General features: G+C 35.8%; 1 protein-coding gene across 4 annotated transcripts; it reads left to right on the forward strand.

Moving 5' to 3' along the window:
• Window positions 1-45,000: 45,000 nt before the first annotated feature.
• Window positions 45,001-108,598, forward strand: LOC143222444 (insulin gene enhancer protein ISL-1-like). 4 transcript variants are annotated; one of them, XM_076448973.1, is made up of 7 exons: window positions 45,001-45,433; window positions 60,804-60,993; window positions 67,247-67,527; window positions 76,402-76,694; window positions 93,037-93,087; window positions 97,402-97,599; window positions 105,360-108,598. In XM_076448973.1, the coding sequence occupies exons 1-7, from the start codon at window positions 45,355-45,357 to the stop codon at window positions 105,537-105,539; spliced, it is 1,272 nt and encodes a 423-aa protein (XP_076305088.1). In that variant the 5' UTR covers window positions 45,001-45,354; the 3' UTR covers window positions 105,540-108,598. The 4 variants fall into 4 exon arrangements, with proteins under 4 accessions (XP_076305088.1, XP_076305087.1, XP_076305089.1 ...); XM_076448972.1 differs by having other exon boundaries at window positions 93,037-93,141; window positions 105,360-108,597; XM_076448974.1 differs by lacking the exon at window positions 93,037-93,087 and having other exon boundaries at window positions 45,002-45,433.
• The last annotated feature ends 35,581 nt before the right edge of the window (window positions 108,599-144,179 follow it).

The following is a 144,179-nucleotide window of genomic DNA, read 5'->3' on the forward strand; positions in this document are numbered from 1 at the left end:
TAAAATGACGTTTGGTGTGTTTGCAACTTGAACGGGTCTTATGCAAAACAATATGAAGTATTGTCAGGTTGTTTATAGACCTCTAGGTTTCAGATATGGAACTAATTTTGAACTACTGACCAGACGAAAGGCAGCCAGTCAACAACACTCATCAATACGAGGGTGCTTTGTCTGCCTTTGAACCAAATAGCGGGTTTCACTGTTACTTTTATAACTGACTCACAGTTGAAAGTGCGTAGACTTTTTAGGTAGCATCACTATTTGAATCTACGACTCATAGCCTTCTTGTTCTTTAGTTATATCAGAATGAACTTACCAATATTCATGCCTGGTATGATAGACTTTCTACATTTTATGAAAACTAATTGTAATCAACTTTACAAAAACCTTTGTCATAATGTCATTAAAATATTTAAGTTATATCGAAACTTCTATATTAAAACTCCCTTAAAAGAAGAGTTTTCTTATGCATATAGTACAACTGACGTTAACTCATGACCATACAAATTAACCTACTGGTAAATAATTAATTTCCGTTACATTTATAATTACTCCAGTCTGAAAACTACTGGAAGCGTAAGGTCACCAAGAAATTATCACAATTAGAGAAACTCTGGAAGTAACAAGAGTTTCGAAACGTATGCTAGTAAACAAAATGATATTTCAAACCATAAGGTCAAGTGTTGTTTAGAGTAAACAAAATGATATTTCAAACCATAAGGTCAAGTGTTGTTTAGAATGATATTATTTTGAAATATTGAAATTGAACTCAAAGAAACGAAGCATTTGACATTCTCTTTCTATTCAACAACCCAGTCTAGTTCACACTCTACAACCACAACAACCAATCTAGTTCACACTCTACAACCACAACAACCAATCTAGTTCACACTCTACAACCACAACAACTTATGTGGTTCACACCCTACAACCACAACAACTTATGTGGTTCACACCCTACAACCACAACAACTTATGTGGTTCACACCCTACAACCACAACAACTTATGTGGTTCACACCCTACAACCACAACAACCCAGTCTAGTTCACACCCTACAACCACAATAACTTATGTAGTTCACACCCTACAACCACAATAACTTATGTAGTTCACACCCTACAACCACAATAACTTATGTATTTCACACCCTACAACCACAACAACTTATGTAGTTCACTTGCATTTATATAGAAAGTTACAAAATGAATGTAATGATTAAAATTAGTTATCTTGAATGTTGATTGGCTGAGAGAAACAACAACTGGTCATTTACTCAACCATCGTTGTGGTGATTAATTTTAATTAAATTATACTTGTAATTTGAATGTCACATATACACGAACATTAAATCGACTTCAAGAAACATATATATATATTAACAAACATCATTGTTTATAAGTTACCAAAAAACACTAAGCGCGTTCTATTATTAATGCAGGTCAGACCGTACTTTTGTTCTTCTAAATTTAACTGGCCTTTGACCTTAAAAAGTAAGACACAAAGGTAGATAAAAGTCATTGAAAGAAGCTAGAATGTTGACATGGTTGCGATTGTCACTTATTCTGATAAAGTAATTTTGTAAAATTAAACGTATCAAATTATTTGAAGCCAAGTAATGTGATGTTGTTCAGCGTAACTTCTTTCGTAGCACCCCGTAACATTGTAACCCTCAATGACGTTTTGTTTCTATAGGACAAATATGTAAATGACTTTTTAAAGTATGATTATTTATTTCAAATGTGATATTTTCTTTAAACAGGTAGGAAAGATTGTGAGATGGAAGAAATCGTGGAATAAATAAAAAGATCTGGAAAAATCTGTATTTTGTTCCATAAACCCTTTTACTAATAGTAAATATAATTATCAGTAAGGAATATCTCTAAGCCAGCTATTTTTGGGTATGCTGCTTTTCCAGAAATATATATCACTATTTTAGAGGTATGAGAAACTATTTTTTGTAGCTAATAAACTTCTAAAAAAAATAACAACTCTTTAATGGACGACACTCGAACACGAATCACGTCCCATCTGGCTTTGGCTCATTAAAACAGCGACGTGTCTTTTAACGAAATCGAACACAAGACAAAGGGATCAAGGAGGGTGGATTCAGTGACTAGTGCGGTGGACTGAGGATTCCAAATTCGAGTCCCGTTACCTCCACAGAAGAAAAAGAAATAAACATCGCATTTTGTACTTCGTGGTCGTGTGTGCATTGTAAGATTTGAGGTCAAGTCCCAAAATTCGATTAAAGTATATTCCCTAGAAATTTATGATGGGTGGGTGGGATTGTCTAGCTACCTTTAGCCTAGACTTATGACATGGATTTCACGCGAAATTCAAGAAACAAGAACAAAACTGAGTTTGAAAGTTTCCATTTAAAATAGCGTTAACGTTGTTCAACCAGTATTTAGTCACTTACATGAAAATAGACAATATTTCTACCTTCAGTGCTTGAATATTTCTTCATCTTATTAAAATATAACAGGGATTTTATAAACCTGAATAAAAGTCACCACGAGTTACAGAGCTGGAAGTCAATCGAACTTGTCATTCAGTTACAGTGGAATAATGTTTTTACTAATTTTGTTTCGTATGAAATTAGCTAAAAATAAACGAAACATAGATAGTACCAGTTAAGAAAAGGGATACGATATAGTGCAGTAGTTGTAGTAACGACTAAAGTTTTAAGTGTTTTTTTTCTTCAGAGATAACAAATAAAGTTTAATGGTGTGTTCAAAAGCCAAGTTTCTTATCATAAACAAAGTAACTAGTGAAGGTGTAATATTACCTCTGTGACCTTTCATCTTAAAGACGCCGTCAGACGCTGTATTATCTGAATCATGTCGCTTAACAAAACATGCACTTCGGCTCTTTTAATATTAAAAATGAAAAGAAAATCCGCGGTTTCACTGTTGATTTAACTTATCAACTGTTTTGTTTTCTGATAATCTCGTTTTCGTGACATATTCACATACGTGACTTTTGTTTTCGTGCACTTAAAATAATCGAAATGTTTACCTTTTTTTTTTCTTTAGATGGAGAAACAATATCACTGTGATAGACTTTTGATTATAATACCAAGCATCAAGTTTAAAAAGCTTTTACGTTTGTTTTCTCACATTTTGTTTTCCTAGATATATCAGTATTTTCAATACAACTTCAGGCCCGACACGGCCAGGTAGGTTAAAGCGTTCGATTCGTAACCTGAGGGTCGCGGGTTCGAATCCTCGTCACACCAAACATGCTCGGCCTTTCAGTCGTGGAAGCGTTATAATGTGACGGTCAGTCCACTATTCGTTGATAAAGAGTAGCCCAAGAGTTGGCGATGGGTGATGATGACTAGCTGCCTTCCCTCTAGTCTTACATTGCTGAATTAGGGACGGCTAGTGCAGATAGCCCTCGTGTAGCTTTGCGCGAAATTCAAAACAAACAATAAAACTTGACAATACTTTATTTCTTAAACGCTGTCGTAATTTCTGTCCGAGTTTATATTGTGTTATGTGTAACTGAATGTCAGTATATAAGCCACCTGGCATAGCATTCCTGGAAAAATAAAACTTTCCAACGTTTTAATAGTTTAAGATTTATTTCTTACACTTTACAATTAAGTCACACACTACTTTCCTTTGTTCCCCCGCTGGTACAGTAGTTAGTCAGGAGTTCGATTCCCCTTGGTGGACTCAGCAGATAAACCAATGTGGCTTTGTTATAAGAAAAATGACAGAATACTATAATTCCCCCACTGGTACAGTGCTGTCTTCGGATTTACAACGTTAAAATCAGGGATTCGATTCCTCTCGGTGGGCTCAGGAGGTAGCCTGATGTGGCTTTGTTTAAGAAAACAGACAGACACAATCCTTAGCTCCCCAGTGACACACCGGTGTGTCTCAAGACTTATAACGTCACAATTCATCTTCTGCAGAAATTGTTTGTTATTCGGGGAACATTTTATTGTAGGGTGTTGTTTCTTTGGTTTGGTTTTTCTGAATTTCGCGCAAAGCTATACGAGGGCTATCTGCATTAGCAGTCCCTAATTTAGCATTATACGAGTACGTAAGAAGCAGCTAGTCATCACATCCCACCGCCAACTCTTGGACTACTCTTTCATGAATAAATAGTTGGATTGACTGCACATTATAATGCCCCATGGCTGAAAGAGCAAATATGTTTTGTGTGATGGAGATTCGAATCCCGACCCTCAGATTACGAGTCAAGCACCCTAACCACCTGTCCATGCCAGCTCCCTTTTATGGGATTAGCACTGGTAGATATATATTTTGCATATATGTTCTTTCTTATTCTAAATCCAAGAGGAAAAAGATGAAGACAATACTCAGTTGTTGGAAGAACGCGGGTCTATAAAGTCGAGAACAACTTTGCAACGCAGTAGGGCTTGGGATTTCTGGTAATGAATGCATTTACAGTTTAACTAAAGCTATTCGTTAATAATCACTGATCCTCCAGGAGATCTTTGACTTCCACTGACTTATTCAGGTATTTAAAACTGTTTTACCAAATTCTTACACTGCACCTGTAATTTGCAATAGATATCTCCTTTCTTGTTATATCAAAAATAAACCACACCAAAATGCACTTCGTCATTAAGTGGGTCCCGTTTCAGTCAAATCTATAACGTTAAAAACTTAGGGAAATGGATTTTATCAGATGGAAGATGTCAAAATGAGCCCAGGAGCAGAATTGCATAGGCTAAGACAACATTAATCAAGATGGTAAATATATTGACTAACACAGGTATATCAATGAAGGTGCTTAAGTGCTGCTACATGGAACCAATCTTAATGTTAATTCCCTCGTATCTAGAATATCACATGTAACGGACTCAACCATTCTTGAAATATGTGGCGTAATAGATCTAACACACCAATTAATTCCCATAATCCACAAAAACTTAAGTCTAACATTCTAATAAACTCATACAATCCACAAAAACTTAGAACTTATCCTAATAACCCCTCAAAGTCTACAAAACTTAGGCGTAACATCCTAATAAACCCCTACAATCCACAAAAACTTAGATTTAGCATCCTAATAAACTCCCACAACCCACAAAAACTTAAATCTAGTATCCTAATAAAACCCCAAAATCTACAACAACTTAGACCTAACATGTTACTAAACTCCAAAAATCCATAAAAAATTATATCTAGCTTCCTAATAAACCCTACAATCCACAAAAAGTGGAACGAACAAAGCTGAATACGTTTACTATTTTATATATAGATCAAAGCTCGAGTCGTACTGTAATAATCATGGACAATTTTGTTCGACATTCAAAAGAATAATGGTATCTCAGTCAACGTTGAAAATCTAAAGTGGGGTATACGGGGATTACTACAAGTATGGTGGATCCTAAAGTGGAGTATATGAAGATTACTACTAGTATGGTGGATCCTAAAGTGGAGTATATGGGGATTATTACTAGTATGGTGGATCCTAAAGTGGAGTATGTAGGGATTACTACTAGTATGGTGGATCCTAAAGTGGAGTATGTGGAGATTACTACTAGTATGGTGGATCCTAAAGTGGAGTATATGGGGATTACTACCAGTATGGTGGATCCTAAAGTGGTGTATGTAGGGATTACTACTAGTATGGTTGATCCTAAAGTGGAGTATGTGGGGATTACTACTAGTATGGTGGATCCTAAAGTGGAGTATATGGGGATTACTACTAGTATGGTGGATCCTAAAGTGAAGTATATGGGGATTACTACTAGTATGGTGGATCCTAAAGTGGAGTATATGGGGATTACTACTAGTATGGTGGATCCTAAAGTGGAGTATATGGGGATTACTTCTAGTATGGTGGATCCTAAAGTGGAGTATATGGGGATTACTACTAGTATGGTGGATCCTAAAGTGGAGTATATGGGGATTACTACTAGTATGGTGGATCCTAAAGTGGAGTATATGGGGATTATTACTAGTATGGTGGATCCTACACTTCAGCCTAAGATGTCCTTGATGAACAGAAAACTGTCGACACCCTGACTACTAAAATAGTGCAAGCAGATTCTAATTCATTACACTATCCCATTCGAAAATACACTCACGGGGCACGGATTCAGCATCCATTAAAACAATGGACCTAAGCAAACAAACAATGAAGTAAAATTATATTTGCATAATAAATAGGACAATGGAATATACAGTCCTAATAGCTCTGGCTTGACTTCCGTAAGGCCCTGACTGTCTTGATGCTGTAAAGTTTAACTGTCTGTATGCATGTACTTGTTTTTGCGTTACGATAAATGGCCATTTTTATTAGAATTTCTGTGTGTTCTCTTACACTGTTTTAGCAAGGTCATTTTCATCAAAATAGTAGAAAATTTGCTTTTGTCTATTTCTATTTTTGTTCATTTAAGAATTCTAGAAAAGAGCAGTAATATAGTCGTAAAGTTGTCAATGTTGTTTAGAATTTTTGACCAGCTGTGGTCAAAAAGGCAGATGCTATGTTTAACAGTTTGTTTGTTTGTTCTTGAATTTCACGCAAAGCTGCACGAAGGCTATCTGCGCTAGCCGTCCCTAATTTAGCGGTTTAAGACTAGAGAAAAGGCAGCTAGTCATCACCACCCACCGCTAACTTTTGGGCAACTCTTTTACCAACAAATAGTGGGCTTGACCGTCACAATATAACGCCCCCACGGCTGAAAGGGCGAGGATGTTTGGTGTGACGGGGATTCGAACCCAAGACCCTCAGATTGCGAGTCGACAGCCTTAACCTCATGGCCATGTCAGGGCCCGATGTTTAACAGAGATTGAGAACTTGACTTCTGTGCAGTAATGTCAAACATTATTCTCCTCAGTAAGACTGAAATTCAGCGTCAATAATATTCACCCGTTGCAATCTGTTCCAAGCACAAATGGCCTTCTAATACATGGCACTTACTAAGTTACTCACGCCAAAGCGCTCAGAACCATCCATGAAACACTTAGAAAGAACAACTGAATTTTTCGACGAGAGAAATGCATTAGTACCACTTACACATGTACTCCACCTCTGCACTTCTCAGTATTATGCACTTCAGATACAGTGCAATATAATCCTTTGGATTTAATATAATATTCTTAATTACATCATGGAACATGTACGTACCGATAACACCTTCTTTCAAACCACAATGTTTCTGTTTTTCTTTTGTTAGTGAAGCTTCCAGACAGATAAAGTTCTTTCATTTAAGGTCATCAATAAGCAGAAAAAAATTATATTTTAAACAAGAGCTCACGCATAAACTGTATCAATGAATCAACTGTTAGTCTATAGAGTAAAGTATCTTAACAGGAGTTAGAAGACTATCTCGTATTTCATATATTTGAGCCACCACTGTCTACGTTGTCACTTCAGTGGCTTTAGACTTGAAGTTTTATCATGCCTGCTACAGCTAAAAAAAAATAATTTCTTTTTCAACACGAAGGCTACTTGGCAAGTTTTGTCTATACTGTTTTTCAACATCATCAGATTTTTTTACCTTCCATTAAAGACTATTGTCTGATAACATGCACTTCATCAACAACAACAGTTTTGTATGCACTTGGCATCTCCCTAAAGATTTCTTTGCTACAGGGTTTTTAGTACTGATACCAGGTTTCATTTATCTCCATGTTTAAGAGATGATGCATCATCGAACGACAAAGAAGCATATTACCTCTTTAATGTGCGGAAGTAAATATTTTACTTCGCCTTCATTTGTGATAGTCAGTGAAACAAAGTCCTTATATTTATATAACTTTGTATTAATTAGCCCTCCTGCCTCGTGGGTCTGATTTATTGGTTTAAGTAGACAACCTTCGTTCATTAAGTTTAGGGTTATCACATTCACTTGACGGAGTAAGATGACCAATTATTTGACATGAGTAAAACGCTCGCCACTTGTAAAGTTACATTCCTCGCCCATAGCTGTGTTGGCAGAGTCACATCAACATGCAATAGTTTCTGGTGCAACACATGAACTGTCTCTTTTTTTCAGTATTCTCTGAGTAAGCGACTTTGACTTCTTCTTAGTAAAACGTTCGTCAGAAATAATTCGTGCTGTGAGTGTTGTCGAACATTTGGGAACATTATGGAAAGTTATTTTCTTTGTCCTCTTGATTGTATGTTTGCCTTTTTATACAAGGTATGAGCAACCGTTTTCCGGGTTTTTCTTTAGATATCCAGGATAATATTAACAGGAACTCAGATCATCCGGAAAATGCCAAGTCACACATTTTCTGGATTAAATCATTAAATGTTTTATCATAAGGATCTGTTAGTTTACTTCCTTAAGATGATCCATTGAGTCGTCTTGCTTTATACCTAGTCATGTATTTTAAGTTACAGCAGATACTGCTTGCTGCCATGTCACACATCTGAATCCTAAAAATCATATTCAAGCTGCTTTTTTCTATTCATCAAAGACATCTGACATCTGTCATCTGCCACAATAGATGATGGCTTTTTTTTCCAGTTTTATCAAAGTTTTTGTGTAAGTGACATGCATAATTTTTTTTTTTATCAAACACGATAGTTTTAGTCTCTTCATGAAAAACTGGATTTAAACTCACAACCTGTGTGCTAGTTCTTCACTGTTCTTCAAAAAATCTCTCTTCCAGAAACTTCAATGTCGCAGAGGAGTTTTTGAAACAAAAATTAATTGTATTTTAATAATCTCCGAGTTTCACGGTTACGTCATCTTTTCGTGAAGCACCTGCTGGTTTCATAGGTATGTTGATGTTCTGTACTACTATTATATAATTTGAGACAACTTTCTTTACTGATGCAGTCATTTCAGAGGTTTTTCATTCACCCATTGCTAGGCTTCCTCCAAATAAGTCGATGTCCTATTGTGCAGTCATATAAAATGTACTTCATTCGTATGTTGTTATGCGTTTCAAAAGATAAGTCGACATCCACATTGTATGAGTGTTTAAGCCATTATTATACTGCTGGTGGTAAGACATCTTACCACCTGACATCTTAGACATCTGAAAGAGGAAGAAAAGATTTTAGTGTATCATGTCTTAAAATTCCACACTATTATTCAATCCTTAAGGCTAGTATTACAATACGCAGTTTAAATACTTATTTAACTCACCAACCTGAGCCACTATCTATAAAGATTAATGTGTATCATGTCTTAAAATTCCACACTATTATTCAATCCTTAAGGCTAGTATTACAATACGCAGTTTAAATACTTATTTAACTCACCAACCTGAGCCACTATCTATAAAGATTAATGTGTATCATGTCTTAAAATTCCACACTATTATTCAATCCTTAAGGCTAGTATTACAATACGCAGTTTAAATACTTATTTAACTCACCAACCTGAGCCACTATCTATAAAGATTAATGTGTATCATGTCTTAAAATTCCACACTATTATTCAATCCTTAAGGCTAGTATTACAATACGCAGTTTAAATACTTAACTCACCAACCTGAGCCACTATCTATAAAGATTAATGAGCTTACTTATATCATATGAAGAAATGCCAGATTTAAACAATGTGTGATGCGGCTCTCACTATTGAAAAGAAAGGATGTGTGACTCTCACCATTATTTCTTGGGGTACAATAAAATCTTGTAACATAACCCAGAGTTTGAAAAATGGCGGATTAATTCGTACGAAAGCAATTAAGAAACAATAAAGTTGAGACATTACAATTGTTCATACCTGGAAGTACGATAAGAACTAATCTTATGTTGAAGACTCACTCAGTATTGTAGCCAACGCTTCCACCAAGGTATTGTCAAAACAAACCAATTTCATGTAGAAAAATATGTTCCCAATGTAGAAAAGCTCGTGGAACTCTAATACGTAAACTGGCCTTTTTTTTTTTGTTCTTTTTACTAAGTGTCTAGCTTTTCATCACACCATTATGGTCCTATAAACATGTCAACACTCTACAGACAACCGTGGACATAGCTTAGTAGTCGAATTTTATGGCCCACTAGAAACATAGGAATATTCGCTACATCTTGTCATCAAAACTGTAACGTCTGTGTCAGCAAAAGCTGTTGTGCCAAACTTAAATCATGTGGCAGTTGGAGTTTTAAAATGGATCACCATTCAACAGCAGAGACTTCAAAACCTTGGTCGAAGTAGAGAAGAATTACAACATAATGGCCCAGAACTAACGCTGAAGCAGAAAGATCCATAAGAATACATAAGCATGCACTATGTTATGGCATTCTACAACATTGCTCTAAAAATGAAACATTGAAGGATTTCTTTTTCTTACGAAACTTCCGAGTCACTCCACTTTGAAAAATCGGTAAAGATAATCTACTGAAGTTATGTTCCCGAGAATAACCAGATGAATCCTGCAGAAATACAGCAAGCTGAATCAGGATAAAAAGTTTTTATGGAGAAATTTAACGTAAAGGAAGAAATGCTGACAAAGAACTCCAAATAAGTTAGCCTACAATGATGATGGGTGATCTCGTACTAGTGCCCTCTATCACCTGCGATCCAAAGTATTAAACAGTCACATACGTAAAAGGCATAATTACCGCTATGGAGATGAAGAGAGAAAAAAATACCTGCACTCTTCATCTTTCCAACTTCTTCGAGAATTCATTAGAAAAACAAACTAATCACCATCGCTGATCCGCACAAACTCCGATGAATATCTAACATCAATCACCTCGAGAAAAATACAAAGACTTCACACCAACCAAATCTACACAACACCCAGTGCAAAGCTAAACACTGAATATAGATAATAAACAGCTAACCTTAAACGACATTGTTTGGGACGAGTTTCCAAATACCCCAGTTAGTGTGTGTGTGTGTGTGTTTGTGTGTGTATTTTTCTTCCAGCAAAGCCACATCGGGCTATCTGCTGAACCCACCGAGGGGAATCGAACCCCTGATTGTAGCGCTGTAAATCCGTGGACATACCGCTGTACTAGCGGGGGACTCCCAATTAGTGTTCAAATATCGTGTGTGCAACCTAGAACAAGAGGCTTAACAATACTCTTAGCATGTGGTAGAAGTAAGTTAAGGAATTAAAAGAAGGAAGATAACACTGATCCATGTTGTTTCATGTTCATTAACTTCTCGATATTATTTTCAGTGTATTTTCATGTTATTATTTGTGCTTGACCATCATTTCTAGTCCAGTGAACTGTGTCAAATGATTTTGTATTTTGTCAAAAAATAGAAGGTAATGTAGTGTTCAAACATAAGAGCTTATGTGTGTCTTATTGTGCATGTTTGTCAGTATGTTGCTTTCTCTGTTGAAAAGTACAAAAAGTTCAGAGGTATCTGCGGATAATCTATGTCAGATAACAAGCATGTGAAAAAACACTACATTTTGAGTATTCAATTCACGCGAGAATCCACGACATCAAACTATCTGTATGTTTTGTTTGTCTGCCATCCTTAACTAGTTTCGCAACCCCTGGCGGCAAAGTGGACTCACAACACTAGAAACCGGGTTTCAATTCCCGTGATGAGCAGAGCAGAGATAGCCCATTGTGTAGCTTTGTGCTTAACTTAAAACAAGATAACGTAGGGTTTCACTTCGTTTGAATTTTAAGTCTTTCACGTACTTTATAATTGTGAAAATTATTGAATTCCATAGGTGAAAGTTTACCCAACTGGACTGAGACATTTTGTAATATAAATCTCCTACGAAAGTTCTTCCATTAATAAAAGTAAACTACACAACAAACAAACAAATGAGCACTTTCAAATTGACTTATAATCATCAATACAATAGCACTAAAGACTGTCATAGCCTGGTGATTAGGGCGTTCGACTCGTGCCCTTAGGACTACGGGGTCCAGTCCTGTCACAAAACATGCTTACACCTTTAACCTTGGTGTCTTTTAATGTGCCGTTCTACCCCCACTTTCGTCGGTAAAAAGTAACCCAGAAGTTAGCGGTGACTAGTCTTCAGTAGTTGCCTTCCCTGTCGTCTATCACATCTGACCTGGTGATAGATAACCGTCGAGCATGTTTGCGCGAAACTGAACAAACGAGTGAAAGCTCTAACGCTAATTCTGAAAGGTTCAGTTGCTCCTTAAATTTTTGCTGATATATATGAGACGCAATAAATTATTATAAAAAAACGTTCATTATTATTTTGAAAATGCTGTGCAATTTTTGTGTTATCTGTAAATTACTTTAACATGTGTTACAAAAGCGAGAGTCTCAAAAAAGAAGTGTTCTAAATTTAACTGGCCAGCTCTTGAAGTTACTGAATTATAACGATATATAAAGATTAAGACATGTTTATGAATGTAATTAGTTGTTTTAATGTAATTAGCATGCTCGGTATAAAGTAGAACTTATAATGATGCTTCGTTTTTAAAAATGGCTGAAAATAACTTCTGCCTTATGAGTTTGTTTTTTTCTCAGAATATTCCATAAGGCTACGCAGAGGACTAGCTGCGAAGAGGTATTTACTCTTGTATAACCCACTCTGGTTGAATACTTGGAACTGACTGTCACTCTTACAGTGCAGTTATGCAATTATGGCTCCAAAATACAGAATACGAAAGTGAGCCAAGAAATATAACCTTTCGGGTTCATAGTACAAACACGATAACCATATAAGACCACTTGCTGCTATTTTTTGATTGGCTGATACTTGCTGCTTTTTTTTTTGTTGGCTGATACTCTTTTTGTGATAACCAATAAAACAAAGTCTTAGTGTTTAGGCCAACAACGTATTATTGCCTTTTGTTTTTCTTTGAATTCTATTCATTGATAATATTCTCATTGACTGTTATTATTTGACTATTTAACATTATAATGTGTTTTGATTAATACCTTTTGTTTTTCTTGCGATTAGGGCGTGGGTTTGCCCTATGGTAGATTTCTCGATTCAGAAGCTGGCGAGCCTGGTTTGAATCTGTGCGAAACCACAGAATATTCGCTGTACTTTAGATGTGTGTTAGAAGAGTGTCAGTCAATTCCATAACGTGAATGGTGGGTAATAGAGCGTTGCAGACGGCATGTCTTCACTCTGGTCAGTAGTTCAGGATTAAATAAGATTCACTTGCACTGGGATCACTTAACTCACACAGAAAGCTTCAACATAAATCTTCTACAAACATACTTAACAGTGGAGGATTATAGCGATAAAAAGCTGTTGTGGACACAGCACGGATAGTCAACTGTGTAGTTTTGAACTTGCGTACAAACAAACCCATAAAAAGTTTATATATATATCATTTGGACGTTAAAAAAAACCCTTTCTAATTCGACAAGAGCTTTCAATTAGTAATAGTAGAATGAAGTATTAATAAAGCTAAAAAGTGTGTGTGTGTTTGTGTGTGTTTCCTTACAGCAAAGCCACGTTCGGCTATATGCTGAGCCCACCGAGGGGAATCGAATCTCTGATTTTAATGTTGTAAATCCATAGGCTTACCGCTGTACTAGCAGGGGGAAAGCTAAGAAGACAAACCCTTCCAGTTTTGGTCGTTGATATAAAAGGGTCTCAAGTATTCCGGAGATAAATAAGTAGGCCTATTTATCAAGCATCTTAAGAACCTTTAATAATGCGTTTAAATATTAAGCTTGCTGATTACATCACGATACTTTGAAAAGATCTTCCCTCATAGTAAAAATCGGATATTTCTATTACTTTAATTACTAGTGTTATATAAAACGTATTCTTCCGCTCGGAACAGCGTTGATAAATCTAAAATAATTCTCGATTAATTTATAATTATTTTTGTTGTTGTTTTTTTTTGTTTTTTAACTTGAGAGTGATAGACTAAAGACAAAGCAGCTAGCCAGTATCTCTCACCTCTGACTCGTGGACTGCTGTAATGGAGATTAAGGGTTTGACAGTCACTCTTATAACTCATCTACTTAATTGCGATGAGGGGTCGCGATTTGTTTTTCTTTGTTATTATTATTGTGATAACGATACTCCTTGGTTCAACAGTTCCGGCACACTAACTGGTGGGCCACTCTTGGCCTTGGATAATTTTTAACATTCAATAACGTGAGACAGAAACACACCCACTGTTTTGCTTTTTCAAATGCTTAAATACATCGAAACAGAATAACTCATTTCAGTAAACTTATTCTAGAAATAAGACGCTATCTCATTAATTTCTCTAAACTGTTGCAGTACAAATGTTTAACTTGACCAAACCTTCTATTTACAAAATAAATAAATAAACATACCCTCGTGCAACAATATTCAGCCTTTGCGCTCTTAATATCGAACTATTTTATTTCAATTTTTTAAAGAATGTTTGTTTGTTTAATTTCGAGCAAAGCTACTCAAGGGCTATCTGCGCTAGCCGTCCCTAATTTAGCAATGTAAGACTAAAGGGAAGGCAGCTAGTCATCACCACCCACCGCCAAATCTTTGGCTACTCGTTTACCAACGAATAGTGGGATTGACCATAACATTATAACGCCCCCACTGCTGAAAGGGCGAACATGTTTGGTGTGACGGAGATTCGAACCCACGATCCTCAGATTACTAGTCAAACGCCTTAACTCATCTGGTCATGCCGGGCCTAGAAGGAATGTATAATCTGGTTTGAATAGAGAAAAACAAAATAAATGAATAGGAGCCTTATAAATAGCATGAAAGGTTCATAATAATAACCTTGAAAACATTAATAGGTGTTTTAATAACGTCTGAAAGAATTAATACATATGTTTGATAAACTTGAAAGTATTAATAGTTGTGACTAATAGCCTTGAAAGAATTGAGGTGTGTTTAATAATTTCCCAAAAAAATAACTAGGTGTTTTAATAAGCCCCAAAAGAACTGTTAACTAATTGTTAGGCGTAAAGCTACTAAGTTGGTTACTTGTGCTACGTCCACCACGAGTATCAAAATCATATTTATCTTTGAGCCACCTAGGTCCTGAAAACACTATAAGATGCTTTAAGAACTAGTCTTAGCAAGCAGGCCGGCCTGGCATGGCCAAGCGCGTAAGGCTAAACATGCTCGCCCTCCCAGCCGTGGGGGCGTATAATGTGACGGTCAATCCCACTATTCGTTGGTAAAATAGTAGCCCAAGAGTTGGCGGTGGGTGGTGATGACTAGCTGCTTCCCTCTAGTCTTACACTGCTAAATTAGGGACGGCTAACACAGATAGCCCTCGAGTAGCTTTGTGCGAAATTTCAAAAAACAAACAAACAAGCAAGCAGGCCTGGTTTGTTTTAATTCAAAATTAATAAAAATATTTTTTAGAACAACAAAATTACTGAAGTCATATTACTGGAGGTCACTAAGAAAACTATGTTAACTGTCTATCTTACGACACCAATCCGGATAAAGCATATGGATAAATAACTGGGAACGGAAAGTACACTGTGAAACAGAAATCACTTGTCTAAAGTCAGCTACTGAAAGCAGTGGGCCCTGCACTCCCAGGAAATTGCATTAATTTTAGATAGGGTATGTACAGAGATACGGAATAAAAAAAATGTATTAAATATTTTAAGAATCTCTAAAACAGCCAATCAAGTGAAGCTTTTCCGACAATCACAAATGTTATTATAAATAAAGAATGGCCGAAGTTTGGCGCGTTTTAAGAGTCACGGACTCCATTCGGTTCTTGGAATGAATGTTTGTTTGTTTGTTTTGGAATTTCGCGCAAAGCTACACGAGGGCTATCTGCGCTAACCGTCCCTAATTTAGCAGTGTAAGACTAGAGGGAAGGCAGCTAGTCATCACCACCCACCGCTAACATTTCATGGGCTACTCTTTTACCAACGAATAGTGGGATTGACCGTCACATTATACGCCCTACGGCTGAATGGGCGAGCATTTTTGGTACGACGGGGATTCGAACCCGCGATTCTCAAATTACGAGTCGAACGTCTTAACCCACCTGGCCATGCTGGATTGGAATGAATATTTAAAACATTCACATCACAAGGTTGCTACGAATGGTTAGGTACGAAAAAAATAAATAAACAGACAACCCTATTTCAGAGATACTAATGGAATAATTCCACTTACAGTGGCACAGAACAATCAATCCTCTGCTAAAGAAATCAAAACATTATGAAGAATGCACCAGTGTGATGACTCAAAGTCTCATCGTAATGTCGACAGTACTTATCTCAGTCTGGTCAGTACTTCTATTAATTCCAGTTATTTTAAATACAAAAGCTTACGAGTGCACGCACACGCACAATGTATTTTGTCAATGTTTAAAACTTAGCTAAAATATCCCAAACTATATTACCAATAATAAATTATCATTCGTTAAAAACATTTATTTTTATCAAATCAAAAAACAACAATTATTTGAATTTTTAGAAGAAAAAGAAAAGACGGTTTCGTTTGTGAATGTGAAACGAACACACTAATTAAATGATGAAACCTTGTCCACTGATACTTTTGAAATAATAGCTTGCGAACAAAGCGAGCATAACAAAGACAAGATTTTGATTAATGCTTTAGAAAGAACAACTTTAAGAAATGTTATACAAAGCAATGAATAATAAGGTTTTGGTGTTACTGGCACTACACATCGGTACATTTTAAACATGGTTTTAACCCCGTTCTTTGTGTGTATGTGTGTGTTTACACATTGCATTCTGAAACCACACGTTTACCATGACCACACATCTATGTACACCTTCCAAAGCGTTGTGCTTCTATGACATCCATTCTGAAACCACAAATTATAGCGTATTATCCTACAAACTTTTAGAATTATTTATCAAGTTAGAATTACAACCCGTTTTATAATTTCAAAAAAGAAACACAAATAAACCTTTAATTCGAGAAATTATTCTCTGCAGATAAAACTCGTGTGATGAATACACTCGTGGTTTCCCTAAACATTTAATTAAGATTAGTTTGTCTTTGAAACGTGATATTTGCCAAGACTTTTACAACATTTCTGTCAGTATTAATTTTCATCAAGACTGGTTTCGAAGTGTTTAAGGGTGATGTTGCTAACCAACATGTGTTAGAAAAAACTGGTCAACAATCGTATTGGACTTTCTTCGAATTATAAGTCACTATGCTCTTTTTATTATAATTTATAAGTCGATGCATGCAGTCAATGGTGGAAAAATATTAAATGATTCGTCGATACAGTCAAATTTGTATCAGAATAACTTGAGAAAGTATAGAAGAAAAGCGACACTTGTGGTTTGTTTTGTTTTGAATTTCGCGCAAAGCTACAAGAAGGCTACCTACTCTAGCCGTCTCTAATTTAGCGGTGTAAGACTACTTGGAAGGCAGTGAGTCATTTCCATCCACCGTCAACTCTCGGGCTTCTCTTTTACGAACAAATAGTGGGATTGACCGTCACTTTATAACGCCCCTACGACTGAAATAGCAAGCACTTTTGGTGTGATGGGGATTCGAACCCGCGACCCTTGGATTACAATTCGAGTGCCTTAACCACCTGACCATGCCGTGGCCACTTGTTATGTACCATCATCCATCACAATCTAGAATCGTGTACGTACCTAAGAGAAGATAACGTTTACACATGTAAACATGATTAATTAATTGAGGTCCAAAACCAGTTAACAAAGTAACATCACTCTGTTCACAATCTTTACCATTTTGCTTTTTCTTCTGGTTTTTTACACTATATGGCCAAAAGTATGTAGACACTTCTTCTAATTAGGGGGTTTGGCTATTCAGCCACACCCATTGCTAACAGGTGCATAAAATCAAGCATACACCCATGTAACACCATAGACAAACATTGGCAGTAGAATGGGTCGTACTGAAGAGCTCTGTGAGTTTCAACGTGGCAATGTCATAGGATGCCACCTTTTCAACAAATCAAATTTCCGCCCTAGTCAACTCTAATTGAAGTGAAAACGTCTAGGAGCAACAACAGCTCAGCCACGAAGCGGTAGGCCACACAAGCTCGCAGAACGGGACCGCCGAATGCTGAAGCGCGTAGCGCGTAAAATTCGTCTGTCCATAGTTGTGACACTCACTACCGAATTCCAAACAGCCTTTGGAAGCAACGTTTTCACAAGAACTGTTCGTCGGGAGCTTCATGAAATGGGTTTACGTGGCAGAGCAGCCGCAGAGAAACCTAGGATCACCATGCGCAATGCCAAGCGTTGGCTAGAGCGCTGTAAAGTACACACCGCCTTTGGAGCAGTGGAAAGGCGTTCTCTGGAGTGATAAATCACGCTTTACTATTTGGCAGTCTGACGGACGAATTTGAGTTTGGCAGATACCAGGAGAACACTACCTGCCTGAATGCATAGTGCCAACTGTAAAGTTTTGTGGAGAAGAAATAATAGTCTGGGGCTGTTTTTCATGGTTGGGCTCTTTAGTTTCATTGAAGGGAAATTTCAATATTACAGCGTTCAATGACATTCTAGAGAATTGTGTGCTTCCAACCTTGTGGCAATAATTTGGGGAAGGCCTTTTTTTGTTTCAGCATGACAATACTTCCGTGCACAAAGCAAGGTCCATAAAGACATGGATTGCTGAGGTTGGTGTGGAAGAACTTGAGTAACCTACACAGAGCCCTGACTTCAACCCCATCAAACACCTTTTGGATGAATTGGAACGCCGACTGTGAGCCAGACCTTCTCGCCCGACATCAGTGCCCGACCTCACTAATGCTCTTATGGCTGAATACGAGAGAATCCTCGCAGTCATGTTCCGAAATCTAGTGAAAACTCTTCCCAGAAGAGTGAACATTGTTATATCAGCAAAGGGAGGACCAACTCCATATTAATGTTCATGGTTTTGAAATGAGATATTCAATAAGTACATATGGGTCTAATGGTCAGGTGTCCGCATACTTTTGGCCATGTAGTGTATATACATAATGTTTTTAACATCGGACATTTTCATAAACTCCTACATTGGATTTCGGTTCTGGGCATTTACAAGAAAAAGATATCCTTTAACCCTAATTAGTTTGTGGTTTTTATGTTTTCTTTTATTGAGTGTTACAAAAAAACTCTATTTGTTTCTATTCAAATAGCCATTATTTTAAAATATACAGAAATTTGCACAGTAAGTAGCCTCTGAAATTCATATATATTTAATGAATCTTCAACAAACTCGTCCAAACATGTTTTCACACACACAATGAATCATGAACAAACTCGTCCAAACATGTTTTCACACACACAATGAATCATGAACAAACACGTCCAAACATGTTTTAACACATACAATGAATCATCAACAAACACGTCCAAACATGTTTTCACACACACACAATGAATCATCAACAAACACGTCCAAACATGTTTTCACACACACAATGAATCATCAACAAACACTTCCAAACATGTTTTCACACACACAATGAATCATGAATACGTCCGAACATGTTTTCACACACACAATGAATCATAAACAAACACGTCCAAACATGTTTTCACACACAGAATGAATCATCAACAAACACGTCAAACATGTTTTCACACACACAATGAATCATCAACAAACACGTCCAAACATGTTTTCACACAAACAATGAATCATCAACAAACTCGTCCAAACATGTTTTCACACACACAATAAATCATGAACAAACACATCCAAACATGTTTTCACAAACATAATGAATCATTAACAAACACGTCCAAACATGTTTTCACACACAGAATGAATCATCAACAAACACGTCCAAACATGTTTTCACACACACAATAAATCATCAACAAACACTTCGAAACATGTTTTCACACACACAATGAATCATGAATACGTCCGAACATGTTTTCACACACACAATGAATCATAAACAAACACGTCCAAACATGTTTTCACACACAGAATGAATCATCAACAAACACGTCCAAACATGTTTTCACACACACAATGAATCATCAACAAACACGTCCAAACATGTTTTCACACAAACAATGAATCATCAACAAACACGTCCAAACATGTTTTCACACACACAATGAATCATCAACAAACACGTCCAAACATAACATATTTTCACACACACAATGAATCATCAACAAACTTGTCCAAACATGTTTTCACACACACAATAAATCATGAACAAACACATCCAAACATGTTTTCACAAACATAATGAATCATTAACAAACACGTCCAAACATGTTTTCACACACAGAATGAATCATCAACAAACACGTCCAAACATGTTTTCACACACACAATGAATCATCAACAAACACGTCCAAACATGTTTTCACACAAACAATGAATCATCAACAAACACGTCCAAACATGTTTTCACACACACAATGAATCATCAACAAACACGTCCAAACATGTTTTCACACAAACAATGAATCATCAACAAACACGTCCAAACATGTTTTCACACACACAATGAATCATGAATACGTCCGAACATGTTTTCACACACACAATGAATCATAAACAAACACGTCCAAACATGTTTTCACACACAGAATGAATCATCAACAAACACGTCCAAACATGTTTTCACACACACAATGAATCATCAACAAACACGTCCAAACATGTTTTCACACAAACAATGAATCATCAACAAACACGTCCAAACATGTTTTCACACACACAATGAATCATCAACAAACACGTCCAAACATGTTTTCACACAAACAATGAATCATCAACAAACACGTCCAAACATGTTTTCACACACACAATAAATCATGAACAAACACGTCCAAACATGTTTTCGCAAACATAATGAATCATTAACAAACACGTCCAAACATGTTTTCGCAAACATAATGAATCATTAACAAACACGTCCAAACATGTTTTCACACACACAATGAATCATCAACAAATTCGTCCAAACATGTTTTCACACACACAATGAATCATTAACAAACACGTCCAAACATGTTTTCAGACACATAATCTACTCCTTCTCAAAAAACAAAGAAACAAGTCACAGCTATATTTAGAAACTAGGCGTGGTTTATTGTTTTACAACAGCAACGCCCCCAGTGGCTCAGCGGCATGTCTGCGAATTTACAATACTAAGCACCAGGTTTCGATACCCCTGGTGAGTAGAGCAGAGATAGTCCATTGTGTAACTTTGTGTTTAACTTCACATGAACAAACAAAATAAGAATTCATGGTCAAACGAACATGTTTTCAAACACATAATCTGTTCCCCTGTCACAACTATTTTTAGAAACTGGGCGTGGTTTATCGTTTTACTGAACTCGACAAAAAATGTATATAAATATGTGAGGGGAAATATCCATGTGGAAAACTTATCGCGTAAACAAAACAGTTACTTGAAGTTAGGTCTTCAAGACTTAGTACATTTAATGTTGTCGTTGGTTGTTTTATTTATTGCAAAGTCCAGAAATGAACTAGCTTCACTCTGTCTATCACTGGGAGTCGAACCCTGAATTTTAGCGTTGTACGTCCAAAAACTAAACTCAGTGTGTCACAAATGTGAATGATTTTGATAATAGCGGAAGAAGGGAGCTCGGTTATTACTGAACTATTTTGTTTGTCTGTTTGTTATAATTACCCGAAAAGCTACACGAGGACTAGCGCAGATAGCCCTCCTTAATTTCGCAGTGTAAACTTAGAGGGAAGGCAGCTAGTCATCACCACCCACCGCCAACATTTGGGCTACTCTTTTACCAACGAATAGTGGGATTGACCGTCACATTATAACGCCCCCACGGCTGAAAGGGCGAGCGTGCTTGATGCGATAAGGATGCGAACCCGCGACCCTCAGATTACAAGTCGTGCGCCTTACCCACCTGGCCATGCCGGACCACTCTATGGCTGGAGATTGGGTGTTTTACTAATAAGTTTCATTAACAACTACTTGTCCTTCACTTCATAATTACCGTTATTTTTAATAGAGCTTCCATGGGGCCGGGAACCCAGAATTTTGCAGAACCTAATTTTTCAAGTCATTCCGGATCCTTTGTTTATTGGCTGACACTTTTATCAGAACTTGACTGGACAAAAAAGCAGGCGTTGGCTGCAACCTCTCGGAAAACCGGACTCACGGCTGACCACAAAACAGATATCGATATAATATTGACATTAGTACGTAAGTGTACATATAACGCTAATACAGGAAAAGAAGAAGATGGTTTGTAAGTGATTGATTGATCGATTTGTTATTGGGAATTAAGCACAAAGCTACACAATGGGCTATTTGTGCTCTGCCCACCAGGGGTTTCGTAACCAATTTTCTAACGGTGTGAGTCAGCAGACATAGACTTGTGAGTGCAAGGTGCATATGTGCTGTGCTTGTGGGAAATGCCCTCCATGTTAGTGTAGATGCAACGTTTTAAACCCATTTTGGCTGGCACGAAAATTAGGTGCGAAACAGCCGCAGAGCAAATTAAAGACACGAACAAAGAGTGCTGAAAATGATAAATGTCTAGCGACACTTCTGAGGGTCCTTCGGTTTCGTGACACAAAAGAAGCGACTCAACTCATCCAAGAATTCAAGTGTAAAAGCAAGGCGTTCTTGTAGCATTCCAACAGGGTAAAGGGACGAATACTCATTTAATTGAATAGTTCTTTAGTATCGAATCCTCAGCGACATCAAATTGTCCAAATGAAGAAACTTGACGGAAGGGATCAAGTCTCAATGTTTTTTAAAGAACAATCGACTGCTTACTTTATGCATCACTGTATTAAAGATCATATATACCAGGAAATCCAAATTGTCCTACGAACATGGTTGGAAACGCCATTTATAAAAAGACCTGATGATTCAAAACTATCCTCATCCCGCCAACGCCATCTACCAGAGAAAAGTAATTTTTTTCACTGCTATGTTAATTGATGACATTCAAAGAAGTGAAAAAGAGACTGAGCATTGGAGAACAAGCTTTTGAAACAGATAGGTGGCGCTTTCGACGATTGAAGTCTGTATTTCATCTAGAACCTCAATGCGATCTGTCCAGTAAGCGAGCTGCACTGAAAACGATGATTGAAATCTGTATTTCATCTAGAACCTCAATACAATCTGTCCAGTAAGCGAGCTGCACTGAAAACGATGATTGAAGTCTGTATTTCATCTAGAACCTCAATACGATCTGTCCAGTGTTACTGTAAGCGAGCTGCACTGAAATCGACGATTGAAGTCTGTATTTCATCTAGAACCTCAATACGATCTGTCCAGTATTACTGTAAGCGAGCTGCACTGAAAACGACGATTGAAGTCTGTATTTCATCTAGAACCTCAATACGATCTGTCCAGTATTACTGTAAGCGAGCTGCACTGAAAACAGTAGAGTAACATTATTCAAAGTGATGAGAATTATTTCACTGACGCCATTCTAAAAGGAAAGATCAAAAACTGGAACAAGTAGCCAAGAACACAACAATCCGTGGTTGACCTTAACCAAGAGGGTAAGTAAGCAACACAACGCCACACGTACATCTTCTAAGCTCACCACTGTGTGATATGGAAGTCAGAAACTTGCGATGCCATCAGTAACTTTGCGAATATTTTCGTAAAACTTTGTGTGTGGGATTTTAGTTCAACCTGTAAACGCTAAAAAAAGGGTTTTAGCTCATTCTGGGACGATATCATATATTAAGGTCTGCCATACAGCTCAAATCCTGAGTTCCAAGCCCGTAGTAGCACTGTTAACTGTGTATATAACTTCCACGCTTAGGGTGGTGAATGGTTGTGGGATTTGAGACGTTGTGGGCTATAGTATCCAGATCTTGACTCCTGGTCGATTTCAGTTGCAAAGTCTCTCTTTCTTTCTCTTTTGCACCTATGTTGTTTTATTTTTTCTGGTATATGAATTAGCCCCAAAGCTTTTAGAAGCTAATGGCTTAGGTATTTTGTTCTTCCCTTACTAAAAAATGATATTATTGTTTCTTCTTGTTGTTGCTGGAAATACGACTGTCTTCCATATGACTGATCATTTATAATTGTTGTACATTACCGAATATACTTTTGACAAAGGGTTGATTATTTAGTTTAATTGATTGATTATTTGGAATTAAGCACAGAGCTACACAATAGGCTAGCTGTGCACTGCCCACCACCGCTATCGAAACTCGGTGTTTAGCAGGGTGAGCCCGCAAACATGCCACTGAACCAACGGTGGGACTACCTTAAAAGGAAGGAGGGCATAAATTCTACCCAATGTATCCAACAGTGGGATTGAGCTTCATATTATAACGCCCCCACGGTTGAAAGGGCAAGCAAGTTTGGTGTGACGAGGATTCGAACCCGCGATCTCATATTACAAGGCGATCGCCCTAACCACCTGGTCATGCCGTGCTTTACAGAAAAGGAATAAAAATGCAGCTTCAAAACAACTATCCAATGTCAGAGCACAAATCATAAGGTGGATCATTATGGGATGTGACCTGCTTTTTGTTTTTTGTGTGTATGTGTTTTTTGTTGTTGTTTTTTGGGGCACTGGAAGAAGTAAGATCCAAATTGCGTTGAGGCACACCGTCTATCTAGTTTAACCTAACTTTTCTTAGCATCGCATGCTTTGAAGAAGAATGACAAAAATGTGGGGAAGAACAGATATGGGTGCTTTAGGTCACAACGTCCCACATCTTGATTACGTTTCACTGTCTTCAGCCAGATGTGGAAAGATGGACACTCATAAAACATAAGCAAAATAAAAACAATAAAAAAGAAACAGTTAGAAGACAGTAAATGTGTCCATGAAGATACCAATCCAGCCCCAAGATGATATTTGGACATTGTTTTGGACATTGTTACAAGAAGATTAAGGTATTACTATACTAAGCCTAACCTTAACTGTTATTGTAGCTCTCATCATCTATCCTATCACTATTTATATCTTCAATGGTTCTGAAAAGATCCACAATGCGGCAGGTCTTATATGGGAAAGGTGTTTTAACTACATTAATTCACAAATATAAAAAATGGAATTTCCAAATAAGTAATCATAGATATTTTTCCTCCAATAAATTTGTGTATTATCCTTTTGTATACCTCTTTTTTAAATTTATATAAACACTTTCTATATTCATTATAAAATAATTTAAAATATTTAAAGTGTTTTTTCATAAAATCCTTGAAAAATCAGTTTTTACAATAATATATTAATATCAGGTGTTAAGAACTGTACGTTGCTACAAATATTACAATACCTAAGAAGCTGTGAATCTATAATGCTCTTTATACTATACTATTTAGAGAGAAATGCCTAAGAATTTTAAATGTGAAATCATTTCTTTTGCCATAAATGTCAATATTACCACAATTACCCAGATATTTATAACGCCCCCCAGTACAGTGGTATGTCCACGGACTTACAACGCTAAATTCAGCGTTTCGGTGGGCTCAGCAGATAGCCCGATGTGGCTTTGCTATAAGGAAACACACACAAACACACATTATTTATAACTGAAAAATGTACTTCGATAATTGATATATATATATATAAGTGTTGTCAACATTTAATACCGTAGAATAGATGTTACCTGTATAATAACTTATTCCTGGATTACTAACGGCCCAGCATGGCCGGGTGGTTAAGGCGATCAACCCGCAATTTGAGGATCGTCGGTTCGATTCCCCGTCGCACCAATCATACTCGCCCTTTCAGCTTAGGGGTCGTTATAAAGTGATAGTCAGATCCACTATTCGTTGTTAAAAGAGTAGTCCAAGAATTGGAGGTAGGTGGTGATGACTAGCTGCCTTCCCTCTTGTCTTACACTGCTAAATTAAGGATGGCTAGCGCAGATAGCCCTCGTGTAGCTTTGCGCGAAATTCAAAAGCAAATTGGATTATTAATATTAATTTAATCTTCAATATATTTAAATATTAAGAAAAATAAATCTGAATTTGACAAATTATTTATAACTTTATTTTAGTTATAAAGAAATACAGAAATATAAATTATTCGGACAGTTTAAATAATTAGAGTCCAATCTGATTTTTTTTCTGTGCTTGGTTTGTTCGTCTACATAATAAAAATGTATTTAATTACAAATATATCTGTGTTAGTATATAATACTTGAACATCTGTATGTACAATGTAACTTACTTGAAAAAGTCGAAGTTCTTCACACACACACACACACACACACCCTTTCTTCACACACACACACACACACACACCCTTTCTTCACACACACAGAAAACTGTTAGAAAAATGAGGTACATCAGAAACAGTTAACAGAACTTTCACTGTATGAATCCCGTACAGTACGTACTTTCGACATGATATAAAGTAACATGGATTGAATGTTAAACAAAAATTATGGGTGCCAGCGTTCTTGCTTATCATAACCGCTCATTGTAATGCAACCCAAGTCAGCATCCAGGTATTCGAAGCCATTGCAGTGATAAAAATACACTATCTCAATTAGTTGAACGTTCGCTTCGGTACAGTTGAACAAATGAAATGAGATTCAGTTCACGTTCGAGCGGTCTTTTGACGGTATACGACCGACAGTTGACGTAATGTAGCCAGATAATGACCGTGGACGTTTTCAAATAGGGAAACTTTTATATATAATACTATTTAAATCATTATAACTATGGCAACGAGGGTTCACGCTAGGACGCTTGACACAAAAATAATGATGATACCGAATAAGGGCGAGCAATTCTTTAAAATATTATTAAAACAGGGGATGCATAGAGACCGTTATAAATTCTCTGTTATTGAGGTTCTCAACGCTTGTTGTTAAACACAAAGCCACGCGATGCGCTATATGTGTCTCTTTTCTGTCAGCTGTAGGTATTGAACTCAAGTTTCAGCGTTATAGCTTCCCCGACTTACTGATAAAGTTTGGTTTGGTTTGTTTTGAATTTCGCGCAATGCTACACGAGGGCTATCTGCGCTAGCCGTCCCTAATTTAGCACTGTAAAACTAGAGGAAAGGCAGCTAGTCATCACCACCCACCGCCACCTCTTGGACTACTCTTTTACCAACGAATAGTGGGTGTGACTGTAACATTACAACGCTCCCACAGCTGAAAGGGCAAGTATGTTTGGTGTGACGAAGATTCGAACCCGCGACCCTCGGATTACGAGTCGAGTGCCTTAACCACCTGACCATGCCGGGGCCTATGATTTGCTACTGAGTCTCTTAATTACCTGTCTATTTCTTCTTTAAAGTCTTTTTGTCCGTAGATTTTCATTAGACTTTTTTTTATTTTTAAATTTTCAAATTAATTTAAAATTTATTTGCTGTTCACGTGGATTGTTATTTAAATATTTAAAACCAAATTCATATAAAACAACAAACAGGCTTCATCTTGCATTACAGTCTACTCACTTACATAGATTAGCCCACCAGTGAGGCAGTGGATTTACAACGCTAAGATCGGACGTTCGATTTCTCTCGATGGACACAGCAGATCGCCCGATGTTTCTTTATTGTAAGAAACCACACATACATGAGATAGGAATGAAACCCGACCTGACTCAACAGTAAGAATATTTTGAGGCATCCCGAATGTTTTCTTCAATAAGTTAATGAACGATTGAAACAGTACTACCCACGGAGCCCCAGCTAGTCAGGTGGTTAGGACGTTCGACACGTACTGTGAGAGTCGCGGGTTCGAATCCCCGTCACGCCAAACATACTCCCTCTTTAGAGGCGTTATAATGTGATAGCTAATTCCTTTATCCGTTGGTAGAAGAGTAGCTCGAAAGTTGGCGGTGAGTGTTGATGACTAACTGCCTTTCCTCTAGTCTTACACTTCTAAATTAGGGATGGCTAACGTGCATAACCTTGGTGTAGCTTTGCGCGAAATGTAAAAAATCAACAAGACCAATAGTTACATAACCATCTTAAAGATTATTTCTTAGATTTCATTTTAAGTTTATGTTATTTGTAATGAACTATATTCGGTATAAATATATCTTATAGTTGTATTACTTTCAGGCCATCCTGTTAAAACAGTTAGCTAAAACCGTAAGTTCCTTTTGTGAAAATGTTACATTCTTATCTGCTATTAAAAATGGACGTGTAATTCATAGACACTTAGGTAATTAACTGCAAATTCTGTAGATCAATGCGGACTTATAACGCTAGAAACTGGGGTTTTAGGCCCGTGGCAGGCATAGTACAGATAGCCCGTTGCGTAATCTTGTGCTTCCTTACACACAACCAATCAAACAACAAAAGTTAGCAAATGTATAACAGTTTTACACGGATTTGTTCAGGCTGTTTGTACAAGGAAAACAACATCACGAAACGACACAAACAAACAAAACATGACAATAATAAAAATAATATATGATCTCCTTTTTTATCTTTTTTTTTCTCAGAGCAAAACCTTCAGTTAAATAGAAGTAAACCTCAGAATTACAAACTGATCAATAAATGTGTCGTTTTTTTCTCTGTATTCAAAGCCACGGTTCTTCTTTATATCAAAGTATTACCGTGGTTTCACAATGACCATCACTTTCGTGCTTGCAAATTTCAAGATTTTTTTTTTTTCAATTGTCAACACACAGTGATTTTTTTTTCAAGTTCGAGGGGTTGGGGCGGGGAGGGGTTAGAATATAAAGCATACGATTGTCGTTTCTTGAAAACTACTGGTTTGTACGCTATGTTACTGCAGTACCTTTGCGGTGGATAACGATGTACCGCAGGAGGGCGCAGGTTCGGAGTGGCTATAAGATGGCTTCGAATTTCAATTGATGGAGAGAGACATCCTGCACCACTGACCCAACACGAGTCGACAGGCGGCTCCGGCTTTGGGCTCGGTCCTTGAAGTATCCTGGCTGCTAGCTCTCTGGGGGTTCCCCAGTCATGTCGCGTAACGTGGCCAGCTTGCTGGACAGTTCGCCTGTGGCGCTGGGTCCTAGTGCTCAGTGAGCGTGTCGTAATGCGACCCGACACTAGCTAGGTAATTTGTAAATCCAAGCCATGCCCTCTTGCCGTAGTAGATCTTACTTTCTGTTAGTGCACGAGACCAAGAAATATCGGATTAGGCGTTGGTCCCTGACGCACACTCGAGTTCCATCAAACTGGGCAACTTGGACAAAAGGCTTAGCGTCTTACCCTTCCCCGACTCCCATTGTATCGTTGTATCAGTGAAGTAGGCCTCACTTCTTAAATAAACTGATACCAAGTATGCTATTCATCATCACCGTCCCGTAACCCTAGAGTCTGGAAATAGAAACGGATTGTCTTTACAGTTTTTATTCAACCTTTTCGTGGTTAAAAAAAAATCTCCTAAGATCACAGGTGAAACTGTTTTTTTTTTTTAACCTTACCATGTAGTCATTGGCTATTATAAAACATTCCTCATATACTAATGACATACAACTTTTTTTCTAAGACATAAATACATGCGAGTTAAAACATTTTATGTAGATTTGGATGAGTGCTTTGACCCTTACAACTATACACAGTGGTCCTTCAGAAACAACTCAAAGACTTTGAAGAGAAGATGGGCTACTTGTTTACAAAGAACTAATGGTGAAAATATTACAATTTAAAAGATTAGCCTACGTTTCATTATAACAGTGTCAGCATAATGACATCGACTAATATTTACAGGATTAGAAACACGATTGTAAGGTCTTCATGTGACGTTTCACATTAAAAACTCACTCAAGGCATGTAAGCATGAGTAAACAGCTTTAATAAATGTAGACATATCCATTACTGAGGTAGACTAAAAACCTCACATGAGACAGCTGATCGTGAGTAAACAGTTTTAATAAAAGCACACGTATCCATTGCTATACAAGCAAACTGGTTTAAAACTTTGTCTTTAAATATGCGATAGATTACTAAAAGCATCATTAAAACACAAAAAATTAGGTAACTTAACTGTTGGTTTTTTTTATACCTATTTGCTGTTACTGGTGGGTGTTTCTATATTTATTTAACATACATATTTAGCATTCTGTACGAGTACTTGTTTCAATACCTATTCGCGTTGCGCGTTACAGGTTTGGTTTGCAAACCAGAAGTCGCTTCGTGAATTCAAAACAAATAGGTGCTTTAAGCCTACACACGTTTCAAATCGGATGAGACACAAATTGTTCATTTCAGTACGATACTTAAGAAAAACATAGGGCTTTACGTCTTTCATATCACGTGATAAAAAAAGAAGTTAAAATTATATTATTTTCAATTATTTCACTCAAATATTTTGTATCTTAAGAAAACGAACCAATTCAGTGTACGTGGTTCAGCCGTATAAATATGTGATACCAAATAGCCAGGTTGTACAAAAGACTAAACCCTGTAAAGATACAACGTAAAAGTATATTAGTTAAATAATATCAAATTGAGGAAAATTTGGTCTTCTTATATTCGTGTTCGTGTTTAGTTTGGTTTGAATTTCGCGAACATTTTCACGAGAACTATTTGCGCTAGCCGTCCATAATTTTGCGTTGTAAGACTAGAGGGATGGCAGCTAGTCATCACCACCCATCGCCAATGCTTGGGCTACTCTTTCACCAACGAATAGTGGGATTGGGTGGTGATGACTAGCTGCCTTCTCTCTGGTCTTACTCTGCTAAATTAGGGACGACTAGCACAGGTAGCCCTTGTGTAGCATTGCGCGAGATTCGGAACAAACAAACAATTATTCGGTGTGCAATACACAAGGGAACTGAATTTTCTTTATGATTTTCAAAGAGTATACGTGATGATTATTGTCAGCACGAAGTCAGTTGTGTGTTTTATCATATTTTATATACAAGTAGAGGATATTTCTAATACGTCTGTTTTATCATATTTTATATACAAGTAGAGGATATTTCTAATACGTCTGTTTTATCATATTTCATATACAAGTAAAGGATATTTCTAATACATCTGTTTTATCATATTTTATATACAAGTAGAGGATATTTCTAATACGTCTGTTTTATCATATTTTATATACAAGTAGAGGATATTTCTAATACGTCTGTTTTATCATATTTTATATGCAAGTAGAGGATATTTCTAATAAGTCTGTTTTATCATATTTTATATACAAGTGTAGGATATTTCTAATACGTTTGTTTTATAATATTATGATACGTCTGTTTTATAATATTTTATATACAAGTATAAAATATTTCTAATACATCTGTTTTATCATATTTTATATACAAGTATAGGATTTTTATAATACGTCTGTTTTATCATATTTTATATACAAGTATAGGATATTTCTAATACGTCTGTTTTATCATATTTTATATACAAGTAAAGGATATTTCTAATAAGTCTGTTTTATCATATTTTATATACAAGTGTAGGATATTTCTAATACGTCTGTTTTACAGGATTAGAAACACGATTGTAAGGTTTTCATGCAACGTTTCACATTAAAAACTCACTCAAGGCATGTAAGCATGAGTAAACAGCTTTAATAAATGTAGACATATCCATTACTGAGGTAGACTAAAAACCTCACATGAGACAGCTGATCGTGAGTAAACAGTAAAACTTTGTCTTTAAATATGCGATAGATTACTAAAAGCATCATTAAAAAACAAAAAATTAGGTCACTTAACTGTTTTTTTTTATACCTATTTGCTGTTACTGGTGGGTGTTTCTGTATTTATTGCACGAACTCTGTTGACTGGTTTGTGGGCAGGATTGTGGAAGAAAACCTATCTATTGTTTATTAAATTTGTAATTTGTTTAAACATACATATTTAGCATTCTGTACGAGTACTTGTTTCAATACCTATTCGCGTTGCGCGTTACAGGTTTGTTTTGCAAACCAGAAGTCGCTTCGTGAATTCAAAACAAATAGGTGCTTTAAGCCTACACACGTTTCAAATCGGATGAGACACAAATTGTTCATTTCAGTACGCTACTTAAGAAAAACATAGGGCTTTACGTCTTTCATATCACTTGATAAAAAAAGAAGTTAAAATTATATTGTTTTAAATTATTTCACTCAAATATTTTGTATCTTAAGAAAACGAACCAATTCAGTGTACGTGGTTCAGCCGTATAAATATGTGATACCAAATAGCCAGGTTGTACAAAAGACTAAACCCTGTAAAGATACAATGTAAAAGTGTATTAGTTAAATAAGAACAAATTGAGGAAAATTTGGTCTTATATTCGTGTTCATGTTTAGTTTGGTTTGAATTTCGCGAACATTTTCACGAGAACTATTTGCGCTAGCCATCCATAATTTTGCATTGTAAGACTAGAGGGATGGCAGCTAGTCATCACCACCCATCGCCAATGCTTGGGCTACTCTTTCACCAACGAATAGTGGGATTGGGTGGTGATGACTAGCTGCCTTCTCTCTGGTCTTACTCTGCTAAATTAGGGACGGCTAGCACAGGTAGCCCTCGTGTAGCATTGCACGAGATTCAGAACAAACAAACAATTATTCTGTGTGCAATACACAAGGGAACTGAATTTGCTTTATGATTTTCAAAGAGTATACGTGATGATTATTGTCAGCACGAAGTCAGATGTGTGTTTTATCATATTTTATATACAAGTAGAGAATATTTCTAATACGTCTGTTTTATCATATTTTATATACAAGTAGAGAATATTTCTAATACGTCTGTTTTATCATATTTTATATACAAGTAGAGAATATTTCTAATACGTCTGTTTTATCATATTTTATATACAAGTAGAGGATATTTCTAATACGTCTGTTTTATCATATTTTATATACAAGTAGAGGATATTTCTAATACGTCTGTTTTATCATATTTTATATACAAGTATAGAATATTTCTAATACGTCTGTTTTATCATATTTTATATACAAGTAGAGGATATTTCTAATACGTCTGTTTTATCATATTTTATATACAAGTATAAAATATTTCTAATACGTCTGTTTTATCATATTTTATATACAAGTAGAGGATATTTCTAATACGTCTGTTTTATCATATTTTATATACAAGTATAGAATATTTCTAATACGTCTGTTTTATCATATTTTATATACAAGTATAGGATATTTCTAATACGTCTGTTATATCATATTTATTATCCGGTTCTAACTGTATTTAATAATACGAATATGCTTTTTATTATCCGGTTCTAACTGGGTCTATAATACGAATGTAATGTTTGCTATCCGGTTCTGACTGGGTTTCATAATACGAATACAATATTTATTATCCGGTTGTGACTGTGTTTGATAATGCGAACACAATGTTTAATATCCGGTTCTGACTAGGTCTCATAATGCGAACACAATGTTTAATATCCGGTTCTGACTAGGTCTCATAATACGAACACAATGTTTAATATCCGTTTCTGACTGGATTTAAAGCTATCATAGCTACCACACTACTGCTTAATTCGAAATATTTTTCAGAACAAATAGTTGTATATGGCCAATCGAATGCACCCAATTATTATTTCGGATTATTTATTTCTAGAAATATTTGCCTATAACAAATATATTTTCTGTTTCAAAGCTGCAAATAAACAACACAGACAGTGAACCAAGTATTTATTTAGAGGAAAATATATTATATCATATTATTCTTATCAAATTTACTTTAATTTGTTCGAGTATATTTCCGTCTGGGTTAATGTTACTGCCTATAGAGGGCGCACCTACAAAAGAAACCTGTGATTTGTTTTACTTTTCACAGGAATGTAGCCAAACACACGTTAAATTACAAAGCAAACCTTGATTAATACATATTAGTTTTGTACATGATCATGTCCAGGAAAGCAAGTAGCAGCTTATTTGAGGTTATAATTTATAAATGTTGGTGTGCATCATTGTTGCCTGTACCGACAGGCGTATTCAGAGCAGTACGGGGTACATTGTAAGACATTACGGATAAGGGTAAACAATAATATTTTAACCACAGTATATATGCTATATTCATTGCCGATGAGCCCGTTCGCACAATATCAGAACTTTAAAACTAGATTAACCACGACTGATATAGTGCGTAACGAAACAGAAGTTTTGGGGTGATATTCAGGAACAAGAGTCCCTCTAGTGGTAAGGATAGATAGATAGATGAAAAGGTTTTTGGAGTTGGTTGTAGGAGAGCTAAGAGATAACGCTGGGTTTTTTGATGAAACTCTTTGAGAGGATGGTATGAAAGAGATTGGTTGATCATTAGAGTTATGATAAGACAGGAACTCTTGTTCAAGACTTGAAGAGACTGGAGCATCTTCAGCTTTGGTACTATTTCTTCATTTATTCCCTGCTTAGATCTTACCTTCTTGGTTCTGGTGCTGAAAGTTGTCCGCGTGTCAAAGTAACAGTTTGTACCTAATCTATACAATATCCTTGTATTTGATAACCAAGTTAGGGTTGTAGGAGCTCCTCGGGGTAAATCTCTAACGTTTTTAAAAGTTACCACGTTAAGACTGTACTGACTATTTGCTACAATAAAAACATAGATCCATTCACTGTTGTTTCTAAACCATCTGAAGAAGCGTTATTTAAAACAGTAAGTGAAGATGTTAGCTTATTTCTACCCCCATCTGTGAATTTGTGAAGTCATCTGATGTGTATACAGTTGGATAGTATTATTATAACTTTGAGAGATTAATTTTAAATCTGATTTCTTAGGCTGTCTTGGTCCGATATACTGAAGAAAGATAAACATTATTATTTTATAGTGAAACGTATTAGTGTTTTTAATAGCGATAGTTTGCTTTTTACTGGTAATTTATTTCTAGTCTTTAGCATGTTGAGGCGAGGAACGACTTTTTTTTATTCATGATGCTCGTGATATGTTTGTTCCATGTCAGTGAAGTACGTGACGTATAGAGTTTTAAAGTTTTACATATTTTTACTGTAGCTTCATACACTTTATCATGAAGTTCCTGTTTCTTCTACCTAGTAATTTATACAAAAATATCAACTGTACTTTCCATTTGGAACACCAAGCCTGTATGTGAGTTACCTTATGCTGTAAGTATTTGACTACTTGTTTAACCATGAACTGTATTTTCTGAGGTTTTAATATTACTTTCCATTTGGAACACCAAACCTGTATGTGGTTTAGCTGTTGTTGTAGATGTTTGATTACTTTTGATTGACATCATACCGATACGTCATCCGAAAACTGGGAAGTTTGCGCAGATGAGTGTATGTCTTGCCATAGGTCTAGATGTACAAGATGGGAAGCTGATATCAATACTCTATGTCACTCCATCCATAGGGCATAAAAAGGATCTTTGTGACTATCTTTTCTTTGGACTAGTAGCTTACTTAGAAATTTGAAACGTATCATAAATACAATTTTGAAATTAGAACATTTTTTTCTTACACTGTTGCACCAGACTGAGTCGAAGGCTTACTGGACATTGAGGAAAGCTGTTGTAGTGCAGTAATAAATATTAATAGCTTTTACCAGTGAACCAAATAAGATACTCAGTTGTTTTAATTCTCAAGCTGTTTTGTACTTCTCTAGTTAACTAATTAGTTTATACAAACCCCAGTAAACTTTGTTTAATTATTATTTTATCAGTTTGACTGTTAGAAGTGGTTAAACTTATTTTAGTTTTCAGGGTAAAATTTGGACGTGTCTGGTTTTGGTATCAGAGAATATGTTCTGAACGTAAATTAGAAGCGAAAATGCTGGGAAAGTATTGAACAAGAAAGCGTGTTTTTTTTTTGGGTTATTTTCCAACATATATTAGGAGTGTTGTCTTTTCCTGGAAATTTACTTTTAGTGTTTTGGTGGTTTTTACTATATTAGAGATGCTTGTATGTTCACGTTCTGGTTGTTGTATTTTTTAGGTATATGTCAATCAACTTGAAATTTATTAGCAAATGTAGTACTGTTTGCTGAACTTTATTTTTTGACATACTGTTCGAGCGTTTTTCTTATAGCAAAGCCACAATGAGCTATCTGCTGAGTCCACAGAAGGGAATCGAATCCCTGATTTTTGCGTTGTAAATTCAAAGACTTACCGCTGTAACAGCGGAGACTATATTGTTCGAAACTCCTGCCAAATATATTCCACAAGTGACGTAATATGGCTGTTGTGTCTCCTTTCTCTCGGAGTGGTCCGAAAGTTATTTATATCTTCAGTAATGTGGCAGCTGTTTCAGAGTGAACCAGATTAGATTGGTAAAATTTATTTTTATGTGTTTGTTTAAGTAATTACACATCAGAATTAGACTTAAAATCTATTTATTTATTTTAAAACGAAATTGTTTATTTATTAATATCATTTATTTATTTTAGTTGAACTGGTTTTATTCATCAGAAATGGCGAACAATTTAGCTAGTCTTTTTTGATTCCATAGGGGGTCAAATGACCACAATGTCCAGTGTGATGGTTTAAGTGTCATTTGGTCATTGTTTCAACATGCGACCTGGGAGAATCAGGACCCATATCGCATCAGTTATTAGAGATTTGGTTCTTAAATGTCAGAAGAAGTCCACATTCAGAAGAATACGGGCCTGAGCCATTCTTCACTAATGAATACTTGTTATACGTACATTGATATATATCATTGTCTATATGTACACACACACAGTTTTATCCAGAGAAACACAGAGTACATTATAAGGTATTAAGAATGAAAGTTTGTTTGTTTGTTTTTAATTTCGCGCAAAGCTACTGGAGGGCTATATGTGCTAGCCGTCCGTAATTTAGAGATGTAAGACTAGAATGAAGGCAGCTAGTCATCACCACCCACCGCAAACTCTTGGGCTACTATTTTAACAACGAATAGTGGGATTAACCGTCAGATTACAACGCCCCCACGGCTAAAAGGGGCGAGCATGTTTGGCGCGATGGGGATGCGAACCCACGACCCTGGGAATACGATTCGCACGCCTCAACCCACCTGGCCAAGAATGAAAGTTAAAAGTAATATAACAACAAACATTAAGCCATGTCCCTATAAATTCATATGTATTCAACCATGTTCCAAAAAAATAAAACGAAATAATTATTAAGCTGTAATCATGACTTGTGTTAGTTATTACGTCATAGGTGATATATTTGTGACTGACTGACGAATATTGAATTATTAAGGACGGCGTTTGTTGAAAATATGAAATATTTGTTTGTCGAAGTTAGTCCAAAATTAAGTTTGTGTTTTTCTTTTAGCAAAGCCACAAAGACTATCTGCTCAGACCACCGAGGGGATTCGAACCCCTGATTTTAGCGTTGTAAATCCGGAGACATACCACTGTACTAGCGGGTGCCTTAATATAAGTTCTTGTACTGCGTGATAAATTTAATACTCCAACACGACAGATTGTTTGAAGATAATTAACGTAATATAATGGTAAGTGTTATTATGTAACTTAATTAATTAATATCAATTGTTAAGAAACTTTTACCCTAATGTAAATTAGTTAGACAAATGTGTTATACATATAATTACAAATTCTGCTCTCTTTAAGTTCTGTTTTATTTAGTTTAACACACATATGTTGCAATAACAACCACTTATTCAATAGATTAAGTGGCTTGCAAATGGCCAAATACTATAATTATTTGAGCTACTTAACTGCCCAAATACATGAATATTTCTGGCACAAGGTGTCAGCACGTATCTTCCTGAATATCATAGTATATTACAAGACATTTATTAAATGTTTAATATTAAATACTTTTGTAGAACAATTTATGGTAAATAATAATGACTAGGACATAATTTATATAATTTAATGACTTGTCTTGTAAAAAAAAGTATTGCCCATATTTACAGAGGGTTTAGTGCGTTATATTAAAATTATGTTGAATACACAAATTAGTAAGACACGTGTTAACCAATATAAAGTATAGGTGGAACAGCATGCATAAGAACTTATTTATCGAAAACTGACCACTTTGGGAAGCGCATGTAACAGCTCTTTTATATGCAAAAATATATTTTCGTACATTCAGGTCATAAAGATGGTTCTCAAAGTGGGTATTTATGATTTCCAAGAAGGGAAATATGGATTAACGTAGGACACCAGAACCATCCAAAAAGAAACTTTAATCAGTCGTATCCAAGTCGTGATAAGCAAAACGTGGCGGTTTTTAATAGGTTAAAATCCATACACACATAGGTGCATCCTAATCACATATTTATGATAAGAACAAAGTCATATTTTTGTTCGTAAAAGAATTGTTATGTAATAATTTGCTCACTTCTGAAAAATTGTCATTATTTTGATTGAGAGGTTATCTCTATGAAGATGATAAATGACAACTTTCGGGTTTAGGGTTAAAGCAAATAATTTACCTGTATCCACAACGCTATTACAATCAGATTACGTTTCATCTACACGTATGGTCATATGTGGAAAGTTGTCTCCTGCACACAAGTCTCGGATGAAGATCCGTATACCTACATTATTACGACTAATGGGTTATTGAATAGTCATCGCTATCATAACCTTTATGTTCATGAAACTACGATCATGAAATGTATGATTACAAAGAAAAAGAATATTTCTTTAACTCTAATCAAACGTGTGACACAATGTAACCAAGGTTACATATTCGTTTTCTTGTTTACACCATTTGGCTGGTGACGTAGACACTGCACGATTTCGTATTCCCTTTGTTTTCCTCATGACTAGAAGGGCATATCCTGTTCAAACAATTATGTGTAAAGAAGTATTGAGATAAAATCAGACGTATCCGAACTTGTATGAAGGACAACGATCGTTCGTTTGTTTGTTTTGAATTTTGCACAAACCTACACGAGGGGTATCTGCGCTAGCCGTCTCTAATTTAACAGTGTTAAGACTAGAGGGAAGACAGCTAGTCATCACCACCCACCGCCAAATCTTGTGCTAGTCTTTTACCAACGAATAGTTGGATTGACTGTTACTATATAACGCCCTCACGGCTGAAAGGGCGAGCATGTTTGGGCAACTGTCATCTACTGCAAGATATGGGTGGAGAAAAATCGCTTACTGGCAAGATAAGGAATGAAACGGGATGCCCGGTGTAGCCAGGTGGTTAGGGTGCCATACGCTTGCCCTTTTAACTGTGGGGGTGTTATAATGTGACGGTCAATCTTACTATTCGTTGATAAAAAAGTAGCCCAAAAGTTGGCGGTTGGTGGTAATGACTAGCTACCTTCCCTCTCGTCTTAAACTGTTTGACGAGGAAAGGCTAGCGCAGATAGTCCTTCTGTAACTTTGAGCGAAATTAAAAACAAACATGAAGCAGGCTATATTCTACGTATAGTTACTTGCCTGGTGATACAAGTTTCACTGTTTGCCAAAAAATATGTCTTTTTTTTTGTATACATATATATTTCAATGCTTTTCAGCCGCATACTTAACTAGCTTGTCGTTAGATTGTCGTCGCATTCACGAAATATTCTATTTGTCATTTAATGATTATTAGAGTTATTCTTCGTCTGCTTGGGCTCTAACCTCAAGTGAACTTGGCTCATATGATATTCTATTTCCGACACGCTGTTCACGAGAAGTACAAGCGATTGGGGGAGTTATTTGCTTTGTTCATCGAAGCAAGGTGACTTTGCATCAATCATAATACAACACTGTACTAATGCTTTCATCTTTCGTGAAACTGACACATGAAGCATTTACTAGCAAAATACGAAATCCAATAGAAGACACCGTAGGCATGTACTGGACCTTTAGTGGATTCAGTCGTAGTGTTTATTCGGCAAACAGACACTGTCATACTGGTTGTTGACACAAAGTGAAAGCTTTATGAGACAATACAGCAAGCTTTCACGTGGTTATCACGAGCTACTGTGTTGAGAATGAATCTGACACTTGTTTTTTAAAGGAACCCTTTCTGATGATAATACACATTCTGTTAGTACGAATTGAAAATATAATTATCTCCAGGAAGGTTAGAGTAAAATAAGTAGTACATTATATCACGTAGTGCAACATTCATCTTGATTGATAGTTGTGTCATCTGGTGTGAGAAATAAGCAAAACATTTTTTATCAAATTTTATCCTATAGACGAATAAGGTTTCATCAAATTTTTACCATACAGAGGAATAAAATCTTATCTAATTTTACCATATAGGCGAATAAGTTTTATCTAATTTTGCCACATAGATAAATAAGTTTTTATTTAATTTTACCATATAATCAAATAAGGATTTGATAAATTTACAAACTACAAGAATAAGGTTTTATCTAATTTTTACCATATAGGCGAATAAGGTTTTATCAAATATTATCATATAGACAAATAAGAATTTGATAAATTTACAAAGTACAAGAATAAGGTTTTATCTAATTTTACCATGTAGACAAATAAAGTTTTATCAAACTTTTCAATTAAGAACATACATTTCATTGTGGGACTAGTAATTAATGAATAATTCTTTGGGAAAAAGCTGACCTTTCTTTAAATTATGTTTCTTTACAGAGATTTATGTACATATATCCTAGACGTATATCACATTTTCAGCACCTAAAAAAGTAAATTAATTATTTGAAACATATCTTGTAACGACATTTTGTAAAACAATATTTTTTTCCTTTGGTTTCAACTAAGTTAGCAGTTTCTGTAGCAATCTTTTATTAGAATAATGAAAAAGCTATTAATAACGAAATATAATATTTAAAATAAAATAACAAAACACTAGAAAAACATCTCAGAAGCTCGAATAGTGGTTTGATATTGTCCTGATGAAAGAATTGACCAATCTTTGTAAACACGTTTGTTGTTGTTGTTTTTTGTATTTTTTATCTGTAGTTATTACTTTGCAATGATATACGCTGCTTGGAACTAAAAATAAATATGGAAGAAACCAGTAACATGTAGGCTGAGGTGTTGTTTAGTGACGAAATAAATCAGTGCATCTGAAGGAAGGATAGAAACTCGCTTGGCCATCAACGGTGTATACCCAGAAATTCTATAACAAAAGAAACAAGAGGGCGAACGCCACTATTACGTGGAACCATAAGTTCTATGGTTTTGTTTTATAAGCCCATAAATCATTTAAAGGCACGAGGGTTTCTTGCAAACCTATTGTTACATGCAAGAATTATTTTAAAGGTTGAAATTCTCTTCAATGACAAATTACCCTTATACTCTTGAGCGATTGTGATTCTTTGTTGCCTTAGCGACTGACCAGTGCCTTCAGAAGACATCGCTACAGGGATACCAGTTTTCAATATTCAATACTGCCTCTGTATTGAACCACCAATAAAACGCTTTCTAAGCTTTCCTAAATTTCTTAAGCTGACTTTGCTACTTTTGGAGATAAGGGGAGGAGCTAGCGGAATACCACAGTCTTCCCCCTCCCCACCGTGACCCTGGGAGGTAAGTTTTATTTCTATAGTATCTGTAAGTAAGGTGGCTCTAATGGGAGTTACCTGTATGGAGGTAGAAACGGACATTTAACACAATGGTAATTTACCATGAAATTGTCCTTACATATCAGTATGGAGTAGCAGCTGATGCACGGGGTGCTAGAACAAGGACATTTCACCTTCTACTTCCTTCACATAAATAGTTCAAAAACAAAGAAACATTTATTTTGCTAAATCCTTGACACACGGAATTATTTTTTTTATTAAACGTTTTTACAGTATCTGTCTTAGTTTGTGTTTATTCTTCTTGTAGGCTTGGTATGGTCATGCGGTTAAGGGTCGCGGGTTCGAATCCCCGTCACACTAAACATGCTAGTCCTTTCAGCCGTGGGGACGTTATAATGCGCCTGTTAATCCCACTATTCGTTGGTAAAATAGTAGCCCAAGAGTTGGCAGTGGGTGGTGATGACTAGTTGCCTTCTCTCTAGTCTTACACTGCTAAATTAGGGATGGCTAGCGCAGATAGCCCTTGAGTAGCCTTGCATGAAATTCAAGAAACAAAACAAATATTCTTCATGCTCTCGATTAGGGATAAAACCTCTAACTTGACCGTCTGTCATTAATAGAATTACAGTAAGTTTGAAAAACAAAATAATTAAACCTGAATCAATCTATATGTATGAAAAATTTAAGTAAACAGTGTTGAGCACGCGTAGTGACGTATAAATATACGATGTAGATTGGAGCAATTGTTGTGTCCCAAAGTCCATCAAAAACTCCATTCCCCCAATGGCACAGCAGAATATCTTCGGATTTAGAACTGTAAAATTTGGGTTTCAATATATGAGGTGAGCAGTGCACAGATATCCAAATATGTAACTTTGTTCTTAACAACAAACAAACAAAACCCATCGAAAATCATCAGCAAAACGATAAAAACACATAAGAAATAAAATATGAATATATTAAATAATGATACGTCGATCGCTCGAGCTTATATTTCGATTTTCACTATTTATCGAGCAAACTTTCAACTCCTCTCTGGAAATCATCATAGGTTATCTATTGCGCAAGATGAATAAAAAGAACTTCTGACTACATGTAAACCAAACAGAAAAAAAACCACATGTGTGTCGTTACAACAAATGAGAGGTACAAAACATTATACACATTTACAAAAACTGAGAATCATTTATAATTTGTTTACCGACGATACTGTAAACACACAGAAACAATTTGATTTTGACGTTTGATTTTATATGAATTTCGAGCAGAGCTACACGAGGGTTCTAACTCCGCTGACCGACTCTAATTTAGCAATGTAAAATTAAAGGGTAGACAGTTAGTCATCACCACCCACCGCCAACTCTTGAGCTACTCTTTTACAAACGAATAGTTCATAACATTACAACGTCCCTGAAAGGACGAGTTTGTTTTTGGTGGATCGAGAATTCAGGCCCCTGATCTTCAGACTGGGAGTCGAGGCACCCTAAACCACTTAGTCATGCCGAGGTCTTGATTTCGAGAAGGACAGTCAAAGATAAACTGAGTAAATATTGAAAGTGAGGATAAAATCTCAAGTAAGTAACTGTTACCCACTAGTGGCTCAGCGGTATGTCTGCGGACTTACATCGCTAAAAACCGGGTTTCGATAACCGTGGTGGGCAGAGTACAGATAGCCCATTGTGTAGCTTTGTGCTTAATTTAAAACAACAAGTTATTATTATTTTCTACCATCAATCTATCAAATTATAAATTTTGGCGTTTTGTATTAACATTTAGAACTGGCTACGAACCACAAACAACCACTCTGCGTCTACGCACTAAAATCAATACAGTGAGTATCGATTTCCGAGCTGCATTAGCATTGTTTTAAAAATATATTTTTAAACAATGTGTAACCTGTGTAATATTACCCAATGTGATTTTTTTTTTTTTTTTACTGGTATTGTTAGAAAATTTTGTAGACAGACAAGGATTCGTGTGTGAAAATTGGAATTGTGCCATTTCTTCATCCGTGGCCTTTTATGCACCACTGATAACTGTTTTCAGATTCAATATAATCTATGATCTGTAAAGCACAAACAAAATCTTTATCATCTATCAGATTTGTTGTTCACAAGGATGAAGATTAGTAAAATTAATATACTTACAAAATTTAGCAAAACACATCCGAATAAGCCAATAAATCGTTATGATTACCGTATATGACACTTGAGGGGATCTTGAAAGATATGACATTAAATACACAAAAAACTGATAACAAAAAACAGCAAATTTGATGAATATTAGCCTTCAATGTCCAAACCTAGAACTGATCAAAATAAAACTTGTAACAAAGACTTATTTAGATTGCTAAATTTGATTCAACTAAGAGGTGTTTTATTATATCTGATTAACGTTCCATATTCTTGAGTGCTTGAGAAATTCAGAGAATACAGTAACCAATTGATTTGTCTCAACATTCTTGATAAGATAACTGTCAGCTAGGCTTACTAATTCAGTCTTAAAATTGTTTTTTTTTTTCAAATCAGAAATTTATCAATAGCACAACAGTAACCAATTAAATTGTTCGAATATTGAAACGATAACAATATATTCTATTCATTCTTACAAAGTCAAACACTCAAATATACATAAGAAAATCTATCGAAAGTATTTCTAGAATGTAGCCCCCTAGTGGCACAGCGGCATGTCTGCGGACTTGTACTAGAAGTAAACAGGCTTTCGATACTCGTAGTGGGCAGAGCACGCATAACTCTTTGTGTAGCTTTGTGCTTACAAGATAACAATAATTCTACAACGTCATAAAAAGGAGAGGATCTTAAACCTCTTGTTTTTCATTTCTGAAAGCTCTCAGTACAATGATCTGTCTGAATTGTGCCCACCACAGGGATCAAACCCATAATTTTTCTTATAGGAACCATCAAGCAGACTGCTGAGCCATGAGAGGGTGGCTATGAAAGAGAGGCATATAAGAAAAGACGAACAAATCTTTACTGCTATACATTATACGTTTACCCTTTATTGTGATGAATCATCAAACAACTTTATTTGATATCAGTAAAACGTCAAACAACAGTTACCTTTTATTGTGATGAATCAGTAAAACCCCTCCCTCAAACAACAGTTATCTTTTATTGTGATGAATCAGTAAAACCCCTCCCTCAAACAACAGTTATCTTTTATTGTGATGAATCAGTAAAACCCCTTCCTCAAACAACAGTTATCTTTTATTGTGATGAATCAGTAAAACCCCTTCCTCAAACAACAGTTATCTTTTATTGTGATGAATCAGTAAAACCCCTTCCTCAAACAACAGTTATCCACAAATACTTTAACCCTTTCTAAACGAAACAATTGCTGTTTGCAGCCACAAGAGATCCCTACTAATTTACCAGTGTTTACCAAAAGCATTGAGGGTGGTGCTTTCTGGGATATAGTTGGAAGAGACAGACACAGACCACATAAACAAGAAGTCAAATCAATACCTCAGCTGTAGTTGAGAGGTGGAATAGTTACACTGACCACTCTTGTTATGTAGCAGTTTATGCCTTATCAGAAGCGTAGCAAGACCGCTCTGAGAATTGGGAAGTTTCAGTTAACAAACACGAAATCTGTAGAAGAAATATGAACACCTTAGAACAGTTCTGGAGACAAACAACAAAGTTGGTCAACTGATACTCAAGTGTTGCGAGCGTAAGAACAATCCGTTGCTCTGAGCACGTGAAGCATCTACTGAATTTGTAATAACTTAGTTTCGAAAGTGAAGTTCTAAAAGCACAAAGTAAAACGATATTTTTTTTAAATACCAAGCACAGCTAATACACGACGGTGTTAAATATCTTGGGCATATGTATATATAACTCATAATTCAGCAAGCTCCGGTCTGTTGAAATATTTATAATCACGTGACTCTGTGAGTGACGATCCTTGGACCAATGAATGTTTGCAAGGCGGTACTAAACATGTTAAAGATTGATAGAAAGTTATAGCTGGAGCAGGCAGCAGTGGCCGTTGTGAACTCGCGCCGTTCTGACGCCGTACTCCGACGTGATCGTGTGTTGGTTACCCCATATGATGTGTGTGCGTGCTGGTGTTTAGGAGCAGTGTCTGGGACGTGGCTAAACCCAAGTAGACTGAATGTCGAACTGTGCCATATCGCTCTTGCTGTACTATCCGGAAAGGCCTCGTGGTTTTCGAATGGGTCACCAGTAGATGCTATTCAATCAACCATACTGAACAATATATTATCGTAAGCTTAGAATTAGTGGTTCCGAAGAGCAACAAGGTGAAACTGGTAGTCAAAATCGTGAACCTTAATAATTCTTCGAGTTTAGTAAAATATGACCAAAATTCCAACCGCAAAAATTTCGCCCTCTAAGGCAGGCGAGGCCGCCAGCATGGGCGAAGCACAGGCGCTCAGTAAGTTTATTTTTTACTATTACACTGTTAATTTCTGTAAATACCTAACCTAAATTAGCATAGATATACATATATGTATTTTTTTACCTTGAGGAAACACACATATCGATGTTCTAACGATAAATTACGGACATACTAAACAGTCAGCATCAATTTCACATATATCTTATAAAGGATACAGTTTCAGGTAATGAAATAATGGCTCAATTGGTTAGGCCTAATTTTAAATAAAAACTATGTATAGGACACTTGGTTATGTGGTAATTACTCCAGTCGATACTGGTTTCGTTTCATCGGTTTCATATGTATAGTGTAGTTATGGTTGTAGAATTGTTGTGTTTTTTGTTTTGTTTTTTATACGTAATATATAAAAAAAAATCCAGAAACTCCATACTATGTGGTTTGCATTCCTGAACATAGAGATCCTAGCAATAAACTAGCAAAAGGTTGTATGGGAAACAACCACGAATTTTTTAGACTCACAAATAGAAAACCTTTCAACGTTTTCGGCTGTCTCTCATAAGAGGTATTTATAACGGAAGTTGTTCCAAAACGCTTTTTACTACGAAAAAAAAAACATTTAACACGTAATTTTTTATGCTCACCTGTAGCAGTGACAACGAAAGGTTGGATATATTTATGATTTTTTTTTAAAGATAAAAATAAACTTTAGTAGTGTGACAACAAAATCGATTAATTTGTCGCATGTAATATTTTCTGTTATTCTTTGTAACACAATGTTCATATTTATATCGATCTCCAATGACTTTTGCAGTTAAACGCGAAGCAGCGGGTTTCAATATCCGTGGTGATTACAGTATCGAAAACCCTTGTTTAACTTTATAGCCCTACGGAGGAGTCGCTGAACCAGTAAGGATCGCAAAACTTTCTTAGCGCTATAGTCCTTCAGACCTTTCGCTGGTGCAGCGAAAAATTATAATATTTTCCTTGTTAAATATCTTTGAACGACAAAACTTTTTAGTAGTTGAGCAACCAGGGCTAGGGTTAAAATTTCGCGTGTCCCATTGCCGTAAAAATGCGCTTCGCGCTTTAAGACCGCGAGTGCCCTATTCAAATAACGATCAGATCCAGAAATTCGGTAGGGAAAGAGTAGCCCGGAAGTTGCCCATAATTGCTTTTGGCTAATTATTGCTATTCTGTGTTATGCTTCAGGTCAAAGTAGTAGGTGACCCAGGAGAGGTCAGGTGCAAGTAAGACCTCTTCCTCTCATGAATAATTAATTACATTTCGTCTACGGTCTATCACCTCAAAATCAGAGACGGTAGCACACACACGCAGTACTAATGTACGTTTGCCCGAAAACTGTAAAACAAATAAACTGAATAACTAAAAACTTCGCGAAGAAGACTGTCTAGCTAACTAGAGCTGTATTGGGTTTTATAATAAAACATTTTGATTGGCTCTACAGATTTAATTATGCTTTTTAATTTGGGCAGGTTTGGGGTGCTTTGTTTTTACATGTTTAAATATATTAATATTTATTTTATTTTATTAATAAAAATAGTAATGAAATATACTCCTTTGAGAATCTTATTCTTTGTCCATATGATATTTTACATGCTGCTGCTCTCGTGCGCACGTTCTCTTTCCATATAAATCAGTTTCAGCCTAATCTGAAATTGACGATGCACTCGTAAAGGAAAACGTAGAAAAACTGTACATTTTACTTAAAGAGTACAAAATTTTAAAATAATTTGTTACTTATTTCCACTGGTAATATTAAATTCTAACGAATGTTTTTTTAACTTTTTTATTGAGTGAAAATAAATTCAAATCGTCTGTTTGAATTTTGCGCAAAGCTACTTGAGAGCTATTTGCGCCAGCCGTCCCTAATTTAGCAGTGTAAGATTAAAAGGAAGACAGCTAGTCGTCACCACCCAGCGCCAACTTTTGGGCTACTATTTTACTACTGAATAGTGGGATAGACCGTAACATTATAACGCCCGCACGGCTGAAAGGATGGGCATGTTTGGGTGGAACGGGGATGCGACCCTCAGATTGTGTGTCGAGTGCCTTAACCACCTACTACGTTAGTAAAAGAATAGCCCAAGAGTCGGTGGTGGGTGGTGATGACTAGCTGCTTTCCCTCTAGTCTTACACTGCTAAATTAGGGACGGCTGGCGCAAATAGCCCTCGTGTAGGTTTGCACTAAATTCAAAAAACAAACAAACCCTCTGTGTTTTCATTTGGGAAATCTACGGTCGCATTTTATGGTTTCATGAAATAAACTGTGGTCGTTGCAAGAGTGGCCTATAACTCATAGTGGCAAAAAGCGTTAACGAAAGAAACATATAATTGTTCACCGAAAATATAACGTTATTACGACAATAGCTTTAACATTTTGATATAAAGATATGAAACGCACTGTTTTATAACATACGTAAAGGAATAAACCTAGTGGTGCATGGATGTGAAAAGATATTTTGATGTTCGAAGATGTAATATAACATGAGAGACGGATGGAGGGGTATATTAAGTTGGTAAGAAAGAGATAAACCAACTTGGATAAATTCAATATATATAATTGTTGTTTTATTACATTGTTAACACTACTGGTTTGTTTTTTTTTTTTGTTTTTGAATTACGCGCAAAGCTACTCGAGGGCTATCTGCGCTAGCCGTCCCTAATTTAGCAGTGTAAGACTAGAGGGAAGACAGCTAGTCATCACCACCCACTGTCTACTTTTGGGCTACTCTTTTACCAGGAATAAGGGGATTGACCGTCATATTATAACGCCCCCACGGCTGAAAGGGCGAGCATGTGTGGTGCGACCCGAATTGGAACCGGCGAATCTCGGATTACGAGTCGAACGCCTTGACACGCTTGGCTCTGCCAGGCCCACACTACTACATTTATTTTACGGTTTGCATTTTAAACCCCAAGCGATATTTAAGCCTTTTTTATTACATATAGCGAATAATATTATTGGTAAAATACACGCCTCGAAACTGATTGATTTATTTTTTTCTCTTCAACAATCGCTAATGTATTTTTCTGACTTGCTGTATGTATATGTTACCTGTGTACAGTATGTAGTATGGATAGTTAAAAAATGCATCGAACTCTTTGGGTTTGTAGGTTGCCATTATGCGCCGTGAAGCGATCAGTTTTTACAACATTTTTATTGGTTAAAAAATTGAGCGTGGTACTGAAGTAACGGCATTTACGTATTTTTGTATATTTGTATTTTATGTGTTATTTAAATAATCGTGATGTTCATAGCACTTAAGTGTATTGATATTAACATACAAAAATAAACTGATTTTAACGTGTTAAGGGATTAATATCATGAGGTTAATATAGTATAAGTATCGTCTGTTATTTATATAAACAGATGTATTTTAATTCAAAACGAACTAATTTCATGGTTCACATTTCAGGCTAGCGGCCACGAGCTTAAATTTATTGTATTTTAAAAAGTTCCTTTATCACAATTGATGCAAATATATATGTATGTACAAACACTACTAGTAACACCTTACAGAATCACTTTAAGATATACACGTACATGTATTATTAAATTATCTCACGTATTACCTGAAAACAATTTTTAAACATTTGATGACTTTGAACTTGACACACAACAAATCAATTCTAAATGAACTAGTGCCCCGCTGGTACAGCGCAAAGTCTACGGATTTGTAATCTTCAAATTAGGGGTTCGATTCTCCTCGGTGAACTCAGTAGATAGCCCAACGTGGTTTTGCTATAAGAAAACACACACACCCAATGAAATGATCTTAAGTCCATCTATTGACAAGAAACGTCATAAAATCTGCAGTTCTGTTGTATTTTCTGTCATCATCTTTCCACTTTGGGTGTTGATATGAAAATGTCAAACACTTTTCTTGTGGACACTTCAGAACAGCTACTTGAATAGCCAGCTTGACCTAAACTAAGTGTCTTTTTATTGGTTTTTTTTTTTAATATTGTCGTAGAAACAAAACTCTTAAAGGGAGAAGGAAATATTAAATGAAATATTTGTGACACTTGATTTATCTTAAAACAATTATGTAAAATTGTTTGATTTTTCCATACGGGTCCTTATACACTAGCTAAACGACACGGGCCTCGAATATGACTTCATGTATTCTTTCAGCAATTGTTTAATGACAGCGTATACAGTTGCTGAATGACGCGGGTTTCACAAATGGCTTCATATCTTCCTTCAGCAATGGCTGAATGACAGCTCACAGGTGACTTTATGACCTCCCTTCTGGTTCTTTACGGCGGTGTAGTTACGCATCGATTTACATTTGGATTCTGGTTAGTGAGTTAATGGTCGCACACGGGACTCTTTCGTCAAATCTGGAAAGTTTTTTTAAATACTGCATGTATACCAGGTTTATCTGATGCTTCAAATAACAGCTGTGATCGTATTGATTTCCTTTGTAACAACTAAAATTGGATGATTTTGTTATTTAGTTTACTATAGATGGCTATATATTTTTAACGTATGTCAGGTATGAATACCGAATCATACGTTAATGAGCTGAAATTACTCTTCGAAATATTTTATGTCATATTTTACGCTAATAATTACAACGAGGTTATGAATAATACTGACAAAAACTTGCAAGTCTAGTTTCTAACGGTCTCGAATTCCAACGTCACAAATGTTAATAGGTGATATGGAATAGAAATGAAACCCAGTTTTGATATTTGATTATATGCGGAATAGGCAACGAATATGAACAGATGAATCAAATGTAAATAACAAGTAATAACTTTGTTTAATTATACACTGATTGTAGTAAAACGGCTCATATGAAGAAAAAAAGTGAAAGACAGTGAAGATGTCTGGTTTAAGGCTGTTAATATTGTAACTTAGCATGACCAGATGGTCAGGACACTCGACTCACAATGTGAGGGTCTCGGGTTCGGATTCCCGTTTCCACCAAACATAGTCGTCCTTTTAGCCGTGAGGGTGTTATACCTATACTCAATCCCACTGTTCTCTGGTAAAAGATTAGTCTAAAAGTTGGCGGTGGATGTTAATAACTAGCTGTCTTCCTTCTAATCTTTTACTGCTAAGTTAGGGACGGTTAGTGCAGATAGCCCTCGTGTGGCTTTGCGCGAAATTCAAAATAATCCAAACAATCATTGTAAATAACAAATATAAATAACACTATAAACCAAGGATAACGATTAGCTCCATTATTAAATTCAGATGTATCTCTACTTATTTAATCCCCTGATTAGACAGCGGAAAGTTTGCAAAGTTACAACTCTAAAATCCGAGGTTCGATTCCCTGTGGTGAACAGAAAATAGATAGTCTGTTGTGTACCTTTAGGTTGACACAACAACGGTTGATTTTTTTTAACATGGCGAGAAATGTGAAAGCTTTTATTCTTAAAAATCGAGTTTCGACACTTACAAAGGATACAGCACAGATAGCCAGCCTTTTCTGTAGTTTTGTCCTTAACAGCAAACATCTATTTACTATTTCTAATTTCTCGTGAATTTTGAATTTCATAATACTCAGTGTACATTGCAGCGTTTCAGCTGATTTCAGTAAAGGAGAACGTGGCCTAGAGGTTGGCTACGGGACTCTGAATTCGAGATACCATGGTTCATGTCCCATTGCCGGAAAATCGCGTCTCGCACTTTGACGTTATAGGAACGTCATAAGAGTGGATATTTGAGCAGAATGGACCAAGAGCTGCTGGCTTTAGGTGCGTTTTTCTAGTCTATCAGTTCAAAATTAGGAATAGCCAGTGCAGACAACTCTTAGATAGCATAACGCGAATATCTCAAACAAACAAACAGTTTATTCCTTTTAACGTGGGACAAATAGCACGTAGAAAATTAAATTACTTTTTACACAGTTACGAAATTGTTAAATGTTCAGTACCTCGAAAACCTTTGTATCTGTTTCGCTAACTTAAAACATTGGGTCACTTCTCTTCTGCTTCAAGTTATCACGGATACCTGATCCAACACTATTACTTCTAATAGTGAAACCGTGAGCCTACGGCCTACATTTAGAAAGCCGCTATTATAGAAATTTATTACTTCAACTACTATTTTTAAACTTTTACAATTTAATGATCACTGCCGCTATAATGTAATTTTTTTACTTCTTATGTGACCTGGATAATGAAATTTAGAAATTAACCTATTTTCTGTGTAAAAACGGGCACATTTTCATTCACATAAAGTCTGAATAAAACAACATGTAAATCAACATTTATTATACTAAAGTTATACAAAAATGTTTAGAAGTGAGTAGTTTTTAGAGATTTGCGACTGTAATGTAAATCACTTTCACGTATCAGCCCCCAAATATAGTCTCCCATCATGTTTTCGTTATACGCTCCCAGTGTGTGTGTGTGTGTGTGTGTGTGTGTGTGTGTCGTATGTTTTTCTTATAGCAAAGCAACATCGGGCTATCTGCTCAGCCCACCGAGAGGAATCGAACCCTGATTTTAGCGTTGTAAATCCGGAGACATACCGCTGTACGAGCGGGGGGCTCCCCCAGGTCACAAAAGCAAAGTTTGAAGAGGAAAACAGGTCTTTTCCATTTACTTTAGGCATAAGTAATTGGGAAACAACACTTTCTGTCCAGGAACAAGAAAAAGCAAAAATTTTGTTACATAGTGTTATGAACGGTAATTAATAGGTCTAATATATTTGCGTACTCTGATGTAAATATATGCCAAATTTTAGGTCCGTTTTCTTGGAATCTCACTAAAAGTGTTTGTTTTTAATACCCGGGTTCCCTAAGGGGTTAGACGAAAAGTTTTACTTTTATGCAAACATCTGGGCCGAGACGATTCGTTTGGTGCCAGTTAGAAGTTGGTGAGTCCAGCAGTTTAGGAAAAGGGTTTTTCGGGAAATCACCTGAAATGGTGGGGTAGAAATTTTATCTTCATCGAACTTGTGGGCCGAGACGATTCGTCTTGCATCACAAATCTAAAATCTACTACACATGTGTCAATTGGTTATTTCACATAAAAACAACGCGTCTGATTTAGCCTTCTTAAATCCAGAGGTTTTCAGCTAAAGTGATAATTTTACTTCACTTTTCAAAATATTTTGGTTGGCGCCAAACGCCAGTGGTTCCTTCCTTTTCCATTCTGAAGAACTTCATTCTAAACCATAATTTCTTTTCCTGGTTTGTTGTTGTTGTATAAATTAGCTTGTTGAGCAACTCGGGTTCACATGATACGGAAGCTTTGGTAAGTGGTAGTTTAATATGTCGGTTTTGAGCAGTAAAGTTTTGGTTTGTTTTGAGTTTAGCGAAAAGCTACACGAGGGCTAAGGCAACTAGCCGACCCTATTTTAGCAATGTAAGACTAGAGAGAAGGCACTTAATCATCATCACCCACCGCCAACTATTGGGCTACTCTTTTACCAGCGAATAGTAGGATTGCTAGCGTATTGTGTAACAATTCGAATTCCACTAAATAATAAACACAAAGCCAAGAGTGACCACTGGTTTTGCTTAAGTCTATAGACTGACTTTAGTTGGGGTTTGGGAGGGGAGTCATCAGTACACGTCATGATATAATGCATATGAGCATCTGGTTCTCTTTTCCTTCAGCACAGTTGCCATTAAAAGTTTTCCTGGTCTTAGTTTACTATGCTCGACAACGTAGCACGCTCGTCTTTGGTCACTTTACTTTAATTATAAAGACGGGAATACGTTAACGTTATTAATTTTAGCTGATAACGCTATCTGTTTTAATGACAAACTCTTTTCACTGAACTCTAACAAATGCAACTCCGAATCAATATTATGATTTATTAATCCTTTTCGGCAAGGCATGAATGGAAGTTTATTTTTGTTTACGTCTCAGTCTGTGTGGAAAACGAGAATAAACTTACTTAAAGTGATGCCACTTTCGTCCACCGAACCTCATAAACAATTTTTTTACAGTTTCGCACATTTATGGGCACTCAATTCAACAACAACAAAAACCAAGACAATGTTTATAATTTATTTTAGGCCTGTTGTGCTATTGTATAAAGAGTAGAAAGCAAAATCTCCAGTGCTTTTTTTTTCGCCAAATTAAGTGTAAATTGTTTGTTTTTGAATTTCGCACAAAGCTACTCGAGGGCTATCTGTGCTAGCCGTCCCTAATTTAGCAAGTGTAAGACTAGAGGGAAGGCAGCTAGTCATCACCACCCACCGCAAACTCTTGGGCTACTCTTTTACCAACGAATAGTGGGATTGCTCGTAACATTATAATGCCCCCACGGCTGAAAGGGCGAGCATGTTTGGCGCGACGGGGATGCGAACCCGCGACTCTCAGATTACGAGTCGCACGCCTTAACACGCTTGACCATGCTGAGCCTAATTAAGTGTAAAATGTTTATTGTTTATAGCCAACTAATTTCAGTAACACAGTTGCCATCATCAGGGCTAATGTCCACAGTGTGCATACAGTGTTTAGTTCGAAGACGATGAATTTATTGGACGAATTAGTCTTCTAACAAAGAGGGATGGATATTTATGAGGCATTTGTTTTTTATTTCACACATCTTGCGATATTTCCGGTAAAGAAAATATAATCATATAACTATACATGTTTGTTGATTAGTGAGAGACATTACTGCCGGTCATAGTATCTTGTTTGTCTTTGAATTTTGCGCAAAGCTACACGAGGGCTATCTGCGCTAGCCGTTTCTAATTTAGCAGTGTAAGGCTAGAGAGAATGAAGCTAGTCATCAGTTTATGTATCTATGAAAGAAACGGAACTGATCCGCAACAGTGGTTTGGTTTGTTTTGAATTTCGGGCAATGCTACACGAGGGCTATCTGCGCTGGCCGTCCTTAACTTAGTAATGTATAACTAGAGGGAAAGCAACTATTTGTCGCCACCCACCGTCAACTCTTGGGCTACTCTTTAAGCAACCGATAGTGGGATTGACCGTCACATTGTAACGTCCTCACGGCTGAAAGAGCGAGCATATTTGATGTGACGGGGATTCGAACTCACGAACCTCGGATTACGAGTCGAGTGCCTTAACCACCTGGCCCGGACCTCCTAGTATCTTTTTCATCAGAAAGGTTTCGCTACTTATAAAGATTGTATAACTCATATTAGAAAAAAAAATACAAAATTGATACACAAAATCTCACGCAGAGATTGGAAGTGGAGTATTTATTTAATTGAAAACTGAATTTGGTTATAAATTGTTTTTAAAGCAAGAGGTTTTGTTGATATAGTCTTGATCAATTCAGATCTTACTTAATTTGTAACATATTTGAATAATAATGTCTAGTAGAAGCTAAGCCTTTTGCTTGTTGGATGTTGTAACTTCTACTGATTAATGTCCCGGCATGGCTAAGTGGTTAAGGTACCAGACTCATAATCTGAGGATCGCGGGTTAGAATTCTCGTCACACCAAACATGATCGCACTTTCAGCCGTGGGGACGTTATAAGTGACGGTCAATCCCACTATTCGTTGGTAAAAAAGTAGCCCAAAAGTTGGCGGTGGATGGTGATGGCTAGCTGGATTCCCTCTGTAGTCTTACACTGCTAAATTATGGAAGGGCTAGCGCAGATAGCCCTCGTATAACTTTGCACGAAATTAAAAAAACATCTAATGATTAACCATGTGTTTAATTAAAATGAACAGAAGGGGTGAAAAAAACACAGAAAAAAATATATACGTACTAAATAAAGGTAATGAAACTACGTTGTTTTTCAGGAGAATGTGAACAAAGCTGAGTAAGTGACATACGGTCTTGGTACACAATTCTTTTAAAAACTGGATCACAAAATATTTTTTGCAACATCACGTAATTTTTAATGAGCTGTAAATTTCCAATACTCTGCGTGGGCAGGCCCTGGCATGGTCAGGTTGTTAAGGCAATCGACTTGAGGATTGAGAAAGTCAGTATGTATTTTACTATTATTTTCAAACGTAACGAGGTAATATGTAAATACCTCTGACGCTATTAACGTATGTTTGGAACTAAACTAAAAATTATCCCCCACCCTCGGTGCTCAGAGTTAAACTTTAGAGTTTTTAACGCTACAATTCTGGATTCGAACCTTGTGGTGGGCACAGCACAAATAGCCCATAGTGAATTTTTGCCCTTAGTAACAAGCAAATTAACAAAAAATTTACAAACAGTTTCATTGAAACTTGAACATTTCATTAATCTCATAATTTGTCAAACATTTACTCGGTTTCAAGACCATGAATGTCAAAATTAATAATTGTGTACAGATGATGACTTGAATAATTAATATCAAGTTTTGTCACGCCTACTTAATGGCCCGGCATGATCAGGCGAGTTAAGGCGTTCGACTCGTAATCCGAGGGTCGCGGGTTCGAATCTCCATACACCAACCATGCTTGCCCTATCAGCCGTGAGGGCATTATACGTGCGGTCAATCTCATTATTCGTTGGTTAAAGAGTAGCCCAAGAGTTGGTACTGCCTTCCCTCTAGTCTTACGCTGCTGAATTAGGGACGGCTAGCGCAGATAGCCCTCGTGTAGCTTTGCGCGAAATTCAAAAGCAGAACTTGTCGGCCGAAATAACTAACGTAAATTGTAATATAGTGAATGTATTTCAAATAATCTCCGACTTCTATTAATTCCCCGGTGGAACAACGCTAACTTACAGACTTACAACCTTAAAATCCGGTATTCAATTCCTGCAGTGGACACAGCAGATAGTTCGGTGTGGTTTTGCCGTAAAACAAACAACGAAACAAAGTGTTCTCGTCAAATGTAAGTTGCTCAAAATGTATGTAGGTCAGTATTAGATTTCAAGGCTTAGGTTTATTTCTGTTGAATTGATGGCCTAAAAAAACACAAATTTTGGTTTATATAATTTAATGATGTTGTGTATAACTTAACACTACACTTGCAAAACAAATGGATATATAAATATATATGCAGTTTTCTAAGAAAGTCAACTTTGAAACATCTGTGAAGTTGAACAAAAGAAAGAAAGAACTGTCGCAGTCTATCTCTTTATTAGCTTTTCTGTAACTATTAAAGCCAATGAAGGAAACAATGAAAAGAGACATTTGTTTTCGTCCATATTGGTGATTTTGGATGTCGACTTAAGTAAGAAGAACCGTGTTACAGGTTTCTGAAAAGTTCTGTTTAACTTTGGTCTTAAGAAGAGTCCGGGTGGGCGATTCCGTGAAAAAAAGATGTATTTTATTATAAATAACTAATTATTTGTTGAGTGTGTTTTCTTATAGCAAAGCCACATCGGGCTATCTGCTGAGCCCACCGAGGGGAATCGAACCCCTGATTTTAGCGTTGTAAATCCGAAGACATACCGCTTTACTAGCGAGGGGCATTTTAAATTAAGCACAAAGCTACATAATGGGCTATCTGTGCTCTGCCTACCACGGGTATCGAAACCCGGTTTTTAGTGTTGTAAGTCCGCAGACATACCGCTGAGCCACTGGGGGCATTATTTGTTGAACTGGAAGTGTGGCATCACCAATTGAAATTGTGTTAAACTTGTATGTAATATTTTACTTGGTAGAAACATTATGAAAACTAAATCTGATGGCCCTTCAGTCTTTTAATATTGCGTTGACAGAATTATTTCATTTTACACTGTTTAACCATAGTGCAACTTAAAAAAAAAAACATGCGACACAAACATTTGTTTTCCTGTGGTAGAGTGTTTATCTATGAGCTTACATAGTTGAAATATGGGTTTCGATTTTCCATGGTGGACACAAAAGATAGCCCAATGTGGCTTTGTTATAAAATACAGACGTAGAACTTAAAATAAATGTAGTTATTTTAAATAACTCCTTCATAAGTTGTTGCAAAGCGCATTTTTTGCAGTAGTCACGAATAGTGCAAGTAAGAAGTTTGTTTGTAGTTAAGCGCCAAGATACACAATGAGCTATCTGTGCTCTGCCCACTACGAGATCGAAACCTGGTTTTAATGTACTAAGTTCACAGACATAATACTGTGCCACTAGGGGGCTTATAACATTGTGTGCATGTTTCCCCGAAATGATACAAAGCCATTGCCTGAAATATCAGTGTATGTTTTGTTATGTGAAAACTACATCGAACTATCTACTGTGTGTCCACCGAGGAGAAGTGAACCGTTCATTTTAGCATTCCAAGTCCGGAGACTTACCGCTGTACCACAGAGGGGCATAAAATTAGAATTCAAATGACTTGGCTAAAGTACATTTCAATATGAGATTAGGCTAATGACTTGTAACACTATTTTGTACAATATTCAAGCATGATTAAAAAATGGCTTCAGTTAGCATCAATAGTAGTTACGACATTTCCTCGTCTCAGACCCTGAAAGTAGCATAGTTCTAAATTTATCCACCAGTCTTTGTTTTTGGCTGTTATCTCAGGTGTATATATATATATTAACGTGTTTTGATGATGAGAGAAAGGAACTGTTTTGTTTCCTAACACCAAATTCAAACGTGTGTGAAAAATTATGCAGTAGCTTTAAAAGTGCCCCTCGCGATGACATAGTGAAACTAAGTAAACTTACAGATTTCAAAGATATTCATGATTCCGTGTTTTATGATAATATGATAAAATAGACATGCGTAAAGAGGTTTTAATCACCCCTACTTTTGTATTACTGTTTCATTTCATAATCTACACCAACGTGGTGTATTCTTATGACCTATGTTGCTGGCTTTCTCAGAAACTCCCAGCATGAAATTAAGAAATAAATGTTTCTTTCACTTTATCCAAAAATAATATTTACTTAAAATTCACTGGACATACTGTTGGATTAAACAATAATTTATTGGCACCATCAACTTTCTTCTTGTAAATCATATGCAATCATTACAGATCTTAGAATTAAGAACGTGGGTTTTTATGGCTAACTCAACTGGTGGTTATAGCTTGAAGTGACCTCTCAACTGTTACATGTTTAACTTATGGCATGTTTACATAGATCTCATCAACGTAGCGCTCTTTGTTTTATGATGTATTTATGCCCGGCAAACATATACTTTGAATATAGTTTGGTGAACCAGTTTCTTAGAAGTTTGGAATGTTTATTTTGTTCCTAGCTTCTGTATCGGTTATATTCTGGTTTATGGTGTGTTTAATGTGCGTTAGGTTCCAGTTTATGATGCACTGCCTTTTTAGTTGGAATACCGTTCATCATACTTTAGGCTTAGCTAGTTATACTTAGGATTTCATGAAGTTAATTTGTTTTTTGTCTGCTGTATTTTTACTCGATATATTTTCAGACAGTTTTATCTGCCCAGAAGAAGGGAATGAAACATAAAATTATCTAAACGATAAGTTTTTATTTTAAGACACTTGGGAGACGGTCCTAAAACGAAGATTTTTGTTAGAAGTAAGGAGGGAATTTCTGTTAAGGAAAAAGATGGAACAAAATTAGGGTTTTTATTTGTATGTAAGCAGAACACTCTAGGTGAGACAGGAAGAAAACGATCGTAATGCAATGTTTATTTATGTTTGGTAGGGAATAAAAATATTAATAGAATATTATGAAATATTTTGATTTCTACAGGCTTGTTTGTTTGTTTCTAGTTAAGCACAAAAAAAGTTGCACAATGAGCTACCTGGGCTCTGCCCACCACTGGTATCCGAACTTGGTTTCTAGAGTTGTAAGTTCGCAAACATACCGCTGAGCAACTTGGGTGCTACTGCGGGTTGTTGTTACAGAAGAAAGAAGAATTATTTAAATTTAATTTTTTGTTGCTTTCCCACAGATAATTTTCTGAGGTTAAGAAAGATTTTAAAAAAATTACAAATCCGTTTGGCCACATGACTGCTTTTCTATATTTTATATATTTACTTAATAATCGCTAAACAGAAAGAATTTTTTTGATTGTTGTTAAGTACAAAGATACACAGTGGACTAACAGTGCTCTACCCCACCCCTACCCCTCAGTTTTGCATCATAAGCCGACAGACTTCCTTCTCGCTGTGACACTGGACTGGAAGGCCCAAACAGGAAGAAAAGGCTTAAGAATTTCCAAATGAACGTGTTAGTAATACCTTATATTTCGTAACTGTTCAACATGACGTGCTTTCCACACATACGAAAACAAAACAAAAACCACTAAAACTTTCTAAAAAAACACCTCTCAAAACATCAGTGATTTTTAGAGGAATCACTTGCTGAGAACTTTTTATATGTATCGGGTTACAGGTAACAAAATTCATCTCATTACGTGCATTCTAGCAAAGAAGTTAATGTTTCGTCTCCCTGAATACATCTCGTAAATCAAGGAACCGTGTATGTTGATGTCTATACAAATAGTGACTAATTGTTACTTTCTGTATGAATATATTGATAAGAATAAGGATACACTTTTGATGACGTCTATAAAGATAATGGTTACTTAAAAAAATAAACAGCCCGGTCATGATGACGTCCACGAAATTCATGGTTACATTCTGTTTCCACAAATATTCATGGAATAAGGGGCTGACACACGATGGCATTCATAAAGGTGATGCTTACTTCCTGCCTATATGAATGACATTCATAAAGGTGATGCTTACTTCCTGTCTATATGAATAACATTCATAAAGGTGATGCTTACTTCCAAATTGTATAAATTTAGAGTGTAAGGGGGGCTGACATATGATGGCATTCTTAAAGATAATGACTACTTCCTGTCTATATATATTTAGGGAGTAAGGGGCTGACACCGAATGACATTTATAAAGGTAGTGCTTACTTCCTGTCTATATAAATGGCATTCATAAAGGTGATGCTTACTTCCTGTCTATATAAAGTTACAGTGTATGACGCTGACGTACAATGGCATTCATAAAGATAATACTTACTTCCTAACTGTATAAATTTAAGGTATAACAGGCTGACATATGATGACATTCTTAAAGGTAATGACTACTTCCTGTCTATTTATACTTAGGGAATAAGCGGAAGACATAAGATTACACGTATAAAGGTGATGCTTACTTCCTGTCTATATAAATTGAGGGTGTATGGGGCTGACATGTGAATAATGACATTGTAATGACAATGGTTACTTCCTGTTCCTGCACATTTTAGCTCCGTATGTTTAAGTAGCTGATTGTTAACTATAACCAGCTGGAAGTTAATCTCTGTTCGTCAATGCAAGTGTAGATAACTATATATATAATTATATCTTGTGATATAATATATCTAAGGTGAGATTGAAACATTGAATCTAGATATTTTTAGGTTGTCGGTAATAATGTCTGTTAAAATAAAGATTAGTTCTTGTCTCTACACACGTTCGGAACAGTCGGTATTGACTTACCGATAAATACGGATTTCAAATTTCCTCTCAGGTTTGTTTCTGTCAGTATACATATTTATTTAGCTAGGCGCTAATGTATTCTACATACATCATAGTTAAGGGCAGTTGGCTTTTTTGTTTTTCTAACTCACAGAAAGGCGGCGAGTGTCAACCTGTGTCGGCTGTGGATCCCAGATCAACGATCAGTATATTCTCCGTGTAGCTCCGGATCTGGAGTGGCACGCGGCCTGCCTCAAGTGTGCGGACTGTCATCAGTTTCTGGACGAGACATGTACGTGCTTCGTCAGAGACGGAAAGACATACTGCAAACGAGATTACGTCAGGTAGGGAGGCGAAACTAAATATAGCAAGGGTTGAGTCAAACAAACATCCGTTTCCAAGATTCACTTTGCTTCCATGTAAAACTTAACTGCTAAGTACTTATCCAGGTGTTTTTTTTTTTATTTTGTGCGTTAGCACTATACTGCAGAGTTTTGACTCTTAGCTCTGTATTCAAATGCTATAAAAATGGTTTTTGACAAATCAAACAAAGGTTAGATTGCTGAGAATTAAAATTTCGATGAACGGTTATGCAACAGTAAAACGTTTTTTGTTAATCGACCATCTTGAAAGGCTTAATAATAGTACTAAAAATGACTGATTACTGCTTACTTTTTCTGCGGTTTATAACTACCAACGTATGAACTGAATGTTCTTAAACTTTAATTGGTTCGGAGTCTTAAAGCTTTTCCAAAATAGTTGGTAGCCTAAATCCTGCGACAAACAATTTGTTACATACGCTCTTCTTATGTTCCATGTTAATCGCAATGTCCAGACAAATGTCTAATAATTAATATTTAAATTTCAAAGTACAGAAATTATTTTTATTGGAGGTTGGATTATTCACATTAACAGATAATTGCTCCAGTTAATTGTTTGTTTGTTTGTTTGTTTTTAATTTCGCGCAAAGCTACATGAGGGCTATCTGCGCTAGCCGTCCCTAATTTGACAGTGTAAGATTAGAGGGAAGGCAGCTAGTCATCACCACCCACCGCCAACTCTTGGGCTACTCTTTTTACCAACGAATAGTGGGATTGATCGTCACATTATAACGCCCCCACGGCTGAAAGGGCGAGCATGTTTGGCGCGACGCGGATGCGAACCCGTGACCCTCAGATTACGAGTCGCACGCCTTAACACGCTTGGCCATGCCGGGCCAGGCATATTGTGAACAACTTTCCTTTAAAACGTTCAGTGTGCAACGCTTTCAAGAGTACGAAACAGATTGAAATATCGTAATCATGAGTATCGTATCACAAAATTTAAAGAAAGGTTATTTTACATATTGTTCAGTTAATAATATTTCATTTTATTCTTTGCTTGATTTATACTGAAAAAGGAAATGCAACGAGACCAGCCCTAACCATTCGCTGAATAATGTACAAAGAAGGCTTAGTTAATGAAAATTTTCCAGGTTATCTGTGGTTTTTTGGTTTGAAACTCATGCGATCACCATCAGAATCAATGAACAACTCAGATATCTGTATATTTAATGTCAGCTGGAAAGCTAGAGTGTATATTTGTATATCAAATACTGTTCATATCACTCAATACAACATTGAAGATCCCCCGCTGATACAGCCTGTCTACGGATTTACAACGCCAAAATCAGGGTTTCGATTCCCCTCGGTGGACTTAGCAAATAGCCCGATGTGGCTTTGCTATAAGAAAGCACACACATATACACAACACTGAGCTACCAAATAATGCACACACCCAAGGACTGAGAATACTTATAACTTGTGTGTATCAATATGGGCTGCTGGTGCATCACATTCAGAGAGAAGTGCTACACATAAATGGAGCACGTGTCTAAATACTGCATTTACATTTCTTACACTTTTAAAATAAGTGTGAAAACATAAAAGTCACAATACTTAATAAAGTGGGTAAGGCGTGGCCGAGTGGCTGGTGTTCTCGGTCTTTGAATCTAAAGTTCATGGCTTACGTCCTGCTCAGACTTCGTGGCGATGGGTGTACTGAACACTTTTCGGTCAGACGAAAATAGCCCAAGCTATGGAATTCCGTTAATTAACTTCGTTTTTCCTTAGTCAGTTAAACATTTAGAACGGCTATGTGCACATTTGCCCGAAAGTGCTATATAAACAAGCAAATTTTACAGAAAAGTTCAAAACAGGTAGACGTAATTAAATAATAGCCTCGTGACTGAGCGTGTCCTCAGTGGAATCAGAGGCAAGTATGAGGGATTATAATGCTAAATATCGAGTTTTGATACCCGCAGTGAGCAGAGCACAGATAGCCATCTCACTCTGTAACTTTTCAGTTAACACATTTAACAATAAATAAATAAACTATCTAAGCACGTGAACAGAGTATAATGGAATATAAATTCGCTTTACTTAGTAGGGAGAGGGGGAAAAGGAAACACTTCTGTACTTATATAACACGTTGTAAATCCATAGAAGTTATAAAAACTGCCATAAAATTTGTTAGAAATAAGATTATTTGTTACAATGATAAAACATTAATCTGATACCTACTTTAGGGGTATACCTGTCGTTGCTTTCGTAGTGCAAAGCTACATAATGGGCTATCTCCACTAAGTAAACAGTGAGGAATCGAACCTCGCATTTTAGAGTTGTAAGTCCTTAAATTTACTGTTGACCCACCAGTATAGTTAAAGAATATCGAAATGAGTAATGGTAAAAGATAAAATTGTTCTGTAAAACTTAACATTTGTTTTTTTATATTTTATTTCGCTATTTTAACGGAAATACCTTAGGTGTCGCTTTAATAGCTGCCTACTTTGGTCGAGTAATAAATTTCTGTAAAAAAACATAAAAGTAAAATCATTGGCCAATTCTGTGTCTCGAATACTTAGGTGTTTTAAAAGTTCTGTGCAAATGCATAGTTTTCTGTTAATTAACGTAACATTTCTACAGCATATGCTGTTATCTAAGTTCCACCAGCTTCATGTGAAGCAGAGAGTAGTTTAAACCCTGATTAAGATATTATTTTGTCTTCTTACTTTACTTTTGTTAGAGTATTAGTCGCCCCTGTTATTAGAATGAATGTGTTCAGTGTTCAGAACTGAAGTGTATTCGATACGGTCCTAGATTAACATATATCCAGGTGTTTCACACCCTATTGTCCTCTTTCACACCTTTTGTGGGCTACCATGATCTCCAGGGTATTCAGGGAAGACCCAGTGTAAACAATTCCCTCCTCTAACGTGGTCATCCTTTGTGTCCATCACTCTGAAGCAAACATTCCAGGAAAAGTTTAGGTAAACAAAATTGGGTCAACACAGTACAGAAAACTGATTATCTCTATCCTTTGTGACCATGTGTTTAAAGTCGGGATTAACACTAGTTAGTTTGTACTAAAGTTCTCAGAAGTGCGGAAAACTTGGGTTGGAAAGTGATTAGACCCGATATTGCATATTTCCACATTCGAGAAATTTGTTCGTTATTTTTTTAAGTTCAATTTATTCAAATTAAATAAACAGTCATGCTAAAGAAACTTCACTCTGACGTACGAGAAAAATTGTTTGATGAAAAAGTTCACACAGCTAAAGTTTGTTTGTTTGATTTTAAATTTCGCGTAAAGCTACACGAGGGCTATCTGTGCTAGCCGTCCCTAATTTAGTAGTATAAGACTAGAGGGAAGGAAGCTAGTCTTCACCACCCACCACCAACTCTTGGACTATTCTTTTACCAACGAATAGTGGGATTGAATAAGCTGAATAAGGCAGCATGTTTGGTGCGAGCGGCATTCGAACCCGCGACCCTCAAATTACGAGTCGACTGCCTTAACCACCAGGCCATGCCGGGCCTACAGCTAAAGAGATGCTGAAACATACAGAACCTCTATCATTATTCATAATTAACATGTTGAACTTCTACTCCATGAGTTGACCCTATAAACACGTCCAAGTTCAGTAAACTCCCTGTCACCTCACAGTTTCCACTGTACACGTTATTTATAATAAACGTATGCTATAACATTTGTTTGTCCTTCGTGATAATATATATATATATATCTTAGCCCCCCTTCAAGTGTCTACAGCATTCAAGTTGGATAAAGTTGACCTTAGAAATAAAACAACCGCAGCATAAGATTAAACAAATTATCCAATATAATTCGTATTATATTTCATTCAGATAAGCATAAGAACCAGTGCACACAACTCTATCACTAAAAATTTACATAGTTAGATGAAAGATTAGCTCATAAATTTGAAATGCACGAGCTACTGAATTATTTAGTTTTCTCGCAACACCGAACCTTCTTTATCCCGTATAGTTGTAACAAACACATAGATTAGTTTGTGTGACCTCAGTGCGAGTTATTCTGTAGCTCGAGACCACAAACGTTTACATCTAATGGGACTTTCTTCGTAGAATCATTGATACAGCTTGCGTGTATTCTGTGTACACACTTCTCTCTATAGGAATGAATACACCGCACATCGATGTTCTTCCGTTATTTCTAAACCTGCTTTCATCTCAAGAATCCCAACCTGCCTTAGGGTGCCCAGTGGGAGAACGGTAAACTGTTAGGGTTAAGTGGCTTATTGTGGGGGAAGGTTAGCTTTAAATTAGCCTCGTGATACTGAGCAATACAGGTCGAAAAAAAGAGATGATAGGTACATTTACATTTTCATACAGACGCTTTCGTTGTAAAAACAGAGAAAGAAGCTAGCTAGAAACGACTGCTTAGTTCATGGCATTGAAACTTTAAAGAAATTCTTACTACGGTGTTTATTAATTTCGCGCAAAGCTACGCGAGGGCTAACTGCGCTAGCCGTTCATAATTTAATAGTCTAAGACTAGAGGAAGGGCAGCTGGTCGTCACGACCCACCGCCAACTCTTAATCTACTCTTTTATGAACGAATAATGGGATTGACCGTCACATTATGACGTCTCTCCTGAAAGGAGTTTGCAGGTTTGGCGACTGATTTCGATTCTGTGACCCAAAGTTTGCGATCCGAGTACCCTAACCAAAACCCTATGCTAGGTCATTTTTAAACAGAACTCGATGCAATAGTTATAGAATAATTTTAACGTTCTACGTGAAAAGTAATTATTTCTTTGTTTCTGATTTTTGCGCAAAGCTACACGATGGCTATCTGCTCTAGTCATCCTTAATATAGCAGTGTAAGACTACAGGGAAAACGTCTAGTCATCAACATCTACCACCAATGAATAATGGGATTGATCGTAACTTAATAACGTCCCCACGGTTGAAAGGGCGAGCATGGTTGGTATGCCGCGGGTTAGAACCCGCTACCCTTAGATTACGAATCAAGCGCCCTAACCACCTGGCCATGCCGTGCCGGAATGTAATAAACACATAACGTATTATTGCTTTATTATGATATTCATATACGCGTGATAATTTGTTACATTTTTATCGCATTTGTAAAGCTCGTTGGATTTTATTCAAAACCAGTTTTTCTATTATTACTGAGCTGAAGTAACAAGAAACGTGCTTTGAAGAGGAAGAAACTAATTGAAGGTTGATGTTATTTTATAACCGCTACGTGACCATCAAATTTTTGCTTGCTATAGGTGTCGCTGCTCACCAATAGGCAATCCAATGACTTTGGGTTTTCATTATGAAACTTGTTTCGATACCCGCGGTGTGCAGAACGCAGATAACTTATTGATTAAATTATACTTAAATATCAGTGATGTTGTTATTTATCTATAGGAATTATTATTATGACGCAATTTCGAATAGAAGAATCTAATTCCTCATTCACTTAAGTCCTAGAATAAAAGTATGTTATAGCACGAAAATGGCATTTTCTTTATATCAATATTTTATTTTGCATTGTAGGTTTTCTTATTTCTGTGTAAATACAATTTTCTGAACATACACGCCAGGCAAAGCATTGGAGTAAATTTCATATGTTTTGTTGAAAGCGTGTAGGTTATGACTATTATTACTAAATTGACTACGCCAGTTGCAGAGATAAAACCCAGTTGCTTCCTTTGTCTCTAGAAACACTGACATAGCTCTTCTATATGTTAATATACCTGGACAAGAACCATAAATATTAGGCCAAATACGTTTTCAATTTAAAATGCCTTATATTTCAAATAGTTTGAAAAATTAACAGTAAATGGAACATAATATTAATGAGAACAAACTGGTGGCCCGTCATGGCCAGGTGGGTTAAGGCGTTCGACTCGTAATCCGAGGGTCGTGTGTTCGAATCCCGGTCGCACCAAACGTGCTTGCTCTTTTAGCCGTGGGGGCGTTATAATGTGGCGATCAATCCCACTATTCGTTGGTAAAAGAGTAGCCCAAGAGTTGGCGGTGGTGGTGATGACTAGCTGCCTTCCCTCTAGTCTTACACTACCAAATTAGGGACGGCTAGCGCAGATAGCCCTGGAGTAGCTTTGCGCGAATTTCAAAAAACAAACAAACAGAGAACAAACTACGTGCAGAGGGTTAACTTGTAAACATTCATTGAGAAACTTGCAAAAAACCTTATAGTTCTGTGTATATTAACAACTGCAACTTATCTGTTTGTTTGACCAATTGTTTCTCTTGATTTTTGACAGGTTATTTGGAGCTAAGTGCGCCAGATGTAATTCGGGTTTTAACAAGGATAATTTTGTGATGCGAGCCAGGAACAAGATATACCATCTTGAATGTTTTCAATGTATGGCCTGTTCGAGACAGTTAGTTCCGGGAGACGAATTCGCCCTTAGAGACGATGGACTCTTCTGTAAGGCCGACCACGAAGTTTTAGAAAAAGCTAACAACAACAACAACAACATACCCTTCAATGGAAAAGGAAATAACAGTAAAGCTAATGACAGCACTGGCTTGCAAATGGCAGGTACGTCAAGCTAACAGATTTGTTTGTTATCGTATTTTGTAATTATTTATTTTGTTTTCCCTACTAGAACTTCATGCCCACTTTAGCCAGTTGTGAAATTAAAGGATTTATAACATGTTTATGTTTCTTAACGAAACTTATAAAAAAGTGTGGGTTTCTTTTATAGTCAACATTAGTAACTATAGGATCAAGTCACAGCGTTGCACAAAAGTTGTGGAAATTCCAAAGAACGCAACGGATAGTTTCTAACCATTTCGTACGACGTTAAGTTTTACAAAACAACAACACAACAACATAATTGCCTTGCTTATATTAGTCCTAAAATAGTAAAAGTCATAGGTTATTGAACAGGACAGGCCATATTAAGGCTCCCCTCTAGTACAGCGGTATGTCTCCGGATTTACAACGCTAAAATCAGGGGTTCGATTCCGCTCGGTGGGCTCAGCAGATAGGCCGATGTGGCTTTGCTATATGAAAACACACAAACACACACGCCATATTAAGCTTACCTTCATTATTCAATGTTTCGTTATCGCGAGAAAGGGTCATTTGTTTTTAAGTTACTTTACGTTTCGGACATAGGTCATTTTTCTGAAACTAATTGAGGGAAAGATCAAAATAGATGCTTAGAATACAAAACAAGGAGTAATTGCTATAAGCAAACGAGGTTATTACGTTCAAAAAAAGTGCTACAACCTTTATGTTTTAAAGAATAACTCAGCAGTAACCCCTGGTGGCACCGTCTAGAAACCGAGGTTCGATACTCCTGGTGGGCAGAGCACAGCTAGCCAATTGTGTAGCTTTGTGCTTAACTGCAAGTAAATTATAGACAGATTTTTAATTGTTAAAACTGATGTATCATGACAGCTAAGCTAGAATTATAGAACTGGATTTTTAATTGTTAAAACTGATATATCATGACAGCTAAGCTAGAATTATAGAACTGGATTTTTAATTGTTAAAACTGATGTATCATGACAGCTAAGCTAGAATTATAGAACTGGATTTTTAATTGTTAAAACTGATGTATCATGACAGCTAAGCTAGAATTATAGAACTGGATTTTTAATTGTTAAAACTGATGTATCATGACAGTTAGGCTAGAATTATAGAACCGGATTTTTAATTGTTAAAACTGATGTATCATGACAGCTAAGCTAGAATTATATAACCGGATTTTTAATTGTTAAAACTGATGTATCATGACAGTTAGGCTAGAATTATAGAACCGGATTTTTAATTGTTAAAACTGATGTATCATGACAACTAAGCTAGAATTACAGAACCGGATTTTTAATTGTTAAAACTGATGTACCATGACAACTAAGCTAGAATTATAGAACCGGATTTTTAATTGTTAAAACTGATGTATCATGACAGTTAGGTTAGAATTATAGAACTGGATTTTTAGTTGTTAAAACTGATGTATCATAACAGTTAGGTTAGAATTATAGAACCGGATTTTTAATTGTTGAAACTGATGTATCATGACAGTAACGCTAAAATTGTAGAACTGAATTTTTAATTGTTGAAACTGATGTATTATGACAGTTAGGCTAGAATTATAGAACCGGATTTTTAATTGTTAAAACTGATGTATCATGACAGTTAGGCTAGAATTATAGAACCGGATTTTTACTTTTCAGCTCCGTTCTTTTCTATGTATCTTTGTTTTACGACCTTAACTCCAGTTCCAGTTTTGCTTAAATATAGTAACTACACATATCTTTTTCATGAGTGTTTAAATTTACGGCGTGAATTTTGTGGATTTGTGAAAACACTTTCTACAGATCTGTCTTGGCACATATTTGATATAACATAACTTGTATAACATTAAAATACACCAAGTTTTTATGACAAATTTGTGACATTGTAAAAATAAACTACCATACTAAGGTAAACTAAAATAATAAGAACATTTGCGATTGTCGTCTGTGAAAAAAGTCCCAGTAGCAGGATAACACTGAAAGTCAAACTCATCAGCCGTATAGATATATGTATATATATACATAAAGTGACTGCAGTAGTTGTATGGGTATCAGATATTTGCATCAGTTATTCGTATAGCAGGTTGTAGGAAATATAACGTAAATTTATATTCTTAAACAAAACAAAATGATAAACTGCAGAATTTGAATACGTTTTACTAAAGCGGTTTTTCGCATCTTTTGATCACGCTTTATCTTGACAATACGACCAAGCACGACACACAAATTAGCCTAATGGAATGTGTATCAGGGAATCGAACCCGGTTATCGCTAGAGAAATACGAAACTTTGAGCTCCGCGCTTTGGGGCTGTCGGTGCACTATAAGAGTAACAGTTAAATCCTACTTTTCAATTAGGGTGATCCACGGGTTGGTGATAGGTAGTGTTGATTAGCTGTATATCACTTCAATACTAGGGACGGCTTGCGCAGATAGTTCTCGACATATTTGACGACAAAAACCCAAATAATTCTTCATAAGCTTTCGGAAAAACTTTGATTTTCTCTGACAACAGAAAATTAAAAGGTCTCAACTTCCCAGCAAAGCTTCTCCAGACACCTACTTAGAGCTGTTTTTTCTCTTCAGGAATACTGTTAATTAACCTGCTTTGCCAAACTCAGTCATAGAAGTTTTGAAAACCTGAATTTAAAGAAAAAATCACTCAGCCCAGTCTTTTTAGTTTTCAACATCATTTGATTTAGAAAGTTTACATAACTTAATTAAGTACCCCCTCCCAGTGGCACAGCGGCAACTTTGCGGACTTACAACGCTAGAAACGGGGCTTCGATACCCGTGGCAGGCAGAGCACAGATAGCCCATTGAGTAGCTTTGGGCTTAACTACAAACAAACAATCCCCAAAAGTAGGTTGGTTGGATTGACATAAATTAATGATAATTATATGACGGCCCGGCATAATCAGGCGGTTAAGCACTCGACTCATAATCTGAGGGTTGAAGGTTCGAATCTCCGTCACACCAAACATGCTCGCCCGTTCAGCCGTGGGAGCATTATAATGTAACAGTCAATCCCACTATTCGCTGGTAAAAGAGTAGCCCAAGAGTTGGCGGTGCGTGATGATAACTAGCTGCATTCCCTCTAGTCTTACATTGCTAAATTAGGAACGGCTAGCGCAGATAGCCCTCGTGTAGCTTTGCGCGAAATTCAAAAACAAACCAAGCTAGTTATATGAATATTACGAACGTCCACAATTTTCAGGCTAGAACTTGGAATTCTAGGAAATGAATACCTCGATATGAAAGTTATTTTCAAAATATTATTATATTTTAGTAGCTGTTTTAATTTATAAAAAAAAAAAACTTTGTCTTAAACTAAAAATGCAAAGATGAAGAAAATACAGAATATGGTTTCTTACAAGAGTTGTACAGTTTCATTACGAATATACTTTTAGGTATCCCATTGTTTTAATTCATATTTATTTCATTCGCTGGTTGATCGATATATAACTGACATGACAAACAATGTTAACATAGAAGTGCACACACTATAGAATCATGCTTCGTCCATGATTTGTCAAGATCTCTTAATCATCGTTCAAAGTTTGTGTATCAAACATTACCGTAACACAAAAGACCTTTGATCGCTATTTGTAATAACTTTCTAAGAGTTTGTTAGATTTGGTATCAGATCTAATCAGGAAAAGCTCTTTGTTTCTCTCCAGCAAGGAGAGAAAACATCAGTGGCACCTTCCTTGAACCCTCTGTTTACCACTATACACATGTGTATTTACTACTGCTTATGTGCTATAATCTAACGTTGCTTTTGGCAGTTAAGCAAATATTTGATGACTGGACTCTTGGGAAAGGAACTCGTTGGATCTGTCTTTTGTTTCCTTCCAATATATTTACGTGGAGAGTAAACTGACTGATTATGGTACACAGTAACTTGTAATGGCTGTTGTATGGAGTTGAATATAGCTATTCTTGACGGCTGTGTTCACATTTGCTTTCTTCGTAAGTATCTTTAACTACTAATGAACAGGTTTTTCATAACAATAGTGTGCTTGAGTTTTAATCCACTTCACTTATTAACAACTTGTTTTTATAGTAAGTACACTTTTGCTCACTAGAAAAAAAAAAACAGTTAAATTACTGTTATGACATTTAAGGCTTAACTGAATTGATTAACGTTATGGAATGATTTACTTCAAGCTCCGATGTATACGTACGCGCGCGTGCGTGTGTATCTGACAGAACTATTTCTTTTATTTTTTTATTTAACCTTTTATAATTATTTAAAATTATTTTCTCTTCAAAGAACCAGTTTCGCAGCTTTCACACGTAAAGGTTGCACGTAAACATAAATGGAAGAGGAGTGAAAGATACGAAACCGGTTCTTAATTAGAGACCAAGTAATTTTAAATAATTATAAAAGTCGAAAGGCATAGAAACTAAATTTGTTGTATGAAATATAACACCAAAAGAAGTAGTACGTAAGTCACCAGATTATATATATATATATAGGGATAGATGTCAGTGTATGTATACTAAATCCATAAATCTATCATAGTCGATAGGAAGACACTTAGATTGTGTTAAGAAAGCCTTATTTATGAAGAGTTTATAAGTAATCGTATATATTCATTGCTTAGCGTGGCTACGTTACTGTTCAGTTAGTGCTCATTGAATAATACAGTTCGTCTGGAAATTGCTGTAATATTCACCCCTCTCTACTTACGTCTCATTGCATGACGTAAATGTGACATTGTTTGAAGAGCAATAAAAGCATATAATGTTATTATCGACCTACGTGGGATAAAATAATATTAACTTGTATATCGAGTAACACTTCTCCGTTATTTCTGTATGGTAAAGCACAGACCTGGATCTTTGCTCAGTGTAAATTTATAGGTTATCAAAGCTTCCTTTCAATGGTTCATGAGTCGTATCAGGACATTGCACATTAATAAATATGGTAGTAATTTTTCTAAAATTTTAACAATGAAAATTCAGGAAATATTTGGAGATTTGAAATTAACGAAGTTGAATGAGATACAAGGAAAAGCAGGCAGCAGTCTCCAAAAGTGTGTTCTATCAAATAGGATTTTACCTATCCACTGCAGGGAAAAATCTCCAAAAGTGTGTTCTATTAGATAGGATTTTGTCTATCCACTCTAGGAAAAATTCTTCAAAAGTGTGTTCTATTAGATAGGATTTTGTCTATCCACTCTAGGAAAAATTCTTCAAAAGTGTGTTCTATTAGATAGGATTTTGTCTATCCACTCTAGGAAAAATTCTTCAAAAGTGTGTTCTATTAGATAGGATTTTGTCTATCCACTCTAGGAAAAATTCTTCAAAAGTGTGTTCTATCCATTGTCTATCCACTCTAGGAAAAATTCTTCAAAAGTGTGGATAAATTCTCCAAAAGTGTGTTCTATCTAGATATCTCCAAAAGTGTGTTCTATTAGATAGGATTTTGTCTATCCACTCTAGGAAAAATTCTTCAAAAGTGTGTTCTATTAGATAGGATTTTGTCTATCCACTCTAGGAAAAATTTTCCAAAAGTGTGTTCTATTAGATAGGATTTTGTCTATCCATTCTGCAGGGAAAATTCTCCAAAAGTGTGTTCTATTAGATAGGATTTTGTCTATCATTGCAGGGAAAATTCTCCAAAAGTGTGTTCTATTAGATAGGATTTTGTCTATCCACTCTAGGAAAAATTATCCAAAAGTGTGTTCTGTTAGATAGGATTTTGTCTATCCACTGGAGGGAATCGAAAGTCGAATTTTAGTGTCATAAGCCAGAAAGCTTACCTTTGACTCACCAAAGAGCTGTTCTTAGCTAACTTTGCATATAAAAAAAAGGAATAGTTTCTAGAAAATGTTATGCAAGTCGTTAAATGACATGACTCATTAATTTAACTATGATTTTATTCTCTTATAAAAAAACAAAATGGTTATTCGGAAATTTATTAGTTTATTTGCTAAAAGAAATCAAAATCCTTTTAGCAAACTTAAAAACGTACGTGTTATCTAACCATTCCTCTTATCATGGCGGTCTGTAAAAATATCTTACGCACCAATCACTACAGTACATGACTCGCCAAATTTCTCGTTTGCACTGGAAGGAAAATATTTACCGCTGAATTAATAAATAATTTTTTTTTTCTAAAAACCGTAAATGCGAAACTAAAATTTAATAATACTTATTGATACTTAACGACTTCTATTAGATACAGTTGCTGGTTTCATTTGCATTCTATGGAATATTAATTCCTGATTCACATAATGACTCCTACTGACGCCTCAGGTTGTTGTTTTTCTCTCGAGGTTTCGTAGATTTTCAATACATAATGGTTTTTCTTTGGTCATAAATTATCATCCTAGCAGTGGTTTTGATGCGATGCAAACAGTTTATGTAAAGATCTGTGTTTTGTTTTAAAAAAAAGAAACAGTAGTATCTCATGGTGAAAACCAGTGGCTTGGAATTTATGGTATAGCTACAATAAGAAATCTTCATGGCCTGATACAGCTTAGGTTAATGTGTCTCGTATGTTAAAAACTAATACTTTGTTGAGAAACATGATGCCGTTTAAATAAATTTATGTATATACACCCATCGAAATGTTTGTTTATTTTTGGATTGACTCATTATTATTCAAGAGAAGTCGTTGGTTGGAGCTTAGCTTTCATATTTGGAAGACTGTTCGCTTCTATGGTTGCTCAGTAAGGAACAACAGCTTGTGATGGTGTTTGTCTTTAGGATGACCATCCCTCGCGATGTAACTGTGCAGTGTTATTCCTACGTTGTCGAATATTTCCCTCCTTTTGTCGACTCTTCACTGGCTGTGATGGACACCTGCGTGTTCTCACACCGCCCCATGAGAAGCTTTCTGCCCTGGCAACCGGCCATCTCTTACTTAGTCTTTATTTGCTCACCTGATCACTTCTCACGGGCCGACCGAGGCAAGACGAAATCCGATCTTGACACGGTGCGTGTTGTTCCGGTTAATTAAAACTGACAGAAAGTGAGGGAGGGTGTAGTTCTGGGTTGTCTACTTCCCTTTCTCTTCTTTTGCGAATCCATTCGCACATACAGACAGACAGATATATACATACATACGCTATCCCCACCTGGTACTTGACGCCCAACACAATATCCCCGCGGCGATATGGATAAGATGAATATGACGTGTTTCCAGCATCCAAATTGGTCCTCAGATTTGATATAAAGGGAAGTCAACTGGCGTCCAGGATTTACTACACATAAATCTCACTGAATATCATTTTTAACTCTATTCGCCTTATTAACATAAAAACGCACAAAAATCCTGCCAATTTTTAAAGCATAATATCTAAATAATATATGATTGTCTTATTTATAAATATTCAAATATAGTTGATGTTAGGGTGAAGAAATCAGAGCAGCCAAGCTGTTTGTACCACGAGCACAATACCAAACCACATTTACACGTGCCACAGGAGAACGTCATTCGTTCCAGAATCACCTGTACAAACTTTGGTGGTCAAAATTGGTTTTGCACATCATTGGGCGTTCCCAGTCCATAGCACGTGCGTACTTCAACAGTACGTGGTACTTACATCTTTTTAAAGTTACCATTACACTATACAGACTCCACACTGTATGATACCAATAACAGATACGAACACTAAACATTAGAGAGAAATATGTGTTTTTAAATTCACGGATGTTTTTATCGGTCGTACATATCGTGTATTCTTTCCACAACTCAGTTCTTAACAAATACAAAGGTGTTCACTTATACCTCTTCCATTTCCCTTCTCTTTTGCACCTGGAACGTATTTCAACACATGGGCTAAGAGATGTACTTATTTATACTTAAATTTGACAGTTCACTGATATATTATTTTATCCTTTACAATTGTTCAATCGTATACTTGTAGATTACTGTTGTAAGTTATCGAATGATTCTTTTTTTTTTTTTCTAATTAAACTGCGTTAGCCAGTTAAAACTTTTGCTGTATACAACCGATAAAAACGTGTGTGAAGATCGGTTTGAATTTCGAGCAAAGCTACACGAGAGCTATCTGCGCTAGCCGTCTCTAATTTAGTCATCACCACCCACCGCCAACTCTTGGGCAACTCTTTTACCAACGAATAGCAGGATTGATTGTAACATTATAACGCTCCCACGGCTGAAAGGACGAGCATGTTTGGTGTGACGGGGATTCGAACCCGCGACCCTTGGATCATGAGTCGAGTGCCTTAACCACCTGGCCGTGCCGGGCCGTGAAGATCGGAACATTATATATATCTGAGACGATGTTAAACGGTTTCTACCACGCATTTTTATAATTTGTAATATAGTTTGTGTTAATTATAAACCAAAATATACGAGGAAGTGGTTTCAACTTAAATTAACCCAGCCTGTTATCACTGTTAAATATACTTTCCCGACAAACTTCCCATTCCCAGAGAATCATTTATATTTTAGGTACGTCTAGTTTTACCGATAGTAAAGATAGTATTTAGACACATTTGTCTTTAAGTTCCTGAATGGTCCTTAATATATAGCAGTATACTAGGAATCCAGTATTTGTGTTTTAACGAATCGTGTTTAACGTAGCGAACAGGTATGCAGACTTAGCTGATTTCCCTTGTGAAATAAATCTATTCCACGTTACACTTACGTAGTCGTTTAACTTCATGATGTGCATGTTGTGGTAACACATTTTCTACTGGGTTATACAACAGACTAGTATTGACTGTCTGGACTTAACCTGAATTAGCTTTGGAAAGGCTTCAGCTCTTATGATTATTAAGCCTACATGATTTTACTTTTTACTCAGCCCTCCACGTGTTTGTTTAATATTCTGTTAAAAATGTATCAGCAGCGTCTTAATTAAAAACAACAACAACAAATAATAAACTTGCTATTTTTCTTATAGCTAACGCCGAACCGATGCAAACTAACCGAAACAGAAGTTCTGTCAGGCCGCACGTTCATAAACAGAGCTCGGATGTTAAGTCCACTCGAGTGCGGACAGTGCTGAACGAAAAGCAGCTACACACATTACGCACGTGCTACGCTGCTAACCCGCGGCCTGATGCCCTTATGAAAGAACAGCTTGTGGAAATGACTGGTTTATCTCCCAGGGTGATTCGGGTGTGGTTCCAGAATAAGCGATGTAAGGATAAGAAGAAAAGCATAATGCTGAAACAGATGCAACAGCAAGACAAGGTAAGATGCTTACTTCACATATCATCAACTACGATTAGAAACTTGACCAACTTTTCTGAACACTGTTATACCTCGTAAAGTCTTTTTTTGTTCCCTTCTAATACAGTGAGAATCCATTTGCACACTAATAAACATTAACACGCACATATCGATATGTACATACGCATACTGTTATACGAACAAATACGGCATTTGCAAGATATACGATTTAAATTAACAGATTTTGTCTAATAAAAATATACTGTTACTAGCTTAATGTACTTGACTTTTAAATTAAAACTGAATTCTCTGAAGAGATGGTTTATCACAAATACTAAAATCATAACGAACTGATAATAGGAGTGTGTATTATATTATTGATACTTAGAATGTATTTGTATCAAGGGTGTTTGCACATTTATAATGGGAATGTTAGAATATTATTATTGGAAGCAGTAGGGCACTTATGCTAGGAACGTAGGCTTCTGTACACTCAGAATATTAGCGTATTGACACTAGTGTTAGTTTACTGAACAATTATGGAAGTATAAGGGTAATGTTGTATTAATATCGATGCGTAAGGATATTTAAACTAATAATTTAATGCTGTTGTTAGTGGAAGTGTTAGAGTGTTAATGATAGGAGTGTAAGAGTACAAATATTTTACGTTTAGTGTTGTTTTACTGAACTTGAAGATTCCCACCACCTTACCAGTGACTTCCCTCAGAACAACTGTAAGGTTAACGTTTTGGACAATTTAATTAAACCTGCAGAGTTAGCAAGCACGTGCATGATTTCCGAGGGCAAGGGTGTTAAAGTTTCATAATTATTTAGGAGTGACCAATAGTCTTCTTGACTTTTTTGCTAGGCCTAACATGTTAAAATAGGATTTTTTGCAGTGGAGAAGATGATCGGAGTATGGTCACTTTCACTCCCACAGCTGAAAAAAAGGTAGAATGACAGCAATAACCTCAATATTTACCAATGTAACATTAACCTCACTGCCTCCAAACACAGAAAGTAGGTAGGTCATGCGCTAATAACTTATAAAAAAGTTGACCTCATAGAAAACTGTACTTATTTGCAAAACAGTTATAAAAAAACCAACAAAAAACATTTGTTTCGATACACCGAGTTTACCTAGAACTGTGCAAGTTTTGATGCAACACCCGCTCTATTTATTCGTTGTGGATTTACCTAACATTATGTTTGTTCGTGAACGGTATTCCATAGTAAATATAGTTGGTTTGGCAAACAAATATACGAAGCAAATTTAGTTAGGTATATTTTGTCTACAAAAGAATTACAGCATATTCTTCAAACATTCAATAGAGACCTAATATGGTTATATATGATAATTCGAACACACGTATAAAAACTGTACTCGTGAATAAATATGTGAATCAAGATTCGTTTGTTTGGGATTTCCTCGTCAAACTTCACAAATGTTACCTGTACTAACCGTCCTTAATTTACTACTAATAGGTTAGAGAATAGGCGACTAGCTAATAGCACCTGAGGCCTGGCATGGCCTAGCGCGTAAGGCGTGCGACTCGTAATCCGAGGGTCGCGGGTTCGCGACCGCGTCGCGCCAAACATGCTCGCCCTCCCAGCCGTGGGGGCGTTATAACGTGACGGTCAATCCCACTATTCGTTGGTAAAAGAGTAGCCCAAGAGTTGGCGGTGGGTGGTGATGACTAGCTGCCTTCCCTCTAGTCTTACACTGCTAAATTAGGGACGGCTCGGTGCAGTGGGCTAACAACCTACTCACTTAAATACTTGTTGAAGAAACCGCAAACGATTGCGGCTCTATGTTCCTAGATGGAATCTCATGGAGATAACTAACTAACTAACTAATAGCACCTGGTGCCAACTGTTGGTTTGCTAGGATCGAATAGTGGGATGTGACTGTTCTTCTTATGACGCACCTATGGCTTTAAAGTGGTGAACGCTATTTTACGGTAACGGGACGCGATCCATGAGCATTGGTTCTCACGTCTGTCAATTCTGCACATTAGCAGCTCGGTCACGCCCTGTCCCAATGTTTATAGAGAACACTTAACTCGTTTTTCTCTAGGAAACTGTTATAGTTCCCTCCCCCCAGTGACACAGCGGTAACTCTCAAGACCGGGTTTCGATACTTGTGATAAACACTAAGGAAAGTTCATAGTGTGTAGCTTCGTTTTTTAACAACAAAACAATCAATAACAGTTTCAAATTTCAAGGTGACGTATTAATAAAATAAGTTGTGTTTCTTTCGAGCAAGGGTTTTAAATTACCCTAGGCTAAATTGTTTCACTTATCTGGAAAGGTAACTTTGCTTTAAGGACTTTTTTTATTTTATCTGCATTGCAGCAACTATGGCCTAATCAGTGTGAAACTTATACCCTGGTACGCTGGTTTCAGTATATGTTGTTAGTGTCTGGTACGTTGGTTTCAGTATATGTTGTTAGTGTCTGGTACGCTGGTTTCAGTATATGTTGTTAGTGTCTGGTACGCTGGTTTCAGTATATGTTGTTAGTGTCTTTGTTTCCTTCAGTTAATCATTTAAAAATAATATTGTGATCCAACAGACAATGTAGATAATTAAACTGACTGAACTTATTTCTATAGGGAGTCGTTTCTGAAAACTGCGTAAGATAAACGACATTTACAGTAGTAACAATTTGAGTTTAGTGTTGAGTGGGGAGGCAAAACGGACGAATTACAAAGAAAAACTTCGGTGTATAATATCGGAGAAATACCAGCAGGAAAAAATGCATACCGTGCAGGTCACGTTAGTAGTGGACAAGAAACAAAATGGAAGGTTTCCCATTTAAAAATATTATAAACCCTTGTTCAACCGATTAATTTTAGTTCTATTAAGTGCATGGGAGCAGTTCGGTGTGAAGAATAATGAAATATCAGCTCTTTCTCAGGATGATAAAGTATATGAATTTGGTTTAGTTTGTGTTGAATGCATGTGTGTAACATACCTATGTATATATATTTATTGGTGCAAATCTCAGGGACCATCTTTCCGCCCGAAGGTATATATATATATATAGGAAGGGAGTACCTTCCTCTCTGGCCCGGCATGACCAGCTGGTTAAGGTGCTCGCCTCGCAATCTGAGAGTAACGGGTCCGTGTCTCCGTTTCACCATATGTGCTCGTCATTTCAGACGTGGGAAGCGTTATAATGTGTCAATCAATCCCACTATTCGTCCATGAAAGAGTAACCCAATAGTTAGCGGTGAATTGTGATGACTAGCTGCCTTGCATGTAATCTTACACTGCTAAATTAGGGACGGCTGGCGCAGGTAGCTCTCGTGTAGGTGCACACGAATTTCAAAACAAACCAATCTCTCCCTTCCTCCTTGTGGTTATCTTAGCAACTAAACAATTTAAAATATAGTTGTATAGCTGAGATCCTACAAATACCTTTGAGAGGCTTATAAAGAGCTATATGCTAAGTGATCTTCGGACAAATTGATTGCCACATTATGTTTTGATTTGATGACGAAATGCAAAACATGGAAATGGTGAGAAAAGATACGAGTGTTTCACTCTGACATATCCTCATAATACGCTCTTACAAAGAAAGAATAAAAACGTAAGTAGGACTCACTGTTCTGACTGACAATGATGTGTAAAAATATGTATAAAGCATAAGAGAACACATTATAACATAAGCATAGGAGAACGTGTTAGAACATTCTAGACTGATCAGGAGTGTACACAGTTTTGATCTGTTTATGTAAGGATGCATAAGAAAACATATTAGAACATAAGCAAAAGAGAACATATTATAACATAAGCATAGGAGAACGTGTTAGAACATAAGCATAAGAGAACATATTATAACATAAGCATAGGAGAACGTGTTAGAACATTCTAGACTGATCAGGAGTGTACACAGTTTTGATCTGTTTATGTAAGGATGCATAAGAGAACATATTATAACATAAGCATAGGAGAACGTGTTAGAACATAAGCATAAGAGAACATATTATAACATAAGCATAGGAGAACGTGTTAGAACATTCTAGACTGATCAGGAGTGTACACAGTTTTGATCTGTTTATGTAAGGATGCATAAGAGAACATATAACATAAGCAAAAGAGAACATATTATAACATAAGCATAGGAGAACGTGTTAGAACATAAGCATAAGAGAACATATTATAACATAAGCATAGGAGAACGTGTTAGAACATTCTAGACTGATCAGGAGTGTACACAGTTTTGATCTGTTTATGTAAGGATGCATAAGAGAACATATTATAACATAAGCAAAAGAGAACATATTATAACATAAGCATAGGAGAACGTGTTAGAACATAGGCATAAGAGAACATATTATAACATAAGCATAAGAGAACATATTAGAACATAAGCATAAGAGAACATATTATAACATAAGCATAGGAGAACGTGTTAGAACATTCTAGACTGATCAGGAGTGTACACAGTTTTGATCTGTTTATGTAAGGATGCATAAGAGAACATATTATAACATAAGCAAAAGAGAACATATTATAACATAAGCATAGGAGAACGTGTTAGAACATAAGCATAAGAGAACATATTATAATATAAGCATAAGAGAACATATTATAACATAAGCATAGGATAACGTGTTAGAACATAAGCATAAGAGAACATATTATAATATAAGCATAAGAAAACATATTATACCATAAGCATAGGAGAACATATTAGAACATAAGCATAAGAGAACATATTAGAACATAAGCATAAGAGAACATATTAGAACATAAGCATAAGAGAACATATTAGGTTGATCATAGAACTCAAAATAGAAACAGAAAGGATCACATAACACTCTACGAGAGAAAGGTAAGGCTATCAAAGGCCAGTGATGTTCTATTTTTATCACAGTGATAAAGATGAAGTTAACTTCTGGTAGTGTCACTGGGTCAAAACTACTAATGCATGGAACCTCTGTTCCTTTTTGGTTTTTTAAATACGAATCTCAATGCGTTAAAATTAAGTAGGATATTTTTTATATGAAGCTTATGTTTGATTTGGAGATGAAAGTTTGATTGATTGTACTTCACTACAAAGGGTTGTCTGTGTTCTGCCTACAACGGGTATAGAAACCCGGTCTCTAGCGGAGGGAAATATGCCTGTCAGCAGGCGATTTTTGAAGAAAGCAAAACGCAAGCGTTCTCGAAGATGAAATAATATACTTTTGCTTAACTTACAAGCCTCGCTGCCACAGTATCTGTTTCTTTGTATTTTTATTTCTGTTCCTGGTAGAGCTTACAATTAATGCACAGAAACGTTCTCGGGCTTACAGTATTTGAGGAATGAGAATACACGAAGTCTGATGTGTTATAAAAATGGTTAAATCAGGACGTACCTTTCAGACAGTTACTTCAGGAAGTTTTCAAAGTGTTAACGGAGATTACAAATTTTCGTATTTTTTTCTAAACTGTTGTAAATAAAGACGAAGTGAATAAACCTAATGTATTATATAGAGCGGAAATCATCCTAGACTCTGTTCAAGATAAACGAAAGTGCTTATTCAGTTTGTTCGCCCGGCACTTTCGTTAGCCGTAATCCAGAGGCTCATGAAAGAGATTTAGGTGTTTGCCACTAATCCACTTACTTCTATCTGCCGATTCCAAGTCCCAAATGGGCGGAGAAAAGAGAACAGAAGCAGCCGTGCGGGTCGGCCGTTCCTCGGTGCTCGTCAGCGGTTTTCCTTCGGGAGCAGCTGGACTGCGAGCCGGTTTACTTGCTGGTCTGCTCGTGTCGGAAGAAACTCCCTCCCCGCGAGACACGTTACATTCTCGTTATTTGCAATACCAGTGATTGTTCTTTCAAGACACCTTTTCTTTACTTCGCTATTGGTTGAGGTGAGACCGAACATCTCTGAAACTTTTCAGATCGGAATTTTTTATTTTTTTTTTTAGAGGGTTACCCTAAAATTATCCTGATATAATTATAAAGGTTTCTTGGACTAGTAAGTACTCTTCAAGGAAGAAAAGAAACAAGGTTATTGAAATTGAAAGTGTCCAACGAATTGTGGTCTTAGGTGGTGTGAACCTGACGATGACCGAAGAAGGTCGAAACGTTGTTCACTCCTCTACGTAAAAAAAATTTCTCAACCCAAACGAGCCGTTTTTACATATGTATTAGGTGGTCGTAGGTGTTTAAAACCGAAATATCATTGTTTAGTACACCAACAACCATGTAGTTTGTTTCACAAATCGTGCTAGTTTCTAAGTTCTTAACTAAAGCGTAAATGAAATAATCATTGTTACCTAATTAGCACACGCGAAAGTATTAGTAAGGTATCGTTGAAACCCAACAGTGGGTTTTTGGAAAATAAAAGTCCTTTTCATTTATTCTTTAACCGTTACGAGCTTGTTTTTGTACTTAGGTTTAAAAATATAGCGTCACCTGAAGCACGTGACACTTTTGTGTTATTTGGAATATGTCAAGAAGTGACAGTTAAGTAAGTAAAAATTTCACGTTTGTTATTTAATCACAACACTACAGTAAGTGAATTTCGCGTACGTAATATAAAATTGGTAATGCTGTTTCATTTGCATATTTTTCCAATACGTTACGTTTGAGAAATTTAATAAGTATCCAACTCAATGTATGTATCCATGTTTTTTAGCCATTTCTTCGACAGACACTTTACACTAATAAAGCTAGATGTAATTACGTCAGTATTCTATTATACGTAATGTTAACCCAAATGGTAAACAGTTACCTAAATTTTGGGTAACTTAAAGGCTTTTATAAATGTTTTCTTGCTGAAGAGAAGCTAATAAGAAACATTAAACATAGAAGTAAATATATATGTATATACATATATATCTCGGTAAGGCGTTATTCATTGCTATGTAACTCGTTGTTGTAAATAACACTCTCTCTACCAATAGCCCTTCCTAATGAGACAAAGCGAAACGGTAGGCATAATCTTAGAGTTTGAACTTGCCAGATGGTGGCACGTGGCGAGTTACGTGTAACCCTGACTACAAAACAATGACAAGCGAGGCGTACTCTGTGAAATCCTGTGTTATATTGCATCTCACGGTTGGCGAAAATTCTCGTTGTCCTGTCGGACGGTGGTTATAGCACACGCGGTAGCACGCGCAAAAAAAACCCGTTGTGGCGATTATCGGTCACCATCCGTGGACGCGGCACGCGCTCGGTGTGCATAAACTCCCTTCCGACGCTCGGGTATCATTGTTCCGTAGACCGCCGACAGTTCATTATCGGGTTTTATTCTGTGGGTTTCGAGAGGGGTGATCATTGTTCTCGAGAAGCGAATGGCCAGAAGCCCTTCTGAACTATTAGTTTCAAAACTGCTTTATTGTCTGAGAGTAAAATAGATATCTCCATCTTGTCAGACTTAGATTTTTGTATGAGATTGATTCATACGAATACGAACGCGTGCGCGTTTGTTGATATGAATCAGTAATGGATCCTAATCGTACATCATTCACCACAAACTCGAGTCCTAACTAGCGTTACTTTCTTCATTGGTTTATATATATATAAGGCTTATTTTAAATACGATGGAGGGGGTAGGTCATCGTGACGTTTATTAATCGGCATCGAAAGCGAAGAATATTGACAACAGCTACAGTTGCGATTTGCCCGAATCTCTAATAATAGGAACAATAAAGCAATATATTTCAATAGATTATGGCTGAATAAATTGTACTCCACACGGAGTACATACCTCAGAAAACTGTTATTCCGAAAGCCACAACCATTAAGGTTCGGGTAATTAACAGCAGATTCTTACAAAATGAAGCATGCGCGTAAGTAGGGTATGCTTATAAAAGTAATTAATTTTAATAAGGGAACTCCCGGCGATGAAAGTAAAGTCCCCTAGCGAGAGATATTTGCAAAACAAAAAAGAAACAAACAAGATGCGTGTAAGTAGGGTATGCTTAAGGAGGTAATCAATTTCACTGGCGATGAATGTCGCATCCCTGATTGAGAAACGTTTGCAAAGTGAAACACAAGTAGGAAAGCTGTTATAAAGGTAATATTTTTCTAACGAGAATATGTCGTAATACTTATAAATTTAAGCCCAGTAATTATGAAATGCCGTTTTCTTGTCACAGAAACACGGTAACAAAAGCTAGTTAGATATTAAAAGCATAAAACATGTTAAAGAGAAAAATCCTTAAAGAGGTCAATCATTGTAAAGCACGAAGCTGCACAAAGGGCTATCTGTTCACTGGCCATCTCACGCATCGAAACTCGATTTGTATAGTTACAAACTCTCAACTTGTATACAACAACCTGGTAACTTAAATATTATTTTGAAATGATTGGTATTTCAGTAATATGAATACCGGAAACACTCTGTAATAAAGATATTACCTGGCACTTTACTTTTACCGAAATCCTCAGTCCCTCGTAGTGGTTTAGCGATAAGTTTTCGGGCTCACGACGCAAAAATTCGGGTTTCGATACCAGTGGTGAGCAGAGTACAGTGAGCCAACCCGTTGTGTAACAACCAAACCGAAGTATACCCTATATTATGACCAATCAAACACTTGCACTCTATATTGCGACCAATTACACACGTGTACTTTATATCACGACGAATTACACACCTGTTGTCAATTGTTATTCATTTAAATGGTAAAATAAACGTACGTTTATCACATTACCCAATTTTAGTAAGTTAAAGAAAAGAAGATAGAGATCCAAAAGTGGTCTCATAATTAGCATCTCGAACACGGGATCCAAAGGTTTCGGTTCGAAACGCGGTGCTACAATTTAACTCCTTCCTTCTGGTCCGCAGTTTAAAATTAGATAACCTACGTCTGAACGTCTAGACTCTGACCTGTCCCTTTCAGCCTACCGCTTGCATGTTCGGACACACGAACATAGAGTTAGCAAAACCATTGATTCATTGCATTTTGTGCTGAAATTGAAACTATATTATTTTTGTTAACGCCAAATGATTAAATTCTTACACCATGCTTTTGTGTACAAAGCTGTAGGATCAAATTCTTAGCTCTACTAACCACCTTCTGAAAATCTACTGAAATGTATATACGTTTATTAAGACATTACAACCACGTTTACCTCTCGCGCATCTTACCCACTTCTCACACTTTCGATGAAAAATAGAAAACTTTTTTTCAGTGGAGGTATTTTAATTTCAGGGAAAGGATTCTATGTATTTTTCTGACCTGCCCGGTGAAAGTCAGTAATTAAACACGTTTTCCATAGACAAGGACAATTTGTTTTTTGGAATTTCGCACAAAGCTACTCGAGGGCTATCTGTGCTAGCCATCTCTAATTTAGCAGTGTAAGACTAGAGGGAAGGCAGCTAGTCATCACCACCCACCGCCAACTCTTGGGCTGCTCTTTTACCAACGAATAGTGAGATTGACCGTCACATTATGACGCCCCCACGGCTGAAAGGGCGAGCATGTTTGGCGCGACCGGGATGCGAACCCGCGACCCTCAGATTACGAGTCGCACGCCTTAACACGCTTGGCCATGCCGGGCCGGAACTTACCGGTTACTTAAACATTACTTTAGACATTTGAAGGCGGAGTTTTTGTAATAGCTTTTAAAACCTCTTCAATTTTAATCTCCCAATCAAATTACTCGTGAAGAACGATTACAAAAATAGTTAACTTCAAAATTTGCTTATTGGTACCAGTTCTCAGATAACGGATTACTCGCTAAGGGACTTATGCTAGGATAATATGGCTATCCGTTTTAGCACTTTTCTGTAAGCTTTTCTGTTTCAACTATCTGGTCCTTATTATGAAGGTATAACTAATGATGTAGGTTTTGTGTTACCATAGTAATTAAATCGTAGTAACTAAGAAACGAAAATATTAAGCATTAAGATATGTAAATAATGAGATTATTATTAAGTACAGTTTGGTTTGTTTTGAATTTTGCGCAAAGCTACACAAGGGCTATCTGCACTAGCCGTCCCTAATTTAGCAGTGTAAGATTACAGGAAAGTTAGCTAGTCATCACCACCCATCGCCAACCCTTGAGTTACTCTTTTACCAACAAATAGTGCGATTGACCGTAACATTATAAAGCCCCCACGGCTGAAAGGGCGAACATGTTTGGTGTGAGGCGATTCGAACCCACGACCCTCAGATTACGAGTCGAGTGCCTTAACCACCTGGCCATGCCGGGCCTACTACTTTTATCTTACCCTCATCTATTAATGTTTGAGAAAATACAAATTCTTGTTTTATCAAATTATATGAATATGTACTTGTGTAGGAATATGGAATGATATATTGTGTCTTGTTACCGATTGCCGTTTAATTCATTCGTTAAACATGTTTTGGTATTATAAACTTGTCTGAATCTCTGGCAACGAGAATTGTTCATCTAGTAAAAGCCTAACTTGTCTTTAGAATATTAATAATTCAAGTCATCATCTGTACACAATTAATGATTAGTTATGGCATTCATGGTCTTGAAAACTAGTCAATATTTGACTAATTTTAAGATTAATGAGAGGTTCAAGTTGCAATGAAACTGTTTGTAAATTTTTAATTAGTTTACTTGTTACTAAGGGCAAAGATGCACTATTTGTGCCGTGCCCACCATAAGGTTCGAATCCAAAATTTTAGCGTTAAAAACTCTAAAGTTTAGCTCTGAGCACCGAGGGGGGGGGGTAATTTTTAGTTTAGTTCCAAACATACGTTAATAGCGTCAGATGTATTTACATATTACTTCGTTACGTTTGAAAATAATAGTTAAATACATACCGACTTTCTCAACCCTATGTGACTCACTTAAAACTATTTGTTTTGTCTTATAAAACAAGTAACAGTTTTCTTGAAAGCCATAGGTCGTTGAATCTATTTCAGTTATTGTTTTTAGCACCATTTTAGCTTAAAATTGCTTCAGTGAAACAAACAATGCAACCATTATTTGAATTAAAGAGAAAAATAAATATATTAATTTACTGTTGGCACGCTTTGTAGAATAAAATTTAAAGTCAGGTGTCATTGCTAAATAATATATTGAAAATTGTCAAATTAAGACAATATGTTGCGATATGTTATCATTATATTCCCAACAAATAATTTCATATTTTATTGTCCACTGTTACAAACAATAATCAAATTTATATTATTTCCCATGGTTTATCTTGGAATATCCCACAAATTCTAAGAAACCATTTTGTGTTGTATTATCCACTGTTGCAACAATAACTAAATCCCTACTATATCCCATGGTTTATCTTGGAATATCCCACGAATTCCAAGAAACCATTCTGTGTTGTATTATCCACTGTTGCAACAATAATCAAATCCATATTATTTCTTATGGCTTATCTTGGAATATCCCACAAATTCTAAGAAACCATTCTGTGTTATATTATCCACTGTTGCAACAATAATCAAATCCATATTATTTCCCATGGCTTATCTTGGAATATCCCACAAATTCTAAGAAACCATTCTGTGTTATATTATCAACTGTTGCAACAATAATCAAATCCATATTATTTCTTATGGCTTATCTTGGAATATCCCACAAATTCTAAGAAACCATTCTGTGTTATATTATACACTGTTGCAACAATAACCAAATCCCTACTATATCCCATGGTTTATCTTGGAATATCCCACAGATTCTAAGAAATCATTCTGTGTTGTAATCTCTCCTGTTGCAAAGAACAACCATACTCTTACCATTTCAGATAGTCTATCGTGTTACTCATAACAAGCTGTTCCATATTTTATTTTCTACTATAGTCAACGATAACCATACCGGTTCCGGTGGTGCATCGTATTCTTTGCTGGGTGACACCCAACTCCGGACTTTCACACGCTATGACTGTTGTCAGAACAAAAGGCAAAAATTACACCAGATTGCAATGTCAGATCGATTCTGTTCGACATCAGAAACAATAACCACGTTCGAGAAAATTGCATATTTTCGTGTCCTGCAGCAGAGGGTTCATTCATGAGAAGTGCACGCAATTTATCTATATGTGGAGAACTTTATACAAAGTCGTTTCTCCAGTGTTTAAGGTGTATGTATATACATGGCTCAATCTGATATAAAATGTATGTTTCCTGTGTCGCTGTGTACCATAACGGGTCTACTGTATTGTTTAAAAGCGTAAGAATAAATCGATGAAAACAAAAACAGTATTTTCAATATTCAAGAGATTATATCGTGTGTAGAAAACAAGATATCAACACCTACATAATGTGAATCCTTATGGTTTAAGCCCCATAAACATTTGAGCGTACATGACTCCTGTAAAGGTTTCGAAATCAGTATTAGACGCCCTCTATCAAAGTATATGTGCACGTGTCAGTGGGAGAAGATAATAATTGTTCAAAAATTGATTTGTACCAATTTAAAGAGAAAAGGCTTAAGTATTATGGACTTGATGATTGTTTAAGTTGGCCATCATTTGGTTTAGACCGTAAACGTGCTGTTTAGCTGACCATCATTTGGTTTAGGCTGTAAACGTGCTGTTTAGCTGGCCATCATTTGGTTTAGGCTGTAAATGTATATTTAAGTTGGTCATCATTTGGTTTAGACCGTAAACGTGCAGTTAAGCTGGCCATCACTTGGTTTAGGCTGTAAACGTGCAGTTAAGCTGGCCATCATTTGGTTCACACTGTAAATGTATATTTAAGTTGGCCATCATTTGGTTTAGACCGTAAACGTGCAGTTAAGATGGCCATCATTGGTTTGAGCTGTATATGCCCAATTAAGTTAGCTATCACTTTATTTAGACTGGAAATGTCAACTAATGCTAATTATAAACAAATCTGCTAGCTCTAACATGATGTATAAAACGGAAAATGGAGAGTGTTTATTCTGTTGCAAAACGTGTTTATTATCTAAGCTTAAAGAGCACAAATAAACATGTTAACAGTACCTTTCTTTCTTTTTCGTGTCTAGTGTTTAAAAGCCATCTGTGAACACGATTTACACTATATTCTATATGATGTACCAGCCAAGCTAGCACGGAACTATGGCCTAAGAGTAATTTGTGGTAGCTAATCAGGTAAAACGTTCACAAACAAATCAGAAGAATGGGTGTACGGCTTTCTAACTACCAAATATGATCAATACAACTACATTGTTTCAGTTCACGTACGTCAATGATCATAACGCTTTGTAAAATCGAGTGATATCATAGACGGAAATGAGAAATGTAAACATTAAAGAAAGGTAACCTCCATGAAGTCTCATCCAGCTTAGCGTAGCAGATCGCTTCAATTTAACAACGTTGCTCGTATCACATGGTTAATACGTTTAACCATAGATATGAAATACGGCATCAAATGTAACTTAACCGTCTGGACCGTTTTATTAAATTTGAACTCGACTAATTGCATTCTAAAATACTGAATGAATATTTTCCTTTGTACCTCGCGGCTCGGCATGGCCAAGCGTGTTAAGGCGTTCGACTCGTAATCCGAGGGTCGTTAGTTCGAATCCCGGTCGCGCGAAACATGCTCGCCCTTTCAGCCGTGGGGGTGTTATAATGTGACGATCAATCCCACTATTCGTTGGTAAAAGAATAGCCCAAGAGTTGGCGGTGAGTGGTGATGACTAGCTGCCTCCCCTCTAGTCTTACATTGCTAAATTAGGGACGGCTAGCGCAGATAGCCCTCGAGTAGCTTTGCGCGAAATTCAAAAACAAACAAACAAACATTTGTACCTCTAGTTTAAAACGAAATACGTGCTCAACTAACTTGCACTGTTTGTGATAACAAAGTGCCCTTTTTAAATGGATTTACTCATGTTTTGTATTCGAAAATACAATTCTTAAAAATAAAAATATTTATATATATATTTGAATCTATTTAGGGATACAACGCTATAGATGTGGGAACAGAAACGTGTTTTATGGAACTAATGTAGTCGAAATTTATTAAATATTTCATTTTCTTTCAAGTAGTCATTCATTCAAAGTTAAAAATACAATAGCCGTAAAACAAAGATCGTAAAACACGTGAGTTTGATGTAATTTCTAGAAGTGAAGGTCGTTTAGCACTAAGGTATGTAGTTATAATCTCTAAATGTAAAGGTTGTGAAATATTTAAATTTATTGCAAATATTACATCGAAAACTGATGTACGTCAACAACACATGTCCTCTAGATGAGGATAATATGATGGTTATGAGATAAAACGTGGTCTCGGGGTAAATGTTATGAAAATTATGACTTAAATGTATTCTTGGTTCGAAACTTGTAAAAGGTATTACTAAAGGTCATACAATCTACAAGTGTAAAAGCAATGAAAGACTGTGCTTATAATCTGTCGATATAAAAAATGTGAAAATCATATTAATTCGTTATAGTCTCTAGGCTATAAGAGATATGTTGCCTACAAAATATCTCCAGATGTATAAGGCTATAGAAATCAATTGAACTTCATATAGTCTCTAAGCTATAAGAGATATGTTGCCTATATTATCTCTAGATGTGAAAGCTATACAAAGTAAATTATTATAATTTATTTGTGTGTAAATATTATCAAGTACATTCGTTTTTATCACATAAAATTATCATGTACCGTAATCACTAGATGAACTGACGTATATGTAAGTTTACAAACAGGAATTTTCTAGTTTGTAAAAGTTCACAATTTGAAAGCAAGTTATTTGTTCATCAACCACACACAATTGTAATGTTATATAAGAGTCTTGTTATATATTTATATCGCTGATGTTTCCAGCTAAACAGTGCTTTTTAAGATATAAAATTTAGCTACTGAGTTTTAAAACCAACAAAACTTTACGTAAATTAGGTACAAAGCCATATAGATAATAAGAACTGAACGCTAATCCTATCTGCCTAAACATGTACATATGACTATGAACGAAAGCATATAGGAATATAAATATATATTAAACAGTTGTATCTTATTATTCCAAGGATGACTTATGCAATGTTTTTGAAAAGTCTCAGCACTTCTTGGTATTGGATTATGGAAAATGTGTTTTTAGTGACGTGCGAGTTTGTAATATTATTTTTGTTTTAGCTGTTTACATTTATTCCGTGTGGTTTTTGTTCTAAACGTTCAATTTATTACAAAACAGTTATATATAAAGCATATGAAACTGATTCACCACATTTTGTTAACAAATATAAGCGAACTTCTTTCACGGGCTAAGTGTTTTATAACTGTATATGACAAATAAACACTTTATCTGAGAGTCATGCTCCAGAAATCATTATAAACAAATGTTTTCGATTTTAAACGTTTCACCATTACTTCGAATAGTTTTTCTTTTAGTACAGTTTATACAAAAAATATTACTTAGTTCTGTTCTTTTTATTTAGAGTAAAAAATACTGCAATATTTAACGACTTTCCAGTTTCTTATGATTAATGTTATTGTCTTGTAACCAAAACGTATGTTATATGAGAGGAGGTGATTTCTGTTTTAGAAAGTCTGATCTATTCCTCATTGTTTTTCTTTACCCCTACATCCTTCTGACGGCCCGGCATGGCCTGATGGTTAAGGCACTCGACTAGTAATTCGAGGGTCGCGGGTTTGAGTTCCCTTCACACCAAACATGCTCGCTCTTTCAGCTGTGGGGGCGTTATAATGTGACGGTCAATCTCACTATTCGTTGGTAAAAAAGTAGCCCAAGAATTGACGGTGGGTGGTGATGGCTAGGTGCCGTCCCTCTAGTCTTACACTGCTAAATTAGGGACGGCTAGCGCAGATAGCCCTCGTGTAGTTTTGCGCGAAATTCACAAACAAATACACCCTTCTGTTTATTTGATCATTTGAAATGTTATTATTTTTATTTTTTGTTATAATTTCAGGTGTTTTAATAAACTTCAAGGTTTTATTAAAAGATTTTGTTGTGTAAGGATGTGCGTTTATCCTAAGAAACTCTACGTTTCTCAACTACTGCTTCTTCCACTAACAAAATGCGATTTAATGTTAGAGTAGAACGCACCCCCCCAAAAAAAAAAAGCCTGTTCATTTTAGTTTCCAAAGGTCATTTTTTATTATTATTATTTTACCATTATTATAAGTTAAGGTTTTATTTGAAGTTATTGGAATTTTATGAATTGCGCAACACTATTCTGAAAAAAAAACAACAACACACTATCGCAATTCTAGTTGAATTAACCCTAACATTACTGTTCAACCTCATTAATCCATGTATCATAACCACTTTAAGAAACAGAAAAACCTAATTTTCTCTTTGATTTTAAATTATGTTTTTCCTATGAATCATTGCTGTAACTCACAAATATCTATGGACAACTCACGACCCCACATTAATGTAAAAGCTGTGAAATGTTCTCTAAAATTAAAACAAACAAACAAAGGAAGCAGTTTTGATTTCAGTTACTGATTCAATAATATCTTTATCCTCCACAGTTTCTCATCCTCTCCATGTCCGACTCCGACTGTTCACCACAGCATTCCCCGGTAGGGCACAGTGCACTTTCTATATTTCGGGCCACCATTCGGGAAGGCTATTGGGTTAGTGTCTTATTCACCCAAACATTTTTTTTATGTCTGTTTTTGTTTCCTCTTCCCGATTTTATTTGTTCCTGTATCGCCTCATCTTTTCTATAATTTATTGCTTCTGTCTTTAGCAAACAACCACGTGCTTTTACTGTAACAGTCTATTTCACCTGTATACAATTCCGATGCAGAATATTATAAGAAATCTAAACCGGACACTGTGTACGTGATTGTCGCGAGATAAGAACATTTCTGTTTTCTTTACTTGATAGAATTTGAAGTAAGCTCACTTCTTAGTTCTCTTATTTTTATAATTCTGCTTTTTATCTATTGAACTTAAGAAAAGATAACTGATACAGATCTGAAATCTCTCTAGCTTCTCTCAGATGATATACGTGATTGAATAATATTAGGCTAAGGATCTCACATAAAGGGTCACTCTATGAATATATCAACCTTCTCTTATAAAATATTTCTGTGTTGATAATAAGGCACTGTAGTGATATTCTGACTTAAATAGGTTTCTCAAAAGAATACTTGTGAAAATAATCCAGTCAATCAGGGTAAGCTATTAGTGTTTAGTTTTCGGATACTATTGTAAAGTTATATAAAGGCATTCCTTACTATAAAAATTATACCGGTTTGTTTGGATAGGTGTATTATATAGTTATATAAAGGCATTCCTTACTATAAAGATTATATCGGTTTGTTTGGATTAGTGTATTGTATAGTTATATAAACACATTCTTTATTATAAAGATTATATCGATTTGTTTAGATAGGTGTATTGTATTGTTATATAAACACATTCTTTACTATAAATATTATATCGGTTTGTTTAGATAGGTGTATTGTATTGTTATATAAAGGCATTCCTTACAATAAAGATTATATCGATTTGTTTGGATTAGTGTATTGTATAGTTATATAAAGGCATTCCTTACAATAAAGATTATATCGGTTTGTTTGGATAGGTGTATTGTATAGTTATATAAATACATTCCTTACTATAAAGATTATATCGGTTTGTTTGGATTAGTGTATTGTATTGTTATATAAAGGCACATTATTTACTATAAAAATTATATCGGTTTGTTTGGATAGGTGTATTATATAGTTATATAAACACATTCGTTTCTATAAAGATTATATCGGTTTATTTCGATAGGTGTATTATACAGCTATATAAAGGCATTCTTTACTTTAAAGATTATATCGGTTTATTTCGATAGGTGTATTGTACAGTTATATAAAGACATTCCTCACTATAAAAATTATATCGATTTGTTTGGATACACAAATATTCGAGAGCAAACGAAAGATATTTTGCTTCTCTTTGTGTCTAAATGCAATGTAATGTTTTTATAAAAACTCAAATAAAAAAATACCGAAGAAAACTAAAAAAATATATCACTGTTTTGTTTCAGTAATTTTTTTAGTTTACAATTTCGGGACAAACCTTTGGTGTACAAACAAGAGATGAAATAATTACATATCAATGTCATTGTGTCAATTCTTGATAAGAAAATTTAAAATGCAGGGAAAATGATATAGTATTTAACTTTCGAGGCCAAGAATAGTTCGTACGAAAATAGGAATATGTGTTATTTGTTTTTAAAATCTTAACAAGTTCAATTAGCCAGGTAAAAAAATTAATTCGTTTCAGACACCGGACTGTTTAAAATAATCATTCCAAGTTACTTATTATATTACCCAAGCGAAAATGGACGTTTTCGTTTGTTGTTTTTTTTTCTTATTTTAAACTAACCTATATACATTCGGAAAAACGAAAAAAAAACTGGTATTTATTTCTCACAATTTCTTTCTATATAATACATTGTTCTGCATGAAGTTATAATACGAAAATAAGCTTCTTCAGAATAAATTTTGAATAATGTGTGAACAAGTAAAACATCTGACCTCTTACATCTCTTATTAGTTATTTAGGCACGTAAAGTTTTTCGTTTTACTTAGTGGTTTGTTGACTACAAGAATACAGAATATTTGAAAGGGTTAATTGGTGTCCTCACACCTTTTTTTAGATCTCCAGTTTAAATACAGCTAAGGTCATAAGCCTTCCCAAGTGGTGGTCCTATACTGTTTTGTTTACTTAGCTTTTATAGTTGAGTCTGTTATGTACTATATCTTTTTTACTTATTATTTCTGTAAGATCGAAACATAAAATGCACGAGTTAATTTTATTAACTTCCATCTATTTTATTTTATACACACAACCTTATTATGATATAAAAAACTATTTTCAAAATCAAGCTAAATTCGAATCGTATATATGTCAGTCACAAACGTATACAGTGTTTAAGATAGAATGTCACGAGTGTATGTTATTGTTTAATCTCTACTAGGCTACATTTTTATTTTAAGGAAAAATGTACTTTTTTGCTCTTACAAACTGGCATTTTGCTTATTTTGTATATTTGTTTGCTAGTTCTCTGTGCTGTACCAATCGCAGGTATCGAACCCCGAATTTGAGAGATATAAGCCCTCGAACTTTTACCGCTGCGCTATCGCTTTGGTAAGAAGTAAAATTTTCAAAATTTTAACAGATCGAACACGGTTTCGAAGTCGCTTATAACATCGTATGGAATGGGGTAAACTGAGATAAATTAAACATTATTCTTAAGTTTGAGATCGTAAAAACTCGAAACTCGGGCATAAAAGAAATTATGAAGCTTCTACGTTTCTCCAATGTGTGCAATAAAGAACAGCATGGCCATTTTGGTAGGTAGCTCGAGAGCTGCAAGAACGTGCTATTACGTATGCAAGAATACATTAAAATTCCCAGTAAAACTCACTAAGTCGATGCCATTAAACTGCATTAATGCACAACAGTGAAGGCTTAAAACACTGTCTTCATATGTAAATATATCCGTTAGTGAGGAACGACACAAGAGGATAGCGTAAGTGTATTCACGTCCATATAGTTACTTAGTGTAGTCTGTTTCTCTCCTTTCGTTCACTCTACTGTATACAGTAAGGTTGGCCTCTCGTTCTCATAGCTGTATTATATAAGTCTTTTTGTATCTTGAGATCCATCAGTTGGAGTTGAGCCTAATGGACTCTGCTTTATCCAACAGCTTGTGTATCTGTATTGATCGTTTAAAAGGTCTATAAGCTTATTTGGAGGTAATTTACCGTATGTGACAGCCATCGTGGCTGGAGCATCACCGTATCACGTGACGAGCTTATATTATAACAGTGCCCACCCAAAACAGATAAATGGAAGTGCGTTGACCCAGTGTTACACAGACATGTATGAGCTAGATATATGGATAGCTACGCATGTGTCAACTTAATACATGAGTCTACACACATATGTATCAATTCCATACATGAATATACACACATGAGTTATATATACATATATATATATAGAGAGAGTGAATTATTAGTACTCAACAAACAAGTAAACTAAATCACAAGGAAGGACTGCGTTAAAAACAGCAAATCGAAACTTCTCATAAATTATATTTTTAATAAACAAATCAAAAGGATCCCCAGCGCGTAATGTAGAGTAAGTTGTATTTCTTCTGTACCCTGTGAATCCTTTTGGTTTGTGTAGCGTTTTGATTTTTTATTAGGAATTGTTTTTGTTTATTAAAAGATATATATACCGTATACCCATACTCACACATGTATGAGATACATATAGGGTATACAGACATGTATGAACTGGAAATATGGATATACATGCTTTTATAAACTGAATCGTATTATTTTAGGCATATCTGAAAACTAATTTAAGCAAATTTGTATCTCCAGTTACGTATCACATAACACAGACTGTTAACATATTATAAGCTAGAATAAAGAAATGGTATCTCTAAATGTCAATTTTTCTCCATTATGTTTTTTATTGCTATATAAAAGTCGTGAAGAGAATTTTGTTATGATATTTCAGAGTGAAGAATGTGAAACCAGTTTCTTTCAATACGTTATACGTTTTGCTTTTGTTTTGTTTTTTTAATTTTCAGCGATACCATTTAGATTCTAATCTTTCCAAATTCGTCATTAACATTCCTGGCAGTGTGTGATGAGATATTAAATACCGTTGGTACGTCCCACAAAGTCCAGCTTTCAGTTCCAAAATGAAAATTGTAAACATTTTTATGATGGAAGCTGTCACTGCGGTCTCCACTATTCTAAACCGGTTCAAAGGAAAACAATATAAAAAAAAACCTCAATACTTTAAACTATTAGCCAATTTAGAAATAAGAAGTTTACCGCCTTGTAATTTATTTTTATTACCTTCCGCAGGAGGGCCGACAGGTTAGTCTTGGCACCATGCGTGGGGTTCCGATGGTAGCCTCGAGCCCAGTGCGCCACGAGAGTCCATTACAAGTGAATCCAATTGAAGTCCAGACTTACCATCCACCATGGAAGACTTTAACGGAATACGCCATGCAACCTGTCATTGACCCCAGCACACCACATTTTCAGCAGTTGGTTAACCAGGTAAAAACCTGCTATCTTTAACTATAAAACTTCAAACTAAAATCTTAACGTATTAGAGTACTTACAATAAGGAATCACTTTGCTTGCTAATGGAGATGTGCTGTTCCATGGTAACACATGTTTCGTACTCAGTAGAGGAATCCTGATGGTAATCCGTTAGAGCATTGATTCAGGTACGCAAATTAAAAGTACGATAACATTGCGTAATAATGGGATTATTTGTTATGTCGTATGTAAACATGCTTGCGATTTGACTCTTATTAACAACGTTTTCGAAATACGGACGTCTTGTACGATGTTATATAAGTAACTGACGGCGTTAAAAATATTACACCGATTTTGATTTGTTTTCTTAAATCAGACTGATGAAAAAGTTATAATCACCAACCTAATTCAGGTTACACCATAACAGTTGTTGTCCAAATGATTTACACTTAAGAATGTCGTGTCCCGTCCGTTCAGCAGAACACTGGTATCATGCGAAACGTCTTCCTCAGCACTGGGTATATATCGGATATAGTGTGGGTAATTTCGCGTTTTAGATCCGGAAATAAAAAATGTAATAATAATAATACATTTTTTATTTCCGGATCTAAAACGCGAAATAAGTTAGTACAAACCAAACGCTTTTTACATACTCTTACCCTAACTTTAGTTAATATGAAGATAATTGACGTAATTTGTATCTATCATTTTTTTATGCTTTGCTGTGATAAAGTAATAAAAAAATTACAATTGTAAATAACTTCATTTATTATTTCAGACCCGCCATTACTGAGTTTTTCTTAAGGAATCCCATAAATATTTTTAACGTTATTAACTATAAAATGACTTTCAACTGATTTAAAATGACGAAGGGCAAAACATTCCGTCTAGAGAATTCCCGCCACAAACATGCACAAAAACATTACATTATTCGGAAAAAAACTATTTTCAAATTCTCTTGTGGCATGCTCGCCCTTCCAGCCGTGGGGGCGTTATACTGTGACAGTCAATCCCACTATTCGTTGGTAAAAGAGTAGCCCAAGAGTTGGCGGTGGGTGGTGATGACTAGCTGCCTTCCCTCTAGTCTTACACTGCTAAATTAGGGACGGCTAGCACAGATAGCCCTCGAGTAGCTTTGTGCGAAATTCCAAAACAAACAAACAAACAAATAAATCTTGGGGCAAAAATGTTAATACTTTTCTGAAATGTAGCTTTAATTAACGTAAGGAAAATTGCTTCTACAGTCGTTGTTCAGAAAAAAGTCCATGGTTCGAATCCCCGTCCCATCAAACATGTTCGTCCTTTCAGCTGTGGGGGCGTTATAATGTTATGATCAATCCTAGTAATCGTTGGTAAAAAGAGTAGCCCAAAAGTTTTCGGTGGGTGGTTATGATTAGCTATCTTCCATCTAGTCTTACACTGCTAAATAACAGATGGTTAGCGCAGATAGCCCTCGTATAGCACGAAATTCACAGACAGAGTCTCCATGGAATAAATAGTTTAAAAGCAAAATGTTATATTAGTAGAAAGTTTTGAAGCTTTCGTAATAAAATCTATCATCCCCTATAATTTGAATATATCGAGTAAGAGTCAGACAGTGCTTGTAGTGAATTTTAAAATATTAGTATTCAGTAGGACTGTCTTTAATTGAGAAACATTATCAGTGTTTTGTTTTTCTTTGATTTCGCGCAAAGCTACACGCGGACTATATGCGCTAGGCGTCCCTAATTTAGCAGTGTAAGACTAGAGGGAAGGCACTTAGCCATCACTACCCACCGTCAATTCTTGGGCTACTCTTTTACCAACGAATAGTGCGATTGACCGTAACATTATAACGCCCCCACAGCTGAAAAGACGAGCATGTTTGGTGTGACCGGGATTCGAACCCGCGACCCTCAGATTACGAGTCGAGTGCCTTAACCACCTGGCCATGCCAGGCCACATAGATTCTAAAACAAACAAATAATTCTCAGCGATAGCCTTTGCAAGAGAAAACTCCCAGTGGAAACGACATGTTTTGTGTATCAAGTACGAGATTAAATTGACCATTATAACTGACCGGTGTTGTTCAAGTTGGAAAATCATAGTACCTCGAATAAGTTTCTAATCGAGTTCTGATAGTTTCTTGAAACTTAAATAAAACAACTAACAATCTTCGGTTGTGAGTTTCATTTCAATTGATGTTATTGCTTTTAAATGTGTATTAAACGAACTAATGGGATTTCTCATTTTATATTTTTTTCTGAACAAAACAGTGTAAAACAGTGTTTTTACATGAATTTTTATTAATTTGTTATCACTTCAATGTTGGATCATTTGGTAAATTGTTTTGTTACGTCCTGTGATGACATTTTTGTGTTTCTGAGATTTCATTTTTCGTAAAAAAAATGGATCTGTTAAAATCAAAATGAACCAAACAATTGGATCTGTTAAGATCAAAATCAACCAAATAATTGGATTTGTTAAGATCAAAATCAACCAAACAATTGGATCTGTTAAGATCAAAATAAACCAAACCCGCTCATTTTAATTTCAAATCCTTCAAGATGATGGAGTTTATTTTGTTACATGTGCACTACACCGATTTGCTGTTTTTTTATAATTCTAACTCTATTGTATTTTCACGTTTAAACCTACTTGTCATAGTTTGTCGTTCGTATGAGAGATCTCAACTCGTATAAATAGTTTTAATTTTGTTTAGCATTAGCAGCCGACAGCTAGCTGTATGATAACAGGTTTATTAGACCTTTGCGCAAGTTTTCAAACTTTCTTCAGGGATCATAGTTTTCTACTCAACTGTTTGATCGTGATTTTCTTAGCTTTAAACTAATGGCACACGAATATAATGATGGTTTTTAAAGCTAAGGAAATATTGTTATTACTTATTCAGTTATAAAAAAGCTATTATTTCTCCATCGTGTTCAGATCAGTTCGACCTTGAGTAAAGAACGTCACTCTAATAACGGCACTTTCTTTCGGATGCCGAAAAAGGTGTTCTGTTCCCACAGGTGGCGCCTGGGTGACTTTATTGCATCGATTATAAGGTATGGAACTGCGATAACGTCTCAGGGTGCCCAGGGGACAACAAGACTTCCTGGCGGGTCGAGATGTCATCCGGTATGGGAAGACGACTCGCGGCACGTGTACGGCTGCCACGTCACAACAAAAACGTGATACTATCTATATGTTCTGAAAACCAGTTTTACTGTCTTTAGTGTAGTCCCACTGATAGATAACACTTCTGTAATTCCAAACACAATACGAATTACTGCACACACCAACTAAACAGCAATTGCTCTTTGACAACCCTATTGCTGTGACAAACAACTCAACATCACTGTTTACTTACGACAACTTATTACCTAAACCGCCTGAACAACAATGCTGGAAACATGTTGCACTGATGCAACGGTACGCCTCGGTACGGTACGCCTTTAGCATTGTACCAGTATTGTCCTCGTTTCTAAAATAAATTATCTCAAGTTTTCTGTTGTGTTCTTGATTGTTGGTTGTACCCTGGAGTCATGACTCTTGTTCGCTGTCGTTAAAACAAAACTCAGTGAAAGGTGCTTGTAGTGGTACAATAACTGTGCAGGTTTTCTGTTGTGGTCTTGATTGTTGTTAAAATAAAACTCAGTGAAAGGTGATTGTAGTGGAACAATAACTGTGCAGGTTTTCTGTTGTGGTCTTGATTGTTGTTAAAATAAAACTCAGTGAAAGGTGATTGTAGTGGAACAATAACTGTGCAGGTTTTCTGTTGTGGTCTTGATTGTTGTTAAAATAAAACTCAGTGAAAGGTGATTGTAGTGGTACAATAACTGTGCAGGTTTTCTGTTGTGGTCTTGATTGTTGGTTGTACCCTAATGACTCTTGTTGTTGTTGTTAAAATAAAACTCAGTGAAAGGTGATTGTAGTGGTACAATAACTATACAGGTTTGCTGTTGTGGTCTTGATTGTTGTTAAAATAAAACCTTGTGAAAGGTAATTGTAGTGGTACAATAACTATGCAGGTTTTCAGCGGAACTGTGGAAATACGTTTCCTGTTTGTTTAACAATTCAGATTTTGTATTTGTTTTAAATATCTTATTCGGCTTTTAAATATTCCCTTTTTTAACGCAAGTCGCTGGAAAGTTGCTCTTTATACATTGGCTTAACGAAGAATATATTTTTTAGTTTTCACTGGTGAGTTTTCTGTTATTTTTCTTCTTAGCCTATGTTAAGCAAATATCTTTTTTCTAATTATTTCATTGAACCATTTTTTACAATTTCAACAAAAGAACCCGTTTCTTCTCCAAAAACCAATAACTGGTTCAAGAAAACGATAAAATTATGGTGTTTAATTATAATTCAGTCTAAAGTCTAGCACAATGTTTTTTTTTCAACCTCGATTTCTTACTAGGTGTTTTTTGTAAGCCAATGTATTACATGGGTATCTTCTCTTTTAAAGTTTCTGAAATTCTGTTTGTTCTATCCCTGTGTAACGATAGGATAGAGTCGGGATGGCATAGCCAAGCTTGTTTTCTCGGGTCAACAATCATATAACAAGTGACAGTCCTAAATCCCAATGACGTTTTGTATATAAGATTTACGACTGGGTTTTCCATAGGTGTTGGTTATCTACAAGAGGAAGTGGAAATCCAATCTTTGTCAGAAGAAGGGAAAACTAATAAATTTGTTACGTCTGCAGGAGTTGGCTGTGTCAATAATCGAATTAATCCGGTCGAGTTTGGCTTCAGGTTTTGGTAAAGAAACCAAACATAGATGGGCTCCAGAGACCAGCAGCTTGCTGACGGCGGCTCTTCACCTAGCCAGAGATTATTGACTTAATAAAAGCAATTATAATGTTCAAACACAAAACTTGTATGGACTAGAGTCCGCCCGTGGCACAACCGACCAGTTCAATCGTATGCGGTAGTGATCTTTGCATGTGTAATGTCAGTATATGTGTATGTATCTAATCATATGAAACTAATCACTGTTAGACATTGCATTTCATTTACATGTTTCTTTTTTCCCTTCATGGTCAATAACAAAAAGAATTCAGTCATGCATGCAATGTTGAAGAAAATGAATTCTGATTACATAGGTTCAATATCTGAGAAAATGAAATGTAATTCGTGATTAATGTGACATAAACATAGCACTTCGGTTGAAAAGGGTTCCGACGTTGTGTCTATGGTCAGATATGTGTTACGATAGTAGTAGAAAAATGCATATTTCAGAATAGGATTACTTCAAAAATAATGAGTGATACAATAACGCTACATACTGTGCTTTGCATCCGTGATTTACAAGTAGGAGATAGCTGGGCCCTACATGGCCAGGTGGGTTGAGACGTTCGACTCGTTATCTGAGGGTCGCGGGTTTGAATCCCCGTCGTACCAAACATGCTCGCCCTTTCAGCCGTGGGGGCGTTATAATGTGACGGTCAATCCCACTATTTGTTGGTAAAAGAGTAGCCTAAGAGTTGGCGGGGGTGGTGATGACTAGCTGCCTTCCCTCTAGTCTTACACTGCGAAATTAGGAACGGCTAGCGCAGATAACGCTCGTGTAGCTTTGCGCGAAATTAAAAAAAAAGAGGTCGCAAAAACCCCCAACTAAATTCAGATTTCGAGAAGGTCAAAAATGAATTCGATATGATGAATTTTCTCTTGAACAATATCCAATTTTGATGATTTCTCTTAACGGTGGACATCTGTCTCTCCGTATTTTATTTTTCTTCGTTATTTTTAGGGTTATAAAAATTTTCGAAACCTCGAAATGAGAACTATCTACATACACACAGACATGCAACTTTCTTATATATCTGTAATACTTCTAGAGTTAGGGTGAATGAAACAGGAGTATTTGATTTTTGATGTCATCGGGAAAAACTATTTGAAACTCTTTCAGTTTTTGTTTTTTATTTTACCTTCGTTGTTAGAAAAAAATTAAATAAATTACTAGAAAACGTTAAAACAATTGAAACAAATTATCCTCATTGTTGGAAAACATTAAACCAAATTATCCTCACTGTTAGAAACATTAAACAAATCCTCATTGTTAGAAAACATTTTAAAAATTACCTTCATTCTTAGGAAACATTAAAACAAATTATCCTCATTGTTAGAAAACATTAAAACAAATTATCCTCATCGTTAGGAAACATTAAAGGAAGTATTAGGATAATGAAAATACACAGAGGGCATTTCACAGTTTTGTGTTGTTGTTTGTTACCATTAAATCAGATTAACTGGTTTAGTCAATGTATGTATAAGGCTGAGTTACTCTGGTATTCTCTGTTGGTAGCAAGTTTGGGCGATTGACCACTCACTGATCAGTATGCTTTATCACCAGTAGGCGATATTTTCTATTGAGCAGTATTTTATGTATTACTTTATTTATCTATTATTCGTGCTATTTCTCTCTATTGATTTGCACTGAATAAAGCCGCTTGTTGTATACTTTGTACACGAGGGGGCTTCCACTTTGAATGAAGTAACAAATTCTACGAAATATCCTTTCAAAATCACGTGTGAACTTCTTGAGCTGCGCATAATTCTAAAAGATAACGCCCATAGTTGATCTTGAGTCACTGTGCAAATATGATATTGCACATGAATCCAGGAAAACGTTTTTCCTTCTTTGCTGCTTAGCTTTTGCTCGTCTATTTCGCTGGTATCTACAAAGTTATAGTTTGCGCCAGCTAAAACTATGCACATCAAACAATGACTTTAAACGGTAAACGTTTCGCGATAAGGGCGCTATTTGAGTGGTATACGTAAATGTGTCTGTAGGGGAGAAACACAGACACAAAACAGATCAGACAGAATTTGGGGGTGGCTTTCGGTAGCAGCCATACTTAACTCAAGATCTACACTTTCTGTTGCTTCCCACGCCCTCCTCCGGGTCATAATACATTACACAGACCGTCCCAGAAGAGAGAAGACAAGTGCTTTTAAGCCCGACTTTCTTCTTGTCTTAATGTAGCAGACACAGTTTCTGTCAGGAGTTTCGTGTTTTAATAAAGTTGTACATATTGCCTTATCTAATAAATGGGTTGTACATTTGGGGTCATCAGTAATCCAACGTTTGAAAGCTGTATTTTTCTCTGTTTTCCAGATTGGTATGGTAGAATGGAGAGAAGGATAAATTGGTCTTAGAAAACTTGGCAACAGGAAACCTTGGCAGTATACCGTCTGTGCTCATGTTACTAAAACGTGTTTAAGAACATTCGAATGTTACGTACTGGTGTACATCTCGATTTTTTCTTTGTGATTACATTTTTTTAGAATGTTTGTAAAGACAGAGTGGTCCGGCAATAACTATTGTGATTTGTTTTGAAACTGCACCACCAGGTAATCGATCACGTGTTATTTTACTATACTATGAAGAATTTCACTTTTTACTTTCATACAGATACCCATCTCACTTAAGATACATGGTTGTGATTTATGCGTGGCGTTCATTGGGTCAACAGAACTGGTATCATTTCGTATCTTAGTCGTTCCTCGGTGGGTTAGAGACACAGGCTTCGATTCTTCTTAAAGGAGAAAGCGTACTTTAGCCATTTAGCAGATTTGCGCTGAAACAACATACCTGAGTATTGTTAGACTTTTAGTTCCTGATAAAACCTGTGAATTAGCAACGTAAAGGAGGTAAATAACCGAAGAAACGGGCAGTATTAGACGTGTCGTTTGAAAGATACTAAATCATTAGTACGATTTGTGATTTTTTCAAGCTTTGCATTTACTGTCTTTAACGTTTAATTTTTCTTTTGTTTGTGTGGTTTACAGATGCATGGTTACGGCAGCGACCCACACAACGATCCAACCCAGCAAGTCCCTGTTACCATGGGTCCTCCTGTTTCCGCTATGCCGCCGCCGCCACCTTACCTCGGGCCCGGAGAGGACCCACTGCACACGACACATCTACCGCCAACACCTTCCGATCTGTCCAGTCCGAATAGTGAATGATAAGACGCCTGGCGACGACCAATGGATCAGCTCGTGCGTCGCACGCATTTTGGAATTTGATGATATGAAAGCTGTCTGGAACTTTCCAGTTTTGGTACAGAAAATGTCCTAGTAAGAAACTTTGAAAGAGAAGTCACTTTGCTGAGATAATTAAGGTATATCATGAAGTATTGTTATGTAAGCACGAACCGTAATTAAACATTTAAATGTTAGAACATGTGCAGGTAATCTTAAAACACAAACCAGTCAGCCAAAGTGTAAAGCATAGCATTACTCAGCAAGTTTAAGTGTGTTGAAAATCTCGTAGAAAGTGAGAACGGTGAACGTGAATCAATAACAGAAGTAATCGAAACAAGAAGAACGACATGAAGAGCGGATCACGTGCGTGTTTGTGCTCAAGTCTCGAACAAACATCCTGAGATTCAGCACATATAATATTGAATAAAATGATGTATATATTTCTCTAAATTGTAAATATATTGTATACATTTAGTTTCGTGCTGTGAATTATGTATATTGTGTAGCAATGTGGAGGAAAACTGGATAAGTATTCTTTACCATACAAACGAACAGTAACGAAACAAACCTTAAATGTTCGTGTTTCTGTGAACCATGGCTTTTAACACTAGAGTCAAATATAAACTTACATTGGTATGTTTCCGTTATATATCATGACTAATTAAGACCGAGGTGTATGAAACATTATAAGCATTCTATGCTTTAGAACATATGGCTTTATCTGTTAGTCATAACTTAATAAAACAATTCAGGTCTCATTTTTGTATCTATTCTGGAAATAGGTTTTTAAACTTTTCTTTTTTTCGTCATACGCTGCTACCGATTTCTATCCAGTAACATATGTTTAATTCTGTTTCTTCTACACTTAAACATCCAGCATAGCCTTGAATGAATTGTTTGCAGAATTCTACATTATGAATTTCAAAGACAAGCATACAACAGAGTCCGTGGCTGTGCAATTACAGTGTTTTTTTAAAGTAAGAAACAGAGCGTAAAACCTACATTATTATTAGACACATGCCTCACGAAGGAAACAAAATTCATGTTAATATTATAAGGGTAAAAATAATAGCTTTTAATGCAGATTTGAAAAAATACGGAATTATCTACCAAGATTATTCTAACCTTGAGTAAAACAGTTGTGAAACGTATCTTTATATACGCGCGTTTACTATTCTTTCTCATGAACTGATTCATTAGTCTCTCATGTTTTATTTCTCAGTTTCTTCATGTTTTTCTCAGACATTTCAAAACTATAAATAGTAATTCTCTGTATAGAACCAAACAAATCGACTTGTTTACCTATTTGTCTAGTGACGAAGTTCTTAACAAAGCTGTGTGGATATAACGTTTAGAAACAACATCCAAGGAACAATCCCTGTTCAAAACTGTGGGAAGTTGCATATTCAAATGTTTATTACACACAGATCAAAGAATCTGAAACAAATCACGTGCATAATACACAAGTTAGCTAACAAGTGACGAGATGATATTGACGTTCTGATGGCGTGTCTCCGTCAGTATCCACAGTGCTTTCTTGAATAGTAATATTCTACCCCATTTCTACAGCCTGTAATTCTTACTCAGTGAAGAGAGTAATTTGAAAGGTGTAAAGTTATCACACGATGGAACTTGTTATTTTTGCCATTCTCGTTTTAACGTGCACAACAATGAATTAAAACATCGTATTTTGTGTCATTGAGTTCTGTACTAAAATAAACTTGTCTTTTGATGCTTTTAAGGTAAATGTTCTATCTTCCGTTCTAACATACCGAAATTTTGATTAGTCACCACATGATCTAAGATTTATAATCATATCCATGCTTATTGTACACAGAGAAATCTAAAAACGGTTTCTTTCATTCCACACATTTGTTTTAATTATTCAGCTATGTTACACTATTAATTTATAAATTATTAATTTAATTACAATTACATATATATTTTTTCATATTTCACTAAATATTTCACAATTAAGAAAATTATGTTTTACTTTTGAAGCTTTCAAATTACAATTTCGTATCTTTTAATCAAGTTATTCTTATATTTAGCAATTCTTATGAGGACAAGCAGTCGTTTCGCTTTGCTATTGCAAATACACTAATTTCGAAAGAGGCATAGTCTTGCTTCTTCATACAAGAAACTAAGATTTTATTCACACAGTATTTATTATGTGAAGTTAACTGAAGCACACATACATTGTGAGAGACGTCGCCTTGCTTTGCCATACAAGAAACTAAGATTTTTTTCACACAGTATTTATTATGTGAAGTTAACTGAAACACACATACATTGTGAGAGACGTCGCCTTGCTTTGCCATACAAGAAACTAAGATTTTTTTCACACAGTATTTATTATGTAAAGTTAACTGAAGCACACATACATTGTGAGAGACGTCGCCTTGCTTTGCCATACAAGAAACTAAGATTTTTTTCACACAGTATTTATTATGTGAAGTTAACTGAAGCACACATACATTGTGAGAGACGTCGCCTTGCTTTGCTATACAAGAAACTAAGATTTTTTTCACATAATATTGTGTGAACATCACCCGTTAAGAAACAAGAAAATTTTTTTACCACACATCTACACGAACGTTACTATTTTACGTTCTTTTACATTTTCAGTTAGTTTACATAATTCAGAAGCAAAAACGTAAAAATTAAAAACTAAACAACAGTTGACTTAAATAATTTTCTAGTACTTTTGCTGAAATTAATTATTTTGTTAAGAAATAGTTAAACCTCTCGTGCAAGAACGTCATTTTAATGACTTCAATGACTTGTTTTGTATAATATAAACGTTCTATTTATTGACGTTCCTTACTCTAAGGATTATAGGGTGACAATTGTAGATTGTATATTAAGTATCTATACATATAACTGTGTATATTGTAAGCTTTGTTTTTTATCACTCACATCTTATTGTTAGTAAATATTGAGCTTACGTATTTACTGATTATAGATTTGGTAGCATTATGTCAATAAACGGGAAGCTCAGTGAAGCCTTTTCCGTGTAACGCATTATTGTTCGTTTTTTAGTGTCATATATTTTTTGTTAATAAGAATATAAGGAAAAAATCAAGCCAATAGCGACAGAAATAATGACGGAAAATTTCTAATATATTCTGTTCTTGTAAAAGCAAAACATTAAGTCACATAAAAATATTGTTACAGAACATGACGTCACGTATAAGTGTTGTTACAAAACATGATGCCAAGTATAGAAGCCATAAAACATGATGTTGAGTAAAAATATTGTTTCGAAACATGATGTAACGTATACATATTGTTATAATATATAATGTCGAGTGCAGATATTGTTACAAATCATGTTGTCACGTGTACATATTGTTATAACATATAATGTCGAGTGCAGATATTGTTACAAATCATGTTGTCACGTATACATATTGTTATAACATATAATGTCGAGTGCAGATATTGTTACAAATCATGTTGTCACGTATACATATTGTTATAACATATAATGTCGAGTGCAGATATTGTTACAAATCATGTTGTCACGTATACATATTGTTATAACATATAATGTCGAGTGCAGATATTGTTACAAATCATGTTGTCACGTGTACATATTGTTATAACATATAATGTCGAGTGCAGATATTGTTACAAATGATGTTGTCACGTATACATATTGTTATAACATATAATGTCAAGTGCAGATATTGTTACAAATCATGTTGTCACGTATACATATTGTTATAACATATAATGTCGAGTGCAGATATTGTTACAAATCATGTTGTCACGTATATATATTGTTATAACATATAATGTCGAGTGCAGATATTGTTACAAATCATGTTGTCACGTATACATATTGTTATAACATATAATGTCGAGTGCAGATATTGTTACAAATCATGTTGTCACGTATACATATTGTTATAACATATAATGTCGAGTGCAGATATTGTTACAAATCATGTTGTCACGTATGCATATTGTTATAACATATAATGTCGAGTGCAGATATTGTTACAAATCATGTTGTCACGTATGCATATTGTTATAAAGCATGACATCACGTATAAATATTGTGTTATGGTTAGTTTGAGAACTACTGAGCCAATCTCAACTTGATGATAAAAACATTCGTTTACGCTTGTTATTTAGTTTAAAAACAACTCAAAAACTGAGACAACATATCAAAGTGAAATAGATTTGACTACTTTTCCACTATTGAGCAAATGAAAAACAAAAACTAAGTCATGAATAACGAAGAACAGCACTTCCACGACGTTATGTTTTATTCTGTTTAAAGAACAATGCGTTTGTTATGTATCTCATTCGCAATGAAACCAAAATAACACTACACAACAAAGTTTTTGCTTCTTCAACACTGGTGGGTGTTCCTTATAGATTTTTGGCTGCTGATCACGAAATTCACATCCAAATTTGCCCATCACGCACCGTTTTATCGAAATCTTCAGTTTCACCAGGACATTGCTACAATGGAAAAACGATGTCAGGGCAACTGGAACCCGTCAATGCTTGCTGACTATTGTTGGACACTGCAACGTGATGCACCGGACATTGAATACAAACGAAAATCAGGAGCAAAACACTTTTAATTATGTTGAACTTAATAGCGTATTAGAAACATAAACGCAATTAAATATGTTATTGACGGTAAACAGTTAACTGTCTATTTCTCAGAGTTCCTACGTGATGAAGCAAAACAAAACTATATTTGTGCATACCCGCCAGGTACCTGTTACAATCAGTGAAAACTTTTCAGGTGCGGAAACATGCACCTGTCTCGTCAATTATAATTGGTGCATTATAATTGGTGCATGTTTCCGTATTTCTAGTATTATCGAACATAACATACAATGGTATAGACAATGATTGAATATAATTAAAGGGACACTAAAGTTTAACTTATTGCACACGAATTGGATTTTTGGAAGACAACGTCTCTTCCTGATAGACGAAACAATTATAATATATGATCATGACTTCTGTATAAGGTCCACAATGAATACCTCTATCGTACCCTCAAGTAATTTGCTTTATCGTCGCCAAACATAAAGCTACACAATTGTCTGTCTGTGTTGTGCTCATCATAGTTATCGAAACCCGTTTTTTATCGTTATAAGCTCAATAAACCATTACGGGGGCATTATGGAAATTACCATTAATTTATTGTTATTTGAGCTATATCCATGTAAGATATACATTGAGCGCTCTGTGTTGTGCTCATACGAGCATTGAAACCCGTTTTTAATCGTAATAAGCCTAAAGACGTACCGATATACCAGTAGGGACTTGTCGGGTATTACCGTTAATATATTATTAGTTGGTTCATATGCCGTAATTAAGATACATGAACTTGAAAGGTTTTAAGTTCTGTTTACAATAAGAAACTGAAAATAAACACCAGCGATAAAACATGTTTCAGTTGTATGTTCCTTCTTAAGAAATTACGAAAATAATATCATACAGGATTTCTTTTAAAAACAGCGAATCAGCTCCAAGTAGCTTATCTAACACTGTTTTTAATATTGGATAATCCAACAAAGGATTCAGCTGATCTAAATAAGTCACACATAGTTAAAGAAAGAACGTTTTAAGCCAAGAATCGTACTCATAAAACTAACATTGGTTTGGGCGAAAACTCATTTTTATTAATGTGCTGTAATGTAAAGTGGGTTTTCTTAAAGTTAAAAACAGCACAATGATTACCAGTAACTTCACGTTTAACGTGGGCGTTCATTAATTTCATGTAGCTTTAACACATTACTCACTCGTTTCATCACATGCACTATCGTAATTGGAAGTGTAAAATAGAAGTAACGGCCCTGCATGGCCAGGTGGTTAAGGCGTTCGACTCGTAATCCGAGGCTCGCGGGTGTCGAATCCCCATCACATTAAACATTCTTACCCTTTCAGCCGTGGGGGCGTTATAATGTAACAGTTAATCCCACTATCCGTTGTAAAAGAGTAGCCTAAGAATTGGCGGTGGGTGGTGACGGCTAGGTGCCTTCTCTCTAGTCTTACACTGCTAAATTAGGGACAGCTAGCGCAGATAGCCCTCGTGTAACTTTGCGTGAAATTCCAAAACAAACAAGATAGAAACAGGCAACAAGCAGGAAAGAAAGCCTGGCTACAGGGGGCACAAATAGTTGAAAGCCGTAACGTTTATCTGCCTGTGGTAAGTTAAGCCTTCTGGTCAATGATTAATTCATAACGGCGAACATCTGCCCGTTGAACCACTAAAATATTCACGCTTTCTCACGGTCTTTGCCAGCCACACCTGCTTAGACTCACGCTCTCCCGACCCGTCAACGATTGGTGCGGCGCATGCGTATACTACAGATAAGCGAAGGTGGCAGAGGAGAGGCCGATGTGTAGAAGCAGCTTTGTTGATAAAATAACGACAGATATGTCATAGAGGAACCAGCCTGCGTTTCTAAGTGTCACGACAGTGCCTGTGTAGATACATGAATTCATTTACGTGGATGAAATAATACTGATTTCCCTCTTTCAAAAGTAATATTTCTAGTTATAGTTTCAGAGCCAAAGCACCTAATGTGTTTCATTAGATACCACAAGAAGACACCGAGTCTGAGATTTACAGTGCAAATACGCAATAAGTTTAATGAGAAATAGAAACTCGCAAGAGGACAGTACTTTTACGATTGAAATTGCAGATATGCAACGACCTTAATCTGAAACAGTAGCCTCAAAAAAGAAAGTTGGTCTAAGATCAAGTTGTTGATACACAGAAACCTTGTTTAAAGAGCAACTTCGTCAGACGTACTCCAAACTATTATTGTTAAGACGGTGTTGTTGTTTTTCTATTTAACGACTGTTTTTAAATCAATTATTTGACGAAATTGGTTCCAAAGTGAAGGGGTCCGGCATGGCTAGGTGGGTTAAGGCGTGCGACTCGTAATCTAAGGGTGGCGGGTTTGCATCCCCGTCGCAACAAAAATTATCGCCCTTTCAGCCGTGGGGGCGTTATAATGTGACGGTCAATCCCATTATTCGTTGGTAAAGGGTAGCCCAAGAGTTGGCGGTGGGTGGTGATGACTAGCTGCCTTCCCTGTAGTCTTACACTGCTAAATTATGGACGGCTAGCGCAGATAGCCCTCGTGTAGCTTTGCGCGAAATTCAAAAACAAACAAACAACATTGACCCAGTTTTGTAATGTTGTAGCCCCATAAACTAATATAGTAGTACGTTATATTATTTGATAAATATTGGTTTACTTCGATTTAACAGTAACAGGTTTGTTTTTCACGCGAAAAGGCAGATTGAGAATTAAATCGATAGTATATTTTAGTTTATCCGCCGTCATTCTGAACTAGTTGAGTGAGGGAAGTTTTGGACTACTTTTGTCTTATTCAATACAGTGCTTTTACAGTTATGTTTATTTCATATCCAACACTTGAAAGTACAGAGCGCTTTGTTTTCTGCAATGGGTCATGAACCAAGAATATTAAGACTCATAGTCCGGACACGCCAGCTTCTGGATCACGCCCTACCTATATTTATCGAATAAGGTAACTGAATCCTGCATGACAAATAAACAAAATTTCACATTAAAATTCACTCTTAATAACGTACACGGAGTAGATAGGTATATATTGAGGTATACAATAAACAGAAGTTTCAGAAAGTGATAATACAACTGTTTAACTGAAACCCCTAGCCCGTTTATCGTTTCTTTCATTTTAAGAGAATTAACTGTTCAATGTACACTGTTCATGCAGAGCTGAGTTAAACGTGTTTCAAGAAATGTCATTCACTCAACGCCAATAATAAAAATCTTTATTCAAGTTGACTTTATCTTTCTAAACAGATGGGTACAAGGTCCACCTGTGTGCTCCTCACACGTGCGCTCATGTTCCGCTGGACAGTTAACACAGACTTGAGTGACAACTTGTCAGTTCTGCCTGCTATACCACGATTCTGCTTCACTCCCTCTTTTACAAATCAAGATTATTTTGCCTTTCTGTATGAAAGTATCACGGACAAAGACCTCGTGCGCTTTAAAAGGAGGGGTAACAACAACAGTTCTCTTCCTTCTTACACTGACCAAGGGGGAGATATTACTTGAGCTCGTCATTAGTGGTTAGTTTGTTATGTTAGTTTGAACTTGGACAAATTGATAACTCTGTCAATGTTTAGATTATTCTACTGGTTTAAACAAAAAAAACTCCAAACACTTCACGAACCGGACTGACTTCTCTTCGGGTCTTTTTAGATGTGCCTCATTTCGTTTCTAAACCTTCAAAATACGTTTGGCTACTCAATGTTATGGCTGTTGAATTGCAGTGACCTTTCACTAAATTTTTATACATATATACATGTGAGTGTCTGAAGTTGTTTCCTAACGACACCAAACCCAGACACAAGCTAAACTAAAAGTTAACTTCAGTTATAACAAACCAAACGTTTTTGTCGTAGTCCTGTTTCTCAGTGTTCATTAAGAAAACAAAACAGCATTGTTGCTGTTGTTTAAAGTTAAGCCCAAAGCTACACAATGAGTTATCTCTACTCTGCCCACCGCAGGTATCGAAACTAGGTTTCTAGAGTTGTAAGTCTGCGGACATACCTCTGTGCCACTGACGTGAGAGTATAAAAAACATATAAATAGTGGACTAAACATTTACGTTAAAGCTTTGGCTACAGTTTATTTTTCTTGTTTTTGAATTTCGCGCAAAGCTACTCGAGGGCTATCTGTGCTAGCTGTCCCTAATTTAGCAGTGTAAGACTAGGGGGACGGCAGCTAGTCATCACCACCCACCGCCAACTCTTGGGCTACTCTTTTACCAACGAATAGTGGGATTGACCGTAACATTACAACGCCCCCACGGCTGAAAGGGCGAGCATGTTTGTTGCGATCAGGATTCGAACCCGCGACTCTCGGATTACGAGTCGAACGCCTCAAAGCGCTTGGCCATACTGGGCCTATTTGGCTACAGAGTAACAGAAACTCCCAGTGTCATATTTTAACATTTCAACGGGCGAGAAAAACCTAACTTGTTCCGTTCAGTATTTGTGTGTGTCTTTTAAAACGTAGAAACATTTCCCTATAATTATGGAAATAATATACATACAGAGGCGATTTGACCACGAAAGCGAAAACAGAAAACGCCTGGGTGATTTGTGTGCTCGTGTTTGAGCATCACGTGACAATAAAGATTTTTTTTATCAGATTAATTTTCATTACGTCTCGTGACTGGACATATGTTAATGTCCGTGTTACATTTTCCAACCCATTGACTATATGTATGGACTGATTAGGAGTGAGTGACATGCGACGTAAAATGCAAACGCACTTTAGGCTCAGTTAGTTGCGCAGAAGTTATATAGATTGACTTTACTAAGACTAAAAAGTTTTTAACGAACGTAACTGGGTATAAATAATTCCACAGACTCATTTCATTAATCACTAACTTTCTTTACTGTTTTATTTATATAATTTAAATTGTGTAATTTATATTCATGTTTTCTAAAATAAAATTACTGTGTTAACAACTCTGTTTTTGTTGTTGTTATATTACCATACCAGTCTCATTAGGCCCTATCGGTATGCTCGCTTTTTTGTTTTGTAGATCTTTGTGAGATAAACACCTACAAATGACAAATAATAGATTCAATAGTATTCAAACCGGTGGGTGTTTCAGGGTAATTTGGAATACTTATAACCTATTACATACCAACAATTTAAACGTGATATAACACGAGCGCTATTTACTAAAAACAAACTAAATGAAATACGAACTGTGATAACACAGCATTCTCAATGCTAAGTTACTTCGAACACGAACTGCCTTATTTTGAGTGTACGATTACTAGTAGATTTTAATAGAATAAGCCTCCTAGTTGATCTAATTTTTTACAGATTGTTATTGTAGAGAAAAGTTCAAAACATCTAACGCAGTGTAAATAGTGGTTAATAAATAAGTGAACATGGAAGCGAATAAAGTACACGAGCCATTTACCGCTATAGAGATGGAAGTTAGTGGAACAGTTCATGGTTAAGTTAGCTAAAGATGTATTATGCGAATTAATAACTAGTAGAGTCATTTAATGGATTGATGTATAAATGAAAGGATTAATTAGGGACCAATTAACAAATGGGAAGTTGTAAGAGGTATTCATAGATAAATGATCTGAATATATAATACATGAATTACTAACTTATGATAATATAAAACGTTAAAGAGCTTGATGGACTAGTTACTTAAAGGTGGAATACACGAATTTCCAGATCAGTAAAGATATAGAGAGTTAGATAGATTGATGGACTAGTTACTTAAAGTTGAAATACACGAATTTCCTGTTCAGTGTAGAGATAGAAAGTTAGATAGCTTGATGAACAAGTTACTTAAAGTTGAAATACACGAATTTCCTGCTCAGTGGAGATATAGTGAGTTAGATAGCTTGATGAACTTGTTACTTAAAGTTGAAACAAACTAATTTCCTGCTCAGTGGAGATATAAAGAGCTAGAGGGCTTGATGAACTTGTTACTTAAAGTTGAAACAAACTAATTTCCTGCTCAGTGTAGATATAGAGAGTTAGATAGCTTGATGACCTTGTTAATTAAAGTTGAAACAAACTAATTTCCTGCTCAGTGGAGATATAGAGAGTTAGATAGCTTGATGAACTTGTTAATTAAAGTTGAAACAAACTAATTTCCTGCTCAGTGGAGATATAGAGAGTTAGATAGCTTGATGAACTTGTTAATTAAAGTTGAAATACACGAATTTTCTGCTCAGTGGAGATATAGAGAGTTAGATAGCTTGATGAACTTGTTACTTAAAGTTGAAACAAACTAATTTCATGCTCAGTGGAGATATAGAGAGTTAGATAGCTTGATGAACTTGTTAATTAAAGTTGAAACAAACTAATTTCCTGCTCAGTGGAGATATAGAGAGTTAGATAGCTTGATGAACTTGTTACTTAAAGTTGAAACAAACTAATTTCCTGCTCAGTGGAGATATAGAGAGTTAGATAGCTTGATGAACTTGTTACTTAAAGTTGAAACAAACTAATTTCCTGCTCAGTGGAGATATAAAGAGTTAGATAGCTTGATGAACTTGTTAATTAAAGTTGAAACAAACTAATTTTCTGCTCAGTGGAGATATAGAGAGTTAGATAGCTTGATGAACTTGTTAATTAAAGTTGAAACAAACTAATTTCCTGCTCAGTGGAGATATAGAGAGTTAGATAGCTTGATGAACTTGTTACTTAAAGTTGAAACAAACTAATTTCCTGCTCAGTGGAGATATAGAGAGTTAGATAGCTTGATGAACTTGTTAATTAAAGTTGAAATACACGAATTTCCTGCTCAGTGGAGATATAGAGAGTTAGATAGCTTGATGAACTTGTTACTTAAAGTTGAAACAAACGAATTTCCTGCTCAGTGGAGATATAGAGAGTTAGATAGCTTGATGAACTTGTTAATTAAAGTTGAAACAAACTAATTTCATGCTCAGTGGAGATATAGAGAGTTAGATAGCTTGATGAACTTGTTAATTAAAGTTGAAATACACGAATTTCCTGCTCAGTGGAGAGATAGAGAGTTAGATAGCTTGATGAACTTGTTACTTAAAGTTGAAACACACGAATTTCCTGCAGAGTGGAGATATAGAGAGTTAGATAGCTTGATGAACTTGTTACTTAAAGTTGAAACACACGAATTTCCTGCAGAGTGGAGATATAGAGAGTTAGATAGCTTGATGAACTTGTTACTTAAAGTTGAAACACACGAATTTCCTGCAGAGTGGAGAGATAGAGTGTTAGATAACCTGATAGACTAGTGACCTATAGGCGAAGTGTATAAATCAATTGCCAGTTAAAAATAAATAAGGCTGATAGTAACAACTGGTAATTAATGGTTGAAATAATATAATAAATGACGTCATGTTACATGAATTTATAATATTCTTACAATGATATTTCACATCCGGCCAGGTTATCAATAAAGTTTCTGCACCTGTAAGGATTTTTTCTCGTTCATGCAACGAAAAGGTTAACACAAGCAAGACATTAGTAAAAAGTTATAAGTGGTTGTTGCAACAGATCAAACACACCAATGAATTTGCAGAAAAAAATGAAAAAATCAAAACAGAGATCAAACTTGAATTATTTTCCATATCAGAACAATTGATCCAATGATTAATCAGTGCCTAATGTGAATGTAATTTGATGCTGATGTAACATATTTGGAAATGTTTCCGAATCTGAGTAACTAACCCTTTTACCTCTTCTCTCCACATTTGCAAGTCTTATCAAACCTGAGTAACTGATCCTTTTTTTACCTCTTCTCTTCACATGTTCAAGTCTTATCAAATATGAGTAACTAACCCTTTTACCTCTTCTCTCTACATTTTCCAGTCTTATCAGAACTGTGTAACTGATCCTTTTACCTCTTCTCTCTACATTTTCCAGTCTTATCAGAACTGTGTAACTGATCCTTTTACCTCTTCTCTCTACATTTTCCAGTCTTATCAGAACTGTGTAACTGATCCTTTTACCTCTTCTCTCCACATTTTAAATTCTTATCAAATCTGAGTAACTGATCCTTTTACCTCTTCTCTCTACATTTTCCAGTCTTGTCAGAACTGTGTAACTGATCCTTTTACCTCTTCTCTCCACATTTTCCAGTCTTATCAGAACTGTGTAACTGATCCTTTTACCTCTTCTCTCTACATTTTCCAGTCTTATCAGAACTGTGTAACTGATCCTTTTACCTCTTCTCTCTACATTTTCCAGTCTTATCAGAACTGTGTAACTGATCCTTTTACCTCTTCTCTCCACATTTTCCAGTCTTATCAGAACTGTGTAACTGATCCTTTTACCTCTTCTCTCTACATTTTCCAGTCTTATCAGAACTGTGTAACTGATCCTTTTACCTCTTCTCTCCACATTTTCCAGTCTTATCAGAACTGTGTAACTGATCATTTTACCTCTTCTCTCCACATTTTCCAGTCTTATCAGAACTGTGTAACTGATCCTTTTACCTCTTCTCTCTACATTTTCCAGTCTTGTCAGAACTGTGTAACTGATCCTTTTACCTCTTCTCTCCACATTTTCCAGTCTTATCAGAACTGTGTAACTGATCCTTTTATCTCTTCTCTCTACATTTTCCAGTCTTATCAGAACTGTGTAACTGATCCTTTTACCTCTTCTCTCTACATTTTCCAGTCTTATCAGAACTGTGTAACTGATCCATTTTCCAGTCTTTACCTCTTCTCCACATTTTCCAGTCTTATCAGAACTGTGTAACTGATCCTTTTACCTCTTCTCTCTACATTTTCCAGTCTTATCAGAACTGTGTAACTGATCCTTTTACCTCTTCTCTCTACATTTTCCAGTCTTATCAGAACTGTGTAACTGATCCTTTTACCTCTTCTCTCCACATTTTCCAGTCTTATCAGAACTGTGTAACTGATCCTTTTACCTCTTCTCTCTACATTTTCCAGTCTTATCAGAACTGTGTAACTGATCATTTTACCTCTTCTCTCTACATTTTCCAGTCTTATCAGAACTGTGTAACTGATCCTTTTACCTCTTCTCCACATTTTCCAGTCATCAGAACTGTGTAACTGATCCTTTTACCTCTTCTCTCCACATTTTCCAGTCTTATCAGAACTGTGTAACTGATCCTTTTACCTCTTCTCTCTACATTTTCCAGTCTTATCAGAACTGTGTAACTGATCCTTTTACCTCTTCTCTCCACATTTTCCAGTCTTATCAGAACTGTGTAACTGATCCTTTTATTTTCCAGTCTCAGAACTGTGTAACTGATCTCTCTACATTTTCCAGTCTTATCAGAACTGTGTAACTGATCCTTTTACCTCTTCTCTCTACATTTTCCAGTCTTATCAGAACTGTGTAACTGATCCTTTTACCTCTTCTCTCTACATTTTCCAGTCTTATCAGAACTGTGTAACTGATCCTTTTACCTCTTCTCTCTACATTTTCCAGTCTTATCAGAACTGTGTAACTGATCCTTTTACCTCTTCTCTCCACATTTTCAATTCTTATCAAATCTGAGTAACTGATCCTTTTACCTCTTGTCTTTACATTTTCAAGTATTATTAAATCTTACTAACTGATATTTTTACCTCTTCTCTCCACATTTTCATGTCTTATCAAATCTGAGTAACTGAACCAACTACTTATCTTTGCCTTCTGATGAGAGTTTCGTATTACTGTTAAAAATCTTGAAATTCATTTGAGTTAATTTAAAATACAACAAAATTGTTCAGTTGATATTATCTTACTTCTTTTTTGAATAAAAAGTTTCGCCTTTTATAGAACTTCGTGGTTATTAACTGATGAAGTAAAATCGCATTTTGTTTTACCCATCAAATGGTTTGTTTTTTATTTTATCTCAAAATTCGCTGCTTCATTTCTACTATGAATAAGACAATAATTTTCGTGTGATACATTTGGTAAAAATGTTCCCACGAATTTTTTTAAAGCATGAATAATAAAATATTGATGTCATGTTAACATAAAAATAAGTTTCTTTGTTTGTGTTTTCTTATAGCAAAACCACATCGGGCTATCTACTCAGCCCACCGAGGGGAATCGAACCTCAAATTTAAGCGTAATTTGTAAATACGGAGAAATAGCGCTATACTAGCGTGGAGCATATAGAAATAAATATACATATGTATGTAAAAAATAGGTTTTATTTGACTCTTACAGATATTTTGTTTTCCATAACGTGGCACAGCGGTATATCTGAGGACACACATCGATAAAAACCGGGTTTTGTTATTAAGGGACAGTCAATCCCACTACTCGTTGGTAAAAGAGTAGACCAAGAGTTGGCGGTGGGTGGTGGTGACTAACTGTCTTCCTCTGGTCTTACATTGCTAAATTAGGGACGGCTAGCACAAATAGCCTTCGTGTAGCTTTGCGCGAAATTCAAAAACAAACAAACAAACTTTATGATTATAAAAGAGTAGGCTTAAGTAATGGCTTATATGTACCCGTAGAAGACTAGTAATACAATATATATATATATATATTGTTCTAAATTTTTATACACAGGATTAAACTCTATAAACAGTTTCAGCCTGTTATATATTCATCTGTAGAACACCTCTTCAATAAAGATATTGCTTTTGAACATATTTGGTTGTCTTTTGTTTGTTTTTGAATTTCGCGCAAAGCTACACAAGTGCTATCTGCGCTAGCCGTCCCTAATTTAGCAATGAAATACTCTTTTCCCAACAAATAGTGGGATTGACCGTTACATTATAAGGTCTCCACGGCTGAAAGGGCGAACATGTTTGGTGGGACAGGGATTCGGGTTCAAATCCTTAAGAGCTGTTTACCGACGTTCATAATTTTGAACTACTGCCCAGAGGGAAGATACTCAGTCAGTAGCATTCTAACACTTATTTTTCATACTAAGGAACTGACCATCACTCTTGTAACGCACGCATAGCTTAAAGTGAGCATGTTATTTTTTTGGAAATACACGAATTTGAACCCATTTTACTTTCTCTGAAGTCCAGCCGAGCTTTATCACAGAGACAATCGATGTCTTAACAGCGCTCCGCACGTGGTCGGCCATTTTTAAACCGCTTTCCGTTGTCAGCTTTCAAGAGTTCCATTTACAATCTTCCTATATTATTTCCACATAAAGAATTCTAACGAAACTATATATTTATAACCGAATTGGAAACTTTGAGAATATTTAACTGGTTGGATAAGGTATTGAATTATTGATGTATCTTGTAACCTACTTTGTAGGAGTTATATCAGTGCTCACTATTATATAGATACGTATATAATACAGTTTAACAAAACACGCTTTAGTAATACAATTCGTTTTCTATACATTCGATTTCAAAACCCGTTCTAAATGTTAAACGAATAATAACATTGAAGGAACGTCATCCACGTGAATTTAACGTTTACGTCTATTGTCTTTTACTATGTGTTATGGGTTCTGTGTATAAACATTTAGCCAAATATACATTCATTAAGACAGATGTTAAAAAACAAGTAAACATAACAAACTAAAGCTAGTTTCGGGACTGTTTTTGCTAATTCTCGGAATTCCTTGTTGGTATGATTACCAATTATAAACACAACTTTTGCGGTCTTCTAGCTGAAGACAGAATTCTTCGGCGCCTCAGGGTCGGACAACGGTTACTTTCTCCATTAGACCTCGGGAGGAAATTCACTGTACTAGCTGGTGACAAAAGGGTTAAACAAAAAGAACAACATACTCGAAACTCAATTTTTATGCTTGTTACCAGATGAATAAAATGATACACTCTTAGATATTCAGCCATCTCTCTGAATTCGCCGAAGTTTAATTTTTAAGTTTACGTTTAAAAATTGCAAACACCAAAATAAAAATTCTGAAGTAAATACAAAACCAATATACATGCACTTGGATGTTTTTGTCGATCGGAGACGCTCATACTAAATGTATAAGTTCATATTATATCAAATGTTGCCTGTCCAAATAGAAATTATCAAAAATATGAATACATTTCTTATTTATAACTAACCTAATGAAATACTTGAAACCATATTATAGTTTATTTTCATTCAGTTGAAGAAACTGGGTGGTAAGCCACTTCTGTGAACTAATGAACATATAAAAATTACACACTAACAAAACACGCTCCTGAAACTCACTATTTAAGTACCAAATTTTTAAAGCTGATTTTAAAAAGTAAGCAAGATACGTAAATGATGTTGAATGAAAGTATAATTCGTTCGCTTCGATTAAACGTCTTCAAGATACTGATTTAATGTTAATTGTTTGTTTGTTTTGGAATTTCGCGGAAAGCTACACGAGGGTTATCTGCGCTAGCCGTTCCAATTTTAGCAGTGTAAGACTAGAGGGAAGGCAGCTAGTCATCACCACCCATCGCCAACTCTTGGGTTACTCTTTTACCAACAAATAGTTGGATTGACCGTAACTTTATAACGCCCCCACGGCTGAAAAGACGAGCATGTTTGGTGCAAACGGGAATCGAACCCGCGATTCTCGGATTACGAATCGAACGCCTTAACCCACCTAACTAGGCCGGGCCGTAACGTTAATTCCATTAAGTTTTAACATATTTATCTTATTGAAAACAGCTTACATTTTTTCTACGTAACAAAACCTCATAGGTAATTTTTTTTCGGGAAATATATGTATATTGATTTCTTTAAAATGATATTTTAAATGCAGAATTTATTTAGTAACCTAACTGTTTATGGTTTAAGAAACTTTAAAGACCGGTTAGCTCGAAAGCATAAAAATAAAATGACAGTTATTCGTAAACGTTTCCTGTATTGGATCATGACACGTGTTATTTAACAGTGTTTTCTTTATTTAGGGTAAAATTAATTAAGATTTCTACACAGTCGTCCTTAATGTTGAACTGATGTTCACCATAAAGGCTGCCAGTCGACATCACCGTAACACCTGCCATCATAGCTGAGGAATATATCATAACTTTTACGACGCATCCACAGTTTAAAGTACGAGAAATATTTCAAGAGACTGCACGGATTCAAACCGGACTCGTTAACTTCTAAATCCACAGCTCTATCGTAGGGTCTACCTGAGTTCTTTTCAAAAAGTAAACTTCTCAAGGGCAAAACCGAATCTCCGAAGTCCAGAGCTCTACCACAGGACCGTTCGGTCATCACATTACTTCCTATTACATCATAAGGTGTCTTTGTTTCTGTCATCATATCTCTCAACTGACTTAAACTTTGTCGTCATCGTCCTTCCAGCTAGTTCTACAGTGGTACACCGTCAAGCCTGCGCACTGGCAACGCTAGAATCCGAGGTTCGATTCCTCGCGGTACACACTTCAAATAACTCAATGCGGGTTAACTCCAGAACAAACAAATCTCTCTAATCATTCCTTTGTGCATGACCCAGCATGGCCAAGCGTGTTAAGGCGTGCGACTCGTAATCTGAGGGTCGCGGGTTCGCATCCCTTTCGCGCCAAACATGCTCGCTCTTTCAGCCGTCGGGACGTTATAATGTGACGGTCAATTCCACTATTCGTTGGTAAAAGAGTAGCCTAAGAGTTGGCGGTGGGTGGTGATGACTAGCTGCCTTCCCTTTAGTCTTACAATGTTAAATTAGGGACAGCTAGCACAGATAGCCCTCGAGGAGCTTTGTGCGAAATTAAAAAAACAACAACAAAAACAAACAAACATTCCTTTGTTGCATCATACAAGCGTATCCTAATTAATCCCTCAAATCCTTGTTTAAAATTCCACATATTGGAAGTTTAGCCATTCAATGTTTTTTTTTTTTAATATTAAGGGCTACTTTTTACTGCATAGTTTGTTTACTTATATTCAACTGTGTGTTTTTTGTGTATATATTCTTCGTTTTATAACTTTAATTCAGTGTTTGATCTAAACGCATTCTTGTTAACTAACTTACGCATTTTATATTCTGAAAATGCTCTAGTGTAAGTCCTAATATCTTACTGTCGTTTCTGCGATCTTTAGAGAACTAATATTTGTATTTGCATTTGAGGTGCAGAAGATAATGATTATATCAAAACGATCCCAGTAGCTGACCATCGCCAGGGGGCGTATTTTAATGTTTTAATAGCTACAAATATCGTTTGTACCAGTTTCGTTTTGTGACTCTGTTTTCAGTCACAGCTCTTTCTCGTAATGTAAGGATCTATATTTTATAGGTTCAATATAAGTTTTATACTTAACTATTTAAGTTATATATATGTATATAACAATGTAAAGCATTTATGGTCTACGCCCAAACCCATGTCTACTTGTCATCTCTAACTCATAGATGGATAAAGAAAAAAGAGGGGTAGAGAGAGAGCGCGTGATGAACGTGTCTGTCGCCATAACAGCGATAGGTGTCTCCTTCCTTTCACAGTCACGTGACACAACAAGAGGCTCCGCCCTACGACAGAACATTAACAGTCAGGTCATTGTGGAAAGGAATGCGTGGAAGGAATAGAATAAGAAACATTTCTGAAGATCTATTACTTCAACCTCTGACTGAAAATGCGTACAGGTATAAGAGATGCACGATTTCCATTATCTTGTTCTAATTTTTCTCTATAGGCAAATGTATGATGTTTGTTTGTTTATTTGTTTTTTTGGATTTCGCGCAAAGCTACTCGAAAGCTATCTGCGCTAGCCGTCCCTAATTTAGTAGTGTAAGACTAGAGGGAAGGCAGCTAGTCATCACCACCCACCGCCAACTCTTGGGCTACTCTTTTTACCAACGAATAGTGGGATTGACCGTCACATTATACGCCCCCACGGCTGGGAGGGCGAGCATGTTTAGCGCGACGCGGGCGCGAACCCGCGACCCTCGGATTACAAGTCACACGCCTTACGCACTTGGCCGTGCCGGGCCATAGTAGAATACGCAAACCTCTTAAATCTCGTGGTTTCTCGTTTTTGCTTTTTCTTTATCAGAAAGTCAAAAGTAGTTATAGAAAAACAACACAGGAGAGATTTACTATTCAAAAATAATACAATATTCTAACCGTATAACTGATAATGAAACTCTGCGAAATGTTGCTTTTGCTGAAAAATAAGACGTCTTTACTTTTAGTAAAAGAGGACTGAATAATTTTCAATCAAACTGGATAGTGAAAGAGCATTGTAGACAGAGAATGTAGAAACTATAGAAGTAAACAAACAAGGTGAAACATTTGCCAAATTAAAATAACTTTACTAAATGATTTCGGCAGCGATCCTTTATCGAATTTACAGTGAAAACAAAATGGATCTTGGGAGAGGTAATGTCTGATAAGTAGTTGAATCGACGAATTAAAAATACAGAAAGTTTGGTACGTGAAATTATTCCATAGCTAAACACAACAGGAAAAGTTTAACAGAAGTGATACAGATTATTATTTAGTTAAACAATGTTCCGTGAGATGAAACGTCATGAAAACAAACAGTATCCTAGAGCAGTGGGGCGTGAACTTCATTATGATTCCTCTTTCTAACATGTCGTGCCTATCCATAACATACAATTTTACTTATTCTAGACGTACTTTTGTGTAAAATTCCATACCTAACCCGTTACATACAGTTTCACTTATTCTAGACGTACATGTGTAAAATTCCATACCTAACCCGTTACATACAGTTTTACTTATTCTAGACGTACATGTGTAAAATTCCATACCTAACCCGTTACATACAGTTTTACTTATTCTAGACGTACATGTGTAAAATTCCAAACCTAACCCGTTACATACAGTTTTACTTATTCTAGACGTACATGTGTAAAATTCCTTACCTAACCCGTTACATACAGTTTTACTTATTCTAGACGTACATGTGTAAAATTCCATACCTAACCCGTTACATACAGTTTTACTAATTCTAGACGTACATGTGTAAAATTCCTTACCTAACCCGTTACATACAGTTTTACTTATTCTAGACGTACATGTGTAAAATTCCATACCTAACCCGTTACATACAGTTTTACTAATTCTAGACGTACATGTGTAAAATTCCAAACCTAACCCGTTACATACAGTTTTACTTATTCTAAACGTACATGTGTAAAATTCCATACCTAACCCGTTACATACAGTTTTACTAATTCTAGACGTACATGTGTAAAATTCCATACCTAACCCGTTACATACAGTTTTACTTATTCTAGACGTACATGTGTAAAATTCCATACCTAACCCGTTACATACAGTTTTACTTATTCTAGACGTACATGTGTAAAATTCCAAACCTAACCCGTTACATACAGTTTTACTTATTCTAGACGTACATGTGTAAAATTCCTTACCTAACCCGTTACATACAGTTTTACTTATTCTAGACGTACATGTGTAAAATTCCATACCTAACCCGTTACATACAGTTTTACTTATTCTAGACGTACATGTGTAAAATTCCAAACCTAACCCGTTACATACAGTTTTACTTATTCTAGACGTACATGTGTAAAATTCTATACCTAACCCGTTACATACAGTTTTACTTATTCTAGACGTACATGTGTAAAATTCCAAACCTAACCCGTTACATACAGTTTTACTTATTCTAGACGTACATGTGTAAAATTCTATACCTAACCCGTTACATACAGTTTTACTTATTCTAGACGTACATGTGTAAAATTCCATACCTAACCCGTTACATAAAGATTTACTTATTCTAGACGTACATGTGTAAAATTCTATACCTAACCCGTTACATAAAGCGTTACTTATTCTAGACGTACATGTGTAAAATTCCATACCTAACCCGTTACATAAAGCTTTACTTATTCTAGACATACGTGTTTAAATACCATACTTAACCGTAGCATAGTATGTAGTTTACTTTATTATACTTATCCAAGACGTACATGTGTAAAGTGTCACACCAACACGTACATGTGTAAAGTGTCACACCAAGACGTACAAGTGTAAAGTGTCACACCAAGACGTACATGTGTAAAGTGTCACACCAAAACTACATGTGTAAAGTGTCACACCAAGACGTACAAGTGTAAAGTGTCACACCAAGACGTACATGTGTAAAGTGTCACACCAAGACTACATGTATAAAGTATCACACCAAAACTACATGTGTAAAGTGTCACATGTATAAATTACTTTCACAGTATTAGTGAATAATACCAATCAAAATGAAAATTTAAGTATTATTAAAAATACTATTAAAGAGCGAAATATTAGTGTGAGAGTTATTTTTGATGACTTGAGATCCTAGTGAATTAAAAGTTATTTTTGATGACTTGAGATCCTAGTGAATTAAGAGTTATTTTTGATGACTTGAGATCCTAGTGAATTAAAAATAAAGTTATTTAATTTGAATTTGATTGCTAAGGTCCCATTTTATTGAAAGTTAATTTCAATTTTGAAATTGTGAGGTTTATAAAGTGAGAAATAACAAATAACGGTAAAAGCCTTTTCAAACTTGTGATATTTTTACTCTGCATTCTTTCAGTGTAATATCGATATTACTGTCCTTCCGTTATTTTGATAACTCAAGCTTTCTTTCTTGTTCACTTTAAATAAACGTTTTTGGTCTATCATAAATAAACACATCCTACTTTCTTTGTTTTTTTTTTAATGTGAAAGAAAGTTCTTTAGAAACATTGGGCATAGTTGGCTTCAGGCTATTAGAAACAAAATTAACTTTAAGTCGTTTTGACGGTTGTGAGAAGTGTTTACTGTCAGACAAACAGATGTGCTATAAAATCTTCCTCTAAATATATACCATTCGCATTGCCCATATGTACATAATGAATAACAACGAATGATAATTTCTACTTAAGATGTCTACAAGTAACTGATTTAAGCTAGTTGAGAATCCCTCTGTTGGCACTTACTAAATAGTAAGTAGTGTTGATCTAATGGGCATATGATGTCTAGACGTAATTGATTTAAACTAGTTGAGAATCCCATTGTTGTAACTTTCTTATTAAATAGTAAATTGTTTTTATCCAATAGGTTAAGATTTCTACAAGTGACTGATTTAGGCTAGTTGAGAATCCCATTGTTGTAACTTTCTTATTAAATAGTAAATTGTTTTTATCCAATAGGTTAAGATTTTTACAAGTGACTGATTTAGGCTAGTTGAGAATTCCATTGTTGTAACTTTCTTATTAAATAGTAAATTGTTTTTATCCAATAGGTTAAGATTTCTACAAGTGACTGATTTAGGCTAGTTGAGAATCCCATTGTTGTAACTTTCTTATTAAATAGTAAATTGTTTTTATCCAATAGGTTAAGATTTCTACAAGTGACTGATTTAGGCTAGTTGAGAATTCCTATGTTTTTGTGACATGGTTTAACAATTAAGAGGCTCATAATGTGAATTCGAAGCTTAACGGTTTAAATCCTCGTTACAGTAAAATGCACACCGCCGTAGGTGAGCAAACAGAGTGACTGTAGTATTCCATTATGCTGTCAAACAAGTGTATCTCAAAGTTGGCGGTGGGTGCCACTGAATAGCTGCTTTACCTCTTGTCTATCAGTTCAGAATAGGGGACGACTATGAGCAGATAGTCCCTGTGTGGCTTTTCGCGAAAATTCTAAACAAACAAACAACTATTCGTGTCATTTTTTGTTTGAGAGGCCTTTGTGTTATTTAGTTTTGCCACCGCACGTGAACGTCTGTCCTTGAGCTGATTGTTACGTTTGCTTATATTATTAGAGATTTCTTTCATGTACGATACACTGTCCGTGTCCGAAAAGATCTTTCTTGACCCGTAGGTTGTAAAAGTTAAACTAAACACAGACAAATTTTTCTGCTAAAATCCCAGGAGTAACAACAACAACAACATAAGACTGCATGCTGGGAAGGAACGTCTTAAGCCTAAACAGTTTTAGCCCTAATATACAGTATATCCTGCTCGTCTGGATAAAAAAAAAAATGGAGGAAGAGCTAGAGACGGCACGTCAAACAAACTGACCAGCCTGTTGTAAGAAATCTGAAGTTCCGCAAGGGGCGTGGGTTGAGGTGTCTGTCTTCCCTCTTTTCCCATCTTTCCATCACGTTAAGTAGAGGGGCGGGCCAGCTAACAAACACTCTGGAGAATAGTAGCGGTGCGCTTTTATCGCCCTACAGCCCCTTCTTGTTGTTCTGATAACAGAACTCATGGAGAAAAAACTCAGCTTGCATAAATGATAGATTCTGTTTAAATGAACACGTCTTAACCATCATGCAAAGTCCGTGTCTGCTCTATAAAGCTGAGTCCTCATGAAATATTGCGCGTTTTTTTTTTCAGCTTGGTTTTGTGAGGATTTTTTGAAGCATCCAAATCCGTTTAAGATTATTTTGTTACCTTTCATAGTTATCGCGATTAATTATTTTTGTTTGTTTGTTTATTATTTGAATTTCGCGTAAAACTACACGATAGCTTTCCGTGATAGCCGTTCCTAATTTAGCAGTAAAATAAAAGAGAAGACAACTACTCATCGCCCACCGCCAACTCTTGGGCTAATCTTTTACCAACGAAAAGTGGGATTGAATGTTACATTATAATGCCTCCATGGCTGAAAGGGCAAGCATGTTTGGTGTGACGAGGATTCGAACCTGAGACTCTCATATTACGAGTCGAACATCCTAACCACCAGGCCATGCCGGGTCTTATCAAGATGAAATAAAAGTGTTCCAATTGCCCCTGTAAATTCTGGTATTGTGCGAAAGGCCTCGTCGTCACAGGATATAGCAGATACGGTGTGGTTGATATACTACTAAACATTCTTCTTTAACTTTAATTGTAAATTTTAAAATTAGTCTGCACTTTTCTGTATAAATTACTAATTGCATTAAGTGGTTGTTATCTTTCGATAAATCAATATTCAAAGTTAATGAAAGGTTAATAAATTTCGATTTTTACACCCTTTGATAACACAAAATTATTGACAAAAATACACTATTGGGAGAGATTAATCTTCTACATTTTTAGAGTAAACAACTGAGCCTTATTCTATCAGAGCAGCAAATAATTGTGCAAAAGCCAAAACAAGAAACACGATTTCATCTTTGAATTTGGCATATGATGTAGTTCACATTGAATTACTTGTTGTAAATATTTATATGTTTTTAACACATGGCGCTTTGTTTTTACGATATTGTCAGTTTGCGAGTTATAGATAAATGTAGAGTGTACTAACAGTGGTACACAGTAAGAAACTGTTTGACGAGATCTGTTTGACGGCTAGCGCAGATAGCCCTCGTGTAGCTTTGCGCGAAATTTAAAAATAAACAAACATTTAGGTTACGAGTCAAGCGCCCTAACCACCAGGTCATGTCCACGAAGAGATGTGTAGCTTTTGATGCTTCGAGTGTTAAGTAGTTTGAAGGTAAATGACTGAAAGTTATTAATTCTATGTCACTTCTCATATTGGGAGTTCCACTTTCAAGTGCAAAAGGCTTAACATTTCAAGTATGTTTTGCATAGGACATTTACTTTAAAATTATTGAACGTAATACATCAGAGATAAAACAAAACAATAAAAACCGGACAAAAATATTTTGATCTCTGGTATCACGCTTAAATATAAGTACAGAAAGTGATTATTTTCTTTGGAGAGAGATTCGCTTAATTAAACCAGAATTCATTCGAATGTACAATCATTGGTAATCGTTGGTAAAAGAGTAGCCCAAGAGTTGGCGGTGGGTGGTGATGACTAGCTGCCTTCCCTCTATTCTTACACTGCAAAATTAGGTACGGGTAGTGCCCTCGAGTAGCTTTGCGCGAAATTAAAAACAACAAACAAACACTATTATAACGAATCCTCAACCAAAGAAGTGCAGAATGAGATCTTGCGCAGTGGGACTCGAACCATGAATTTTCGGACTCACAGTCCGGCACTCTACCACTAGATATAAATGAGCGTAATATTTGAGATTTTACACTTCACTGTATAAACACAAATAAATTATTTTCGTGTTACCATATGCGAAACGGCATAAGGTCTAAATGTGTCAACATTCTAGCTTAAATTTAGGATTAACCTTCTTAGTTTCTATAATAAATAGCGCTGTGGCACAGTACGGCAACAAAATTGGGGCAGCTACATGTGCATAGAATCATATTTTTTCCTAGCGTTAGTATATATATATATAATTTAATAAATGACGAAATAGTTGTTTTATGTATAGAGTATGGCTATAATTGGCTGCCCCTGTCTGTTCCTGTAGTGAAATGACGTTTAGAGTTCTATACTGAGGCCTTATCGAGCGTTTAGTGTAATGCTTGTATATTTAACAGGCATTTTAAGTCTCAAATTTTATATTCCACTTACATAATGTAGCTGCTTTGCATCTGTAACCCAATGTGTCAGGTTTACATACTATTAATAACGCTCTACGTTTCGAATACAATACAAATAAATTCAGTGGAGTTTAGCATATATTAAAGTAAACTTCACCATTATTTTATTAAGTTACTGTAAAACATTCAAACACTGGTTAAGTTTACATTATTGTGATAATATTCAAGACACAAATAATTATATATTGCTATAACATACACTAACCCTATACTACATGCGTTATGAAAGTATATAACATAACTAACCCTATACTACATGCGTTATGAAAGTATATAACACACTAACCCTATACTACATGCGTTATGAAAGTATTGCGTAAAAGACGCTTTACGTTGAATTCCTTGCTTGAATAGGTCAGTATTGCACAAAGGTTGCTGTGTATGTGTCTTTTTTTTATTGCAAAGCCACATCGGGCTATCGGCTGAGCCCACCGAGGGGAATCGAACCCCTGATTTTAGCGTTGCAAATCCGTAGACTTATCGCTGTACTGGCGGAGGGGGCTTCCTAAAAGTAACATTGTTTTTTTGTGGAACCAGTAAAAGTAATTCCACGGTTCATTTAAGTTGCTATCCCTTGCTAGTACAGCGGTATCTCTACAAATTTACAACCCTAAAATCAGGGGTTCGATTCCCCTCTGTGGGCTCAGCAGATAGCCCGATGTGGCTTTACTATAAGAAAACACAAACTGCTATCTCTACTTAAGTGTATTAAATTATTGAAATGAAGTTATTGTACGTGTATTAAAAAACAGATTTATTATATGTACGTTAACATCAGCAACATGAGGTTAAATTGATAAAATGTACCATACTTATAATTTTACAAAGAAAAAATGTCATTGGATTTATTTATTACAATGATTATACGGATAATCAACTAGAGCAGCTTTATAACCTGTTTTGTAATGTATAACAATAATTACTGTTTGTTCTTAATGTTTCAAAGTATTTAACAGTTAACATATTTTGTCTAAATATTTTCAATGAACGTACGATTCTAAAGATGTCATTGGAAGCATATGTCGTCATGTGACTCCGGATGTAATTTTATTTGTTTAGTTTGTTATCAGTTGACTTTCCAAGATGGCCGAAAAATGAAAGTTTGTAATATAGCTCAGTATGTAGAGGATTCTCTATAGAAGTTACTTAATTCGCGTGCGTTCGTTCCCCGATGTGTCAGTGGAAAGTTCACGGACTTAAAACGCTAAGATGCGGTGTTCGATTCCTTGCCATGGACAGTGCTCAAATAACCTATTGTGCAGCTTTGCGCTAAAACAAAAACTATGTAAAGTCGTGTGTTAAGCTGTTACGTTAACTTCAAATCAAGGATTTGCACAATTAAAAACGGACTAATGTTATTTTGTCTGAATGTTTGTCCGTCCAAACCAAATTATTTATTCAATTTAACAACAACACCCAAGAATACCACAAAAATGACGTAAAGTGCTTGACAGACAATACAACACCAACGATACTCTTGTGAAACTTTAAAATAAAGCGAATTAAACGGTTAAAACTATAAGTATTAGTTGTCAGCTGCTCTGTTTTATTAACACAGTACAGTTTCTTTACTCTGTAACGCTATGAAGGAACAGCTCGTGGAAAAACAAACCATGGTCTGTCAGCGGATGAGAAATTGACAGCGTTAAAGGTTGACTGTACATAGTTCAACCCACAAAAAACCACAAACCTAGTAGCAGTTAAGCTAAGCAACAAATCTCCCAGCTTTGTTTACTGTACCATAAAAGGTTAGAAGATTTATGGAAGTACACAGTTACTTTATGGGCCTGGCTTGCGAAAAAATTTCGAACAAGAACAAAACTTGAGTAACATTTAGCGCCACGAATCTTCCATAGCAGAAACACCCATACATACCAAAAAATATACATACATAAACTATTCATTCAGATTATTTGGAAATATTTATGGCTGGACTTTACTTTTTATCGCCAGTTTTTAAACTCCGGTTTGAAAAAACTTGTTTCCAGTTCATGCTATTACACCACGGCATATCACACCGTGTATTCCAGGGTAGAGGAACACATTAAATTATCATTTTGTAAAAAGTGTAAACAGATCTTTAGGTACATTCCTTCGAAACATTTACATCTGGTTCTAAAATCAACCAGTTTAAGAACTATTTATTTAAAGCTTTGTGTAAAACTGCCTATCGTACGTATGTACGAACTTAATTTTTTTATAGCTCGGAGACTGGATGGCTAGCTTTAACAAACAGTAAATATTACACCTTTCTATATAAGTTAAGGCGTTCGATTCGTAATCTGAAGGTCGCGGGTTCGAATCCCCAGTCGCGACAAACATGCTCGCCCTTTCAGCATTGGAGGCGTTATAAAGTTACGGTCAGGTCAATCCCACTATTCGTTGGTAAAAGAGTAGCCCAAGAGCCGGTGGTGGATAGTGATGACTAGCTGTCTTCCCTTTAGTCTTATACTGTTAAATTAGGGACAGATAGCGCAGATAGCACTCGTGTAACTTTGCGCGAAATTCCAAAACAAAAAAAACTATATTGTATTTAACTGTACGGATCGTTATGTAAACATTTAAGATATTACATAATTATTCAAGTTCTTCTATTACGAATAAAAAAACAACAGAAATTGATGTTGATAGATCAACTTGGTGGAAGTGTCGACAAAACTTTGATAATTCAGTTTTCTTTTCTCAAACAATAATCGATTTCCTTCAGTCAGCCTAACATTCATACATGTTATTTTAATTCCCTTAGCTTTTATAAACCTGCTGTCCAACTGTTCACCGCTAAGACAGCGTTAAGCCTGCGCCTTTACAATGCTAAAACCAAAGGTTCAATTCCCCTCAGTGGTCACATCAGATATCCCTTACTTTGTTTTTGCTGTAAGAAAGCACATTCACATACTTATCCGACTTCACTGTTGAAACACCAAACATTCGTTTCCTGATCACCGTTGTACCGCTTATTATATGTTTATAATTATAAACATTATTTTCAAAGTAACTCACCGTTTCATTTGCCCATGTTTCTTTACGCTCCACTACTACAATATAGTAGTTCACCGTTTCATTTGCCCATGTTTCTTTACGCTCCACTACTACAATATAGTAGTTCACCGTTTCATGTTTCTTTACACTCCACTACTACAATATAGCAGTTCACCGTTTCATGTTTCTTTACGCTCCACTACTACAATATAGTAGTTCACCGTTTCATGTTTCTTTACGCTCCACTACTACAGTATGGAAGTTCACCGTTTCATGTTTCTTTACGCTCCACTACTACAGTATGGCAGTTCACCGTTTCATGTTTCTTTACGCTCCACTACTACAGTATGGCAGTTCACCGTTTCATGTTTCTTTACGCTCCACTACTACAATATAGTAGTTCACCGTTTCATGTTTCTTTACGCTCCACTACTACAATATAGTAGTTCACCGTTTCATGTTTCTTTACGCTCCACTACTACAGTATGGTAGTTCACCGTTTCATGTTTCTTTACGCTCCACTACTAAAGTATAGTAGTTCACCGTTTCATGTTTCTTTATGCTCCACTACTACAATATAGTAGTTCACCGTTTCATGTTTCTTTACGCTCCACTACTACAATATAGTAGTTCACCGTTTCATGTTTCTTTACGCTCCACTACTACAATATAGTAGTTCACCGTTTCATGTTTCTTTACGCTCCACTATTACAATATAGCAGTTTACCGTTTCATGTTTCTTTACGCTCCACTACTACAATATTGTAGTTCACCGTTTCATTTGCTCATGTTTCTTTACACTCCACTACTACAATATAGCAGTTCACCGTTTCATGTTTCTTTACGCTCCACTACTACAATATAGTAGTTCACCGTTTCATCTTTTTTACGCTCCACTACTACAATATAGTAGTTCACCGTTTCATGTTTCTTTACGCTCCACTACTACAATATAGCAGTTCACCGTTTCATGTTTCTTTACGCTCCACTACTACAATATAGTAGTTCACCGTTTCATGTTTCTTTACGCTCCACTACTACAATATAGCAGTTCACCGTTTCATGTCTCTTTACGCTCCACTACTACAATATAGCAGTTCACCGTTTCATGTTTCTTTACGCTCCACTACTACAATATAGTAGTTCACCGTTTCATGTTTCTTTACGCTCCACTACTACAATATAGCAGTTCACCGTTTCATGTTTCTTTACGCTCCAATACTACAATATAGTAGTTCACCGTTTCATGTTTCTTTATGCTCCACTGCTACAATATAGCAGTTCACTGTTTCATGTTTCTTTACGCTCCACTACTACAATATAGTAGTTCACTGTTTCATGTTTCTTTACGCTCCACTACTACAATATAGTAGTTCATCGTTTCATGTTTCTTTTACGCTCCACTACCACAATATAGCAGTTCACCGTTTCATGTTTCTTTACGCTCCACTACTACAATATAGTAGTTCACCGTTTCATGTTTCTTTACGCTCCACTACTACAATATAGCAGTTCACCGTTTCATGTTTCTTTACGCTCCACTACTACAATATAGCAGTTCACCGTTTCATGTTTCTTTACGCTCCACTACCACAATATAGCAGTTCACTGTTTCATGTTTCTTTACGCTCCACTACTACAATATAGTAGTTCACCGTTTCATGTTTCTTTACGCTCCACTACTACAATATAGCAGTTCACCGTTTCATGTTTCTTTACGCTCCACTACTACAATATAGCAGTTCACCGTTTCATGTTTCTTTACGCTCCACTACTACAATATAGCAGTTCACCGTTTCACGCGCCTTTCTTTTTAAATATAATACTTCTGCACCGATCCATTAACATGCAGTCTCATTGGCTAGTGAGTCTTAACCCTAATTCTGTCGTAATATGGTAGTTCACAGTGTCCTTTATCTAGCTTTTAAAGCCCCTCTCTCGCACGCACACACTCTTGTATAGAGGTCACAATCTGTTACTTATTTTCTCACAAGTACTTCACTATATATTCACCATTACGTTCTGTCACACTCCATCACATCGTCTCTGATTATTCTACACAAATTCAATAACCGAATAGCATTAATTATTTATTTGAATAATTTTAATTCTTTATTACTAAGCCTTTCAAGAACGGACTTTTCGTTTTCGCTTTAGCGCTAAACCGCATTAGGTTATTTGCTGTGGCCACCGTAGGAAATATAATCACGGAATTTAGCGTTGTAAGCTCATAAAATCACCGCTGACCAATCGGCGAAAAACGAATTTGCGCAAACAATGACACGTTTACTTAATTAATTACACACTTAAGTAAGTTCTGAATTTTATGTTTTTATTAAATAATTCATGCAGGAAGTTTCACCAAAAATGTTAAAATATTCAATAATTATAAAAAAATTTATATTTTAAGTGGAATTTTAGTTTCATTATATATGTAAAATAATTCCACAATCCTTCATAGTCTTAATTTTACGGCCCGGCATGGCGTTCGACTCGTAATCTGAGGGTCGCGGGTTCGAATCCTGGTCGCACCAAACATGCTCGCCCGTTCAGCCGTGAGGGTGTTATAAAGTGACGGTCAATCCCACTATTCGTTGGTAAAATAGTAGCCCAAGAGTTGGCGGTGGGTGGTGATCACTAGCTGCCTTCTCTCTAGTCTTACACTACTAAATTAGGGACGGCTAGCGCAGATAGCCCTCGAATAACTTAGCGCGAAATTCAAAACAAAACTTAGTTTCACTACTCAGATAACCAGTTAGCGATCAGAATAAACTATTGAGAAACTACCAAACTTGTTTTTACTAGATGTAACCAAAAACGCGACAAAACTAAATTATATATACTTATGTACATAGACCACAGATACAAACATCTTCCCCATATTTTGTGGAAAGATAAAGGTTTTATTCATTTCTTACGTTTTCTGCAAATTTCTAAATTCGTTAGCTGATTTGTGTGTCAAAACCACATCGGGTTATCTGCTGCGTCCCCCGAGAGAATAAGCTAATTTAAGAACAAACTTATATCTCTATTATTATTTGATAAGGTATTCCAAACGAGAGTAATATTTTAACCTATTTGCATAGTTGTCAATCAATATCTATTATTAAATAATGGCCCTGAAAATTAGATTGTAGACGTAGCCTTGACATCACTTCCTTGTAGAGTAAAAGTTAAAAATATACAAACAAGAGTATGATTAATACATACAGCTGTTGTCACTATTATTTCTCAAGTAATAGTAAATAGTTGTTTACTTATTTAAACATGTGACGATAGTGGCGGCCTCTTAAGGCGATCTTTATTGCAGAGACTATTGCAAGACTTTGCATCTGGTGGTATGTTTAGTAATGGAAAATAATTAAACTTCATCTCTGTACTATAGTTTTCTGTTTATAGAAGTAGAAATCAACATATTGAAATCTGTCATTTTTGTAGTCACTCCATCTAAGTAATCGAGCACTAATTATAAAACGCCAAATGATAATATTGGTTTATGCATCAAGACAATGGAGCCAGACATCAAATACTTTCTGTTTTAATTACTGACGAAACTCACAAAATTTAAGATATAGAGATGTAAAACAAATATCATTTTATTTTTACAGAAAATCATTCACTCCTCTCGTCGTGAAATTACTTGTTTTTGTTTGGAAAGTAATTGGGCTAACCCTAATATAATGTTTCTTTGGTCATCGTTTCAAACACGCTTTTCTTAATGAAAACTTTACAAATAAATACAGATAGAACAATAACGCACGTGGTCTTTCGTAGTCAATGTTAATGCTAGTAACAGATTTGAAACTTTTAAGATAGATACAGGTTTATAGTTTAGCATGTGGGGTTGCAGATATGAGGGTCCATGGTTTGCAGACATGAAGCAATTAGAAACGTTTCGCACTTTCAACTGTGGACGCGTTATAAAAGCGACAATCAGTTTAATTCAAAGAGTCAAACAAGGCCATGTGGTGGCAGGTATTATCGATTAAGTACTTCCTCTGCCCTCTGATCAGTTGTTCAAAATCAGAGGTGGCTATGCCTGAACCCTAAAGGTAAGTCTCTGTTCTAGTTTCTTTAGTTCAAGTGTTGCATAAAATATTTTCAGTTGAAATTTCGAATCGAAAATAGACATTCACGCCTTTAAATATTACTGCTATATTTCTCTGTTGCTTTAAAAACAGCAATATGCCAGTGACAGATATCTATTTCAAATCTCTTAGAATGCCTCGTTGTACCTGTAATTTAAAATTCCGTAGATACGGGTGCTATTGAAGTAATAGTTATATCGAAGAATGAACACAAGGAGTTATTTAAACTAGTTATTTTATAAATAATTTTTCTTTACAAAAAATCACTACTGTCTCTAAGTTAATTATAAGAACAGACTTTTTATTTTACCCAAACAAAAACGCATGATGTGAATTGATTTAAAAATATTTAAATTTTAAATGTTTATTTTGTTTTTGAATTTCGCGTAAAGCTACACGAGGGCTAGCTGCGCTAGCCATTCCTAATTTAGCAGTATAAGGCTAGAGGAAAGGCAGCTAGTCATCACCACCCACCGCCAACTTTTGAGCTACTCTTTTACCAACGAATAGTGGGATTGACCTCATATTATAACGCTCCCAAGGCTGAAATGGCGAGCATATTTGGTGCGACTGGGATTTGAACCCGCGACCCTCAAATGTACATTTTAAATAATTTTGTAATTCAGATGTTGAATTATATCACTTTAAACTTTCACTTTGGAATAAATGTAGTAACATTATATTCAACAAAGCCTGAATCATCACCAGAGTAAATTTTATAAAGAAAAATTCTCCAATCTTGCAATATAATGTTATTTGTATATTCCTAATACATAAGAATACAATAAGTACAAAAACAACTATTATCTGATCACTCATATTTATGTCTCCGCGTACTCATGTATGTATCTATACTTTATGGATCTGAAGCACATACCAAAACTAAGACTGACTAGATGTGAATATTTTTTTTTACAATTTCACCATGTATATTTATAAACGTGTGCTGAATTAGAAAAAAACAACTATATTTTCTCTTACATTCATGGCTTTTATAAGCCATAATAAGTTGATAGTAAGCACGAAATATATATACATTTACACATGTAATTAGAACAAGAACAAAATTTTATTAACTAATCTTAAAAATATTAAACAATCTAACTTTAAAATAAACAACTCTGATGCAAACCATGTCTTCATGAACATAAGTATCATATGATTGTGATTTTTTGACTAGTTTTATAATTATAATCGTTCTTATTGTGACTTTTGTAACTAGTTTTAGAATTGTGATCATTCTTATTGTGATTTTTGTAACTAGTTTTAGAATTGTGATCATTCTTATTGTGATTTTTGTAACTAGTTTCAGAATTGTGATCATTCTTTTGTAACTAGTTTTAGAATTGTGATCATTCTTATTGTGATTTTTGTAACTAGTTTTAGAATTGTGATCATTCTTATTGTGATTTTTGTAACTAGTTTTAGAATTGTGATCATTCTTATTGTGATTTTTGTAACTAGTTTTAGAATTGTGATCATTCTTATTGGGATTTTTGTAACTAGTTTTAGAATTGTGATTATTCTTATTGTGATTTTTGTAACTAGCCACAAATTATGATCGTCTTAATAAACCGTAGAAGGTTTTGTCTTTCAAAATGCTGAGAGAACAGTAAAACTTCTGTACCGTTTATTTAACAGACAACCATAAAGTAAAGTTATTTTTATAACTCACTAGTTTTAGTGGGGTTTTCTTTACAAACGTCTGAAGTCCAAGGGATTTGTTATGATTCTCAAGCCAGTTTGGGTTCCTTATATTTATTTCCAGCCAATTTTCTAGCTTAGGTTTAAGACACAAAATTAAATACGTGTCAGTTTTTAAAAACAGTTTCCAACCGAAACCACCTCACAGTCTTCACTCAATATGTTCATATTTGTTTGGTGACGTCCAGAGTGCCAGTGTTTTGTTTTCTGTCGATAGATAAATAAATTCACTGATAAAAAAAGAAAGCTACAATAATTTTAACATAAAATCTTACTGTACTGTTGACATTTGTGTGTGTGTCTAATCTACATTTTCATAAGTTTTCCATCAAATATCCATTGAAGGAGGAAGGCGTAGCGTGACTGGAACCTCTAATTATATTCCTGACTCTGCCTAAGAAATAAGCCATGTTTTCCTTCTTCCACTGTTTTCCAGGAACGTCATCTACGTGTACTTACCCTTCATAATATTTTCTCCAAAGTATACCTAATGACCCTTGAAAGTAAACACGCAAGACACATAGTCACCACGAGTTCTCTGCACGGAAGGTGTTTTAAAATGTTGATTTAAACACATATTGAGATCTCTGTACACCCATGGGATGGAAAACTTTTAATCTCTTGCTTTCCATGGAAAATCTATCTATTTCAGCAAGAGTTGTTTTACCCGTGGAAACATACACTTTTTCAGACACCCAGAATTAAAAACAACAACAGAAAACAGCTCTCTAGGTGTTTTCTAGGATAGTTACCCTCATTATCCAAGGCGTATTGAATTATTAGGAAAAACAAAGTATGTTTTATATATATCTATACGTTGTTATTCAGTTGTTAATTAACTTCAATCCTTCCCACAAATGAACTTTTCTAAACCAGCCCTTCATAAATTGCTACAAAATACAGGGTATCTCAGAAATCTGGACCCATAAGGAAAAATACAAAATATATTTTAAATTCATTAATATTTCAAATTACATGCCATTAACAGCAACACACGTGTCGATTCTTGGTGCCATCAGGGTATTTTCTCCTCTAAAATATGTACAATTGACATTACAAACGTGTTTGTCTAACTTTGAGATTATGTCTATTTCCTTATGAGTCCGGACACTTCTGGGATATCTGTTTGTTTAACTTTAAGATTATGTTAATTTCCTTACGGGTCCAGACACGTGTGGGATATCCTACAGAGTGATGTGGATTTTATCAGTTTATTCCAGAATTTCACGCCACACAAATACTAGCTAACCCTAATTGTGAACTGTTAGACTACAAGGAATGCACTTCGTCAATAACACCAACAACTAACCTGTGTTTGATCAAACACTGAGATTTTACTATTGTGACATTTCGAGTCCTTAAACAAAAATGCCTTACTAGCGATCGCTAATTTATCAGTCCTTTAACAGGTTCGTTAGAACGTTAGCTCGTGGTGCCAGTGGTCTCTGGATTAAATCCAGCTCGCGGTAGACACAAAGAAATGTATTATCAGAGAAAAGTTTTCTCCCACTGACAAACAAGTCTTGTCTCTGGATTTTACCTGAGGGACCATCACTAGTTAGACTCAAGTTTGTGTTAAGGCTTTTTTATTTTTGACTCAGGTTCGAGCATGGTTTCAGCTCAGGACCAGCTTCGCCCCAGCAAGTATTCTATCAGTTAAGCTACGGGGTTAATTCACTAAAACTTGCTAATAAATTACTAATTACTATTTTTTAACGAATCTAATAAACACATTACCACTGTTGTAAACGGCCCACCTTCCTAAAGAGCAGAGAGCTTTTTTGTTACAAATGGTTAAAAAACAAACAAACGAGAATCAGTGAGTTTACATTCTGGGCATTCGACCGACTTGGACAATAATGTAAACTACAGTCTAAGTAGTGGTTTCGAGAAGATTAGTTTTGAAAAAGTTAGCTTTTCAAATATGTTTGGGTGTTTCTCTTATCGAATGTGAAGTTAACATTTGTTTCTTCTGAAAATTGTTGTAACAGTTTGCTTTGAAAATAAAGTATAATGAAGTTTGTTTGTTTTGAATTTCGCGCAAAGCTACTCGAGAGCTATCTGCGCTAGCCTTTCCTAATTTAGTAGTGTAAGACTAGAGGAAAGGCAGCTAGTCATCACCACCCACCGCCAACTCTTGGGCTACTCTTTTACCAACGAATATTGTGATTGACCGTCATATTATAACGCCCCCACGGCTGAAAGGGCGAGCATGTTTGGTGTCACTGGGATTCGAACCCACAACCCTCAAATTGCGAGTGGAGTGCCTTAATCACCTGGCCATGCCGGGCCAGTGAAATGAGTATCACGTACTAATGGAATTATATATTTTTGTTTCCCCAAATGTGCATGATATATGTATATATTTGTCATTATAAATTTATTTATTATGCACATATTTGCAACACGGATGCAAATTCAACAGTGCGAGACACATGTGTTAATTTCACAATAGGTGTTCTGTTTTACCGGAACAATCATATCGAAGCATAAGGTAGAAAAAAAAACACATTTTTTTTAATCTGTAGAACCCAACTTTGTTCTATTCCATATGAATTGGTTTATTATTTAAATGAAAAATAAACTTTATAGAAGCTGCTCTTAACCTCGACTTTTTTCTTCCTCTAGCTCCCACGATTGCTTTCAGTATGATTTATGAGATATAGGTCTGCAGAAACTAAACCAGAAGCTCTCATGTAGAAATAGTGAAAGGTCTTTCTTTTGTTGTTGTTGTTGGTTACCTCTCTGCCTTAAAGAAGTGTTTCCAGAAGCAGTGACTGTGATTTGTCCAAGGAGTCAAGATTTTAGCAGGGATTGGTCCCTTGGGTAACTGAGACACCGCGTCGACAGTTATCAGCTTGAAGGATCGGTGTCCATGGAAGGCTAGAGTGGAGAGCATCTGTCACCGCGTCGTCTCTCTTGCTCGGTTCTTTATTTATTTGATGTAACAGCTCCTTGACCGTGTTTATTTTTTTTTTTCCTTTCGTGATAAGATAGAGAACAAGAGACTGGACTCCAACAAATCTTAAGATTTGAGAAAAATAGATTTATAAACAGCATTTTATTAAGCTACTGCATAGTAATCACCTCATTACTATGACAACTATGTAACCCGGTAATGTATTCGAGTCTAAATTAAAACCGGTCGTCACAGAAACATACAAGTTCAATCACTTTTGTCTCAGTTTAACTAATTTGTTTTCAAACGCTTTTTTTAAAACGTCAGCACCTCAGTGATTGTGTCTAATGTATAAAAACATAAAGCATTAATTACCATAACTTTTATTCCTATTAGTTGTATAGACAGCTCGATAAAGACAACATAGTTTCCAAACTAGGTACAGACGTCAAGAAGCGTGCGTTGTCTTCATATCTTATTTCCGTTTATTTCTGAAGAACATACGTTCTTCAAGAAGTGATATATTTTGATCTTCCATTTTAACACCCTTTAGAATGTATATTTTTATAGCTCCTTTTCATGATAGACTGCAGTAACCGCGTTCCGCTGCTACAAATGAAGTAACCTCGTGCTGTGGCAACTAATGAAGTAATCTAGTCCCGTGGCTACTCGGCCCGGCATGGCCAAGTAAGTTAAGGAGTTCGACTCGTAATCTGAGGGTCGTGGGTTCAAATCCCCGTCGTACCAAACATGCTCGCCCTTTCAGCCGTCGGGACGTTATAACGTGACGGTCAATCCCACTACTCGTTGATAAAAGTGTAGCTCATGAGTTGGCAGTGGGTGGTGATGACTAGCTGCCTTCCCTCTGATCTTACATTGGTAAATTACGAACGGCTAGCGCAGATAGCCCTTGAGTACCTTTGCGCGAAATTCAAACCAAACCTTGGCTACTAGTGAAGTAACCTCTTTCCGTGGTTACTATGGTTTAAGCAGCTTGTGAAAATAATAACATGTTTTACAATATACCGTAGTGCAGTTAAGCTAAATATGAAGCATTTATGTGTGTTTTTCATTTAGCTATCTCGAGCTATCTGCTGAGTCCATCGAGAGGAATTGAACGCCTGATTTTAGCGTTGTAAATACGTAGACTTACCGC

This window comes from Tachypleus tridentatus, chromosome 8, assembly GCF_004210375.1.
Source record: "Tachypleus tridentatus isolate NWPU-2018 chromosome 8, ASM421037v1, whole genome shotgun sequence".
NCBI lineage: Eukaryota > Metazoa > Arthropoda > Merostomata > Xiphosura > Limulidae > Tachypleus > Tachypleus tridentatus.

Coding starts and splice junctions, on each gene's coding strand:
- LOC143222444 (XM_076448972.1), top strand. CDS start 45,355: ATGACCAAAATTCCAACCGCAAAAATTTCGCCCTCTAAGGCAGGCGAG. Junction 45,434..60,803: donor GGGCGAAGCACAGGCGCTCA/GTAAGTTTATTT, acceptor TCTAACTCACAG/AAAGGCGGCGAGTGTCAACC. Junction 97,600..105,359: donor TTCAGCAGTTGGTTAACCAG/GTAAAAACCTGC, acceptor TGTGGTTTACAG/ATGCATGGTTACGGCAGCGA.